This window comes from Cloeon dipterum, chromosome 2 (genome assembly GCF_949628265.1).
Source record: "Cloeon dipterum chromosome 2, ieCloDipt1.1, whole genome shotgun sequence".
Lineage (NCBI taxonomy): Eukaryota > Metazoa > Arthropoda > Insecta > Ephemeroptera > Baetidae > Cloeon > Cloeon dipterum.
This window is the reverse complement of record NC_088787.1, coordinates 540,251-678,219: the sequence shown is the minus strand read 5'-3', so window position 1 is coordinate 678,219 and position 137,969 is coordinate 540,251. Positions and strand designations below refer to the sequence as shown.

The 137,969-nt window shown below is 40.8% G+C and overlaps 15 protein-coding genes and 2 long non-coding RNA genes across 17 annotated transcripts; 8 read left to right on the top strand and 9 right to left on the bottom strand.

Annotated features, from left to right (window-relative positions):
* Window positions 1-37,626: 37,626 nt before the first annotated feature.
* On the top strand, window positions 37,627-38,730 carry LOC135935822 (uncharacterized). The gene is made up of 3 exons (XM_065478383.1): window positions 37,627-37,899; window positions 37,958-38,265; window positions 38,317-38,730. The coding sequence occupies exons 1-3, from the start codon at window positions 37,627-37,629 to the stop codon at window positions 38,726-38,728; spliced, it is 993 nt and encodes a 330-aa protein (XP_065334455.1). The 3' UTR covers window positions 38,729-38,730.
* A 7,246-nt stretch (window positions 38,731-45,976) lies between these two features.
* LOC135937005 (uncharacterized) lies at window positions 45,977-48,693 on the top strand. Its single transcript, XM_065480044.1, has 14 exons — window positions 45,977-46,010; window positions 46,061-46,128; window positions 46,179-46,278; window positions 46,328-46,590; window positions 46,640-46,712; window positions 46,768-46,826; window positions 46,876-46,911; window positions 46,970-47,037; window positions 47,085-47,281; window positions 47,563-47,660; window positions 47,723-47,816; window positions 47,870-47,937; window positions 47,988-48,087; window positions 48,134-48,693. Exons 3-14 carry the CDS (start codon window positions 46,221-46,223, stop codon window positions 48,424-48,426), a joined length of 1,407 nt encoding a protein of 468 aa, XP_065336116.1. The 5' UTR covers window positions 45,977-46,010; window positions 46,061-46,128; window positions 46,179-46,220; the 3' UTR covers window positions 48,427-48,693.
* Window positions 48,694-48,951: 258 nt separating this feature from the next.
* LOC135935820 (uncharacterized) lies at window positions 48,952-50,504 on the top strand. The gene is made up of 8 exons (XM_065478382.1): window positions 48,952-49,018; window positions 49,444-49,544; window positions 49,594-49,699; window positions 49,760-49,992; window positions 50,043-50,093; window positions 50,149-50,194; window positions 50,237-50,304; window positions 50,358-50,504. Exons 1-8 carry the CDS (start codon window positions 48,952-48,954, stop codon window positions 50,502-50,504), a joined length of 819 nt encoding a protein of 272 aa, XP_065334454.1.
* Window positions 50,505-50,781: 277 nt separating this feature from the next.
* LOC135935309 (uncharacterized) lies at window positions 50,782-51,361 on the top strand. Its single transcript, XR_010574198.1, has 3 exons — window positions 50,782-51,142; window positions 51,197-51,236; window positions 51,293-51,361. It is a non-coding gene; the product is annotated as an uncharacterized LOC135935309 (long non-coding RNA).
* Window positions 51,362-52,000: 639 nt separating this feature from the next.
* LOC135937738 (uncharacterized) lies at window positions 52,001-53,770 on the top strand. Its single transcript, XM_065480945.1, has 9 exons — window positions 52,001-52,053; window positions 52,103-52,138; window positions 52,196-52,263; window positions 52,311-52,510; window positions 52,836-52,933; window positions 52,997-53,090; window positions 53,142-53,209; window positions 53,258-53,357; window positions 53,404-53,770. Exons 2-9 carry the CDS (start codon window positions 52,106-52,108, stop codon window positions 53,715-53,717), a joined length of 975 nt encoding a protein of 324 aa, XP_065337017.1. The 5' UTR covers window positions 52,001-52,053; window positions 52,103-52,105; the 3' UTR covers window positions 53,718-53,770.
* A 26,967-nt stretch (window positions 53,771-80,737) lies between these two features.
* On the bottom strand, window positions 80,738-82,379 carry LOC135937634 (protein yellow-like). The gene is made up of 5 exons (XM_065480797.1): window positions 82,354-82,379; window positions 81,966-82,293; window positions 81,313-81,888; window positions 81,081-81,201; window positions 80,738-80,936 (listed from the first exon to the last, which is right to left on the bottom strand). The coding sequence occupies exons 2-5, from the start codon at window positions 82,284-82,286 to the stop codon at window positions 80,899-80,901; spliced, it is 1,056 nt and encodes a 351-aa protein (XP_065336869.1). The 5' UTR covers window positions 82,287-82,293; window positions 82,354-82,379; the 3' UTR covers window positions 80,738-80,898.
* A 3,237-nt stretch (window positions 82,380-85,616) lies between these two features.
* Window positions 85,617-87,495, bottom strand: LOC135936217 (protein yellow-like). Its single transcript, XM_065478959.1, has 5 exons — window positions 87,401-87,495; window positions 86,989-87,322; window positions 86,356-86,934; window positions 86,078-86,231; window positions 85,617-85,826 (listed from the first exon to the last, which is right to left on the bottom strand). The coding sequence occupies exons 2-5, from the start codon at window positions 87,313-87,315 to the stop codon at window positions 85,789-85,791; spliced, it is 1,098 nt and encodes a 365-aa protein (XP_065335031.1). The 5' UTR covers window positions 87,316-87,322; window positions 87,401-87,495; the 3' UTR covers window positions 85,617-85,788.
* Window positions 87,496-87,965: 470 nt separating this feature from the next.
* LOC135936339 (protein yellow-like) lies at window positions 87,966-89,503 on the bottom strand. The gene is made up of 4 exons (XM_065479112.1): window positions 89,480-89,503; window positions 89,039-89,369; window positions 88,350-88,925; window positions 87,966-88,285 (listed from the first exon to the last, which is right to left on the bottom strand). Exons 2-4 carry the CDS (start codon window positions 89,360-89,362, stop codon window positions 88,121-88,123), a joined length of 1,065 nt encoding a protein of 354 aa, XP_065335184.1. The 5' UTR covers window positions 89,363-89,369; window positions 89,480-89,503; the 3' UTR covers window positions 87,966-88,120.
* A 1,045-nt stretch (window positions 89,504-90,548) lies between these two features.
* LOC135936456 (protein yellow-like) lies at window positions 90,549-93,011 on the bottom strand. The gene is made up of 4 exons (XM_065479268.1): window positions 92,997-93,011; window positions 92,376-92,714; window positions 91,300-91,878; window positions 90,549-91,081 (listed from the first exon to the last, which is right to left on the bottom strand). The coding sequence occupies exons 2-4, from the start codon at window positions 92,694-92,696 to the stop codon at window positions 90,920-90,922; spliced, it is 1,062 nt and encodes a 353-aa protein (XP_065335340.1). The 5' UTR covers window positions 92,697-92,714; window positions 92,997-93,011; the 3' UTR covers window positions 90,549-90,919.
* A 1,069-nt stretch (window positions 93,012-94,080) lies between these two features.
* On the top strand, window positions 94,081-98,465 carry LOC135936016 (uncharacterized). The gene is made up of 10 exons (XM_065478686.1): window positions 94,081-94,405; window positions 94,545-95,153; window positions 95,267-95,423; window positions 95,657-95,913; window positions 95,971-96,561; window positions 96,644-96,800; window positions 96,859-97,172; window positions 97,232-97,825; window positions 97,944-98,109; window positions 98,162-98,465. Exons 1-10 carry the CDS (start codon window positions 94,094-94,096, stop codon window positions 98,398-98,400), a joined length of 3,396 nt encoding a protein of 1,131 aa, XP_065334758.1. The 5' UTR covers window positions 94,081-94,093; the 3' UTR covers window positions 98,401-98,465.
* Window positions 98,466-100,095: 1,630 nt separating this feature from the next.
* LOC135936088 (uncharacterized) lies at window positions 100,096-103,497 on the top strand. Its single transcript, XM_065478769.1, has 8 exons — window positions 100,096-100,414; window positions 100,535-101,137; window positions 101,270-101,423; window positions 101,481-101,662; window positions 101,945-102,040; window positions 102,208-102,804; window positions 102,878-103,043; window positions 103,102-103,497. Exons 1-8 carry the CDS (start codon window positions 100,103-100,105, stop codon window positions 103,335-103,337), a joined length of 2,346 nt encoding a protein of 781 aa, XP_065334841.1. The 5' UTR covers window positions 100,096-100,102; the 3' UTR covers window positions 103,338-103,497.
* A 334-nt stretch (window positions 103,498-103,831) lies between these two features.
* LOC135936826 (chymotrypsin B-like) lies at window positions 103,832-106,254 on the bottom strand. Its single transcript, XM_065479796.1, has 10 exons — window positions 106,149-106,254; window positions 105,900-106,085; window positions 105,803-105,842; window positions 105,625-105,741; window positions 105,389-105,571; window positions 105,103-105,327; window positions 104,936-105,039; window positions 104,718-104,885; window positions 104,498-104,657; window positions 103,832-104,439 (listed from the first exon to the last, which is right to left on the bottom strand). Exons 2-10 carry the CDS (start codon window positions 105,999-106,001, stop codon window positions 104,216-104,218), a joined length of 1,323 nt encoding a protein of 440 aa, XP_065335868.1. The 5' UTR covers window positions 106,002-106,085; window positions 106,149-106,254; the 3' UTR covers window positions 103,832-104,215.
* Window positions 106,255-108,756: 2,502 nt separating this feature from the next.
* On the bottom strand, window positions 108,757-110,652 carry LOC135936047 (protein yellow-like). Its single transcript, XM_065478730.1, has 5 exons — window positions 110,556-110,652; window positions 110,064-110,405; window positions 109,405-109,983; window positions 109,163-109,316; window positions 108,757-108,930 (listed from the first exon to the last, which is right to left on the bottom strand). Exons 2-5 carry the CDS (start codon window positions 110,385-110,387, stop codon window positions 108,893-108,895), a joined length of 1,095 nt encoding a protein of 364 aa, XP_065334802.1. The 5' UTR covers window positions 110,388-110,405; window positions 110,556-110,652; the 3' UTR covers window positions 108,757-108,892.
* Window positions 110,653-111,855: 1,203 nt separating this feature from the next.
* On the top strand, window positions 111,856-113,953 carry LOC135937745 (uncharacterized). Its single transcript, XR_010574545.1, has 3 exons — window positions 111,856-111,957; window positions 113,077-113,363; window positions 113,415-113,953. It is a non-coding gene; the product is annotated as an uncharacterized LOC135937745 (long non-coding RNA).
* Window positions 113,954-121,557: 7,604 nt separating this feature from the next.
* Window positions 121,558-123,341, bottom strand: LOC135936864 (uncharacterized). Its single transcript, XM_065479852.1, has 4 exons — window positions 123,195-123,341; window positions 122,137-123,054; window positions 121,911-122,058; window positions 121,558-121,786 (listed from the first exon to the last, which is right to left on the bottom strand). Exons 2-4 carry the CDS (start codon window positions 123,034-123,036, stop codon window positions 121,743-121,745), a joined length of 1,092 nt encoding a protein of 363 aa, XP_065335924.1. The 5' UTR covers window positions 123,037-123,054; window positions 123,195-123,341; the 3' UTR covers window positions 121,558-121,742.
* A 2,345-nt stretch (window positions 123,342-125,686) lies between these two features.
* LOC135935815 (uncharacterized) lies at window positions 125,687-127,421 on the bottom strand. Its single transcript, XM_065478377.1, has 5 exons — window positions 127,262-127,421; window positions 127,004-127,197; window positions 126,147-126,695; window positions 125,767-126,060; window positions 125,687-125,692 (listed from the first exon to the last, which is right to left on the bottom strand). Exons 1-5 carry the CDS (start codon window positions 127,419-127,421, stop codon window positions 125,687-125,689), a joined length of 1,203 nt encoding a protein of 400 aa, XP_065334449.1.
* A 7,216-nt stretch (window positions 127,422-134,637) lies between these two features.
* LOC135935813 (protein yellow-like) lies at window positions 134,638-137,614 on the bottom strand. Its single transcript, XM_065478374.1, has 4 exons — window positions 137,294-137,614; window positions 136,099-136,665; window positions 135,881-136,034; window positions 134,638-134,847 (listed from the first exon to the last, which is right to left on the bottom strand). The coding sequence occupies exons 1-4, from the start codon at window positions 137,612-137,614 to the stop codon at window positions 134,810-134,812; spliced, it is 1,080 nt and encodes a 359-aa protein (XP_065334446.1). The 3' UTR covers window positions 134,638-134,809.
* Window positions 137,615-137,969: the final 355 nt, after the last annotated feature.

The window sequence follows — 137,969 nt, the reverse complement described above, 5'->3', positions numbered from 1 at the left end:
TCATCTAAACCTAAGCAATATAGCCAAGGGAGCCGCTTGTAGCGAATCTTATCGATACTGGATCTAACAGAGTCGAAATTAATCTTCATTTTCCTTAAATCTGGCAGAGAAACGGACGCACTCTCCATAATTGCTGAAATTTCCTTGAAAACAGATTCTGATGTGGTCCAATATATTCCGCAGGTGAGAGACTGCAACGAACACAGGATCTTCTTTTCGATGATCAAATTGTTGACTTGCCGCAGATCATCCAGGCAGCATGAGTCTACTTTGAGTTCTAGCTTTCGCAGATTCGGACACGAGGACAAAAGGGCAGTCAAGCTTCCAGACATGCTGCAGTAATATTTGGAATTAGAAATTAGAAGGTCGAACCCATGTAAAAATACTCACATATCTGCACGTTCCGTAAATAATTCTTCGAGATGGCTGAAGTTGGCCTGTTTGATGGCATTTTCAGTGACCTGTACTGATGTCAAACTGAGAATTTCCAACTTAGGGCAGAGTTTAGATACGCGGTTCAAATCAACGCTTTGGTTACCACTTTCTCTCAATGATAGCCATCGAAGGTTTGCTCCATATTTGAGCAGGACGGCCTCAACTGTCTCTTTAGAATCCAAAATGGTGAGGATCAGACCGTCAAGAGTATTCGGAAGCTTGAGAGTCTTGTTCAATTTATCCCACCTTTTCTCATCACAAGAGAACTAAAAAAATTCATACAATTGAATTAGTGAATGTACAGAAGAGAATAATGATACATTACTTCCAAGTATCTGATGCTGGTGAAATCTGCACAGATTTTTGATTTGTGCGGATGATCTCCGAAATTGAGATATTTACGCTCTCTTGGCAATCTTTTGTCTTCATGGAAATGTTCCAAAGTGAGACCGTTTAGTTTCATGTATCCGAGGATGTCCAGATTGGGCAGCACCTTCCACATCTTCTTAATTTTCTTCGACAAGAAAGGAATGTGGAGCAATCTTAGATGGCCAAATGATAATCTGATATCCTTCTTAGACATGTTTGTGTTCTCTAAATATGTATCAGGTGCGCTAAGAACACGTAAATTGGGGAGTTTTCTGCACAAGAGCGCAAAGTCCAATCTGTTGTTAAAATGACCGACAAACTCCAAGATTCTCAGCTCTTTCAGGGAACTTAGACATTCTAAGCACGCATTTCGGGATTCATTGTTGTCCATACAAATTGTAATGTGATGTTTATTTATTTTTAAATGCCGCACGTTTGGGGCAGCAATCGACATCATCTTCAGAACCTATAATGAAATAATTTATTTTGTTTATTGAAACAAATCAATATTTGCGATTTACTTCGATGAATAAATTCGTGGTATCTGAATTTTTCGGATAAAAGGCCAGGAGGACGTCCAGATCAAGTTTTTTAGTCCTTGAGTTCATCAGTGCGAACGAGGGCTGCACAAGGCTGGGGAACTCCTCGGTGTCGTGGATGTTTTCAAGACGCCTGCTCATCAGCAGCTTCTGCAGCACTTCATCCCTCAGTTGCGGGGCTGAAAAAGAAAATATGTCCCTTGAAAATACCTGTTTGGAATTCGACAAAATGCGTAAATATGTATGCATACACAGTTTGTTTTGGACAGAGTTTCCTCCTTGTATTTGCGTTAATGCATGCAAATTAGTCTGGACAGCTTCCACCGCCCATTCCTTTAACGTCTTTTGTCTGTTCAACCGCCATTTGGTTTTTTCCACAAGCGTAGCACCCTCCATCCTGTGACAACGATTGAGTCCGACACCTCACCTCCTTTTCGTATTTTTTTTTTCTGAGAAATGCTCTGTGTTTACAAACTTCACTCCCCATTCAGATGTTTTTCGGAGTAAAAAACACAGTCTTTTCTCTCTGTAAAAAGGATATGCTGTCGTCGCAACGTTCCTCTCCGGTTTAAATTTTCCCTCCCTCAGTTACCCGTGTAAATCACACTTTTTGAATTAAAAACATGGCGTCTAGGCCTGTGCTCTCTTGACCTCTTAAAAATATGATATCAGCGCCACTCTCTGGACGGTGGCAGACTTAGAAACAATAAAACATGTGAGAATCGGACCAGGAGCTTTAAGCAAACAAATGAATTGAGTAGCGTGGGTCCACCTGCAAATAAAGACACGTAAACCGACACACAATTATTTCTCTAAAGATTAAAACTCGATATTAAGGTTTGTAAAACTTACTTTGAATTAATAGAACAAGTAGTTTAAGTAAGAAATGCGTTGCACTCGCTTCTGTAGCCAGCTTTGGCAGGAAATCTCAGAATCCATGGATTGTTTGGAATTTTTTCTAGGACACGTGTTAATGAGCATAGTTTGCGTGGTAATTTAATTTTGACAAATCTCGTATTTGCAGACCTGACACAGGATGGATGACACTACTCTCCTTAAGAAAACCAAACTCCGGCTGCAGCAAAAAAAGACGGTCAAGGATTTGGCAATGCAGGCTGTTCTGAGTAACTTGCAGGCCTACGCGCAAGATAACGCTAATTTAATCCAATCCAAATTGTGTATGTATAAGAAATTCCGGAAATTCCGTTGTATCAAATGAATTAATTAAAAGCCAATTTTTTTCAATTGCAGCACCACAGATGAGGGATGACGTCCTCCAGGAAATGCTGCATAGCAGGTTTATCAACAAATTTGATACCATTGAGGAGTACAACAGCACGATGCGGTCTGTTTTTGCTTTGATGACCACAAGGACATACAATCTGGACTTGTACGTCCTCATGTCATGTCATCCAAGACCAAATAATGATCCAAATTCCGTGAACGACTTCATCGAGGTAAAATATCAACAAATTTATTATTTAAAATATAAAAAACATAATTTTTCTATAGATTTTGAAGATGATCTCAATATCTGCCCCAAACGTGCGGCACATGCAAATGCGCTCACTGGACTTGAGCAGATGTTTCGCCGACAATGAAGTCAGAAAGGAATGCTTGGATTATCTAGGGTCGCTGAAAAATCTTAGGATCTTGGAGGTCATCGGAAGTTTATCCAAGAACGCGATTTTGCCGCAATTGTGCAGCGAACTCCCCAATTTGCGGGTTCTCAGCGCGCCTGAAATCCCTTTGTTGGACACCTGCACGACTGAGGAGGAAATCAGAGGATCATTCGGGCATCTCAGATTGCTCCATATTGAACATGTGTCGAGCGACAAAAAGTGGCAGATTTGGAAGGAGCTGCCCCAATTGGACATCATCCAAAACGACCAGAGAAACAGTTTCAAGCTTGAGGATTTCCTTGAGGACGAAAATATTCCAAGAGAGCTGAAATATCTCAATTTTGAAGATCGGAAATTGAATGACTCTGCCGATTTATCAAGCATCAAATACTTGGAGGTATTATATCATTTTTCCCTTTGTAGAATTAATTAATTAATCTTATATTAATTTTAGTTTTCCTGTGATGAGACAAAGTGGGAAGAATTGAAGGAGATTCTGAAGCGTCCGACGGCCCTCGAGGGTCTGACCCTCGAAATAATGAAAAATGCTGCACCAGTTGATGACGTTTTGCTTCAATGTGGAGCAAACCTCCGCTGGTTGACCTTGATTGGGAATGGTCTCCAAAGCGTCGAACTGAACCGCATTTCTCAACTCTGCCCAAGGCTGAGAGTTCTCGCTGTGACGTCAGTTCAGGTTACTGCAAAAACCTCCCAACAAGCAAACTTCCGCCATCTAGAAGAATTATTTACGGAAGGATTAAATCTGTGAGTTTAAAATGCATTTTTTTAATTTTTTATATTTAATTTAATGCAACACAGGTGGACGGATGGAAGCTTTAGTGCCGTTTTGTCTTCATCTCCGAATTTGCGAAAGTTGGAACTGCAAGGAGAGGCATGCGATCTGGAAGAATTGCACAAAATCAAAAATTTGATAACCAAAAGGAAGATCCTTGGTTGTTTGCAGTTGCTTCACTGGCATATGGGCAACACCACATCTGGACTTGATTTCACAGAAACTGCGTCACTTTTGAAGAATGCTTCCGCTTCACTTCCAGATTTGAGGAAAATGAAGCTCTCTTTCGAGTATGAGACCTGTTGCTTCGATTTCCTCGTGATATCAATGAACCCTATTTGGTGCAAAACCTGCTTTTCGCCAAAAGGCGATGGCTTGAAAGAAGCCATACTTGCTGACACGAATCTCGCAGAGATCTTAAACTATTATAAATAAATATTCTTAGACTAAGAAGTATTTTTTTACTTGAACCAAGCAGAAACACAAACACGGAAATGTCCAAATCATTGAACCAGCCCGTTGGCTCGCATTGTTAAGGCATTCTCAGGAGTGTCAAAGCAATGGGAGGTATTTGTGCAGTTGGGAGATCTAATACTGGCTACCCAATGTCAGAGATGGCAAAAAGTGGTTAGTTTAGTGAGACTTGAATTGCTCAAAGGGCTGGGAGGCGCACCGGCGCCGACTCGCTACTTGCTGGTTTGCACCTTTGCAGCATGCGTGATTTGGCTTCACGGGACGAATGTCTAGCGTTTCAACGCAGTCCTTGGTGCGGAGGCAAGTGGCCCTTTAGTGGTCTGGGTCCCTGTGCGGCCTGGTGCGCCCATGTTATCCGTTCGCGGTGTTATTGGGACCCGGGTTTCAGCATTCGTGCTAAGTGCAGTGCGCGCCCTTCCCGCTCCGAGGACAGGGATAAAAAGAGCCAAAAAAATTAAAAGAAATGAAATTCGGTTTTAATACATAGTTTATCGAACACGGCGCTGCGATCGTTGTTTTGATTTGGCTTAAGCAGACTGCAACAAGACTTGCCAGGCCGCCATGTTTTATTTTCTATCACTCGACCGCTGCTGACAGGGCCAATCGGACTAGAATACACAATGGCGACATGATCTTATCTCATCTTAATTCTCCCAACCAAGGAGGTCTCAAATTGAGTTGTTTACATTATTTCTCTCCAAAACATTATATGTGTCGAGAGGAGCACGTAAACATCGTGGGTTTTTTTCTCAAAGCAGCAAGCGGTTTAAATCTAGGTGAGACATCTAATTTATTTTTTTCAAATTCCTTCTTATTATTTTCGATGTTGTGGTGACACTTGGTTGCTTTTTGCCACCTTAATTATTTCTTTTTGACAGCGATAAGAAATTAAATCACGCGATTTTGGGCCCATTGAAAGGCCAAAAAATAATAAATCGATTTAGTTAAAACCAGCCATTTTTTATAATTTGGGCTCAGTTACATAAAAATTGGTTTCGAACTCTTTTAAAAGTATTTCGGCCAAATTGGACCGCAGGCACGTGTTTCTGAATTCCAAAAAGTTATTTTTAACAATTTTAAAGTTTGTGCGGTCCAACTGCAGAAAAGTTGCCGTTCTATCATGCGTGCAAATGCGCATAATGGGTTTTGGGTAGATTTTCCTTACACTCAGGGTCTGATTTAATTTTAAAGAACAATTATTAAACCACAATTTGCTTGCAGAATATGGCGGAGAAAAAAATTGTGAAGAGAGTACAAGGCTTGAAGGAGTTGGCGTTGAGAGCAGTCCAGAAAAACATCAATGAATACATGAAGCATTCAGACGGAAAAATAATTCATGACAAGCTGTGTATGTTTTTAACTTTGCGTCGTGTCGGACTCGAAAGACAATTAATAATAATTAAATTACAGCTCCAGAGATGAGGGACGTTGTGCTGCAGGATCTTTACACGAGCAAGCGAACCGAATACGTCAATACCAGAGAGGAGTTTGACGTCATGAAGCGGGCTCTTCTAATTTTGACGAACACAAGGACATATAGACTCGATTTGGATTTACTAATGTCATCACATCCGAACGAATCAAACTCCATTCACGACCTTGAAGAGGTAATTAGCAAGCACACTGATAATTCTACATTCCAGTTCAATAATAATTTATTTATAGGTTCTGAACAAGGTTTCTCTTGCTGCACCTAACGTGCGGCATTTAATAATCAACATCCAAGACCTCGAGAGATGTTTCACCAGCCAAAATGCGTGCAATGCTTATCTAAGCGTTCTGAAGAAGTTGAAAATCTTGGATATCGTCGGAGCCAGAATAAATGAATTAGACCTGTTGCTCTTTTGCAGGGACTTATTCCCCAATTTGCAAGTTCTTTGCACGTTGTCAATTGACTTGCAAGGCACACTCGCAGATGAGCAAATAAAACAGGCGTTTGGACATCTCCGACTGCTAGCTTGCAGATCGACCTGCGACACGAGGTCCAAGATTTGGAGGGTGTTGCCGCACCTGGACATCATTTTTGACGTCCAAAAATACGGACTAAACTTTGAAGACTTCCTTGAAGACGAATTGGTCCCAAGAAGGCGAAAATCTTTCCACTACAACTCTAATTCGGACAGAAACTCAAGAGTTGATCTCAGAAGAGTAACAAATCTGGAGGTTTGTAGCAATATCCCCTATTTTACGTGCGTTTAATATTTTCCCGTTTTTTTTAGATAAACTGTTTCGAGCAATCGTGGAAAAAAGATAAGGACGCCCTGAAGGTGTTGATTACACTGGAAAGCCTGACCCTCCACTTGTTCGACATTGATGCGTCAGTCGATGGCTTTTTGCTTGAAAGTTGGACAAATCTGCAAAGACTCTACATAAACGGATTTGCATCCACCTCTTCGAGCGTCAAGCTGAATAAAATCTCTCAGCTGTATCCAAGGTTGGAAGTTCTTTACCTGAAATCGGTTCATGTGGATGGAAATTCTTCCAAGGACACCAAGTTCAACCAACTAAAGGAATTCATTTGGGACGATGAAGAATTGTGAGTTTATTCGACCTCGTACAATTTTTTCTATTTATTGAACATATATTTCTTAATTTTATTTCAGCTTGAATGATGAAGTAGACTTTCTTGCTGCTTTTCTGACATCCGCACCAAAGCTTAAGAAGCTTCAGCTAAGAAGCCAGCAATTCAAGCAGAATGATTTGCGAAATGTAATTAATTTGATCACCGAGAAAAAGATCCTCGGCTCATTGGAGACCTTGAACTTGAAGCTGAGTCTTTTCACGACAGGAGACGTGTTCAACCAAATTGCGGCAATTATGATAAATGCGCATGCGACTCTTCCGGAAATTTACGACTTGAAGATCTCTTTTGTCAACTGTCACTGGAATTTTGAGAGGATAGCACAATCAATCCACCTGGACTGCTTCAGGTTGCATTTCTTTCAGTGCTACCCTGACAATGGCCTCTCTAAAGCCATAACATTAAATAAAAATCTTGTACACATATTAAATTTTTAATAATAAATAATTTTTATTCATCTAAAAAATCTCTTTTAATATTAAACCAAAAGCTAATATAAATTATTTGGTTTTTTGCTTAAAATAAGAAAGGACATGTTTATTGTTGTGTTGTATTTTGGGGGACGGCCAGCCGACGCAGATGGAGAGGGGGAAATAAATTGTGCATCGCATCTTGTTAGCTGGCGAGTGGCGAGAGAAAATAATGTGCGTCAGCTGGCCGCCACCTCCCCAGGTCTGACGAATGCGTCGTTCGAACACTAAAGGTTCATATTATTTGGCGGCAAAAAAAGATCCGCGTCTGCTACTCACGTCATGCTGGACAATAGACCTGTTTAAATAATCCGTTTATTCGTAAATATAATAAAACTCACGAAACAAGTAAACTGAGAAGAGAAATAAATTGCTGCCAAACAAAAGACAGTCTTGACTAAATTTAAAACTCCCGCTAATTTTACTGTCATCAGCCACTCATGATGAAAATCGAGTAGTTTCTGCAACGAACACAATCCATGAAGTGGCGCTAAACTCACTGTTGCAGAAGGTTCTTGCTCGATGTGTAGTTTCTTATTCTAACAACATTCATGGAGTGGCGCTTTTGTCACTGCTCTGTGCTGCAATGTATTGGAATATCGATACTTATCGAGTATATCATTTTAACACGCATTCCATGCAATGTCTCTAAAAAATTATCGATTTTTAATATCGAATTTGATCAAGCATTATTTCAAAACACATGTGTTTACTTCTAATCTTATGATAGACGAGTTAGAGCACAGAAATAGCAGTGTAACTCTCAGCAAAAACCTCGAAATCAAGGTGAGCGAAACTGCTTCAGACGTATATTATGAACTATTTAGTGATCCCTTTGGTATAATTGCCAAGAAAAATCTACTGCATGCAAGCTTTAGCAGGAACTCTTCAAATTTATGGTTTAATTGAGAATATCTAACGGCACACATATACGCGCATAGTGATTGTTGTCTGAATTCCATAACACTCAGAATCAACACTCTGAACTTTTTTTATCTGGCGAAATATTTTCAGCATCTGATAGTGTCCTGCATTTATATTTCGCAAAAAGACACAAGATGGATGATGCTACTCTTGTAAGGAATATTAAAAACCGGTTGAACGGAAAAAAGACGTTGAAGGATTGGACGGTGAAAGCTGTCCTGAGTAACTTGGATGCTTACACGCAAGAAGAGGGAGCAAATTACCTCAGAAATAAATTGTGTATGTATTACAATTTCCACCAAATTAAAATAGCAAATAATGGAGCTATTGTTTTCTATTTCAGCTCCTGAGCTGAGGGAACACGTTCTGCAGGAGCTGTTAAGGAGTGGAAAAAAATGCAACAACATGGAGGAGTTCAACAGAATGAAGCGGTCGGTGTTTGTTTTGATGAACACCAGGACATACAAACTCGATTTGAACGTCCTCATGTCAAACTACCCAAGATATATGCGTCAAATGGATAACAAATTTGACATAATCGAGGTAAAATTGCAAACAAACAATGATATCGTTGAACTAAAAATAACTTTTTCTTTAAAGGTACTGATGATGGTGTCGATTGCTGCCCCAAACGTACAGCATTTAAAAATGCACAGTTGTCAAATTACAATCTGCTTGGACAGCATTGAAATCGGAAACGCGTGCTTAGAATATCTGAGCTCCCTGAAGGAACTGAGAATCTTAGAGTTTGTCGGTTATGTTAACAATCCAATGGACTTGGTTCGGTTGTGCAGAAATCTTCCCACTTTGAGGGTTCTTAGCGCACCTGATATTCTTTTTGAAGGCAACAACATGACTGAAGAGGAAATCAGATTATCATTTGGGCATCTAAGATTGCTCCACAGCCGTATTTTGTTGGAAACACTGAAAAAGATTTGGGAGGTGCTGCCCAATCTGGATATCATCGGTGAACGAATTTTACCAAACGGTCTAACACTGGAAGATTTCCTTGAAGACGAAAATGTCCCAAGAGTGCGCAAATATCTCAATTATCATTCAATCATTTCCGGGTCAAATGTCTGTTCAGACTTCTCCAGCATCAAATACTTGGAGGTATTTTAAAATATTTTCTCTTCTCTGAGTTTATTTATTTCCTCTTTTATTTGAATTTTAGTTTTATTGTTTTGAGGGAAGATGGACTAATTTTGAGAGGAATCTGAAGCTGCCGACAGCAATTGATGGTCTGAACCTCTTCAAGTTGAAATGTCAAAAGACAATAGAAGCCGTCCTGCTCAAATATGGAGCTAATCTTCGATGGCTCTCCTTAACAGGAAACGGTTTCCAAAGCGTCGATCTAAACCGCATTTCTGAACTCTGCCCCAAGTTGGAAGTTCTCAGCATGACATCGGTAGACGTCACTACGAATTCTACCCAAGAGATCAAGTTCTGCCACCTCAAAGAACTAGATATCAAAAAAGGAATAATGTGAGTATTTTTAGTTTCAAATTTAAGTTTATTATGGGCTGACAGGGCAACTCTGCCCCAAATCAGCACACATCCATAAAGTAATAAGACAATTATGTAGGAATAGCATTTGGAAGGAAGTAATGATCAATGGTAGCTTGAGATTATTGCTTCTTCAATTTTCTTCTTAAACGCACTTGAATTTTACATTGTTTTTACTTTGTTATTTTTAATTACAATTATCTGTGCAGGATGGACGAAAGCTTGACTGCCCTTTTGTCCTCGTGTCTGAATCTGCGAAAGTTAAATCTAAGAGTAGAGTTCTGCAGTTTGGGTGATCTGCAGCAAGTTAAGAATTTGGTCAGCGAAAAGAAGATCCTGGGTTCGCTGCAGTCTCTCCACTGGAATATATCTTCGATGACATCAGGACTTGATTTCAAGGAAATTGCTGCAATTATGAGGAATGCGACCGCAAATCTCCCAGATATAAGGACGATAAAGTTCAATATCGACAGTATCCCACTCAATATTGATAACATTCGCTCCGGGATGTTCGGTTGGCCAAAAAAGACTGGTTTAAATGATGCCATATATGATGACACAAATCTCTTCGAGATTCTTAATTTGTATGAATAAATGGATCTATTTAATCGAATAATATCGTTCTGTTCTTTTTGTTTACCATAAACCATATTCTGAGTTACCAAAAAGAAAATGAATAAAAAATAACGTTAATTGCCAAAACTGAGTACCATTGATGCTTAAACGTAAGAAGAAGGAGCAAATTTCCTCAAAACAAAAAATTGTGTATGTATAAGAATTTTCACCAAATTTAAAAGAGCAAATAAAAGATCAATTGTTTTTTTTTATTTCAGCCCCTAAGCTGAGGGACTACGTTTTGCAGGAACTGTTTAGGAGTGGAAAAAATTGCAACAACATGGAGGAGTACAACAGAATGAAGCGGTTGGTGTTTGTTTTGATGAACACCAGGGCATACAAATTCGATTTGGACGTCCTCATGTCACCTTACCCAAGATATCTGGATTGCGAATTGGACTTCATCGAGGTGTTAAGTTGCAAACAAATCATAATATCATTAGAAAAGAATTATTTTCATTAAAGGTGCTGAGGATGGTGCCGATTGATGCCTCAAACGTACGGCATTAAAAATTAAAGCACATCACATTAGAATCTGCTCGGACCACATTGGAAACCGAAATGTGATGACGTCGAAACTGGTCGAGGAATAAAAACGACGAATCTCTCTTTTTTGACAACGAGGATGAAGCCTGGTTTTAATTATATTCAACATGAAAACAATAACCTCGAGTGGTCGCATTTTTCAAATATCACTTATTTCTGTATAAAAATCAGCATGTTGCATACCATGTTCTTCAACTTACAAACGGTCACGCCCCCTTCCGCACCCTTCGGAAAATTTACAATCTCTATGACTGTGATGACCTTTCTCTCTGCAACACCACGAAAAATGTTATGCCCGGCTGTTCCCTGTAACTTTTGCCACAAGTGGGTGCGAACTTATGGGTTGAGAAAAAAGCGTTGCACTCGATAGAAACCCGATCAGGTAAATTTAGAGAAAAAAATAAATATTCTTGAGGTTTAGTCTCAATTTTATTTTTTAAATTTAAATGGATCTTGTAACTCTTTTTTTAAAAAACGGACTCAACGCGAGAGAAGTGGTTCGGCTGAATAATGCCTCTTGCTTTCTCATCCATAAATTGTGGGGCTCGCTGCTAAGGAAGGTCAGTTTCAAGACGCGAAGAGGGGCAGCTTGTTTGCGGCCTCTAAACTGGTCTACATTGACGCGAGAAAAGAGTCACGGCGGAAAACAAATGTTCACTTTTGAAAATGACGTCGGATCGGCTGGCTGGTGCGCTGCTCGCTGCCCTCGCGTGGGCCCTGTGCGGCCCCTTTCTCCTTTGCTCTCGTTCAACGATGCCAACGACTAAAAATGTCACCTTAACGCCGCCCTCTACCGCAGACAATTTTAATGTGCAATTACAAAAATTAAATAAATACACGTGAAGTAAGAACAACTTTTGTTGCCAAATTCATATTTTCCCGCGATTCTTATTTTAAAATTCCCGCCATCCGTTGTCCAATTCCCGCTCTCGCTCAGAATTTAGTAGTTTCTGCAGTGAACAACCTCCATGAAGCGGCGCTGATGTCACTATTCTCAAAGGATAGGCATAGCAGCCATTTAAATTCAAAAAAAGAGTGGCAAAATCCCCAATATGTGTTTAACTGGCTAGTTTAGGCATAACCTGAAATAAAAATGGCGACAAGAGCCCGTCCTTTTCCCAATGAGAAAGAAGCTTCGAGAGATCTATTTGTTTACTCCAAAACCAGCTGGTAGTCGTTCATCACGCGCCGTGTATTTTACTCCGCAAAATAAAATTGCTCGCCTCTGACACAGGACAGAGGATGGAGGGTGCTACCCTTCTAGACAAGACCAAATGGCGGTTGAACGGATCAAAGACGTTGAAGGAATGGGCGATGAAAACTGTCCAGACTAATTTGCATGCATTCACGCAAATACAAGGAGGAAGTTACATCCAATCCAAACTGTGTATGTATTTGGCGTTGAGTCGAGTTCCAAACAGGTATTTTCAAGGCAAATGTTTTCAATTTCAGCCCCACGGCTGAGGGATGAAGTCCTGCAGGAGCTGCAGAGGAGCAAACGTCCTGAAGGGAACAGAACTGAAGAGCAGTTCATCAGCATGAAGCGGACTGTGTTGGCTTTGATGAACACCATGACAAAAAAACTTGATTTGGATCACCTCATGGCATTTCATCCTCGTAATTTTGAATCACATCTCGAATTCCATGAGGTAGAACAACAAAAATAAAAATAACATGCCACCGATTAATCAAAAGAATTTCCTACAGGTTCTGACGAAGGTCTTAATTGCTGCTCCAAACGTGCGGCATTTGATAATACACTTTGAGAATCTGACTCACATATACCATCGTATCTTGATCAATTTTGGTCATTTGAGCTCTCTGAAGGAATTGAGAATCTTAAAGGTCACCGGATACATCGAAAATGATATAACACTTGCGCTACTGTGTGAAAAACTTCCCAACTTGCAGATTCTTGGCACGAATTTTTTCAATTTGCAAGATGTCAATATATCGGAGGAGGAACTCAAAAATTCTTTTGGACATCTCAGACTGTTTGAGTGTAGAATGTCGAGTTTCACAAGAGACGTATTTTCGAAGTGGCTACCGCAGTTGGATGTTGTTAGTGACGTCAGAAGAATCGGTCTCACTTTAGAAGAATTCGTTGAGGACGAAAATTTTCAACCAAGAGAGCGGAAATATATCGACTTGGCAGAGGAACCGAATGCCTGTGCAGATATCAACATCAGATGCTTGGAGGTTTTTATATTTTATTTTGTCTTTTAGTTTGATAATTTTTTTTCAACTTATGAATTTTAGTTTAATCTTGACGAGAGCAGGTGGAATGATGGATACAAGAAGAGTCTGACGGTGCCGACGACACTTGATTCTCTGATCCTCCAAATGTTTGACTATAAAGCACCAGTCGAAGACATTTTGATCGAATATGGAGCTAACCTTCGGTTTCTTTTCTTGATTGGAACGGGTTATGAAAACTTGCAATTGAACCACATTTCTGAACAATGTCCCAAGTTGGAAGTTCTTAAACTAAAAACAAGAAGATTCCCTGAAATTTCCACCCAACAGGCACATTTCCGCCATCTCAGAGAATTAACTATGGAAAATTATGCTTGGTGAGTAGATATATGTCCCTGATTTTTCATTCAATTTTAATTTTTATAAAAATAGCTTTATGGGAACCAGCGTTGCTGCCGTTTTGTCTTCGTGTCCGAATCTGCAGAAGCTAGTACTATGTGGAGAGAGATACAGCCTAGATGATCTGGTGCAAGTCAAGAATTTGATCATCGAAAAGAAGGTCCTGGGTTCGTTGCAGTCGCTACGCTGGACGATTAGTAAGTTCACAAGAGGTGTTGAATTCAAGGAAATTGCGGCAATTATGAAGATTGCTTCCGCAACTCTCCCAGATTTGAAAGAGTTGAAGCTCTCATTCATGGGTTACTTCCCGGAATCCATATACTTAATTGATGCGTGGTCATTGCGCTACGAATTGTTGGAAGAAGGGTTTCGTAAATGCTTGATTGAAGCCTTTATTGCTCAAAAAAATATTTCCGAGTTTTTGAATATTTATGATTATAGTTAAATTGCTATTTATTGAACGAGAAGATACTAGAAAAGGAAATAGATATAAGGTATTACAATTAGGAGGAAAAATGAGCCTCATTTAGAAATATTAAAGCTTTTTGACGATTCTAGATTCTGGTGTATCAGTTATGAAGGTTTGGGCTTGAATAAATTAATTTTCTATGAAATTTGCTCATTTTTTTCATTTCATATCATATTTTTTAACACACAAATCTTATTGTTTGACGAGCACATATGTATAATTGGACGCGACCCATTTCAAGAGAGAAAGAGAGAGAATTCATGCAACTGCCAAGACGATCGTACCAGCACACGGAGAGGACAACCGAGACGATGGCGTTCCTGTAAGTCGTTCAAGTTGCGTCTTCACAGCTGGATGAAAGCGGTCGTCCCGATGAAGCTTCGCACGCCTGGACTTTTACGCGGTGTCACATTTCGGATGCTGCGCCCTGATTCACCCACGACCGATCCTTTCCTCGCATCCACATTGACACAGCCACAAAGTGAGGCCATGTTTTTGGACGTTACTCACTATGTCTAAATCCGGGAGCAACTTCCAAATACTGCATCTTACTTTGAATTCCATGCCACATTCCAGCAGCCTGAGATGATGAAATGAATATGTATATGCTGATGTAATCCTCATTCAACTTGTCGTTGAAGTGTCTGTCAGCCCATTCTTCCCTATATTATGTTATGTTATTGACGTATTGAGATTTTATTTATGTGTTTTTTTGACTTGAAAAGGAAGAATAAACAACAAATATGGGTGGGTGAACGCCTGGCTGCCGGACAACTCACTACTTGCTGCTTTCCACCTTTCCAGCATGCGTGATTTGGCTTCACAGGACGATGTCTGGAGTGTCAAATTGTGCTTGGTTCAGGGGCAAACCACCACGAGGGCAGCAAGGCAATTGCCAGTAATTTCGGACAAAGGGTTGAATTTAAATAGTTGTTATAATTAGAAAAGTGATTCTTGGAATTATCGAATTTGCGCATAATTTCTTCTCTCCTTTTGCGCAACTGGTCAGCTTCACTCCTAAATTATTATGAAAAATATTGCAAGTCCAATTTTTCCTATGAATGGAGGTTTTCCCGGGAAGGCCAAAAGATCCTCTCCATGATGCCTGTAACGTATCAGCTACTGACTGCTTAATTTCGGTGATTTAACGAGAACCGGTGAGCCCAGCAGTCTACGCACACGAATGTTCCCTTCGACTGGGTATATGGAAATAAAAGTACAAGTTTTTTTGCCCGATTTTTAATTAATGTTAAACTGGAATGTTCGGCGTCGAAAGAGCAAAAAAGGGGCGTAACCAAGGGAATATAATGAGAGAGGTGAATGTATCAGCGGAAAGCAATGCACTCTTGCCTGTCGGGTTGTATTCCCACGTTAATCGCATACATTTATTAAAATTTCTTTGCGCTTCAATCTCAATAATTTTAAAAATTTGAAAAAGAATTTTAAAATCGAATAGCAGTAATTTCCTTAGCACCTAGTATAACCGCGAATAAATTATTTATTGTGGCGCCTTTTCACCACTACTTTCCTATTAACTAGTTTGCATTCAACCTGTATCGCAAGGTGGCAGCAAAAAGGTGTGCGACAAGAAACGATTGATATCGGTTCTATTTTTTTCTTAATATAAATTCTTAACTCTCCTCCAAATTTCGACCAATTTTGAACCTTAGAAATAAAGAAATAAAAAATTTGAATTTTTAAAAAGCCAAAAAATGAAATTTAAACATTCTAACGACGTTTTCTGGGGCATAGAGACGATTGATATCGTTTCTAATTTATTTAATATTAATTCTTCACTCTCCTGCATATTTTAATCAATTTTGAGGCTTCAAAATAGAAAATTTAATAACAAATTTAACAAAATAGAGACTAAATTTAAAACTCCCACTCATTTTACTGTCATGAGCCGCTCACGATGAAAATCGAGTAGTTTCTGCAACGAACACAATCCATGAAGTGGCGCTAAACTCACTGTTGCAGAAGGTTCTTGCTCGATGTGTAGTTTCTTATTCTAACACCATTCACGGAGTGGCGCTTTTGTCACTGCAATATATTGGAATATCGATATTTATCGAGTATATCATTTTAATACGCATTCCATGCAATGTTTATAAAAAATTATCGATTTTTAATATCGAATTTGATCAGGCATTATTTCAAAACACATGTGTTTACATCTAATCATATGATAGACGGGTAGAGCACAGAAATAGCAGTGTAACTCTCAGCAAAAACCTCGAAATCAAGGTGAGCGAAATTGCTTCAGACGTATATTATGAACTATTTAGTGATCCCTTTGTTATGATTGCCAAGAAAAATCTACTGCATGCAAGCTTTAGCAGGAACTCTTCAAATTTACGGTTTAATTGAGAATATCTAACGGCACACATATACGCGCATAGTGATTGTTGTCTGAATTCCATAACACTCAGAATCAACACTCTGAACTTTTTTTATCTGGCGAAATATTTTCAGCCTCTGATAGTGTCCTGCATTCATATTTCGCCAACAGACACAAGATGGATGATGCTACTCTTGTAAGGAATATTAAAAACCGGTTGAACGGAAAAAAGACGTTGAAGGATTGGACGGTGAAAGCTGTCCTGAGTAACTTGGATGCTTACACGCAAGAAGAGGGAGCAAATTACCTCAGAAATAAATTGTGTATGTACTTGGAATTCGACAAAATTAAAATAGCAAATAATGGAGCTATTGTTTTCTATTTCAGCCCCTGAGCTGAGGGACTACGTTCTGCAGAAGATTTTAAAGGAACGAACTTCGAAAAAATTCAACAACATGAAGGAGTTCAACAGAATGAAGCGGTCGGTGTTTGTTTTGATGAACACCAGGACATACAAACTCGATTTGGGCGTCCTCATGTCATACTACCCACAACATTTCCTTTATATGAATTCCAAAATGGACTTCATCGAGGTAAAATGCAAACAAAAAATGATATCATTACACAAACATAACTTGTTTCTCTAAAGGTACTGAGGATGGTGTCGATTGCTGCCCCAAACGTACGGCATTTAAAAATGGACAGTCGTCATATTAGAATCTGCTTGTACTACAATGATTTCCGAAACGCGTGCTTCAAATTTCTAAGCTCCCTGAAGGAACTGAGAATCTTAGAGTTAGTCGGTTATGTTAACAATCCAATGGACTTGGTGTTGTTGTGCAGAAATCTTCCCAATTTGAGGATACTTTCTGGTGCTCGTATTCTTGATCACACCAATATGACTGAAGAGGATATCAGATTATCCTTCGGGCATCTAAGGTTGCTCCACATTTCTTTCTCGTCGTCGAAGGAAATGAAGAAGATTTGTGAGGTGCTGCCAAATCTAGATATCATCGGTGAAAAAATTTTACCAAACGGTCTAACATTGGAAGATTTCCTTGAAGACGAAAATATCCCAAGAGAGCGTAAATATCTAAATATTGACGAACACCTGAGCGAATCAAATGTCCGTGCAGATTACTCCAGCATCAGATACTTGGAGGTATTTTAAAAGATTTTCTCTTCTCTGAGTTTATTTATTTCCTCTTATTTGAATTTTAGATTTCTTGTCATGGAAAAAGTTGGGATGAATTGAAGAAGACTCTCAAGCTTCCCAATACCCTTGATGGACTGATCCTCACCGTGTTGGATTCTCAAGAGACAGTCGAAGCCGTCCTGCTCAAATATGGAGCAAATCTTCGATGGCTCTCCTTAAAAGGAAAAAACGGTTTCCAAAGCGTCGATCTGAGCCGCATTTCTGAACTCTGCCCCAAGTTGGAAGTTCTCTTCATGACATTATTACAGGTCACTAGGAATTCTACCCATGAGATCAAGTTCTGCCACCTCAAAGAACTAGATATCAAAGAAGGAAAGATGTGAGTATTTTTACATTGTTTTTACTTTGTTATTTTTAATTACAATTATCTCTGCAGGATGAATGAAAGCTTGACTGCCCTTTTGTCATCGTGTCTGAATCTGCGAAAGTTAAAACTAAGAGTAGAGTACGGCGACTTGGGTGATCCTGATCTGCAGCAAGTCAAGAATTTGGTCAGCGAAAAGAAGATCCTGGGTTCGCTGCAGTCTCTCCACTGGAATATATCTTGGATGACATCAGGAATTGTTTTCAAGCAAATTGCTGCAATTATGAGGAATGCGACCGCAAATCTTCCAGATATAAGGACAATAAAGTTCAATATGGAAAATATCAAACTCAATATTGATAACATTCGCTCCAGGGAGTTCAGATGGCCAAAACAGAAAGGTTTAAATGATGCCATATGTGATGACACAAATCTCTTCGAGATTCTTAATTTGTATGAATAAAAGGATCTATTAAATCGAATAATATCGTTCTGTTCTGCGTGTTTACCATATTTTGAGTTACTAAAAAGAAAATTAATAAAAAATACCGTTAATTGCCAAAACTGAGTAACATTTATGCTTACACGCAAGAAGAGGGAACAAATAACCTCAAAACCTTAAGAGGAAATGGTTATCAAAACGTTGAACTGAACCACATTTCTGAACTCTGTCCCAAGTTCTCAGTTTGACATTGCGGTATTGGTCACTGGAAATGTTACCAAACAGACAAACAGGCATACTGTATCTTTTAGATTTCAAATTTACTTATTTGGTCTTTGGAGCTTGCCTCAAGTGCCTCATGAATTATAGCTCAGAAATGCATTTCAAAAATCTCTTGGAATTTCTTATATTGTATTAATAAATGGAAAATTAAATCGATTAATAACGTTCTTTTTAGTGATTTGTAATTATTCTACGTCGAGAGCAACTTAATAGGCGGCTAACCAAAAATAATTGCAGGATTTGTCGCAGAAATGTCTTTAGAAATAAAATTCTTCAATAATGTGCTTTAAAACGGAAACGGCTGCTCTTCAATGAGGAGAAATATTCAGATTTCTTCATCGTTCCTTCAATTTATGCTGCTGGTTGACTCTTCGCCGGACTTATTAAAGACATTTCTGAATAGTTCTCACTTATAAAAGCTTCTAAATTATTAACCTTTCACCTGGTGTCAGCGCCCCAAAATAGCTGCGCTGATATGGCATGCAAATTCAAGTTGAAAAACCATCAGTACCGGACTCATGATCAAATCAAACCACTAATTTCTTGAACCAAACAGCTGAAAAGAAAATTTAGTAATACACAACGAGCGATTGGAAAATATTTTTTTTATTTTAAAAAATAGTTTTTCACGATTCTACGGCGATTGGCTGAACCGATTTTGGTTTTCAGCACGCCAAAAATTAGCAAATTAATTGAAGAATGCACGGTAGCTAGATTGAGTCTGAAATCGCAGCGGAAGTGCCTTAAAAGCGAAAGTCTACGGTGGCGCCATCTGTTGGCGGCTTCGAACACTTATGGGTTATGCAACTGGTGAATTAAACATAATAAATATAATAATTTGAGCCGAACAAAAGACAGTCTCGACTAAATTTAAAATTCCCGCCAATGTTACTGTCATCAGCTGCTCATGACGCCAGTCGAGTTGTTTCTGCAACGAACCAATCCTTGAAGTGGCGCTATTCTCACTGCTCTGTACTGCAATGTATTGGAATATCGATATTTATCGATTATATCATTTTAATAAGCAGTCAAATGCAATGTTTCTAAAAAAATTATCGATATTTTATATCGAATTTTATAAGGCATGATTTCAGAACGCATTTGTTTACTTCTAACCTTTTGGAAGCCGAGTGAAGCAAAGAAACGACACTGCATTTCTCAGCAAAATCCTCGAAATCTAGGTGAGTAAACCTGTCTCCGACGTATATTACGAACTATTTAGTGATTCGCTCGGTGTGCACGATTCGCTCTTTGACAATTTGCGAAGGAGGGCGGATCGGCTGTGCACGATTTTGTCGCAGTGTTTTGCAGCGCAGCAGGCTTTCCCAAATGTCAAATCGATTGTAAAAATGTTTTCTCGATGCTACTTTTGCCTGCTGATGGTGCGCTAGCCATGGCCACTAGTTGAAGCCTCTGCTAGTGTCCTGCAGTCATATTCCGCATCTTACAAAACGTGCGCGAATAATGAAAACATTTGACAAATAATGCTGTTACTGAGATAAAAAAATCAATCTCCACAGGTTGGACACAAGATGGATGGTGCTACTCTTTTAACGAGGTCCAAAATCCGGTTGACGCGATCAAAGACGTTGAAGGATTGGACGATGGAGACTGTCCTGAGTAACTTGGATTCTTACACGCAAGAAGAGAGAGCAAATTACCTCGGAAAAAAATTGTGTATGTATTACAATTTCCAAAAAATTAAAAAAGCAAATAAAAGAGCAATCGTTTTTTTTATTTCAGCCCCTGAGCTGAGAAACTACGTTCTGCAGAAGCTTTTGAAGAAAACAACTTTTGAAACTTTCAAAAACATGGAGGAGTTCAACAAAAAGAAGCGGTTGGTGTTTGTTTTGATGAACACCAGGACTTACAAAATCGATTTGGACGCCCTCATGTCATACTATCCACAACATTTCCTTTATAGGAATTCCAAATCGGGCTTCATCGAGGTAAAATTACAAACAAAAAATGATATCATTACACAAACATAATTTTTTTCTTTTAAGGTACTGAGGATGGTCTCGATTTCTGCCCCAAACGTACGGCATTTAAAAATGGATAGTCGTCATATTAGAATCTGCTTGTACAACAATGAATTCCGAAACGCGTGCTTAGAATATCTAAGCTCCTTGAAGGAACTGAGAATCTTAGAGCTAGTCGGAATCTTTTTCAATCCAATGGACTTGGTGGAATTGTGCAGAGAACTTCGCAATTTGCAGGTTCTTAGCACACCTGGTTCTCTTCTTGAAGGCACCAATATGACTGAAGAGGATATCAGATTATCCTTCGGGCATCTAAGGTTGCTCAATATCAATATTTCGCAGAGTGAGAAACTGATGAACAAGAATTGGAAGGTGCTGTCCAATCTGGATATCCTCCCTCATGATATTTTACCGACCGGTCTCACATTGGAAGATTTCCTTGAGGACGAAAACATCCCAAGAGAGCGTAAATATCTCCATTTTGAAAGACACCTGAGGGAATCTAATGTCCGTGCAGATTTCTCCAGCATCAGATACTTGGAGGTATTTTAAAAAATTTGTCTTTCCTTAGTATATTTATTTCAATTTTAGTTTCATTGTTTGGAGAGAAGATGGAATGATTTTGAGGAAAATCTGAAGCTGCCGACAACACTTGACCGTCTGAGCCTCTTCATGTTGATTTCTCAAGAAACAGTTGATGCCATCTTGCACACATATGGAGAAAACCTTCGATGGCTGTCCTTAACAGGAAATGGTAACCAACACGTCGATCTGAACCGCATTTCTGAACCCTGCCACAATTTGGAAGTTCTCATTATGAAATCGATTCAGGTCACTGGAAATGCTACCCAAGAGATCAACTTTCGCCATCTCAAAGAATTCGATATCGAAAAAGGAAAGTTGTGAGTATTTGTACATTGGCTTGACATTCTAATTTTTTAATAACAATTATCTCTGCAGGATGAATGAAAGCTTGACTGCCCTTTTGTCCTCGTGTCCGAATCTGCAAAAGCTATCACTTGATGTAGAGCACTGGGTAGTGAATGATCTGCAGCAAGTCAAGAATTTGATCATCGAAAAGAAGATCCTGGGTTCGTTGCAGTCTCTCCACTTGGGTGTACTATCGACCACATCAGATCTTGTTTTCGATGAAATTGCAGCAATTGTGAAGAATGCGTCCGCCACTCTCCCAGGTTTAAGGAAAATTAAGATCTATTTCGACAGTTTCAGGCTTACTAACGATAACTATCAGCTTTTTTGGTTCATTCGGCAAAATTACTTTGGTTTACACGAACCCAAAAATGCTGACACGAACCTCATCGAGATCCTCAATTTGTATAAATAAATTGATTTACTAAATCGAATAACATCTTCTGTTTTGTGAGGAAACCTTGAATCATAGAAGGAGTTACCAATAAGAAAATGAACAAAAAATTAAGTTAATTGCCAAAGCGAAAAGGATTTAATAGGAAGAAAATGTATGAATTGTTTCTACAAATAAAAATAAATTAAATTAGGATTATGCATGCGCTGCCTTTTAACGTCAAAATATTACATTGAATTTCCCGCCAATCAAATCATATGTTGGCTTCATGCTCTGCTAGTCGCCTCGTGGCTTTCGCGCCAATCGCTGGATATGATAGGCGTGGAGGCGTGCAAAAAACTGGATGTGATGAGCCAATCGCGGAGCTGGGCAGCGCGGCTGGTGAAGAGTGCGAGGAGCGTGTAGAAGCGAGCTGGGTTTCTGCTAAGGGGAGTACACTTATTCCACCATTAGCAGCGTGAAGTTCTTAGCTCCTTTGCGCACACAAATCTCTCCGGCGTGGGCGTGATTAACTCCGCTCAGCTGCAGCGGTAACAACAAAGCTTTCGGTGCGAGAATTCTCAGTTTGAGGGCCCCTTTTTGGGCCTGGTTGTCTCTCAGAAAGGGTCTCGACTCAAGGTAAGACACAGAAAAAACACACGGTTTCGCTAATAAGCCGTCTGGCAAGTTTATTTATCTCCGTCTGACAGAATAGAAATTTGTGTGGATTCTGATCGTGTATGTGTTGTTTATGTTCTGCAGCGTACGTGTTTGTGTGTGTCGCCTTCGCTGCCAAATGCTTGCGGTCTCCAACTCCACCTGCTCGAAGGCCGTGGTTCCCTGAAACAGGAGGAATGGGAGTGGATCAGCGGAAGAGCACGCCTTTTAGGTGAGTTTTTCTATCGAAGACCAGTCACACTGGTCTAATGCTAGTTTCCTCTGGTCTTCTAGGGCGTAGGCTGTGCCGTTGACGGTCTACCTGAGCACCTCCTGCGAACAAAGAAAAGGGGGATCAGTCCCTTTCTAAACATCCGGAGAAGGGATTTCCCTACGGATAAGACTTGGCACACTGGTGGTCCCTCCTCGACTGAAGTTTTGAAACCTCTCTCGCAGCCGCGTGCTCCTGACAGACGCCTGCTGGCCTGCTGCGAGGGGTTCTCCGTCTCCAGAGTATCCTGAAAAAGACGCAGAGTTTAGACGAGAACTGCCGGCTACCCTTATCTACCTTAACTGGACAGGACTTGGAGACAGCTTGGCCTGGCGATCAGGGAGAGTTTCCTATGCCAAGTCAAGGATTAGGTGAGTGTCCTTTTCCTGGGGCAAGGTAGCTCTGAGGTCTAGTGTAGACAGCTCGCTTTCTGCCCGGAGTTGTGCGATGCCTGCGCTTTAATTAGGCTGCCCCTTCTTCGGTCGCTGCTGGGCGAATGAAGGGTGGGTTCTCCCTCAGTGGCGACCCTCCCCTACTCAGGGAAAGCCCTGAGTTAGGTGAGGGTGAGTGGGGAAGGGGCGTGGTAAGCCAGGTAGGGTACAAAAATTAACCTAATTGTCAGACTTTGATAAGCAAATAATTTACTTTAGGCTTTAGCGTAAATAAATTGTGTTTAAAAGAAATGCCATTACGTATTTAATTTACTGGAGTTTTTCTGGATGGGCTAGCGGCTTAATTGTTTAATTATAAAAATTTTTAATAAAATTCTGGCACAAAAGACTCTATCATGCTATTTCCTTTTCCATCCAGTCTAGAATAATCTGATTGAATTTAAATTCTGTTTTGAAGGTATCGATATTCTCTGCTGTTCCTGTCTCCGCTCTCCGGTGATCTCCGGCGGCTGATTCATCAAGGATTTTCTGGGCCGGAGTTGTGACCAGCTGGTCCACCATCAGCTCCTCGTGTGGAATTATCCAAAAACTTCTTGGCACCATTTCGACTGGTTAAATGGTTTCTTAAGCTGCCACCGTCCACAGAGTGGCGCTGATCTCGATGCATCTGGCTACAAGACCAGAGGCCTAGACGTCATGTTTCAATTTTATTACGTGTGACATCTGTATGATTTGCACGGATCGCTGAGAGCGGGAAATTTTACATATGAAAACAACATGGCGAAGGCAGCCTATCCTTTTTACCAAGTGACAGGGCTTTGTTTACTCTTTAACAAAAACGCATATGAACGCCAAGTGTATGCCAAGTGTATTTGTCTGCAAAAAAACTCGAAATCAAGGTGAGTTAAGCTGATTTCAGCTTGCAATTATACAGAGTCACTAATGTCTTGCACACCTCCAGCTGAAACCTGTGTCCCAATAACACCATGAACGGAAAATAGCATCGACTCGGCTAGCCACTTGTTGAAGCCTCTGTTAGTGTCCTGCATTTATATTTCGCAAACAGACACAAGATGGATGATGCTACTCTTGTAAGGAATACCCAAATCCGGTTGACGCTATCAAAGACGTTGAAGGATTGGACGGTGAAAGCTGTCCTGACTTACTTGGATACTTACGTGCAAGAAAAGGGAGCAAATTTCCTCAAAATTAAACGGATTATATGTATTGGAAATTTCACCAATTATAAAATCAAATAAATGAGCAATTGTTTTCTATTTCAGCCCCTGAGCTGAGCGACTACGTTCTGCAGGAGCTGCTGAGGAGTGGAAAAAAATGCAACAACATGGAGGAGTTCAACAGAATGAAGCGGTTGGTGTTTGTTTTGATGAACACCAGGACATACAAACTCGATTTGGGCGTCCTCATGTCATACTACCCACAAGATTTCCTTAATTGGAATTCCAAAATGGACTTCATCGAGGTAAAATTACAAACAAAAAATGATATTACACAAATATAACTTGTTTCTTTAAAGGTACTGAGGATGGTGTTGATTGCTGCCCCAAACGTACGGCATTTAAAAATGGACTGTCGTCATATTAGAATCTTCTTGTACTACAATGATTTCCGAAAAGCGTGCTTCGAATTTCTAAGCTCCCTGAAGGAACTGAAAATCTTAGAGTTTGTTGGTTTTGTTAACGATCCAATGGACTTGGTTCGGTTGTGCAGAAAACTTCCCAATTTGAGGGTTCTTAGCGCACCTGATATTCTTTTTGAAGGCAAAAACATGACTGAAGAGGAAATCAGATTATCATTTGGGCATCTAAGATTGCTCCACAGCCGTATTTTGTTGGAAACACTGAAAAAGATTTGGGAGGTGCTGCCCAATCTGGATATCATCGGTGAACGAATTTTACCAAACGGTCTAACACTGGAAGATTTCCTTGAAGACGAAAATGTCCCAAGAGTGCGCAAATATCTCAATTATCATTCAATCATTTCCGGGTCAAATGTCTGTTCAGACTTCTCCAGCATCAAATACTTGGAGGTATTTTAAAATATTTTCTCTTTTCTGAGTTTATTTATTTCCTCTTTTATTTGAATTTTAGTTTTATTGTTTTGAGAAAAGGTGGAATGAATTGAAAACGACTCTCAAGCTTCCGAATACCCTTGACGGTCTGATGCTCACCATTTTGGACTCTCAAGAGACAGTTTATGCCATTTTGATCGAATTTGGAGCAAACCTTCGATGGCTCTCCTTAATAAGCGGAAATTGTCGTCATATTGTCAGTCTGAAACGCATTTCAGAACTATGTCCCAATTTGGAAGTTCTCAGGTTGACATCGGTAATGGTCATTGGAAATGCAACCCAACAAATCAACTTGTGCCATCTCAAAGAAATATTTACGGATCGTGTATGTATGTGAGTATTTTCACATAGTTTTGACTTCCAATTTTTATTTAAAATATCTCTGCAGGGTGAGTAAAAGCTTGACTGCCCTTTTGTCCTCGTGTCCGAATCTGCGACAGTTAAGACTAAGAGCAGGGCACTGCTGCACGGATGATTTGAAGCAAGTCAAGAATTTGATCGTGGAAAAGAAGATCTTGGGTTCGCTGCAGTCTCTCCACTGGGAAATAACTTGTGACGTAACAGAACCTGTTTTCAAGGAAATGTCAACAATTTTGAAGAATGCATCTGCCAATCTCGCAGAATTAAGAAAAATGATGATATCCTCCGCTATAGACAACTCCCTTGACAAGGGGTCAATAGTGTCACTTGACCCGCTCCTCGATGATATGATATTAAAGTACGTCGGAAGTCTCTTTAAATTTTTTGAATTGTATTATAAATAAATCGAACTTATTAGGCAGCTAGCCAAAAATATTTGCAGGATGTGCTGCGGAAATGTTTCTAGAAATAAATGAGCTTTAAAACGGAAATGGCTGCTCCCCAATGAGTAGAAATATTCAGATTTCTTCATCGTTCCTTCAATTTATGCTGCTGGTTGACTCTTCGCCGGACTTATTAAGGACATTTCTGAATAATTCTCACTTATTAGCTTCTATTATTAACCTTTCACCTGTTGTCAGCACCCCAAAATTCAAGTTGAAAAACCAATAGTACCGCTCTCATGATCGAATCAAACCACTAATTTCTTCAACTAAACAGCTCAAAAGAAAATTTAGTAATACACACACAACGAGCGATTGATACTTTGCATCAACTTGATCCGTCAGTTGAAGCTATTTAAAAGCCTTCTACTAAAACAACAATAAAATAGTGTTTTTACATTTTCTGATGAGAAATGAGCAAAATAACGATCTCCTCTGAACAAAAGTCAGAATGCATGCATGTCAGTTTGATCCGTTGTAGCACGCGTTTGTAATTAAAAATATTAAAATATTAAATAGAATTATTGAAGCTCTCGACTAAATTAAAATTTCCCGCTAATTGTATTGTCATCAGTTGCTGTTGACGAAAATCGAGTAGTTTCTGAACACAATCCATGAAGTGGCGCTGAACTCACTGCTTTGAAAGATGGCAAACAAAGTCTTGCTCGGTTTGTAGTTTCCAATTCTAACACGTTCACGAAGTGGCGCTGTTCTCACTGCTCAGTAATGGGCGAATGCTATGGAATATCGATACTTATCCAGTATATCATTTTAAAAGGAATTTCATGGATTGCTTTTTAAAAAAATAATCGATATTTAATATCGAATTTTACTAGTCATTATTTCAAAACACATGTTTACTTCTAACAATTTGGAAGCCGAGTAAATCACACAAGCAACAGTGTAACTATCAGCAAAATACTTGAAATCAAGGTGAGTAAAGTTGCCTGCAACGTTTATTTCGAATTATTATGGCTAGCCACTTTTGTTTCAGCCTATATTTGTGTCCTGCAAACAAATTTCGCACATTTCAAAGTGTGCGAATAATAAACGTATTGACAAATATTTCTGTTAGTGAGAAATAAAACAAAATCAATCTCCACAGGCCATACACAAGATGGATGATGCTACTCTTGTAACGAGGTCCAAAAACCGGTTGACGCGATTAAAGACGTTGAAGGATTGGACGATGGAGACTGTCCTGAGTAACTTGGATGCTTACACGCAAGAAGAAGGAGCAAATTGCCTCAGAAATAAATTGTGTATGTATAACAATTTCTACCAAATTTGAAAAAGCATAAAGAGAGCAATTCTATTTCAGCCCCTGAGCTGAGGGACTACTTTCTGCAGGAGCTGATAAGGAGTGGAACTTCAGAAGAATTCAACAACATGAAGGAGTTCGACAGAATGAAGCGGTCGGTGTTTGTTTTGATGAGCACCAGGACAAAAAAACTCGATTTGAACGTCCTCATGTCATTTTTCCCGAGTGGTTTGAGTTCCGAGTTGGATTTCATCGAGGTAAAGTTGCAAACAAACAAACAAACAATGATATCATTACACAAAAATAACTTTTTTCTTTAAAGGTACTGAGGATGGTGTCGATTGCTGCCCCAAACGTACAGCATTTAAAAATAGGCAGTCGTCATATTAGAATCTGCTTGTACAACAATGAATTCCGAAACGCGTGCTTAGAATATCTAAGCTCCCTAAAGGAACTGAGAATATTAGAGTTAGTCGGAATCTTTTTCAATCCAATGGACTTGGTGGAATTGTGCAGAGAACTTCGCAATTTGCAGGTTCTTAGCACACCTGGTTCTCTTCTTGAAGGCACCAATATGACTGAAGAGGATATCAGATTATCCTTCGGGCATCTAAGATTGCTCAATATCAATATTTCGCAGAGTGAGAAACTGATGAACAAGAATTGGAAGGTGCTGTCCAATCTGGATATCCTCCCTCATGATATTTTACCGACCGGTCTCACATTGGAAGATTTCCTTGAGGACGAAAACATCCCAAGAGAGCGTAAATATCTCAATTTTGAAAGACACCTGAGGGAATCAAATGTCCGTGCAGATTTCTCCAGCATCAGATACTTGGAGGTATTTTAAAATATTAGTCTTTCCTTAGTATATTTATTTCAATTTTAGTTTCATTGTTTGGAGAGAAGATGGAATGATTTTGAGGAAAATCTGAAGCTGCCGGCATCACTTGACCGTCTGAGCCTCTTCATGTTGATTTCTCAAGAAACAGTTGATGCCATCTTGCACAAATTTGGAGCAAACCTTCGATGGCTTTCCTTAAGCGGAGGCGGTTACCAAAGCGTCGATCTGAACCGCATTTCAGAACTCTGCCCCATGTTGGAAGTTCTCAGCATGACATCGGTAGACGTCACTAGGAATACTACCCAAGAGATCAAGTTCTGCCACCTCAAAGAACTAGATATCACAAAAGGAATGATGTGAGTATTTTTACATTGTTTTTACTTTGTTATTTTTAACTACAATTATCTGTGAAGGATGAATGAAAGTTTGACTGCCCTTTTGTCCTCGTGTCCGAATCTGCGACAGTTAAAACTAAGTGAAGTGCACTGCGTCATGGATGATGAGCAGAAAGTCAAGAATTTGATTATGGAAAAGAAGATCCTGGGTTCGTTGCAGGCTCTGCAGTGGGATATAACTTCGAGCACACCAGATCTTGTTTTCGATGAAATTGTAGCAATAGTGAAGAACGCGTCTGCCATTCTTGCAGATTTAAGGAAAATGAAGATCAATTTCGACGGTTCAAAGCTACATATCAATAGTCGTCGAATGGTGTTATTCTATCAATCAGATTGCATTGGTTCTCAAAAACTCATAAAAGATGCTGACAAGAATCTCTTTGAGATCTTAAATTTGTATGAATAAAAGAATTTATTAAAAATCGAATGATATCCTTTTGATTTTTGAGTTTGCCAATAACCTTTTTTGGAGTTACCATGCATAGTAAGAAAATAAATAAAAAAAAGTTAATTGCGAAAACGAAAAAAGCATACAAGAATCCTACAAACATGATTTTCGACAAGCAATCAGCTTTTTAAACAACCGTCAGGTGCATTTTGCCACGCCCACCTCTCTGTGGATAGCGTGGCAACATTTCAGCGTGTAAATTGACGTTTTGTTGCAAAGGGAAAAAATTGAAAAATAAACAAAAAGAAAATTTCAAAGACGATAAGCTAGCCTAAAAATCAACAATCCTCCTGTTGGGCCATATTTAATAAGAAGAAATTGTCTGAATTGTTTCTACAAATTAAAGTAATTTAAATTAGGAATTTGCATTCGCTGCCTTTTAACGTCAAAATATTACATTGAATTTCCCGCCAATGAAATCATATGTTTGCCTCATGCTCCTGGTGTGGAATTATCCAAAAACTTCTTGGCACCATTTCAACTGGTTAAATGGTTTCTTAAGGTGCCACCGTCCACAGAGTGGCTCTGATCTCTGTGCATCTGGCCACAAGACCAGTAGCCTAGACGCCATGTTTTCAATTTTATTACGTGTGACGTCTGTATGATTTGCACGGATCGCTGAGAGCGGGAAATTTTAAATATGAAAGCAACATGGCGACGACAGCCTTTCCTTTTTATCAAGTGACAGGGCTTTGTTGGTTTACTCATTAAAACAAATCTGAAAGCCGAGTGAAGCTAACACCAACTGTTTTCTCAGCAAAAAACTTGACATCAAGGTGAGTTGAGCTTACTGTTGCACATATTACTAATTATAAATAACCATTAAAGTTAAAAATTCCTTGATACCACTGAAAGCTATCTTTAAATGAATATTATTTGGAGAATAATTTCTTGTACACCTGTATTGTGAATTTCTCGTGGCAAAGCCTGAAATTGAATGAAACAAGGGACTGGATATTTATTTGACAGTGTCGTTTAACCAATCTTTGCGTCTGGATAACAAGCAAACCATAAAAATCGCTTTGTTATATAAAAATACTGCTCTCTACAGGCCGGACTCAGGATGGACGTCGTCGCTCGTGTAGAGCAAGCCAAAGGCCGGATGCCGGGAGTAAAGAAATTGGAGATATTGGCAACTGAAATTATCCTGACTAACTTGGATAAATTAACTCGACATCAAGGAGGAAAGACCATCCAAAACATATTGTGTATGTACTAAGATTCTCTCGCTAAGTCGACTAAAAGGTAAATATTTTTTATTTCAGCCCCAGTGATGAGGGAAAATATGCTGCAGGAGCTGCTGAGGACAAGACGACCCATATTTACGCATAGTATATGTCGTCAAGTCAAAACTTCCCGCCAAACAAATCATATGAATGCTTCAAGCTCTTGGATTGGATATTTCGATGACCATTTTGGATCCATTCTCCCTGGTGTATTATTTTCTAAGGCTGCCACCGTCCACGAAGTGGCGCTGATTTCAGTGCATAGAATGGCCAAAAGAGTGGTGGATGCCGCAGCCATGTTTTTCATTCAAATACGAGTGACGTCACATAGCCTGTATGATTAACACAGGTCGCTGAGGGCGGGAAAATTTAAACCGGAGAGACACGTTGCGTCGAGAGCATATCCTTTTTACCAAGAGAAAAGACTCTGTGTTTGTTTACTCTGAAAAACATCTGAATGGCGATTGCAGTTTGTAAACACAGTGCATTTCTCAGAAGAAAATTAACACGAAAAGGAGGTGAGGTCGGACTCAATCGTTGTACTCAGACACAGGATGGAGGATGGCACTCTTTCAGAGAAGACCAAATCGCGGTTGAACGGATCAAAGACGTTGAAGGATTTGGCGATGAAAACTGTCCTGGGCAATTTGCGTGCTTGCAACAAAATAAAACAAGGAAGAAACATCCAAGCCTTGCGTATGTACATATTAAGCACTGCGTCCAAACAGACAAATGTTTTCTATTTCAGCCACACAACTGAGGGATGAAGTGCTGCAGGAGCTGCAGAGAAGAAAACGTCCCGGAACAACAAAAACCATGAAGTATTATCTCAACATGAAGCAGTCGGTGTTGCTTTTGATGGGCACCATGACCAAAAAACTTGATTTGGATCACCTCATGTCATTTTATCCAGATGAATTAAATTCCAAGGATGCATTCTGCGAGGTAAAATATAAAATTAACCGTACTTACAACTGATAATAATAATTTTCTGAAGGTCCTATTCAAGATCTCCACTACTGCTCCTAACATGCGGCATTTGAAAATGAACATAAAGAACCTCGACGATGGTTTCGAATGCGATTCCACCCGACGGAATTGTATACAACACCTAAAAGGCCTGAAGGAATTGAGAATCATAGAGATCGTCGGATGCTCTTCCAAAAAATTAGACTATTCGCTATTGAGCAGGCGACTTCCCAATTTGCGTGTGCTTTGCGCGAAAGACGTAAATTTCAACGTGAGAAAGATGTCCAAGAAGGAAATCAGAAAATCATTCGGAAACCTGACACTGCTTGAATGTGGTTCCAACTATGAGAATATAAATAAAAAGATTTGGAAGGTTCTGCCCTATCTGGACATCGTCTGGGACGCCGCAAGACTCGGACTTTATCTGGAAGATTTCGCTGAAGAAGAAATATTCCAAAATAGGGAGAGAAAATGCCTGAATTCCAAAGATTACCTGATGGATTCAAATACCTGTCCATCTTTCTCCAACATCAGACACTTGGAGGTGATTAATTTATTTTTTGGCTGTGTATTTCTTTAATCCCATGTATTTCAGATGAATTTTAATGCGCACACATGGAAAACGTTTGAGAAGAAGCTGAGTGGGTCATCCAAACTTGAGAGTTTGCACCTGTTTTTAGTGAGCCCTGGAGCGCAACTTGATAAAATTCTGCTCAAATTCGGAGAGAATCTGCGATGGCTGTCAATAAATGGAGACCATTGGTCAAGAGTACAGCTCAACCGGATCTCTGACCTTTGCCCCAAGTTGGAGGTACTCCACCTGAGACAAGTAAAAGTGTACGGAATTTCCTCCCAACCAGCCAATTTCAGCCATCTGGAAGAATTAGTTTGGATAGACACAAAATGGTGTGTTTGGATATATTCCCAAGTTTTTCTTAAGAATTAAAATTAATTGAAATAACTGTTACAGTTGGTTTGAAGATTGCCTTACCACCGTTTTTTCTTCTGCTCCAAATCTGAGAGAGGTGATGCTCGACAACTGGAACTACAACCTCAATGATCTGCAGCAGGTGAAACATTTGATGATCGAAAAAAAGATCCTTCTCTCATTGAGGTCTCTCCAATGGGGAATAAGAATTTCAAATGATGCTGAACTCATCTATAAAGAAATATCGGCAATTGTGAAAAATGCAGCCGCAGCTCTCCCAGAATTGAGAAAATTAAAATTTTCTTTTGATCATAGAATCTTCCTTAACAAGATGAAATTAAAGCCCTTGGGATACTTTAATAATTTTGCAAGCAACCCTTCCTTGCATAAAGCCATTGTCAGTAACGCAGAACTCGTCGAGATTTTAAAATCATTTAAATAAAAGATGTTTTCAAGCTGAACATTTTATGGTTTTGTTTAGGAGAAGGAGATTGACATGTTTGACAAACTTTTCACAAACCATTCCTCATTATGTAAACAATCTTTCCTGCGATAAAAATGTTTGAACCCATATCTGTAAATAACTCGATGATTGTATATAGTTATAACTCCTAACTAAATTCTCGTTTTCCCTCCGCTGATTCTTTTCCATCGAAGGAGCCAAGCTCTTCTCTCATGTTAAGTTTAATTCACATGTAAATAAAACTTGCTCAACTCAACAAATATAAACTCATAACCGCCATACAATTCTTCAATTCACTTTTGTAATTTATTGTTATATTTTATTTCCAGTTCTGTATGTACGCGCCAAACGTGAATATACGAGTTCTACAAACACGCCGTGTTTTTCTTCTCTAACATCAATCCCTCTGCAACCTAAATTACTCGAGCATCATAGGAGTTAGGCTCCTATAGAATTAAAGGATTTTCAAAACCAAAAATAACGGTTTGTTTTGGTGGTGATTTATGAGCAGTTATTAATCCGACCCCCATTGGCTTGCATTGTTGAAGCATTCTCAGGAGGGTCAACAAAGCAACGGGAGATGTCCACAAGTCGCAATCCACACACGCAGCCAACAACATCAACTTTAATAAAATTCATAATATAGGAAAATACTGCTCATCATAATTCTTTCCTATAAGTTAATTATTGCCAAAGGATAATTTGGTCAGGAAATCTTAAATAACAAAATTAAATTCCCCGCCGCTCCAACCATATGTTATCTTGAAGCCCCAAGTCTCACATGTTAAATTGTTTCGAAAGCAGCCAACGTGCACGAAGTGGCGCTGATCTCATTTTAAAAGATCAAGAGAGCAGATGCATAGACGCCATGTTTTAAATTCAAATACGAGTGACGTCATGCAGCCCGTATGATTTAAACGAGTCGCTGAGGGCGGGAAAATTTAAACTGGAGAGAAACATGGCGGCCTATCCTTTTTACCAAGAAATAAGACTGTGTGTGTTTACTCTCTAAAACACACCTGATAGCCGAGTGAACTTGACACGTGTGTGCTTTCTCAGCAAAAAATACGAAAATAAGGTGAGTTATGATGATTTCAACTTAATTATGGAATTATATACAGAGTAAATAAAGTTTAATATGCTTCGGAACCGCTGCTGCACGCAAGATTCGCGAGAATTTCTCGAAATTCATTTCGTTTAAAACGCATTTTTTTCTTTGCTTTTTATCACTGAACTGGCTGAAAACCGGGTCGCGAAAACACCGCACGAGGTCGCACAGGGACCCAGCACACTGAAGGACTACTTGTACACGCATGTTTATATTTTTTCGAGGCAAAGCCTTAAGTTTTATTTTGTCCTTTGACAGTGGAACTTAATATAGTCTTTAATCTTATTTACGCACAAATCATGTAGCCTTCAGTAACAGATAAAATTAATTCACTCTCCACAAGGTTGGACTCAGGATGACGGACGCCACTCTTCTTCAGAAAACCCAATCCAGGTTGCTGGGATTAAAGAAATTGAAGAATCTTGCAATGCAGACTATCCTGAGAAACCTGGATGCACTAACTAAAAAACAAGGAGGAAACTACATGCAAAATAAATTGTGTACGTATTAAGAGCTTTCAGTAAAATGATTTAAAGGCAAATGCTCTCTATTTCAGCCCCAGATCTGAGGGATGTCGTGCTTCAGGAGCTGCTGCTGAGGAGCAGGTGCCATATTGAAACAACTACTACGGACCTGTACATTGAAAAGAAGCGGATTTTGTGTGTTTTGATGAACACCAGGACCGAAAAACTCGATTTGGACTACCTCATGTCTTTTCATCCAAGAAGAATGACTACCAAGGATGAGTTCTACCAGGTAAAATATCTCATAAACAAAAACCTCGATTGTGACTAATCAAATGAATTTTCTATAGGTTCTCATGATGGTGTCAATTGCTGCTCCAAACGTTCGGCACTTGAAAATAAACATAAAGAACCTCGTGGATTGTTTCAGCAGCGATTTTACCCGAGACGCGTGTATTCGTTATCTCAGTTTCCTGAAGGAACTGAGAATTTTAGAGATCGTTAGTCGGTATAATGATAAACTGGACGTTGCGCTGTTGTGCAAGGCACTCCCCGATTTGCGTGTACTTCGCACGAAAGAGATAGATTTTGACGTCAGCAAGATGTCCGAGGAAGAAATCAGAGAATCATTTGGGCACCTTTCACTGATTGAATATTCCTGGTCGACTGGCAATTGGTACCAAATTTGGAAGGTTCTGCCTAATTTGGACATCGTCCAGAACGTCGGAGGGAACGAACTCAATTTGGACGGTTTCGTTGAAGACGGAAATCACCAAACAAGAGGGAGGAAATATCTCAATTTCGGAACTTACCTTAGGAATTTGACTGTCTGTGCCTATGCAGATTTCTCTAGCATCAGACACTTGGAGGTAATTAATCATTTTTGTTTCTCTATTAAATTCATCTTTAATGAATTTCAGTTTACTCACATCGGGGAAAAGTGGAACATGTTTGAGAAGATCCTGAAGGGGGCAAACACACTTGAGAGTCTGAACCTGGCCTTAGGGATCGGTCCAGAACAAGTTGATGCCATTTTACTAAAATTTGGAGCGAGCCTGCGGTTGCTTTCCTTAACAGGATACGGTTTTCGAAGTGTGCAACTCAACCGTCTTTCTGAGCTATGTCCCAAGTTGGAAGTACTCCACCTGAATAGAGTACATACAAACGGAAATTCCTCCCAACCTGCAAAATTTTTCCATCTGGAGGAAATAGTTTGTAAAGAAACAGATTGGTACGTAGATTTTACTTGGGTCTTATTTATTGAATTACACAACTTTAAAACCATTTACAGCAGTACTGACGAATGCCTTACCACCTTTTTTCGCTCTGCTCCAAATCTGCAAAAGGTGGTGCTCGACACCTGGAAATACAATCTTCTAGATCTGGAGCAAGTGAAGAATTTAATTATCGAAAACAAGATCCTTGGCTCCTTGAGGTCCCTCCAATTGGAGATAAGTGAGTTTTTACCAGAACCCGCCTACAACGAAATATCGGCAATAGTGAAGAATGCGGCCGCACATCTCCCTGAATTGAGAGAGTTAAAATTTTCTTACCGGGGTGTCATCTTCAGTGCACAGAGGTTTGCGAAATCAAGGCCCTCACAATATTTTGGAAACATGTTTCGTAGAAACCCTGGCCTGTATAAAGCCATAGTAGATGGTAGAAACCTTTTCGAGGTTTTAAAACATTTCGAACTAAACAAATTGTGAAAAGGTGTATTTTATTATGTCTATGAGAAGGAGATTGGCATGAAGAATTTGTATAAAAAGTGTAATTCAATATGGATTGCTGGAATAGATAAAATTATTGGCAATAAATGTATGGTTATAGTAAAATATTCCACTCAATTTTTATTTGAAAAAATATTCCTCGGTCCAAGATTTTAATAGAAAAAGCTACAGCCGAAACATTCGTGCATAGGCAAAATTTTGGAAGTGCCCTCAACGTCCCTGATCAAAAGACCATATTTGTTTTAATCAAGCCTATTTCGGTTCATAAAAACGGGTTCATTGACCTGCTTGTAAGTAAATTGTTTTTTTTTCAATACAAAAGCAAAATGGTTTTCTTTTACCTTTGAATGCAAATTATTTGAACTAATTGAAACAACTTTACGAAAAAAATAGATTAAATTTGCCACCTTTCAAAACAAAAAGTTCGCGCCATCTGCTAGCGGCTCCCTGAATCATTCAGGTCAAGTAATTTCAGCAGTGAACACTATTTACAAGGGGGCGCTGAGATGCCCGGCTGCCATGTTTATTTTATTAAATTGCGAGTGACGTCAGATTCCCTGAATGATTTCCACAGTCCATTGAGGGCGGGCAAATTTGAATTCTGAAAGTCATGGCGGAGAGTGCCGAACCTTTTTTCCAGAAGAAAAGGCAAAGGCAGTGTTTATGTTTTGTTTCTTCTAAAAGCAGAAACCATCTGGAAGTGGAAAGAGGCAGCCAGGAAAGGGTGTTTCGCAACAAAAACCTCAAAATGATGGTGAGGAAAACTGACATAGAGGTCTTTTAGGAACTTGATGTAGTTGGAAATGACGTAATATCGCTACTGCATGTCAGTTTCAGCGGAAATTCTTTAAAAATATTCACTCGGCCACGTGATGTGAACACCAAAAATTAATCCCCCAGTGGTCTTGGTATTTATTAAAAGCCGAAAAATGTTCCTGCATGTAGTAGGAAAACCGTAGGCAGTTTAATTGAGTTTCAGACTTTTTCCAGTGTCCTGTAGCACCTTATTTACGTGCTAAAAGTACCAAATTTAGTTGAAATAATACAATTCCTGACAAATAAACTAAAATTACTTTTCTACAGATGGAAGACGAAAATTTTCTAAAGAAAACCAAACTCCGATTGAACAGATTAAAGTTATTGAAGGATTGGGCGATGAAGGCTGTCCTGAGCAACTTGGATGTGTACACGCAAGATTACATCCAATCCAAATTGTGTATGAAACAGGAATTTGCTAAAATTAAATAAAATTCATATTATATTTTCCCTTTCAGCTCCAGAGATGAAGGACAAAGTGCTGCAGGAGCTGCTACGGAGCGGACGTGCTAGAGGAACCAAAACTAAAAAGAAGTTTACCGTAATTAAGAATTCTGTGATTGCTTTGATGAACACAAGGACACACAAACTGGATTTGGATGTCCTCATGTCATTTTACCCGACAAATTCGAATTCCGCACACGATTTCAACGAGGTAAATATATGCGATTAAACCAAGCGAAACCATTTATTAAATATAAATTTCTATAGGTGCTGAAGATGGTCTCAACTGCTGCTCCAAACGTGCGGCATTTAAAATTGAACACAAAGAATCTCTACGGATGTTTCCGAAATGAGTGCTTAGGATATTTAAGCTCCCTGAGGAAATTGAGAATCTTTGAGACTGTCGGATACTCTGTGGAACAAAGAGACTTGTCTCAGTTGTCCAGGCAACTTCCCGAATTGCGTGTTCTTAGCACGTATTCAATAAAGTTAGAGGAGAACGATAATATGTCTGAGGAGGAAATCAGAAAATCGTTTGGACATCTAAGACTGCTCGAATGTGTCACGTCGAGCCACACAAGGTGCCAGATTTGGAAGGTTTTGCCGCATCTGGACATCGTCCGAAACGTCCAAAGATTTGGTCTCGCGTTGGAAGATTTCCTTGAAGACGACGACTCGCCAAGAGAGCGGAAATGTTTACACTTAACCGATGACGCGAATTCCAACTGGATCTTCTGCTCGTGTCCAGATTTCTCTTTCTCCAGCATCAGATTCTTGGAGGTATTCCGTCACTTCTATCAATTTTTCTCATTTTATTAATCCACTATTTGAATTTCAGCTCAGTTGCTTGGAAAAAACGTGGGTCAAGAACGAGGTTACCCCAAACGCATCGAGCACACTGGAAAGTCTGGTCATCAACCTTTTACACCCTGAAGCGTCAGTTGGAGCTATTCTGCGAGAATATGGAGCAAACCTTCGAAGGCTTTTCATTAATGGATTTAGATTTCAAAATATCCAGCTGGGACTCATCTCTGAACTTTGCCCCAGGCTTGAAGCAATTCATCTAAAATTAGTTGGTGTCAATGGAATTTCCCAATCAACCAGCTTCCGCCACCTGAAAGAATTTATTTGGGCCCATTCAGATTTGTGAGTTGTTTTTACTAATATCATATTTTTAATTAAAACAAAAATTTTCAGCAAGTTGGAAGCCAGCCTCTCTGCCGTTTTTTCTTGTGCACCAAACCTGCAAAAGGTTCAAATAGAAGGCCAGCAATTCAACCTGAACGATCTGCAGCAAGTGAAGATTTTGACCATCGAAGAGAAGATTCTGGGTTCATTACAGTCTCTGCGCTGGAAAATTGGTTGGTGCACATCAGCCATCTTGAAGGGAATCACGGAAATCGTGAAAAATGCGTCTGCAATTCTGCCGGAACTTAGAGAGTTGGAGCTTTCTTACGAGAACACCGTCCTGACTTCCGCGAAAATCGCGCATTCTGTGCACGGTGACAGTTTCAGAAATGAGTTTTTCCGATCAATGCCTGACAACGGTTTGTCCAAAGCCATGATGGCTGATAAAATTCTCGTCGAGGTTTTAAAATCTTATAAATAAATACAGAGAGCAAAAATCAATTTTATTAATAAATTATTTATGCAGCTGGTCAATTCAGAGAGGAAAAGGTGTTTTGGGGGTGTGCCCAAATAAGAGAAGAAAAAGGAGTGGAATAATCCTGGCAGGTACTTAACAAAAAAGCAGGAATAAATCAATCCGAAAGTAAAAATATCGATTATTAGCGTAATTTCATCATTTATTTGATTGTTTAGCAAGTTTAAATGAACTACCAGATCCTCAAACATAAAAAGAGTTAATCTCTTTAACTTTTTCCACCTTCGCAAAGCAATAGCAATGTTGTCAATGCTGCCAAAGTACCAGCCTGTTCAGAATGACCCACACATATTTGTTTAGCTTACATTTTTGTATTTCAAAATTGTATTTTACGGTTTTATTACATTGTAAATTCATTTAGACCAACATTTTTGCAAAGATTATGCTAAAAAAGGAAAGTATACATATTCTGGTAACTTCCTTAAGTTGGCAGCACTCGTAATATTTATGTTTATCGAATCAGCTGTTTTTCCTATTCAATATTTTCTGTTAAATGCAATGCGACATAAAAAATTGAAAATCAGCTTTATTTTGATTATTTCGTACTTTTTATTAGAATAAAATGCACAATCTGACACCAACTTACAATTAGTGAATTTCCCCACAAAATCCATTGATTGAAACACATAAAATGGGTAGCGCTGTGAATAACCGAGATAATCGGCCACAATGTTAGCATTAAACAGCGAAGTTTAATTTTTAAAAGTCTAAATTTAACTAAAGCTTCATCTTTGTTTTTTTGCTGCCTGTCCTCTCAGACCGGGAAGGGCGCTCAGTGCACTGGCACGAATGCTGAAACCCGGGTCCCAATAACACCGCGAACGGATAACATGGGCGCACCAGGCCGCACAGGGACCCAGCCGACTCAAGGGCCACTTGCCTCCGCACCGAGGACTGCATTGAAACGCTAGACATTCGTCCCGTGAAGCCAAATCACGCATGCTGGAAAGGTGCAAAGCAGCCCGTTGAGCAATTTGAGCATTTCGAGTCACTAAACTATCAACTTTTTGCCATCTCTGACATTGGGTAGCCAGTATTAGATCTACGAACTGCTCAAATACCTCTCATTGCTTTCACACTCCTGAGAATGCCGCTGAACAATGCGAGCCAACGGGTTGGTTTGTTAATTAAGTTACGAACAGTTTTACAATTAATCAATTAAAAACGTTTCTTAAGTTCTAGGACCCACGTACAAATGGATTTACTATCTTAAAAGTTAAAAATAACTTATCGTTAGAAATTGCTGCAGTTGAAGGTGCCGATGGAGCGGCCAAACGTCTTACCAATCATTGAAAAAATTTCTGATTTTGCTGAAAAACAGCGAGAAAAAGTTTGGCAGCTCCCTGTAGGTCTGGAAGGTGCTGCACTGCTGCTTACTGACCATCTTGAGCCACGTGAATAATTCGAAGCAGTCGTAAGCCTCGCATTCGAGTTCTTCCGTGCGATAGATCATTTTTCTGTCGTGCTGGTGGACAAAATTCGCGCCAGGCAGATTATTCAAGGAAACGCAGTAGGCAAGAAGGTTCCTGCCGTCCAGCTCGACCCTCAGGTCGGCACCGCAGCGCAGCAGCTGCTCGGCCGTCCGGAGGTTCTGGACCTTGAGGGCCAAGTGCAGAGGGGATTCCATGTAACTGTTCTTTTGGTTTGGGTCGACGCCGAGTTTGACAAAGTACGAAACCAGTTGTGCTCCGTGCTTGTAATTCAGGGCGGTCGCGTGCAGCACCGTGTTTAACGAATCTTCGGCCAGAACAAAAGGGCTGACCAGGTCGATCTCAACGACATCCTTGCACCCTTCCAGGTGAGACTTTGTTGCCATGTGGTGCAGCAGTTCTGATCCCTCCAACATCCTCATTGTGGAATATGAACTGAAAATTTTTAAAAATAATTATTCAACTGATAATTGAATTTTTTTCCTGGTGAAATTCCAGAAATCGAAATAAAAATACGTGGGATGTGATTTGAATTAAATTCACGCGTCGGAATTTCAATGTTACGGCGAGGGGGAAGACAAAAATTGGTCTATTTAAGCAGAAAATGCATCGCCAGGGTTTTTAGAGCCTGTGGCCCTGCTCAATTATTCCCCATTGCCTTTGAAACTCTGGAGAGTGCCTTAACATTCAATATTCAAACTACAAAACGAAGGTTTAACTTACTTTTAAGTTTGCTTATTGGTTCCTCCGAATTTGTGCTGAACGTGATAGGCTCTCTTCTCCGTCTTTTTTGAAATATCTCTTCGGAAAACAGACCAAAATACCGGTTCTTATCGGTACTCAAATAAATATCCAGTTCTGTATGCATTTTTAACCAGCAAGAGACCGTGTACCGGTTCAGAAATTAACTGTCAACAAACAGGAGCAGTTCCAATACCGGTATTTCCACATTGCCACGTGATTCTGCTCAAAGGAACCTCTTTCCACATGGCCTACCGGGTATTACATAAAGGAGTCTAGAAGTTGAGCAAGAACTCTTTTTTCCAGATCTTCCAAAATCAAGCCAACTCTGAATAATCAAAATATATCTCAATTCTTGTATTTTAAATTGCAATAATTTATATCTGATTGAAATTTTGTCAATTTTATGGTGTAAGAACTTTAACTCTCCTCGTAAATCCTCTGTTTCGGTAAATAGGGGAAATCACCTTTCGTAACGGCTGTAATTGGCGAATCAACCGTTAGATGGCTCCCCAGGCTGAATGAAATGTAACAAAATACGCGGGAATGAAATTATTAGGTCTGCACGCCCCCTTTTCGACGCTTCTGATTGGCCGCTGGACCATCTCCTGATTGACCTCTGTTATTTCGACGCCATTATTGACTTTCCGACCGGCGGAAACCAACATAGATCGCAACTCAGTCCTCGGTGGGAATTGCGACTGCGCAGAAGGTTTCGATTTGCGTCACGCATGCGCGGTGATGAGTTTCAGCCTTCCTGTGAGATTAAGAACCGATCTGAACATACTGCGCATGCTTAAGATGCGCACAAGTTTACTGCGTCTGTCGTTTACTAAGTCTGATTGGCGTCCATTATTTCGACGCCATATTCACTTCTGACCGGCGGGAAAACCAACACAGATCGCAACCCGGCCCCCAGAGCGAAAAATAAAATTTAAAATGCGTATATGCAACCTGTTTCTCTTTGAAGTTCTGCAGGTTGCATATATATTTTTAATTTGTTAGGTGTCTTTCAATATTAATTCAAAGCGATGAATTTAAAATGCATCGATAATTTTGGGCTTAAATTTCTAAAGAAATGTGACGCAGTTAAAAATTAATTTAGGCATGGAAATTCAAACAGAATGTTTCAAAAGCAAAACATTCGCGTTGTCTGTCGCTTATTTGCTATGATTTAAAATCGAGATCGTTCCACTTTTCTTTTTAGGCGCAAAATTTGTAGATCGATTTTCGTAACAATGCGGCGGTGGCATATGACGCTAATTATTATTTTAAAAATAAATGAACAAAGATTTATTTAGATTAAAATTTAATCTTTCGATAATTTTACTAAATTTATTTGTCTCGGTCTCAGTAATTTGCAAGATAATTAATAATTATTTCTTTTGAAGTGAAAATTGTCCCATCAGACACCTCTCAGGCCCTGGCTAGGCTGGCACATCAAACTAGAGTGCTTATAACGAGAGTGAGATGGCTAGGCCGAAAACCGAGCCTGAAAACAAAAGCGCTTTCGAGAATTCCACCGCTGAAATGTAACCATTTCGCTGCGAGCTCCGACAGCGACGATCGCACCCGAGCGCCAGCGGCTGTCGGCGAAGCACGCATCACCATGGCAACCAGACAACAAGTGAAATTCACTTGTTGTCTGGAAATGGGCAGATTTCAGCGGTGGATTTCTCGAGAGCGCTTTTGTTTTCAGGCTCGGTTCCGAGTTGTATGATAAAACGACTCGTGCGCGTTCGATTGACACCAATAAGTCCGCGGGTGGCTTCATGAATTTAGCTGTAGCGCCAACCGCGTGCGCGCATTTTAACATGGGGAGAGATAGGGAAGCGGCAGTGCGCAGGCCACAGTCGCGTCGGTCGGCCTAGCCATCTCACTCTCGTTATAAGCACTCTAGTTACAACCATGTTTCGTTTTCGCACTGTTCACAATGATTTTCAACACCGCGCAGAGACCAGAGCGATTGTTTCCTGTCTGCTTGTGCTTTTGCTGAAATGGGGCGAGAGCAGCGTTTTACCGGAAGTGCTCGTGTTACGCTTCGTGTTGCCGTTGTGCGCGCACACCATGATGCACATCGGACTCATAAAATCACCTCCACTACAAAAACAGGTTTCAAAACAGGACAAATGGTTGGATATAAAGGAAAAAAATAATTACGAACCCTCTGAGAAAACAAATAGAGGCTTCTCGCCCCTCGTTTCTCTCCCTTTCCAAGAGAATCCTGCCCACCCTTATTTTCCTGCTAGGCAAGTATATAATTCTTAAATTATTTTGAATACAATCTATATTCTGTGCAAATAATTAAATCTGCACGAGGCTCTGGAAGTCTGTATGAAACCATTTTATGGTGGACGTGATTTTATACGAGTCCGGATGTGCATAAAGGCAACGAAGCGTAACAAGAGCATCCGGTAAAATTGCTGTCGCCCCCATTATTTCAGCAAAAGCACAAGCAGACAGAAAACAGACTCTCTGCTCTCTGGTGTTGAACATCAATTTAAACAGTGTAAAATCGAAACATGGTTGTGGCGATCAGGCTCCTTTTTCACGTCCTGTTTCTGCTCTCGCTCCTCGTAATTGTTGCAGGTTTGTTTAGAAATTCTATTGCAGGACTGGACTTACTCTATTTTCTAAAGAGGTTTGGGGTGCGACCACTCGCAGGCAGGAATCAACCACCAAAACCCTAAATAATAAGATCAGGAAATCGACAACTAGAACTACAGTCGAGCAAACGACCAACAGTCCAAAAATCGAGACTCAATATCAATTTTGTAGAAATTACAATCGGATAAAAAAGGTTGGCTCACAATTTTATTGCAATTCCTCTATAGAATGTTTAATTTTTAATAAGAACTTACTGGACACGGCACTAAGTGAAGGTTTGGCAACATTTGTCTTGACTTTGACAGTTTTTAAATTTTCGTACACCCCTTATTTATTCAAGATTTCATGATAGGAGATCGTGGTAAATAATAAATGATATAATCATAATTAATTTTCATTTTCGTCAAAGATGGCATAACCGAATTACTTGACGATCGAGACCGGCCGTTTGGATCCTTCTTCAAAAAAGGCATAAAAGGATTGAGATATACTTTTGACAGCTATGACGAAGTCAACTACACGCCGAAACATACATATAGGGTTAACTCAATATTTGCTTCAAATAGTTCGAGTATGGCAGAGCAGTGGAGACGTGTTTGTACCGAAGACTGCAACTGCTGGCACTCGACACGCCTGAAAAAATCGACGATTCGTATTTTGACATGAGGATGAAGGGATATGGTAACGTCTACGTTAATTTGAAACTATTAATCAATTGAAAATTATTAATTTCATTCAGGAGTGGGGGATTTTTTGTGGACGAGTGCAGCGCCGTGTTCGAAAAGCGATCCGCTGAACAAAACCACGAATTCCTGCTCGAGCGTCACCTGGTGTCCAAACAATGTGGAAACTCGACTAAACTACACGTTGAATTTGGCAAAATTTTCTCGGCCCTACTGCCTGATTTACAGAAGGTCGACCCAGACACTCGAACCAATGGATTGCTCCTTTGAAGCTCATTTTACGTGCGAGGTAATTCAAATCGGAGCTTCTTTAATTAATTACGTATTTTTTTTTAAATTTAGTCGCCATGCTGGAGGCCTATTTTCCCGTCGCAGAATGAGTGCCTAAAGGATGTAAATGGAAAATATTGAAAGTTTAAAAGGAATCAATGAAATTTTGGCAGGAGTCCTTATTTGAAGTAATTGGCGGGAAAACGTATCTCAAAAAAGGTTATTCTTTAATTCTAAGTAGAAACATTTACTAATTTAAAGGCAGAGCATGAGATCCGCGGCACGTGGGAGAAAACCGATTTTGGCTTTTATTACTTCTTTGGAGAGAAATTGGTATTTCTCCTAGAGATTTTATTTACACTAATTTAAAACATATTCTCGAAGGTGAGCTGGAAGGAAAATTGGATGACATGCTGCAGTCTGGGCCTCAAACCTATAGCTGTGACTGACTCTCTTTGGGAACATTATGACAGTAAGAAAAAATCTTCATTACCACTGATTTCAGTAAAACTATTTAAAATTCATCCCAAACCTGGAATAGCACTAGAGTTTGATTTTTTACATGGCCAATCAATTCCAGAAGGTCAATTTTGGTTTTTCAGCCAAAAATTCCGGGACCCAGTGCATAAAAAATTTTTATTCTTTTAAAATTTTAGCTGAAAATGTTTGCGTGTTTCGAAATATGGTTTTGATTTTAGAAAATCCACAAATGGGTAGACGTTTATTACTGAAGGATATTTGCAGGTAGAGCATCACCGGACTTCGACCTCAACCCAAAATCAGAATTATTTAGTAAGTCACAAACCCACTTTTTCCAGCTTTCAAAACTTCATATAGTCACTCATAATTAGGCCGTAGAGTGAAAAACCAATAGTTTTCGTTGTTAAAACTCTGCGTATGTTAGGCTCCATCACCATCCCTTTTGCCTCCAAACCAGCGCTAAAAGACACATTTTTTTTGTAGTTTCCCACGTTACGTTTCCACCGATTATTGTGGCATGATGAATGAGTGACAATTGGCTTATATCTTCTAAAGGTGTGGTTTGCTGGTCGGCCTTAACTCGAGCTGGGTGTCCACTTCACTTCGAAAACTTCCTCCACAACGCATCGGAAACGATCGGCGAACATATAGATATCCTTGGGATCCGAAAAGGAGGCTCTTGCGTGGCCGTTTCGATTAGAGAAAAATGGCCCGGAATGTCTATACGAACGTCGACTCTGAGGGTGAAAACCACCCTCTGCGACTCGAAACTGCTGTTGGGCTGCCAAGGAACGGAAAAGACCTTCGAAATCAGGGTTGCAAAAATATAAAACTAGGAATTGATTTAAAATTTATCTGGTAAGGATGATGAAAGCAACTGCGATCTGCCAGAGTGCACAGGGCTACCCGATTGCGTTATGAAAGTATGATAGTGAAACCTAGAAACATTTGAAAAAATTATTGAGAATCATCCGCAGGATGAATGGTTCCTGAAGCAACCTTTTGGAGTTTTGCTTGGTGAGTTGCGAATTAAAACCTTCAAACGGTAATTTAAATTAAATTAAAAGCACCCTGGCGTCTCGGGAATTGGCATTCATGTTGCGACAGCAAAATCCTCGAGCTGCAAAATGAATATGTAATGAAATCACAGAGATAACCATCGGATTTAACAAAATCTGAAATCAGGGCACTTGGGACGAGGCGTACAAACGGTGCTGCTCCCTTGGAATGGACCTCCTTTCTGTCCACAATCCAGCCAAGCAATACTGCTTGGGAAATCCTTACAGTTAAACGTTTTTAAAAGTTCTTTTCAGATACTTATACAAAAAAATCAGAAAATAGCAACCCGAACGAGAAAGGGTATCTTCCTTTTCGGTCAGAGGCGTGGACGGCTGGGCGGGATATCGAGTCCTGCCGCGGACAATTGCGATGGTGCACCGGCTACCTGAACGACTACCTTAAAAGTGACCTGACCTGGAAAAAGGGCCATGATCCTAGATTTGCAAACAACTCGTGCGTCTACGTCGATTTTGGCGATCCAGTTGAGCCCAGTCTGGCGCTGGCAGATTGCTCAGAAAAGAAACAAATCATCTGCGAGGTTCATGTCAGAATAATGGGATTAGAATTAAATTTAATTTTGTAAAAAGGCGCCAATGGGAGTCGGCTTCAAATCGCAGATGCATTATCACCCTTGCAGGAGAAATTTCAAAGTTAAAGAAAGTATTTCTTATATTTTATATTTTTGCTGTTCCAATTCTTCATTTGTTATAAAAAGGCGAAGCCGAGAAAATTTGGAACACCGGCGATTTGAGCCGCATCAGTTACGCAATTAAAGTAAGAACAGGAACTTTAAACAATTTGATATTCCTCTTCCGTGTTGCAGAAAATGATTCAATGCCTAGCAGAGCACATAGGACTGGTTAAGTCGAGGAAAAGTTATATAGAGATAAATTATTAATTGAAACTATGTTACCCAGGTGTACAACTCGACAAAAATCAACTTGCACGTTTATATGAAAATGGTGTCCAGAATGCTGGATTCCCTGTAAATTAAATTCAAATTGTTGAATATTAAATTTAATTTTCCAAAAGCGAAAAGGCCATATTGAACAAAACGATGTCGTACAAAACGTCGTTGCCATCGTCGATCCGAGCCCGTTACGGTGAGAAGAAGAGCAAAATATTCGAGGATGACTTGATTGCTGCTGGGGCGGACCTATTATTGTCAAGCCACTTTGATTTTGCCACCGAAATGATGAACAAACTCGACGAATGCAGAGCAATCAAAAGTATTTTTAGTTTTACTTAAGTCAATGGAAAAAACCGTACCAAATGGCACTACTTTTGCTAGAATGCAAAACTGGTTCAGCAAAAACATTGAAACGAATTTTTAAGAAAAATGGCTTTCGATTCTCAAGGCAGATTTGCTTTGGTTTCGATGTTACTTTTTATTATGCCAATATATTTTCGGTAAAACTATAACAAAATTTAGAAATTGGTCAGAAATAGTAAATAAACGGTGGTGCTTTCTACTGCTGGCTCCGCAAACAATAAATCATTCACTTTAAAGACAAAAACGAGGAAACATTCGCGTTTGACTTCCTGGCGTGTCTCCTTCAGTCCAAGGTGTTGGACCGCTTCTGGAAATTTTATGATTTCAACCTTGAAGTATTTTACTTGACCTATTTTGTCATCGAGACCTTTAAATTTATTTTGCTCCGATTTTGAAGCAAAGCAGTGTGATTCCCGTGGACCACGATCTAAACTCACCGTGCATGACGTTTGATAATTTTTTGATATATAATCCGTCTTTATGCATTCCAGGTACGATTTTCTCTTCATTTTTTTACTCTATTTTTAAATTTTCTCTTTAAAAGCCGATGGTTTGCTTCCGCTAACTGAATATGGGCCTTTTATTACCCTGAAACCGATCAACATAAAAATGGTTCACTGCTCAAATTTTAGCATTTCAATTTTTTATATTAATTTCTGTAGCTGAAAACGTCATCTTTCACCGCGTGTTTGGAGAGGAATGGCTCGCTTCCTTACGCGGAAACCAAGCAGGATTTTGAAACGATCTACAATTATATCAGAAGTGAGAAATTCCAAAAAATAAAACCAAAAGCTAATTTAGATCTAAGGAGTGAATCCGACGCTGACGATAATCTGGGACCAAGGCTTTTACGACAAGCTGAACGATAAATTCATGTGGTGCCGCAGTCATGATTTCATCCCCTTTGGACCCGAGGCAAATATTCCGATCCCTGTCGCCGTGAACGCGACGATCAAAGAGGACTTCGTGATGCTGGTCTCGCTGCCGGGTGCGACGCCAAATCTGCACGCCGTCCCCGCCACCGAGCAGCTCAAGTACCAAACCTCAGTCTTTTGTCGCTTCCAAGATTACGTCACGAACGAGTGCTCAACCAACGAGTGAGCCAAAGACGTGGGAGTACTACATGCTTTTAAATTATCCGATTTGGGAATTCAATTGTTATAGCATTAAGTTTTTTCCGGCAATCCAAATATGTCTTTTGAATACTTCTCTTTAATCATTTGCACAATTTTGGATCCTAAAACCGTGGTTATTAATCAAAATTCACGAGTAAACATCTGATGTAAATTAACTATTCAAAATAGTAATAACTAATCTAGAAAAAAATGGTTTCACGGATAATTTGATTTGCCTCTGATTGTTATTAAAATATAATGATTTTCAAAATGCATTCTGCCTTTTCTGATATCTACAATTTGCTGAGCTTGGTCTCTCCTGCTCTCTTTTAACAGGAAGCCTGTTTCAAACCATTTTGTGGTGGACGTGATGTTATACGAGTCCGAAGCCTAACGAGAGCACATCCGTGAAAACTGCTCTCGCCACATTATTTCACAAGCATAGGCTGACAGGAAACAGTCTCTCTGGCCGCTGGCGTTGAAAGTCACTTTGAACAGAGCGAAACGCAACATGGTTGTGGCGATCAGGCTCATTTTTCAGGTTCTCTTTCTGCTCTCACTCCTCGTGATTGTTGCAGGTTTGTTTAGAATTTTTAATATACCGGACTGGACATACCCTATTTTCTTTAGAGGTTTGGGGTGCGACTACTCGCAGGAAGGAATCAACCACCACAACCCCGAAAAAAAGGATTAGGAAATCGACAACTAGAACTACAGTCAGGCCAACGACCATCAGTCCCAATTATCAATTTTGCAGAAATTACAATTTAGTAAAAAAGGTTGGTTCATAATTTTAGTACAATTACCGGTAAAATAAGATGTTTTCTTGATAAGAACGTACAAGACACGGCACTTATTGAAGGTTTAGTAATATTTGTTGTTAATTTGACGGTTTTTAAATTTTTTTATACCTTTTTTGTTCAAGATTTCATCACAGGAAAACGTGGTAAATAATGATTTGTACGAAAATAAATTTTATTATCATAATTAACTTATATCAAAGAAAGAGTAACCGAATTACTTGACGTTCGAGACCGAAAGTTGGGTGCCTTCAACAAAAAAGACATAAAAGGATTGCGATTTACCTTTGACAGCATTGAAAAAGTAAACTCTAGCTACCGAAACTCAGAAATAACTCGATTATTTCAAATAGGTCGAACACAGCAGAGCAGTGGAGGCGTGTTTCTACCGGAAACTGCAGCTGCTGGCGTTCGACAAGCCTGACAAAATAGACGATTCGTATTTTAACATTGGAAATGGTAACGCTTCTACATTGATAAAGTGGGTAAAAAAATTGAAAAATTATGACCTTCCCTCAGACAAAGAAAAGTTATTGTGGACGAGTGCGGCGCCGTGTTCGAAAAGCGATCCGCTGAACAAAACCACGAGTTCGTGCTCGAGCGTCACCTGGTGTCCAAACAACGTGGAAACTCGACTAAATTACACGTTGAATTTGGGAAAATTTACTCGAAACGACTGCATTGTTTACAGATGGTCGACAAAGCAACTCGAACCAAAGGATTGCTCCTATAAAGCATACTTTTCTTGCGAGGTAATTCAAATTAATTCAAATTAACTGCATAACCTAATTCTTGAATTTAGCCGGCATGCTGGAGGCCAATTTTACCGTCACAGAATGAGTGCCAAAAAGATGTAAAGGGAAATTATTGAGATTTGAATAATTAAGGAATCAATAAAATTTTGGCAGGAGTCCTTATTTGAAGTAATCGGCGGGAAAACGTACCTCAAAAAAGGTTTTTTTAATTCCAAGTAGAAACTTTTTAATTTAAAAGCAGATCAAGAGATCCGCGGCACGTGGCAGCAAACCAACTTCGGCTTTTATTACTTCTTTGGAGAGAAATTGGTATTTCTCCTAGAGATTATATATTTACACTAATTTAAAACATATTCTCGAAGGTGAACTGGAAGGAAAATTGGATGACATGCTGCAGTCTGGGCCTGAAACCTTTAGCTGTGACTGACTCACTGACGGAGCATTTCAACAATCTGATTATCAGTAAAAATCTCTTAAAATCCCAAGTGTTGCAAAGAGCAACAGGTTAATTTTGGACAGTGCCAATCAAATTCAAAGGGTCTAGTGTTTTTATGAAGCCGTAAATCAGTGCAAACGTGAAAATCATAACTGACGTCACAAAAGTGAGGGAGAGTTAGGTCTTCCGCGTTAAAGCAACAATTTTTTAACTGTTCCAGACTTTAAAATTTTACGTTTCCACCGATGCTCGGCATGTTGAATAATTAAAAATTGGCCAATAAACCTAATTCGGAGCTTCATAGTACTAATTGATTGGCACCATCTTAAAACCGCTTTTTGCAGCCATGCAGGGTGTGGTTTACTGGTCGGCCATGACTCGTGCCGGATGTTCTCTTCACTTCGAAAACTTCCTCCATAATTACGCATCATATCTCAATACCAAGATCCGTGGAATCCATGAAGGGGGGTCTTGCGTGGCCGTTTCGATCCAAAATCCAGGCCCCGGGGCGATGGGTGAGAGTCTGACTTTGAAAACCACCCTCTGCGCCTCGAAACTGCTGTTGGGCTGCCAAGGAACGGAAAAGACCTTCGAAATCAGGGTTGCAAAAATATAAAACTTGGAATTGATTTAAAATTTATCTGGTTTAAGGAGGACGCAAGTAACTGCGATCTGCCAGAGTGCACAGGGCTACCCGATTGCGTAATGGAAGTATGATTGCGAAACGTAAAAACATTTGAAAATATTATTGAGAATCATCCGCAGGATGAATGGTTCCTGAAGCAACCCTTTAGAGTCCTGCTTGGTGAGTTAGGAATATAATTATGTCTTTGAAACGAAATTTATTTATTCAATTAAAAGCACCCTGGCGATTCGGGAAATGGCATTCATGTTGCGACAACAACATCCTCGAGCTGCAAAATGAATATGTAACAAAATCACAGAGATAAAAATCGGATTTAACCAAATCTGAAATCAGGGCACTTGGGACGAGGCGTACAAACGGTGCTGCTCCCTTGGAATGGACCTCATTTCAGTCCACAATTCGGCCAAGCAATACTGCTTGGGAAATCCTTACAGTTAAACGTTTTTAAATTTTCTTTTCAGATACTAATACAAAAAAATCAGAAAATAGCAACCCGAATGAGAAAGGGTATCTTCCTTTTCGGTCAGAGGCCTGGACGGCGGGGCGGGATATCAATTCTTGCCGTGGACAATTGCGATGGTGCACCGGCTACCTGAACGACTACCTGAAAAACGACCTGACGTGGAAAAAGGGGCAAGTTCCGAGATTGGCGAACAACTCTTGTGTCTTCATTGATTTTGGCGATCCAGTTGAGCCTAGTCTAGCGCTGGCAGACTGCTCGGAAAAGAAACAGATCATTTGCGAGGTTCATGTCAGAATAATGGGATTAGAATTAAATTTAATTTTGTAACAAGGCGCCAATGGGAGTCGGCTTCAAATCGCAGATGCATTATCACCCTTGTAGGAGAAACTTCAGAGTTAAAATAAGTATTTCTTAATTTTCTTTCTTTGCTGTTGATTTAATTTTTTACAACAAGGCGATGCCGAGAAAATTTGGAAGACTGGTGACTTGAGCAGAGCCAGTTACGCAGCCAAAGTAAATCAAAAAATATTTACAATTTCCTTATATTTCTTCCGTATTCCAGAAAATGATTCAATGCCTAGCAGAGCACACAGGACTGGTTAAGTCGAGGAAAATATATCGACTTTACTTTTTTTATTTTCACAATAAAACCCAGGTGTACAACTCAACGCAAATCAATCTGCACGTTCACCTGAAAATGATGGCCAGAATGTTGCATCCAATGTAAATAAAAATCAAACTGTTGAATAAGAAATTTAACTTTTTTTAAGTGATGTCGATGCAATACAGCAAGTTAATTACGACCATCAGACGTTTCTCTCGTCGTTGGATGCCCTCTACGATGATAAGACGTTAATATTTACCGGTGAATTGTTTGATGATCTTAACACGATTGACGATTTACACTCGGCCCAATTTGATTTTGCCACCGAAATGATGAAAAACACCTACGAATGCAGTGGAATCAATAGTACGTAGTCTTGCTGATGCTGCGAAGTGAATAATGGGTAAAAAACGAAACAGCAGATGGCACCATTAAAGGTTTCGTTGTGTCCGACGAAATCTGGGCTTAAAATTGTAATTCTGTCGATTTACTACGAACAAAAATTGGTTTAAAAACCTCTTAAGAAGAAATATCCTGGCTTTGGTTTATCAAATTTTGTTTTCGAAGATCCTTTCTTTTATACCTGCATTTTTTGTTCGGTAAAATGTAAAGTAAACATTAAAACCATCAATCAGAAATTTGAAATTAATGGTGATGACTATCTGCGAACACTAAAACACTCTTTTTAAAGTTACGAACGAGGAAACGTTCGCGTTTGACTTCCTGGTGTGTCTCCTTCAGTCCAAGGTGTTGGACCGCTTCTGGAAATTTTACGATTTCAACCTTGAAGTATTTCTCTTTACCCTATTTCCAAACGAGACCTTTAAATTTATCTTTACACCGATTTTTAAGCAAAGCAGTGTGATTCCCGTGGACCACGATCTAACCTCACCATGCATGGCATTTGACAAGTTTTTGAGATACAATCCTTCTTTGTGCATTCCAGGTATAATTTAATCTTTATTTGAATTTCTCTTTGTTAGTTTTCCTTTAAAAGCCGATGGTTTGTCTCCGCTGACTGAAACTGGGCCTTATATTACCCTGAAACCAATCAACATAAAAATGGTTCACTGCTCAAATTTTGCATTTCAATTTTTGTATCCATTTCTGTAGCTCAAAACGTCATCTTTCACCGCGTGTTTGGAGCGGAATGGCTCGCTGCCTTACGCGGAAACCAAGCAGGAGTTTGAAACGATCTACTTTTATATCAGGAGTGAGAAATTTGAAGAAATAAAACAAAACTCTAAATTAAATTAAAGGATTGGCTTCGAAGCTGACGATCATCTGGGACCAAGGCTTTTACGACAAGATAAACGAAAAATTCATGTGGTGCCGCAGCGACGTCGATCCCTTCCAACCTGGGGCGAAAATTCCGATCCCTGTCGCCGTGAACGCGACGACCAAACAGGATTTCGTGATGCTCGTCTCGCTGCCGGGAGCCAAACCAAATCTGCACGCCGTCCCCGCCACCGACGAGCTGAAATACCAAACCGACGTCTTCTGCCACTTCCCAGTTTACGTCATGAACGAGTGTTCGACAAGGAAGCAATCTGAGACGGAAGAGTACTACTAACGGATTTCTAATTCTAATTGGGAGTTAATTTGACAACGTTTATCAAATGTAGAATCTAGAAACCGAAAAATATGCTCTGTTTATTGTTTGGATCTTATAAATCAAAGATATTTAATAAAAAACATAAGTTAATCAACTTAGAAACAAAATCAATGTAAATAAAGCAATACAAACGGACGGCGAACACAGGTTAGAGTAAAATGGAAAAGGTCATTTGCGAATATCGAGTGAAAGACGAAAAATAGACCTATCCTATGAGTGGTCGTGAATGACGATACGAAAAACCGTTAAATTTTAATAGAGAATAAACACAGATTTTGCAAAATGCATTTTAGCAAAGTTCAGACTCTTATAAAGGTATCTCAGGTATGATAAAAGCGTGCCAAGGGGGTCGAACTTTGGGACAGGAGCTAATTTAAATTGCCAAGGCGAAAAGCTTCAAAAAACCACGCATCTCTTGATTTTACACCCCGCGTTCTTGTCAAATTCATTGCAATTTATAAAAATGTAATCTCTAATTTTTCTATGGCACTTGACGGACTTAAAAATGTGGGAAATCAAAACATGGTTGTGGCGATCAGGCTCCTTTTTCAGGTCCTGTTTCTGCTCTCGCTCCTCGTTATTGTTGCAGGTTTGTTTATTAATTCTAATGCAGGGCTGGACTCACGATATTTTCTTTAGAGGTTTATTTGGGGTGCAACTACTCACAGGCAGAACAGAACGAACCATAAAAATCGCTACACCCCACGCATATTTAGGGTCGCAGATTTCACCGGCGGGAAACCAACACAGATCCCAACCCGGCCCCCGGTGGGAATTGCGACTGCGCAGAAGGTTTTAATCTGGGTCACGCATGCGCAAAGATGAGTTTCAGCCTCCCCGTGAGGTTAAGAAGCGATCTGAACATACTGCGCATGCTTAAAATTCGCACAAGTTTACTGCGCAGCTTCTAAATGGGCGATTAATATTCAAACAACTATAAATTTCGACGCCATATTGACTTTTGACCGGCGGGAATCTACACAGATCCGCCGGTGAGAAAAATAAAATTTGAAATGCGTATATGCAACCTGTTTCTCTTTGAAGTCCTGCCGGTTGCATATATTTCTTTTCTTTTAGCTTAATGTAAATCATTCAATAAAAATTCAAATTGATTATTGCAAAATTTATCCATATATTTAGGCCCTATTCGATTTCTAAAGAAATTGGATGCAATTAAAATATAATTTAGGCCTGGAAATTCGAGTAGAATGATTGAAATGCACAAATTCGCGTTGTCTTTTCGCTTTTTGGCTAGGATTTAAAACCGAGATCGTTTCTCTTTCTTTTTAAGCGCAAATTTTGTGGATCTATTTTCGTAACAATTCGGCGGTGGCAAATGACGCTTATTATTATTGAAATAATTAGGGTTTAAAGCGTTTAAAGAATAAAACGTAAATTTATATGAATCTTTTAATGAAATAATTTGTTATTTTTTTGTCTCGGTCTCAATAATTTGCAAGATAATTATTTTTATCTTTTGAACTAAATATTTGCCCATCAGAAAAACCTCAGGCTTTCGGTAGGCTGGCACATCAAACGAACCCTGCATGGGGAAACCACTTGTGTCCCAGGTAGACTTAAAGGACGTGGGTGCGCCCTCCAGCTCTCTCAGAATTGCAATAAAAAAACAGGTTTTGTCCATCGGTTGCATTCCCTTCCAGTTTTTGCTGCATTAATTTCACTCGCAAGTTTCTGCGGTTGAGATTAAATTATTTCCTTTCAGCGGCACTTTATCAACGCTCGAATATCCTGCTTTGAATTAATTTCGAAAAGCGGTGTGAAAGGGAAGGGACACGGCTGCGTGCTGCCAACTGGCGGTTAAGTGGTCAAGCTTTTCGAGGCTCTGATTTATAGAGCCTACTCGAAATTTATTGCGCCATCTTCCGGTTGAAAAAATCAACCAGTTGTGGCCAATCAGTTCACAACTATTTTTAACCGACTGATTGTGAGCGTGTGCGCATTCACTTTACTCATTTCCTTCGGCACTTTTTAGGTTACAAAAAAATGTATAGCAGGTTAAAATTTGAATATCTCTCCTTCCCTTCGAAAATTGGTTAATGCTTGACAATTAGATTAAATTGAGAAATTCAGTGAATAAACACGCGCTGGAAAGAAAGCAGTTTCCTCGTTTTGTGCACGCAGAAAGAGCTTGGAGCCGATAAGCCACTATGAATTTGAGCAAAAACAGCCAGAAGGTGGCGCCACGATTCAGATTTTAGCAACGCCTTGGAGGTAACCAACAAACCGACTCTTCCACCGCGTCGCAGCTTCCCCACCATAGTCACAATTATTTACCAACCACGATAGAAATTCGATTTTAAGCATGCATTCGTCCACCGTTTTGCATTTGTTTTTCTCGGACAGTTCAAGATTAATGTTATCAATAAAGAAATGAAACCTTTTCAGGAAAATAAAAAGCGATCATCTCGGTTCACTTTATAACGGCGTAATTACGGTGGATATAATAATTTATTATATAAAATCGCTAGCAAGACGAAACGCGAGCAGAAAAGCGAGTGAGCGGATGCGGAGCGACAATCACTGATCCGACGGAAGCATTTTCAGAGCCGCACAGCCTCTCGCTCCGTATCGCTGAATAAAAATTGGAGAGGGCAAAGAATTGGAGATCGGTGAATAAGTAGGTCAAAGGTCACTTGAGGTCATTAAACGGAAGGCAGGAAGGGAAAATTCCTAAATTTCAATAATCGTGGTTAAATTTCCCTTTCTGCCTGCTCGCTTTTGGAGCGCAAGAAGCACACGGACGCATGCGCCTCACGAATCTATTGGTTAAATCAAATGGGAAATTGGGACCAATCAGCGATCTCCAATGAGCAGCCGCGGAGTCACGTAAAAGTGGTGGGGTTTTTCTCGTGGGTGGGAGAGTGACGTCATTTTTATTTGCCGTGCAGCAATAATTGTCTCAAAATCTGTACGAATAAACAAAAGAAAGCCGTCTCAATGCTAAAGAGAATATAATATACTACCAAATAAATCCTTTCTTTTGGAAATAAATATTGAAAACCTTAAATTACTACGGCATTGGTCATTGCTAATATTAATATAGAGGTCTCAGCCAGCAGGAAAGTTTTTTGTTGCGTGGGCAGCCACCAATCGCCGGTGAAATTGGGTCAAAAATTAAAAATTGCAGGAGAAAAATGTCTTTAAAAGGACTATGACATAAACTCGACATTTGAAATATTGGTAACCGCACCGCAGCCGCCACCGAGCCAAAAATGTGGCCATTATCTATGCGGTCGCCTCTGTTTTCCTGCTATTCTCGCCGCACAACTCTTGCATTTATCAAGCGAAAAACCCAAAGGCACTGAAAATTTCCGGGTTCAAAGTAAAACGCAATTTCTTTATTCCTATGCTTGTGGATTTTCAAAATTTATGGCGCTTTGTTGCAAAAAAAATCGTATTTTAATTAATACGAATCCATTTAAGCTGCAAAATTGAATTATTTTCCATGGATTTTCACCTGTTCACGGAGAAAATGGCAGAGGAGGAATCGATTTGTGGCGATTTCACTCTCTGAAAGCCAAAAAGGGCGGTCAGGGACACCTCCGCACGTCCAAGAAAATATAAATAAGAAAGACCAAAGCGTAATTATCGAGAAGGTGCACACCCCGCGTCAAGAGGGTGGCGTGTTACACCTCCCAGCCCCCGGCATCCGCCGACAAAAGAAAGGATCGAGAGGCTGCGGAGAGAGAGCGAAAAAGGCAGAGAGTGAACTTTTTATCGACGGCCGGAAGCAACCCGCCGCCGGTCCGCCAGCGAAACATTCTTTGCGCCTTTCCAAATGCTGATTTTAAACAAAAACGACCTGAACTTTTTCAAAAAGTTTGCCATCTGGAGCAACTGACCCCAAACCCGCGGAGTTTTCATTCAGGGTCGTAAAAACCCTGGAACGAATTGCCACCTGTGCTCAAAAACCATATAGGGTAAAGTTATTCAAAAGGGCGCATCGCGATGACTACGGTCTGTTGCATCGATTTTTCGTTAGCGCTGTGGGTTTTTTACTCAAATAATTTATCTATTTTTTCCTTTGCTGAATTTCAGTTCTGTTTTTTCCTTAGGGTGCGGCTCGGCGGCTTGAAAAGCGAATTTGAGTCGGCCAGCCTGCGTCAAAGGCTCGCAATCAGACCGCAATTTCCTTTGTTTGCCAGATTGCGAGTTATTTCCAGTCGAGTCGAGCGAGCGATTCAGTTTTTCGATTATTTCTGCAGCCGGCCGACTGTGGTTTCTTATCGAACCTCTGACGCAAATCAAACATCCTGCTCTCGGTGATAAAATGTATTTCTACAAGTCATTTATTCACTTGAAAAATTCAAAATTTTCGACGAAATGTTTCAAACAATTTTAATGACAGTTTTGTTCTATTTTTCATTTAAACGCGTTGGTGGCACGTTTTTTCGACTTTAGCCCTGAGTTTTGCAGGGCCGGACTAGTCCAGATCCCAGATTTTTTGGTCCGCGTGCCCAGAGTGGCCCCGCGAGTGGTGCCGTTCCTTATTTTCCAATGTTAAATTCGTCGCTAACAATGTGAATTTCGCCGCCAAAGCAGGCCCGATTGTTCCTCTCGGTGCCAAATGAACGGAAATCGAGTCGCAAAAAACCTCAGGCTCGTAGGAGAATTAATAAAAATAAAATTGGGCTTCAAACCTGTTTTTTGAATGTGCCCTTTCGCCCCATAAAAAAACAGCGAAATGGAAAATTCGCCATTTTTCCGCGAATGGACCCGGATCGCGATCTTTGCTGTTCCACCGCACACGCAGGCCTGACGCCGGTCTGGCGGCTGATTTTTAGCTTTCTCACGCCCATAGAAAAACTAATTCTCGATTTTCCGGCTTCGGCAATAAATACAACAAAGAGCACACAGCTGAGATTTTTGTAATTTTCGTTACAATTCGACGGGTTGAGCGACTTCAAGTGACAAAGTCTTGATGGAAAGGTCTCGCCGAGCCCTACCACCCGATCCACCCTGACGACCGTTTTCAGGACACCTTACCCTGAGATCGGATACGACGCCCCCGCCCCTTTGGAGCTCCTCTTGTTTTTCGTTCGGGAGCAACCGGCTGCCCCCACACGCTTGTTCTCACTAAATAAAGACAAATAGATGTTTGGGCCTTGGATGACAATTAAATATGACCTTTTATCGTTCAAGCAATTTTATTATTTGTTTCGTCAGAAAATGTGCGCCACACGCAGCGATAAAAAACTATCTCGATCTTTATTTAATGTGCGATAAGCCAGATTGAACGCGTGTCGCTCTTGTTTCAACATTAAACCTCACTGACAATCGACTCTTTCGATCGACCAAAATAATAATTAATAGGTTTCTAAATAGAGTGACATAATTTTCTGTTTTGGCTTTAGATGACTACAAAGTTCAATGAATTTGAAAATGGGTACTTTTATTTCTCGTGATGGTTTGACGATAATGTTTCTTCTTTTTTTTCTTTTGCATTTAATCTGATCAACGTGACGTATAAACAGTTTCTTTTGCATTCACCAGCTTTTGCTTTAAAATTTTTAGCAAGAATTTTGAATTTAACCCAAGGAGATTTTTTCGTTTTTAATTTTCCTCTTATTTTTACAATTATTGTGTGTATTATTTAAAATCGGTAGCAAGACGGAAAACGCGAGCAGAGGCGAGTGTGCGGATGCGGAGCGACGCAATCACTGATCCGACGGAAGCATTTTCAGAGCCGCACAGCCGTCTCGCTCCCTTTCGCTGCGGGTAAAAATTGGAGTGGGCAGAGAATTGGAGATCGGTGCATCTAAGTGGGTCAAAGGTCACTTGAGGTCATTAAATGGAAGGCAGGAAGGGAATAATCCTAAATTCCAATTTTCCTGGTTAAATTTCCCTTTCTGCCTGCTCGCTGTGGATGTGGAGCGCAAGAAACACACGGACGCATGCGCCTCACGAATCTATTGGTTAAATCAAATGGGAAATTGGGACCAATCAGCGATCTCCAATAAACAGCCGCTGAGTCACGAAAAAGTGGTGGGGTTTTTCACGTGAGTGGGAGAGAAACGTCATTTTTACTTGTCGCGCTGAAATAATTGTCTCAAAATATGTACGAATATAAACATAAGAAAGCTGTCTCAATGCTAAAGAGAATATATGCTACCAAATAAATCCTTTCTTTTGGAAATAAAAATTAAAAACGTTAAATTACTAAGGTGTTGGTCATTGCTAATATTAATATAGAGGTCTCAGTCAGCCGGGAAGTTTTTTGTTACGTGGCCAGCCACCAGCCGCTGGTGAAATTGGGTCAAAAATTAAAAATTGCAGGAGAAAAATGTTTTTATAAGCACTATCAAAGCCGCCACCGAGCCTAAATAACGGCAAAGCCGGTCCCGACTTAAAAATCTCGTGGCTGACACCTCTTAAAGGCGAATCAAAATCCACCGATGGCCTTTGGGGCGGATAAAAGCGTTTTTTTCCTGCCACTGTCGATCGACACAACTCTTGCGCATTTATCAAGCGAAAAATTTCCGGGTTCAAAGTAAAACGCAGTTTTTTTTTGTGCTAGCGAATTTATGGCGCATATACTTGCAGAGACGGAAAATATATTTTTAATAAAGAGAAACCCTTTATGCTGGAAAATAGAATTATTGTAGTTGGATGAACGTCTGTTTGTGGGCGAAATAGAGGAAAAGGAAAGTTTGTGGCAATTTTCACTCTCTGAAAGCCAAAGAGGGCGGTCAGGGACACCTCCGCACCTCCAGGAAAATATAAATAAGTGAAAGACCAAAGCGTAATTATTGAGAGGGTGCACACCCCGCGGGTCCCCGCGTCTAGAGGGGTGCCCAAGCCCGGCACCCGCCGACAAAAGAAAAACATCGAGAGGCTGCGGAGAGAGAGCGAAAAAGGCAGAGAGTGAACTTTTTATCGACGGCCGGAAGCAACTCGCCGCCGGTCCGCCAGCGAAACATTCATTCCATAAAAAAGGATTAAAAATCGACCTGAATAATTATTAAAAAATGTGTGAAAGGGGAGTAACTGACGCGAGAATCATCCAGGGGGCGTTCTCAGGGGTTTGCACCCGTTCTTCCGGCCGCCCCTGCCCCACAGCGACATCAATCAGGGTCGAAAAACCAGTGCTCAAAGACCAAAGGGTTAAATTTAAAATTCAAAAGGGCGCATCGCGACGACTACGGCCTGTTTTATCCATTTTTCGCTTTCGTTTTGCGTTTTATTCAAAAAATTCATAATTTTATTTCTTTGCTGAATTTCAGTTCGATTTTCTTCCTTAAGGTGCGGCTCGGCGTCTTGAAAAGCGAATTTGCGTCGGCCAGGCTGCGTGAAAGGCTCACAATCAGACCGCAATTTCCTTTGTTTGCCAGATTGCGAGTTATTTCCAATCGAGAAGAGCGAGCGATTCAGTTTTTCGATAATTTCTGCAGCCGGCCGACTGTGGTTTCTTATCGAACCTCTGACGCAAATCAAACATCCTGCTCTCGGTGATAAAATGTATTTCTACTAGTTTTTTATGCACAAAATATTTATTAAATTTCCCACAAAAGTTTCATATAATTTCATTAATTTTTTTCATTTTTTCAACGCGTCGGTGGCGCGCTTTTTCAACTTTCGCTCTGAGTTTTGCAGGGCTGGGGAGGAGTCCGAATCCCGGGGCTTTTTGGCCGCGGCCCCGAAAGGGCCCGCTTAATTCTATGTTCTAATGTTAAATTTCGGCCAACAATGCGTTTTTCGCCAACAAACAGGCCCGATTATTTCTCTCGGTGCCAAATGAAGGGAAACGAGTCGCAAAAAGCCTCAGGCTCATATAGGAGAATTAATAAAAATAAACATGGGGCTTTTTGCGAGGGTTTTGGGGCTTTGGGTTTGATGGGGAGGGCCATGTAGCCCAACGTACGCACAATTTTACGAGATTAACGAACATTGGTGTTTGGCTGTGCGACCCGGACGAGCCGAGTTGCGTAATTTTTGTTGCAGAAAACGCGATGAGCGGCACTTCAAAATTTTGGTTTTCGGGGTCCACCGCACCCCCAGAGGGCGGAGGCGGGTTGGTTTAGGAACCGTTCGACTCCCCTCGGCAGGGCGCGTCCCGCCGTGTGCAGTTTTAACAATTGGGACAATTTTCGAATTTCTACGAATTTTTTATTATTTGAATTTTGGAAAAGTTGAAATTTTCACATCTCGCGTTCGGAGAAATAATTTTGAGACCAGTTACAAGCTGATTGCATCAAAATTAAGTTTTAAAAACGTGATTTTTTGCACTATTTGACAATAAGAAAAAAATGCGAAATGGAAAATTCGCCAATTTTTCCGCGAATAGACCCGGATCACGATCATTGCTGTTCCACCACACGCGCAGGCCCGTCGCCGGTCTGGCGACTGATTTTGAGGCTACTTCCGCCCATGGAAAAATTAATTTTCGATTTTTTTTCGCCTTTGGCAAATACAATGTGCGCATGCAAGAATTTTGTTATTTTTGTTAAAATTCGACAGACTGATGGATTCAAACTCACGAGGTCTTGATAAAAAGGTCTTGCCGAGCCCTACGACCCGACCCGCCCTGAGGACCTTTTTCAGGGCACCCCACCCTGATATCGGTTAAAACGCCGCTTTTGACGGTTTTCCCGACGCAGCCGCCCCTTTGCAGCTCCGCGGTCACGCTTGTTCTCATTAAATAAAACCAACACACGCATGGATGATAATTAAATATGAACTTTTATAATTGGAAACGCCAGACTAGCAATTTTATTATTTCTTGCGTTAGCGATTGAGTTGGTCAGGAAATGTGCGCCACGCAGCGATAAAAAAACTATTTCGAGCTTTATGCGCGATAAGCCAGTATAAACGCGTGTCGCTCTTGTTAAAGCATTAAATCTCACCGTTTATATCGACTCTTTCGATTGATTAAAATAATAATTAACGATGTCTTATAAGAGGAAAAAAGTCGACTGTGTCGGATTTATCCTAAAAAAATCAATATATTGAATGTGAAAATTGTGATTTTTAGTTCACGTGATTGTTTGACGATAATTTTTCATTTATTTTCGTTTTATCTGATCAACGAGACACATTGGTCTGTCCAGACAAGCAGTTTCTATTGCTTTCACCGCCTTTTGATATAAAATTTCAGCAAGAATTTGGAATATAAACCAAGGGGATAAATTATTGTAATTTTTAATTTTCCTTTTATTCTTTGTGTGCATTTCTAATTTCGTGCAGACCGTCCATTTCAAATCTGATTAAAATATTAAACAATTGCGTAAAAAATCAAAACAAACGCGATTAACCCTAAAAAAAAAACACTAAAACAGTTGCTGCTCGTCAGCTTTGAAGAATTTTTTCCCACACAAGTGGAAACTCTCATTTTTCCTGATAAAATTCTCTCGCGACTGACGAAAAGAGCAAAATGGGGTTTGGAGCAAGAAATCGAGCCACTCTCTCGCATCAAAAGATAAAAAAACTCGCACCTTCCTCAACAAACGGAAAAAATGAGTCATTCACGTGGAGTTTCTTCAATTTTTATTCTTCGCTCCGCGGTTTTAAATATTTTCCCTCGACTTCTATTACTTGAAATTTAACCTTTTTTAATTCATGCGCATGCACCTCTGCCAGACTTTTCTCTTTCTCCGATCGCAATCTACTGATTGTGTTTATCAAATTGAAAAAGTTCCGGGTTGTTTGGCGTAAAAAGCGTGGCGTGTGTTCGATCCAACGCCTTTCGACTCTCTCGTTGTGCGTCTCGCTCGTCGCTCCGTTCACAATTTTCTCGAAAAGGCAATTGCACTTTTTGCTCTCGTGCTATTTGTGAACAGTTGAAAAAGTTGCAAGCATGAATCCGTTCTCGTGCGCCATTTTCTTGCTCGGCCTTTCGTCCCTGGCCATCGCCGCCAACTTCACTCAAGTCTTCGAATCGAATGAATTGGACTACGAGTGGCCGTCAGAGACGCAAACATTGAAATATGGAAATTTCAAATCTGGGAATATTTATCCTCGTTACATGGCTGTCTACGGATCAAGGATTTTCCTCAGCCTTGGGAAAGTTGATGGCATTCCGGTGACTCTGGTGTCTGTGCCAACGAACATCACGTCCTCCGCACCCCCGAAGCTCACTCCAGTCCCTTCGTGGGACATGCATGTAAGTAGCAAAATTAAATGCTATTCGCTGCATATTTTAATTTGGGGAAAGTTTGTGCTCGTGCAAGTAGGTAAATTTTTCAATTTGTGCAACTCATTAATTTCCGACAGGATGATGATCAAAAATACAAAATGCAAATCGTTTTTCTCGGCAACTATTTTCCGCGCGGGGCTTGCTTTTCAACCGCGGATTCTGTGCAGCCCCTTCATTTATAAAAACTTGTCCTTTTTTAAACTGTTATGGAATGGCTAGGCGCTGTTGGTTGTTCTCAGCCGTGTTAAAATTGGCGGCCTGTCCAGCTTTTTCTTAACCAAAACGGCCAAAAGTTAAGTTAGTTCTAGTTTCGTATCATCACGCGCAGGGTTTGCAAAAACCCACATTTATCCGGGAAAACCCAATGCAATGAAAATACCTTTTCGCGGTTATTCCAAAACACATGAATTTTTATTGAAGATCAAAAATTCTCACGATGGATGACCAAAAATAAGAATTTTAAAAGATCAATACGAATGGCATTTTCCTAAATTTGTGTATTTTTTGCGCTAAATATGATTTTTTTAATAAATTCGGAAAAATACGATAAAAAATGAAATGGTGGGTTTTTCCAGCTGATTTTTTGCTACAAATTAATGGTGCATTTTTGCGGATTGCAAAAATGGTGAACCCTGACCACGCGTGATTTTCCCCTCTGCCTGTTTTTGCAATATATTTTGTCGTTGAAGCGAAATAATTGGGCAATAGAAAGCCGATTTGCCTTTGAATTAATTTTCTGTTGCATTTCTGAAACGCCGTCAGAAGCTGTGACCCTTCGTTACACGCTTCGCTTAACCGCATAAATTAAAAACGGCTCGGAATATTGGCTTCTAAAGAAAATGACAAGAGATCGCTTTTGTAAAGGTATCAAATTAAACAAAACTGAAAAGAGATCTGAAACGCATTTGAATGAGTGGCGCGCAGGAGTTTTGATTCATTTTCACGCTGTTGCCCTGCGAAATTTTCTGCAAATTCAATGAGTTTGATTGGGTTAACTTGATTTTTTGTTTAGAAAAATGAGTGCGTAGAGAGAGAAGCAACAAATTAATTTTTAATTCCTTTGCTGCCAGAGCGGCCAATCCGCCACACGGAAGTTTCACTCGTGATTGCGCGCTTCATTAATAAACCATAACTTTGCGTTGGTTCCAAATTTTCAGTTAAAAATAAAATAAAACCTTATGAAGGGATTAGTTAGGAGCCAGCGAGCCCGATTTGCTTTTCACCGCACGAAGTGAGGCCCGTTTTTTTAACCCAATTTCACCTCATCAAAGACCATTTTTTGTCTTCGTTTTTAAATGGCGCTTGAAAAATGCTCAAATTTATTTATAATTTTCAAGAAAATTTATTGTAAAAATTCTGCCAAGTGTCGACTAGCCGCTAATTTCTTTTAATTTTGCTGAGATTTTCGCGCTGAAAATTCGTTGCTAATTTAATCAGAAAACTGAACGCTGGTCTGCAAATTGCTGCGAGCACTTTTATATTCTTATGAATGCGAAACGCGTTTCATTTATGATTACGTCTCTTTGGCCGCTGCACCAAATTTTATGCGGCGAATTAAAAACTTTGTGCTTCTCTTCCAGTTTAGAAGGAATATTAAAAAATAATGCGTTTTTCTTCGCTATAAATTCTCTTTTCTGTTGATAATCTTATTTTAAAATCGGATTATTGGATAGAACGCAATCGAATGTCGAAGGAAACCCTTTTTTGTTGAGTTGTAGTCGAAAGTCAGGACACGAATTTAAATTTCAGTTGCAGAAAGCAGAAAATGCGGTTAGCGCGTCGGAATAAAAAAATCTGTTTGACTCGACTTTAAAAGAGCCAATCAATTCCTCTTTTTGCAGGGAAAAGAAGGAGACTGCGACAAAATTGAGAGAGCAACAGGGCTGGAAATAGACTCGGTTGGAAGGCTGTGGGTGCTCGACAGCGGTAGCGACAATTGCAATTGCAAAATATGGACGATGGACTTGATCAAAAACGATCACATCAAACTAATTCACCGGTTTTCTTTTCAAAAATATATGCACGATTTGGTGATTGATGAAACTCCCAACGAAACCTTTGCCTACATCTCGCGATGGAGCGAACGACACATTGTCGTGTTTAGTTTGGAACGAAACCAATCTCGGATATTGGACACGCCAGGAATCAATGCTTTTTTCATCGCCCTGTCCCCCAAGAATCAGGAACCGAGACAGCTCTACCTCAGCGAATGGAACTCCAAAGAACTGTATTCAATTCCTGTCGCCGCACTAAACAACGGAACTCGAACTGCAAATCCGAAAGCAATCGGAAACTGGACTGCAATTAATTCGAATAGAATGCTGATGGACAACCACGGGACCTTGTATGCCGCCTTTCGGTATAAAAACTACATTTCCTTGTGGAACACTTCCCAGCCGTTTGAGGAGCAACGATTTCACGATGAGGTAGGTGACCAATTTAAATTACTTTGAAAAGAGCATAATTTTCAAGCTCGGATTTTTTGTGACGGCGGGTGTTTGGATCCTCGTTGAATTTTTATCCGTCGCAAATTATTTAGCGCTCTGACAGTTCAAATGAGAAAAAATTCGTTGATTTTTGTGCCAGTGAGAGCGTGTGCTCAGCCTTAAAGAAAACTCGTCTCGTTCGAGGCGGATTGCCAAAGAATGCGCTTTTGTTGTCGATTTCATTTTTTGGAACTGACCCCGTCGTTTCTACTTTGTGAAATTTGTGAAATCGATATTGGTTATTGCCAGATGAAAATTAAATATGTAACTAACGACGAGCAGAATACATGATTTTATTTTCAAGGTTATTATTATTTTGGCAATACTTCAATTTAAATGCCAATAATTTCATTTTCTGATCGGAATTCAGCGAGTCGGTTCAAAATTATTGATCCATTTTTCTGCACAAACTCTAAAAATATTTTTGTCAATAAGTCTTCAAACATTTTTTTTAAATTAAAAAATATTTCTTGATTCAAAATTATTTGTAGATATAATATGTATAATATGCTGCAAAATTTACAGCTGGGAAAATAATATAATTTCTTTTCAATTAGCCAAGTAAATTTATAGCTCAACATTAATTTATTTTTTAATTTAAAGATGGAAAAAAAGGAAAATTCTATAGTCTAAGGCGGAAAATTTTTGCTTTAAAAGTCCGCAAGTAAAAATTAAAAATTGCGCGAGGAGGAGACAGAATTTTTGGCAAAGGAAATAGAAATTTCGTTCGTTTTGAATAAATACCCGTTCTCAAACTTCTTCTCGCTCTCGTGAAATTTTCAAAAACGATCAAAAAATTAACCCTGCTGCATTTTGATTAAAATTTTATCGATTTCACTAAAAGCTCTTACTAAGAATTCTAAATCATCGAGTCGGTGCATTGCTTGGTTTTAGGTCGCTGGACTGGATTCTGCTTTTCTGTTTACTTTTGCCTTGGACCAAAGTGGTAATTTTTGGTTGACGGTGCGAGATGAGAAAAGAAAGCCAAAATACAGGCTTTTGAAGGCTGAAGTTGGTGTTAAATCCTACATGTTCGAGGCATCGCCAGGTAAGTCTGCTCTGAGCAAACACAACTTTTTAATTCCTTCCAAAATGAATGAAAAAATCTCACTTTTCTTCGCGCGTATTTAAAGCCATGCAGCCAAAGAGCACTTTGCAACGAGTGCGTTGCTGAAAGCGACGAATCAAAAAGGGCTCGCTTTCAATTTTTTATTTCTAGCTTCCAATTTCCACATATTCAACTTTTCAAATTTCACGCAGTTGGTAATGTCAATCAAATTTTACTTAGAACAATAATAAGGCATATTTCTATGGGACTTTATATAAAAATGACACAGATATTAGATAATCTTTGGTTTTATTTTCAAAATTTAAACTCCGTGCTTTTTTTATTTTTCTTTGATTCAGGGTGGAAAAACAAAGAAATAAACGTCCTTATTATTGCATTAATATTTACATAAAAAAGAGCAATATTGAAGGATTCTGGTTTTTATCAAAACGTCGTAAGACCGGAATAGCTCGCATTTTTAACTGTAGAAAATTACAAAAAATTTATAATGGTCGGCTTTGCTGAAATCTCTAGTTTGGGAAATCCCATTTAATGTCACACTTAATACTTTTTCTTTATTTGCTGAAAACCCAACTCGGTTAAGTCAATCTCAATAAAATCGTGGAAATCTTTTTTATGAATCCAAAAATTTCCGACATTTTTATGGCAAATGCAACTTTTTAGCACTTCAAAAGGAAATAATTGTAGAAGCAGCAGGATATTGAGTCAGAATTATTATTGTTTCACTTACGCCCACCATTCCAACCACCACTACCCTTTCCCCAAAGACCAACCCAACGCCTGTCATCGTTACAGAACGAACCAGCTTGTCCACTCCAACCACAACAAAACCTCCGACGTCCACAACCGAGATTCAGGAGAGCAGCATCCTGACAGAAGAATTACACAAATATCGGCTGTTTAACATCATTCTCATCTGCTCCTACATATTTACCGTCATCCTGTTGAGTTTGATCATTGTTTGGCTCGTTTTGAAACTGAAGAGAAAAAGTTCCCCTCCTCCAACTACCAACGAGGCTCAGCAAATGTCCGTTTTCCCCGACGAGCCGGCCGAATACCACGAAGTTCAAGATTCGAGAATTGCCGCCGCAGCTTCCGTTCCGGAAGAGTACGATGACGTCGGCGCGGCGGAAGTGCCGCTCTACGAGGAAGTCAAATACGATGGTGCCACGCCCCCTTCGCCTGTTCTCTACGAGCGGCCGATTATTCTCAGCCCGCGATCGGCGAGGAGAGTGAAAGCGATGCCTGCGAGGCAGAGGACTTTCGAGAAATTTGGAGAGGCGCCTCTTGCTCCAGTCGAGTACGACGACGTCGGCCCTCCTGACCCCGAACCTTTCTACGATCAAGTTGCACCGGAACCTTCCAGGTCGCCCCAACGCGAAGACACCACTTCCGAGGCGGCGCAATACCTCAAAATCATACCGTGAGCACCAACAAATAATAATTCTTATTTTTCATTTTATCCTTAAAATAGTCGTGTGTTGCTTTTGCAAAAGATAAAAAGATAAACCGTTAATTTATCATAAATATAACTTAGCCATTTTTAAAATTAAAAATGCAAGTCAAGTGTTCAGTGTGATGTGAAATCCCTCAATTTTTGCTTTTACTTTGCTCTCTAATTTTTGAACAAATTATGGAAAGAGAGAAAAAGCAGCGTGCTGTTGCGGTCGGTCGGAAATGAGTCGAGTGGCGATAAGAAATTTTATTCGCAGCGATAAATTTGTATTGCTTTCCTTCAGCAAATTTAATAAAGTTTATTTAGTGGTTCATTGTTAATAGACGCACATCCTTTCTATGCATTTTATTTCAATTATTGATGTATAATTAGCCAACATGAGCAATAAATAGCATTATGTGTATCGTTATCGATTTTTAAAAAATAAAAATAACAAAAAAACTTGTAATTTCTGAGTATTTTATGTTGGAACATTCCCCCTTGTTTATTTTTCAACGCATAAAAATTTAAAGAACAATAAAATTCATAATTTAAAATTAAACCTTGATTATTTTGTGAAAATGAATGAGAGAAAGCAGTGGGCTGTTGGTCGGTTGAGGAAATGAGTCAAGCGATAACAAATTTTACACCCAGCAGCAATAAATTTCTTCATGCGTTCCTTTCGTCAGCAGGAGTTTTAAAATGTTTAAAAAATAAGCCTTGAAAAGATAAGAGCGAATTTTCTCACGCGTAGAGCGGATGAAATAGTTCTCAAATTGACCTTCAAACCAAATAAAATTAAATAATCAAATTTTAAAAAGTAACCAGTTCACCGTAATTCCAGTCATTCAAATTTAATTTAAAGCTTGAAAAGGCCGAAAACGGCGTAGCCTGCTCTGTTTTTTCATCATTTCCTTCCCCTCCTTGCATTATCTTCACGAGCCACCGCGCCTCCTCTTCCCCTCCCGCGCCGTTGCCGCTGACGTCACCAGCCAGCCCAGTCTGATTCTCTGATTGCGAGGCCACCGATTCTGCATCAACAAATCGCAGGTAAAAAACTCAAAATCTGCTCAAAAGTCGAGGGACCTTTTCCTCCAGGGTGCCAAGCACCGATTCAGGGCTGAGACCCTTTTCTTTTCCTAAAAATCATCTGCGCGGCGATCGGATTTCCAATTATTTTATCAAAGTTAATTTCAGCCTTAGGGAACCTTGTCTCACTTTCTGTTTTATTTAAATTAGAAGCCATTTAAACTGGATAAACAATAGCAAAATAAATATCAGACGACTCCATTTTGACCACACGTTTTTCTGTGAGGATCGCGAGGAATTAAATTCGAAATCGGCAGAAAGGAGATAAAAAAGCGGCGCGGTGGACACTTTATCTCGCGGCTCTGGGTCGGCGTGTGCGGCAGCGAAATGCGACAAGGAAAAAGCCGACGATCGAGATCCGAGTCCTGCAAAAAGAGCTCAGATTGTTTCACGCACGCTTTCGTCACTTGAATTTATTAAGTTATTTGTTCCTTCAAGCCGGGATATGTAGGGATTTTAAAAAGGATCAAATCGCTACACAGAAAATTGTATTTTTATTTCTTGAATTTTCTTATTTTTTACAATTCTACGAACAGAGGGTTTTTAATACAAGCCCAAAAACGGCCTGGCCAATAAAAAGGAAACAAAATTCCCAGGATTTTATTTAAAATTTAGCTATCAGATAATTGTTTCAGTGTTTCTTTGCTAACTTCGTCACTCATTTTGGCCTTTGTCTATATAAAAATTGAAAAATTCGGTGTTAAAAGTGAATTTCGCAGTTTTCATCGGCCTCTCTCTAAATTAAATAATTGTTAAATATTTATGACGCATGGCAGTGACTACCAAAAACCCCGCAAGCAGTCTATTCAGGTTTTTGCCACAAATTTCGATGCTTTTCTTTGCTGAATTTTGGATCATTTTTTTCCTTAGGGAGCGGCTCGACGGCTTGAAAAGCGAATTTGAGTCGGCCAGGCTGCGTCAAAGGCTCGCAATCAGACCGCAATTTCCTTTGTTTGCCAGATTGCGAGTTATTTCCAATCGAGCCGAGCGAGCGATTGACTTTTCGATTATTTCTGTGGTTTCTTATCGAACCTCTGACGCAAATCGTAAATGTTCCAAAATTGGAGTTGCAGCCGGTGCTTTTGTAAATTTATTAAGTTAATAAAAAACGTTTGGCCTTTTTGCGTGCACATTTCGGGGGTTGGGGCTGCCGGGGGCGAATGGGGGGTCGCAAAAATGTGTACCGACCCTCCTCAGGTTGCGCTACCTGACGACTGTTATTACGTGCTACTTTTCCGTTCCTTCGTGATAATAAAAGTGCTCATCTTACGCGGATTTCTCGCTCGCGGAGCTGCGCAGCGTGCTTTTTTCGGCCGGCTCGCACACACTTTAGTTGATTTTTTTTTATTAAAATTCGTGCGTTCGTCACATCGGGGACCACGACCCCTCATCAGACGCGTCTTGGGGAGGGCTTTCACCTGACACACCCGACAAACCTTTTTCAGGGTACCCTGAGCTGAGACCCTTTCCTAAGTCGAATTTTAATTATTTTTCCGCAGTTTTGAACTTATTTGCACATACTTGGAGACGATATATATTTCACCCTCGACTGTCAACGACCTTCCTCAGGTCAAGCGACCTTAAAGTTGAGATTACGCGGTGAAATAGCTTATATTCGGCGGTGCTGCCGCTCATTTTTGGCTTTTTTGAAGTTCCTCAATGCGATTTTGCACTCGCTCGGAGACCTCAAAGTGCAAAAAGCACACGGGCGCTGTATGGCAAAGCGTTGTGTGGCGCCGCGCGGCGCCCGATTGACTCTTTTCAAATTTACGCCGTTTATTCAGACGTGCATTGTTGAAAGTGAGCCCACGCGTTGATATTTTTTTATTTTCAAGCCTTTTACCCATCGGCAAACGGGGACAATCGGTTTTTATTTACTGATAATTTGACGGGTAGAGGGATGAAAGGTGACGCGACCCTCCCTCACCGAACCCCGCCACCCGCCCCTCCCTGGCGATCAATCCCCGAGCGCGATTGGGCTTTTTTCGTCGCCGCGACTCCGCCCAGCCCCCGCGCTGCCGGGTCATGGTCGAACGTGCGCCCGATTCGGCGCGCAAAAGCAAAGCGCTCGTCAATGATATCCATTTTATTATTGGTCCCTCGAATTTCTAAGATAATGAGAATAATTAAAAATCAGTTGCGTCCGTCTTTGGATTGCTTAAAAATTATCTGCAGTTTATTTCTTTTCCAGTTTTCTCAGCATTCTTTTCACTCGCATGTTTCTGCGGTTGAGATTAATTTATTTCCTCACAGCGCCACTTTATCAACGCTCGAATATCCTGCTCTGCATTATTTTCGAAAAGCGGTGGGATAAAGGGACATGCGTGCTGGCACATGGTGGTAAAAGAGTCAAGCTTTTACAAGCTGTGATTTTTAGAGCCTACTCGAAATTTGTGACGCCATCTTCCTGTTGAAAACTGAAACAGTTGTGAGCAATAAGTTCACAGCTTGATTTAACTGAATGATTGTGAGTGTACGAGATTTAATTGAGTTTATTTATTGAATTAATATTTTATTCATCATACATTTCGTGCCCTAAAAAGACCTTCGAAAATTGGTTAAAACTTAACAGTTAGAGGAAATTCAGAAGTTTAGTGAATACACGCGCGCTGCGAAAAGCCCATCTTGGTCTACTTTGTAGCGTAATTACGGTGGATATTATTATTATTTGTTATCTAAAATCGGTAGCAAGACGGAAAACGCGAGCAGAGGCGAGTGAGCGGATGCGGAGCGACGCAATCACTGATCCGACGGAAACAATTTAATCGCCGCCCAGCCGTCTCGCTCCCTTTCGCTGCGGGTAAAAATTGGAGAGGGCAGAGAATTGGCCATCGGTGCATCTAAGTGGGTCAAGGGTCACTTGAGGTCATTAAATGGAAGGCAGGAAGGGAATAATCTTAAATTTCCCTTTCTGCCTGCTCGCTGTGCAGCGCAAGAAGCACACGGACGCATGCGCCTCACGAATCTACGGGTTAAATCAAATGGGAAATTGGGACCAATCGGCGATCTCCAATGAGCAGCCGTGGAATCACGGAAAAGTGGTGGGGGTTTTCACGTGAGTGGGGGAGTGACGTCATTTTTATTTGCCGTTCAGCAATAATTGACTCAAAATCAGCTGCAAATAAACAAAAGAAGGCTGTCTGAATGCTAAAGAGAATATATACTACCAAATAAATCCTTTCTTTTGGAAATAAATATTGAAAACCTTAAATTACTACGGTATATTGGTCATTGCTAACATTATTATAGAGGGCTCAGCCAGCTGGGAAATTTTTTGTTGCGTGGGCAGCTACCAATCACCGGTGAAATTGGGTCAAAAATTAAAAATTGCAGGAGAAAAATGTTTTTAAAAGCACTATCAAAGCCGCGCCAGCCGCCACCGAGACTAAATAACGGCAAAGCCGGTCCCGACTTAAAAATTTCGTGGCTGACACCTCTTAAAGGCGAACCAAAACCCACATATTGCCTCTTGGGGCAGATAAAAGCGTGGTTTTCCTGCCACTGTCGATCGACACAACTCTTGCGCATTAATCAAGCGAAAAATTTCCGGGTGCAAAGTAAAAAGCAGTTTCTTTATCTGTGCTAGCGAATTTATGACGCATATACTTGCAGAGGCAAAAAAATATATTTTTTATACAGAGAATCCCTTTATGCTGGAAAATAGAATTATTGTATAGTTGGATGTACGTCTGTTTGTGGGGAAAATAGAGGAAAAGGAAAGTTTGTGGCAATTTTCACTCTCTGAAAGCCAAAAAGGGCGGTCAGGGACACCTCCGCACCTCCAGGAAAATATAAATAAGTGAAAGAGCAAAGCGTAATTATGGAGAGGGTGCACACCCCGCGTCCAGAGGGGTGTCCAAGCCCGGCATCCGCCAACAAAAGAAAGGATCGAGAGGCTGCGGAGAGAGAGCGAAAAAGGCAGAGAGTGAACTTTTTATCGACGGCCGGAAGCAACCCGCCGCCGGTCCGCCAGCGAAACATTCTTTGCGCCTTTCCAAATGCTGATTTTAAACAAAAACGACCTGAACGTTTTCAAAAAGTTTGCCATCTGGAGCAACTGACCCCAAACCCGCAGAGTTTTCATTCAGGGTCGTAAAAACCCTGGAACGAATTGCCACCTGTGCTCAAAAACCATATAGGGTGAAGTTGAATATTCAAAAGGGCGCATCGAACTTTTATTGGTATTTCGCTTGCGTTTTGGGGTTTTAAATCATCTGTATATTAAAAAATGTATTTCTTTGCTGAATTTGGGTTCGATTTGTTCCTTAGGGTGCGGCTCGGCGGCTTGAAAAGCGAATTTGAGTCGGCCAGCCTGCGTCAAAGGCTCGCAATCAGACCGCAATTTCCTTTGTTTGCCAGATTGCGAGTTATTTCCAATCGAGTCGAGCGACCGATTGACTTTTCGATTATTTCTGTGGTTTCTTATCGAACCTCTGACGCAAATCAACATGTTCCAAAGTGTTGCCGGGGGCGAATGGGTTAGCTAATGTGCCTAAAACACGTGGAATTTTACGGCGAGTTTTGCCAACTTCAATTTTTGAACGTGCGTCCCATACGAACCGAGATTTCGAATTTTTAAATTAAAAAAAACGTGGTTTGGACAGTAATTATTTTTTTTCACGGTGGCTCTGTTCGCGCCCACCAACGCGCCGCTTTTTCTCAAGCGAAGGAGGGTAGAACGCACTGCAACTGCATTCCCGGTTTCGATTTTCGCGTAATTAGCACCTGAGCATTTCGGGGTCGAAGGGTGGAAACTGAAAAAAATCAACGCTCCCTGATAAGACTTCCGTTATTGGCGCGCGGCAACAATTAAAACATCTGGGAGTGTTTAAGACCAAATTCGACCCGATTGAATCAAAATCCTGGGACGCAATTGATTTGGCGCGCGGCGCGAAATTAATTTTGCTCAGCTCCCGTAAGCAAAGCATGCGAATTTAAAATTAGGGTTTTAATTAGTAAAAAAATTATTTCGGCCACGATTACCACACTATACTCTTTCAATCGATGAACAGTAACTGCAAACCGATTTTCAAAAATTCCGGGCCCATAGGCGAATTAAGGCGGAATTTTAAAAATTCGGATTTTGCGCTGCCGGCAGTTTTGGCCGTCGCAAATGCGCACACGGGCGCGGCGGAGCCCCTGGGCATTTTCTTTTGATTTCGGCGATCGGATCAGTACGAGCAAGTGGAAAGAAGCCCAAATCTCGATTTACAGCATTTTGGCTTTACTAAAATTGATTTTATACGGGTTTTTGGGTTTAGCACACTCGTGTGTCAAATTTTGTGTTGGCCTGCGTTGACGAAAGTAATTTTAATTTTGTTAAAATTCGACCATCAGTCGGAGAGTCGACCACGACCCCTCATTTGACAGGTCTCGGATAGAGGCTTCGACCTGGCATGCCCAAACGACATTCTCATGGTACCGCGACCTGACATCCTTGCCCAGGCCGAATTTTAATGCTTTTTCCGCGTTTTGGTGTGGTGATTTTTCACCCTCGTCCGTCACCGACTCTCCTCAGGTCGCGCTACCTGACGACTGATATTACTCGCTTCTTTTTGGTTTCTCCGTGATTGTTAGTGTTCATCTTGCGCGGATTTCTCGCTCGCGGAGCTGCGCAGCGTGCTTTCGGCCGGCTCGCACACACTTTAGTTGATTTTTTTTTATTAAAATTCGTGCGTTGATCACATCGTGGACCACGACCACTCATCAGACGCGTCTTGGGAAGGGCTTTCACCTGACATACCTGACCGACCTTTTTCAGGGTCCCCCGACCTGATACCCTTTCCTAAGTCGAATTTTAATTATTTTTCCGCAGTTTCGAGCTTATTTGCACATACTTGGAGACGATATATTTCACCTTCGACTGTCAACGACCTTCCTCAGGTCAATCGACCTTTAAAGCTGTGAAAAAGCTTATATTTAGCGGTGCTGACGCTTATTTTTGGCTTTTTTGAAGTTGCGAACTTAATTGCACTCGCGGAAACCTGCAAAGTGCACACGGGCGCTGTTCGGCAAGGCGCCGCGCGGCGCCGCGTGGCGCCCGAATGACTCTTTTCTAATTTACGCAGATCGGCATTTTTGATCAGTATTTTTATTATTTTCAAGCCTTTTACCCTTCGGCAAACGGGGACAATCGGTTTTTATTGTCTAGTAAATCGACGGGTAGAGGGATAATAGGTCACGCGACCCTCTCTCGCCGAGCCCCACCCTGGCGATCGGTCCCCGAGCGGGATTGGGCCGTTTTTCGACGCCGCGGCTCCGCCCGCCCCCACGCTGCCTGGTCATGGTGGAACGTGCGCTTAATTCGGCACGCACGAGCAATGCGCTTGTCAATGCTATCCATTTTAATATTGGTCTCTCTAATTTCTAAGATAATGAGAATAATTAAAAATCAGTTGCGTCCATCGATTGGATTGCTAAAGAATTATCTGCAGTTTATTTCTTTTCCAGTTTTCTCAGCATTAATTTCACTCGCATTTTTCTGCGGCTGAGATTAAATTATTTCCTTTCAGCGGCACTTTATCAACGCTCGAATATCCTGCTCTGAATTATTTTCGAAAAGCGGTCCGTGGAAGGGACACGCGTGCTGCCACATGGTGGAAAAAGTGGTCAAGCTTTTCGAGGCTGTGATTTTTAGTGCGTACTCGAAATTTGTGGCGCCATCTTCCGGTAAATAACTCAAAAAATCGTGACCAACCAGTTCACAGCTTTTGTCGCGCGCTGGAAAGAAAGCAATTTCCTCGCTGCGCAAGCAGAAAGAGTTTGGAGCCGATAAGCCACCATTCATTTGAGCCAACAGCCAGAAGGTGACGTCACGATTCACACCTCGGAAGTTGACCACTCGTCCACCGCGACGCAGCTTCCCCACCAAAGTCACACATTTTTTTCACGAATAATGAGAGTAATTTGATTTTAAGCACGAATTCTTCCACCGTCTCGTATTTGTTTTTCTTGGACAGTGCAAAATAAATGTCACCAATAAAGAATTAAGGCCTTTCGCTTACCTTCGCAATATATGAAAATATTATTTTTTAACCTGACGAGTATTGCGTGGCAGAATTTTTGGAAAATTAAAGCGCTCATCTTGTTCCACTTTGTAAATTACGGTATTATGTTATCTAAAATCGGTAGCAAGACGAAACGCGAGCAGAAAAGCGAGTGAGCGGATGCGGAGCGACAATCGCGGATCCGACGGAAGTATTTTTTTTAAATGCCACAAAGCCGTCTCGCGCCGCCCTTTCACAGGAGGCGAGTTGTTAATTTTTAGTGCGAAAAAACGCGTTGTGTGACACTCAATTTTTTTATTTTCGGGGCCCAGCCAGGGCTCTACGGGGCGGAGGCGGGTGATTTAGGCTTTGTTCGACGCTCCTCAGTGGGGCGCGTCTCGCCAAGTGCACTTTTGAAAAATCTGAATGTCTTTAGAATTTATGCGAAGAATATTAAATTAAGGAAATGTCGAATTTTTCACAAATCTCGCATTGGAGAAATAATTTGAGAAACCATTTTGCCCCAAACCTGTGGGGAATTTATCTTGGAACAATTTGAGACCAATGACAAGCCGATTGGAGCAAAATCCAAGGAAAAGATAGAATCTAAACATTAAAAAACACGTTTTTTGCACCTTCTCCAATTAGAATTAGATTAGAAATTTGAAAAAAATCGCTAATTTTTCCGCGAATGGACCCGGATCGCGATCATTGCTGTTCCACCGCACACGCATGCCCGTCGCCAGTCTGCCGACAGAATTTTAGGCCACAATTCGAAAAATTGGTTATCGAATTGTTCGCCCTCGGCACACACATACTGGGGCATAGCTTAGAATTTTTGTTAGAATTCGACAGGTTGATCGATTCCAAGTCACGAGGTCGTGAAAGAAAAGTCTTTCCGAGCCCTACACCCCAAGCCACCCTTTTTTATGGTATTTTCGACGCCGCCGTCTCCTTGTTTTCCGTTCAGGAGCAATCGGCCGCCCCCACACGCTTGTTCTCGTTAAATAAATGCACGGATGATAATTAAATATGACCTTTTATCGTTGAAAACGTCAGCCAAACAATTTTGATTATTTCTTTCGTTAGCGAGTGATCTGCATGGTCAGGAAATGTGCGCCACGCAGCGATAAAAAAATATATCTCGTGCCTTATTTAATGTGCGATAAGCCAGTATGAACGCGTGTCGCTCTTGTTCAGACATTAAATCTCATTAAATTGATTTAAGAAAAAAATAATATTAATTAACTGTTTAGGTTTTAGAGGCCTAAAAATCTAAAATTGAATATAAAAATGGTGACTTTTATTTCTTGTCATGCTTCGACGATAATTTTTCTTTTTATCTGATCAACGTGACACATTGGCCTGTCTAAACGAGTAGTTTCTATTGCTCTCACCTGCTTTTAATTTAAAACTTCAGCAAGAATTTGGAATGTAACCCAAGGAGAATTATCATTTTTAATTTTATTTCTCCCAGGAAAGGTCTCGCCGAGGCCCGCTACCCACCCCACGCCACCCCACGCCACGCCACCCTAGCTATCGTTCCCCGAGCGGGATTGGGCCGTTTTTTCGCATTGGCCGCGGGCTCCCGCGCGACTGAGTCACAGTCGGTGCGGAAGCAAATGCTAATGATTATTTAATTAATCGCTGTAATTTCTGATTTAATAATGAGAATGATTAAAAGTCATATGTTTCCATCGGTTGGATTGCTTAAGAATTAATATGCAATTAATTATTTGTTTTCCAGTTTTTAGCATTCTTTTCACTCGCATGTTTCTGCGGCTGAGATTACATTCTATATCCTTTCAGCACCACTTTATCTGCGCTCGAATATCCTGCTCTGTATTATTTTCGAAAAGCAGTGGGATAAAGGGACATGCGTGCTGCCACATGGTGGAAGTGGTCGAGCTTTGATTTATAGAGCCTACTCGAAATTTATTGCGCCATCTTCCGGTTGAAAAATCAAGCAGTTGTGGCCAATCAGTTCACAACTCTTTTTAACCGACTGATTGTGAACTTTTTACTCTGACATATTTTTTTCTGGTTTAACACTGGCAATTAGAGAAAATTTCAGAATAATTAAGAAAAAACGCGCGTTGTGTTTTTCAAAGTTGAGCTCTTATACAGAAGAGAGAACGCAGCACGATTCAGATTTGTGTTCACGCTTGAGAGATTGGCGGCACTCTTCCACCGCTTATTTTTTCTTTTTTGACGAGTGAAAAGTAAACTAATTGAATTTTAGCAAAATTAAATAACGCGCTGGTTAAAATGCCCCTCACTTGGCGCATAATTAAGCGATTGCGGTGGAAATGGAAAGCACACAACGCTGTTATCAAAAACCGCGAGCGCAGAGGCGAGAGTGCGGATGCGGAGCGGCAATCGCCGACGCCGACGAGCGCGACAAGTGCCGCACATCCGTCTCGTCTGGATAAAAAGCGGTGAGCAGAACATTTGTTTGCTTAATCGAGTTACTTTTTGGCTCTTGGGAACACCCGAAAGTTTCCTGGTTCAGGAAAATGTCGGTCAAATTCTTTTATCTAGATTTATCTCTGTGGCTTTTTCAAATTTCCGATGCATGTGGTTTGAAAGGTAAAAATGTCCTATTCTCGTGGATATTTCAAAGTAAAAAAATAAATTAAATATATTCCCGACAGTTTATCAAATCCCTGCACTCATTTAGAACGGAAGACTTGGTTCTACTTGGCCATTTACTTTTGCATCGGACGCGAACGGAATTTTGTGGATGACGGAGAGATGAGATCAATCTACTACGCACAAACTACTCAAGGCTGCGGTCGGCGCAAAATCGAATTTATTCAGCACATCCACAGGTGAATATGATACTATTAATTTAAATATGTCCTAATTTTAAAATATCAAATACGAGAAAATAAAGATAAACTCTAGTCATTCAGTTCCTTTAGCTTCGTTATTGTAATGTTTTCCGTCCTCAAAATTAAAAGATATTATATTTGTCAAAAATTCAGAGCTCTTACTTAATTTTCCGATTGCTTCGATTTCAGATTTGACATCCCTTGACGAGACCTCAGAAGAGCAGGAAATCACAGAATCATCCCTTCGTTGCAAATCTTCTTCTGCTCCCTCTTTAAAAACTGGACAAGTGCAGAATCTACTCGGAGTCCTCTTTATCAACTTGAGTCCGCAGCCCCGCCCACAAAGTTCCATCTCTCTCCCGTTCCTGATCCTTTTGCAGACTTATCATTGCGTGGCTGACCCTGAAAATGGGAAGAATGCAAACCTGAATCAGGCACGTTCTGCCAAAAAATTGGCAATTTGCTGACAATTTTCTAGGAAAGACAGAGCTTGAAATTTAAAAAAACCTGCAATAAAAATTGCATCTTAATTGTAAATCTTAATTTCTTTAAAAATTAATTAATTAATTGATAGACAAGCTAAAATCAATGGCGCTGTATATTCCCCCTTGTTATGCAATTTGCACGGCGCTTTCGTCGTGCCGGTTGCATACATTGTCAACATTTCTGGTGTTTTTTGCTGTCAAGATTTCATGGAAGCATTAAATCGAGTTCCTCTCGACACAGGCTGCTTTTTGGCTCATTGGTTTATGAAGGGAAAACTTTAAAATTTCCTAGTTCAAAGTAAAGTCCGTTTAAATTCTCCTGTGCTTGTGGATTTTTAAAATTTCGGTAGCATAACCTTTGAGGCAGGTCGAGTGTATTTGTTTATAAACACAATAAATTAAAAGCTGCTCAGGTTTTTGGTTAACATTAAAATTCGTAAGTAATTTCCCTAAAAACATATTTAATTTGCCAACTAAAATCACTACTCGAGTCTACAATTGTTTTCGAGGTTGCAGGTGCACTCAAAGGGTTGGTCGCAGGTCCGTGGACGCAGCCAGGGTGGGTCGCTTCCATCCAACCTTGCAAAGGGACACTCCCGACCTTAGGCAGTACCACTCTTTGGACACGAACCGGAGCATTCTGAAATTATAGAACATTGATTAATTTAAATAACGTGATGTGTTTTAAATTGATTGATTTACGAGAAAATTTCAGGGCGAGCGAAAAAATTATGTTCAATGATAAGTAACAAATTTCCCAATTCATAGCGTGGAGGAAATTTACCTTGCGATTCCTTAAAAATTCTGAATCTTGGCGTTTTTGCCTTGTCAAACTCTGTCAACCAAAGAGTTCCGTTTTGGTCCAAGGCAAAAGAAAATGGCCAAATATAATCCAGTTCAGCCACCTAAAACAAAGCAATGCACCAACTTAACAATCGAAATTTATTAAAATTAATAATAAAACAGTGAAATATGCAGTTAATTATTCTGATGGCAAATAAAATATTATTTCATACCTCATAAAAACGTTGCTCCTTAAATGGCTGGGAAGTATTCCAAGAGTAAATGAAATTCTCCCACAAACTGGCGGCAAGCAAGGTCCCGTGGTTGTCCACCAGCATTCTAAATGGTGTTTCAGTCCATTTTCCGATGAATTCCGGATTTGCAGTTCGAGTTCCGTTGCGGAGTGCGGCGACGCTAATCGAATACAATTCTTCCTTGGAAGACTGGCCGATGTAGAGCTTTTTCCGTTCCTCCTTTGGTGACATGGCGATGGACAAAACCTCGACTCCGGGCGTTTCCACGATCCAAGATTCATTTCTCTCCAAACTAAACACGACAATGTTGACAACACTCCAGCGCGCGATGTAGGCGAAGGTTCCGTTGGCAGTTTCGTCGATCACCAAGTCGTGCATCTTGCCAGTGAAGGAAAATCGATGAATCAGTTCGGTTTCGTTGTTGTTCAAGTTGAAAATCCACAGTTTGGCGCTGCAATTGAAAAAGGAGTTTCCCCAATCGAGCAGCCACAGCCTTCCAACCGAGTCCACTTGCAGCCCTTCTGCCCGGTTGATCTTGTCGCATTTTTCCGACTCCTGCAAAATGATCAATCGAGTTGTTTGCAAAAGTGATTCAATAAGCTGAAAAATCGCATACGACAGATTCCCCTTACATTAAGATGAATGTCCAACGAAGGGAAAGGGGTGAGCTTCGGGGGTGCGGAGGACGCGCTGCTCGTCGGCAAAGACACCAGACTCGCCGGGGCGCCGTCATTTTTCTCAAGGCTGAGGAAAATTCTTGTTCCGTGGACAGCCATGTAGCGAGGATAAATTTGCGCTGGGTTGTAAGTGTTGTCCTTCAAGGCCTTTGTCCTGCTGGCCTCGGAGGGCCACTCGTAGTCCAATTCTTTCCATTCGAAGACCTGTGTGAAGTTAGCGGCGGTGGCCCGCGATGAAAGGCCGAGAATGAAAATGGCGACGTAAAACGGAGTCATGTTTAAACTGTAGACAAAAGGAACGAAAACGTTAATAAAATGTAGATGAGAAAATGGAATTTGTTACCAGAAGAGATGGCCCGCTGCTGTTTTAGACTGATCGCATTATTCAAGAGCGCGCCTTTTTATATCAGAGAAGATCCGCAAAGGGCTAACGATTTCGTCTCAAGGGCGACGAGTCAAACTGCGAAGATAATGGTCGAGGTTGCTATGGCCATAGCAAGTTTGTTACGCAACGCAAGAAAATTAAGTATCGCACAAGAGGCCGGAAAGGCTACTTTTTGGCACTTTGATCTTGACCTCTCTTCTCCATCTCTAATGCAATAAACAATTCAATAACGAAAGCCATATGAACCTAAAAAAAAATTCAAAGGCAGAGCGAGTGCAGTAAATAAATTAAAAATGGTCTTTTTTATTTTTAGTGGCATCAACACGTAAAACAATCCCATTTTCATCAAATATTTCATCGACGGCGAATAATCAACTAATCATGACGGATACGTGTGATTAAAACCCCCGACTGACAATCAAAATCTCTCTACTGACGTCACGTGCTTTTAATTTTCATTACTTCTCTTTTTGGGCGAGCGTAATTTAAGTTTTGCGTCATTGCCGGACGGGAAAATGGCAAAGGTCACGATCACGAGAGCTTTGTCGTCCTTCTGAGAGAGTGACAAATATTGATAAGAATCCACTCCACGTCCAGATTTTTGCTTATGCGAGTGAAAACCACAATTCCGATATCTTTTTAAATAAATTATAAAAATTAGGAATGTTAAAAAGAAAAAAAAACACACTTTTGTACTGTCACAAACCGCGTTTTTTAACCTTTAAAAATTCATATCTCAGTTCCTACTAGCCGCACAGTCAAAAACTATCTAATATTGGTTGACCTTGTGTGATAAAATTGTTCGTGTGTTAGGTTCTTTCGCCACCCCCAAAAATCTACGCAAAAAGTTTCATTTTCTTCCAGAAAAGAGAAGTACACGCTGTTCGAGCAGTCACGTGACTCAATCCCGGCATATTATTGGCCAGAAGCAAGAGTGGACTCCATTGCACTCCCTCCTGGAGGTTCCATAAAGAACCAAACAAATTTATAAACCTAAATAGTGTAAAAATTTATCCTTGAATTCATACGAGGAAAAAATGGTGTTAAAATTAACGTTATGCCACTCACAATCAGTTGGTGGTAAAACTTCGAATAAACAAAAAATTATAAAGCTACTTCCGCTGATGTTTTTATTCAATTACTGTAGTTGGGCTGAAAATTAAAACCATTTCAGAATTGTTAGTATTCTTGCACACGTTTATTTTAAATAAATAAGATAATATACTGATTATAATAATATTTATGTAATGAGGGAAATATAAATATAATTTTTATTAGAAAAGCTATAGTGGCGGGGCTAGTCCCGGAGTTTCAGATAAAGTTGTGAGCCTGGAGGCGATGGATTGACTTCTGCGTAAATATGCGAGTCAGAATAAGGTCTGGCGCTCCCAAAATCGACTTGGCAAGAAGTGGAGGCAACGGGAGGAGCGACGTCGTCGTAATAATTATCATCGTCCAACTGCTCATCGCGTTCGACTACGTTATCAGGAGGAAAAACAGACATTTCCTGGTTTTCATTCTTCATCCGGTTGGTGGTTTTCTTCAATCCTTTCACCCGTAGAGCCAACCACAGAATAATGCAACATAAAATCACAATGACAACGACCGAGACAGTCAAAGCGATGATCAAGTGGGATTTTTCGATGGAATCTTCGTCAAAGAACTTTTAATTTTAACAAAATTGTTGATTTAATTCGGCCAGTTCATCTCTTTTGACATGACCAACCCCTAATAGCGAAAACTCGAGTCCCATTATCATATCCAATGGGCTCAAGGGCCTCATTGTTCGAAGCCCAGTCGAAGAAATGACCAGCTCGAGTTACTGTACCACGCCAAGATATTTTATTGAAACGCATCCTTTACAATTAGTCCAGAAATGCTAGAAATTAAAGGTGCAAATCTGCAAGAATCGAGTCGGAAAGCTTTCACAATTCCCCCAAATCTGAATGGAATCGTCATTGCAATGCGAAAAAGGCAAACACATGTTCAATTCAGCCCGCAATCAACCCCCAAACATTCCCTCATACGCTTGCTTAGTTATTTTTGTCTAATTTTGGCTGAAATTAACAATTTAAATAAAAAACAAGATTAATAAAGTAACTGCATATCTACCTGTTAGCCCAATTGAACAATTAGACCGCGTATTTTATGTAATATTTATTCGTCTCGTTATAAGAATTATATAATTGAATATGTTAAAACTTACGACACTCTAAATCGCCATGAAATAAATCAATTTGTTAAAAAAATAGTTTTAAGTCGAAAAAAGGGAAAAAAGCACTTCCTTTTAGGCCACATGAATTTTAACCAAATTTCCTGTTGGACTCAGATTAGCGTCAACGCCAAATGTACAGCTTGCGTCTGTGCGTGTGTGTGTATGGTTTTGTAATTTCGAAAATTAATTTTTTCATGTAACCAGTTTTTTCTAGAAAATATTAACAAAAAAGACCATCAAATTTGGTGATTTCTGGATTTTTTAACCTGCATCGTGCCTTTTGTTTGTGTTGTGCCCCTTTTATGGTTATGTCGTGGCCGTCGACGCCTCCGAACTGCTGTTGGTTGCTCAGCTCCCCGTGGCTGGCCTGGGGTTCACTTGGGGGTGGGGCGGCAGCGTGCGGAGACTCTCAGCAGCCACTCGTGCCGCCAGGAATTTCTCCAAAAATAAGGAACACCTGCCTCTCCATGTTCTCTAGGTAGACGAGCGGCCAGAACGAATTCAGTTTCGTGTCGATGAGGCACTGAGGCAGGCGCGAGAATTTATTTTTGTACAACACCCCCAAAGAGTTCTGCGAGTGTAATTCGTCGATCCGAATTTTATCAAAGGTATCTGTTTTTTGTTTCTTTTCCAATTTAAGTTGGTTCAACATTTACGTCCTTGTCGCACCAGCATTTTTTAATGTTTTAGTTGCTTTAGTCTCGTGACAGTTGAAAAAAAGTGGTAAGTTGTCCTGAATCTGCAAATAAGAGAATAGAATTCGCTGCACTAATAAATTAGAAATTTGTATGATGGACTCTGAATTTTCTACTTTATACATTTTTATACCATTATGTGTAAGCAATGCAACTGACTCAACGCGAATGCTGCGCAGGTTGCGACCTTTTAGTAACGACCTTGAATGTATTTATTTATTAACACAATAATTTAAAAGCTGCTGAAAGAGTTGCTCGACTTGAACCACTTTGCAATGCTCAGGTTTTTGGTTAAAATTAAAATTCGCAAGTAATTTCCCAGAAAATCATTTATAATGTCCAAACTAAAACCACTACTCGAGTCTACAATCGTTTTCGAGGTCGCAGAGAGCTTTGCATGTAAGTCAGGCAGGAAGGTGTAATCCCAGAGTTGGTCACAGTTTTCGCCCTTCCATCCTACCTTGCAAAGGTACTCTCCCAACCTTAGGCAGTAACATCCTTCTGACACGGAATGGCGCATTCTAAATAAAGGGGAAAAATCATAAAAATAACTAACGTGTTATATTTAATTAAGGGTTCAAAGATTGGTTTAATCTTGATCAATTCTCGAGATTGTTTCAGGGTGAGAAAGATAACAAATTAACTATAACCAAAGCAGCCCCTAACTAATTCATCCCCTTCTAAAATGAAAACTTTAAAAGTTAAATTATGTGAAATTATTCGGAGGGAAGAAGTAACCAATTTCCCAATTTAAAGCCTAGAGTAAACGCACCTGGTGAGTCCTCGTAGATGTACGATTTTGCACCAACAGGAGCCGTCAAAAGCCTGAGTCTTGGCGTTCTTTGGTCATCAACCACTGCCTTCCAAAAAGATCCATTTTGGTCCAAGGCAAAAGTAAAGGGCCAAGAAGATTTGAGTCCAGAAACCTAAAACAAAACAATGAACAAACTTAATAATCAAAATTTATTGAAATTAATATAGGAATTATTAAAAAGAGTGAGATGCAAGGCAATTAATTATTCTGATCGCAAATAAGATATTATTTCATACCTCATGAAAACGTTGCTCCTTAAATGGCTGGGAAGTATTCCAAGAGGAAATGAAATTCTGATCCATAAAGGCGGCGTACAGGGTCCCGTGGTTGTCCATCACCATTCTATATGGTGTTCCAGTCCAGTTTCCAATTAGTTCCGGTTCTGCAGTTCGAGTTCCGTTCCGAAGTGCGGCGACACTGATTGAATACAATTCATTGTTGAACAATTCGCCAAGGTAGAGCTGTCTCGGTTCCTGGTCCTTAGGAGACAGGGCGATGGACAAAACCTCGACATCTGGCGTGTCAACAATCCAAGATTGATTTCTTTCCAAACTAAACACAACAATGTGGGAATCACTCCAGCGCGCGACGTAGGCGAAGGTTCCGTTTGACGTTTCGTCGAGCACCAAGTCGTGCAACTTGCCGTCAAAAGAAAATCGATGAACGAGTTCCGTTTCGTTGTTGTTTAAGTTGAAAATCCATAGATTTGAACTGCAATTGAAGTAGGAGTTTCCCCAATCGAGCACCCACAGCCTGCCGACCGAGTCCACTTGAAGCCCTACTGCCCGGTCGATCTTGTCGCAGTTTCCAGACTCCTTCAAAATGATAAATCGAGTTGCGCAAATGGTAATTTCGAATTTGCTACTTACATTGAGATGCATGTCCCACGATGGGAATGGGGTGAGTTTAGGGGTTGCAGAGGACGCGCTGCTCGTCGGCACAGACACCAGAGTGGCCGGAGTGCCTTGAGATTTATGCAGGCTCAGGAAGATTCTTGTTCCGTACACAGCCATGTAACGAGGTTCAATATTCTCAGGTATGTAATTTCCATCTTCCAAGGCCTGTGCTCTGCTTTCCTCCGACGGCCACTCGAAGTCCAATTCTTTCCACTCGAAAATCTGAGTGAAGTTGGCGCCGGCGGTGGCCAGGGATGAAAGGCCGGCGAGCAAGAAAATGGCGGTGAAAAACGGAGTCATGTTTAAACTATAGACAAAAGGAACGAAAGCGTTAGTAAAAGACAGCCACGAGATAAAGAAATGAAGAGCAAACCAAATTTCTTACCAGAAGGGATGGTCCGCTGCTGTTTTAGACTGATCATATAATTCAAGAGCGCGCCTTTTTATATCAGAGAAGATCCGCAAAGGAAAGGGCAAGCGATTTCGTGTCAAGGGCAACGAGTCAAACTGCGAGATAGTGGTTGCTGTTGCCAAGCAGCAATTTCCTTAATTTGCCTAATTCGCCATTTTGAGTGAATCTTAAATATTCGATGCAACGAGAATGATTTTAAGAATATATTTGCAGCTGCGAATAATTTTATTAAATATTTTCATAAAATTGCTGAAAATTAAAAAAAAGGATGGATGGCACGTGCGTCGAGAAAATCGAGCTAAACAAGAGGTCGCGAAGGCTGAAAAATCACTTTGGTCGTGACCTCTCTCCAACAGCTATCTCTAACAGCTATTAACAAACCGAATCAGAAAAAATTAATATTTAGCTTGTGCAGTAAATTAATTCTCAAGACTTGTAGTGAATGCGTGATAAAAACTGTCACGCATTACAAAAATAAAAACTAGCATTTTTCAGGTACACCTAGGGGGTTAGGGAAAAGAAAAACTCATAAACAATGTCCCTTACAAAACATTTAATATCCCAAATAAAATCACTACCCGAGTCTACAATCGTTTTCGAGGTCAAAGCAGAGCTTTGCATGGAAGCTGGGCAGGCAGGTGCACTCCCAGGGTGGGTCGCAGTTTTCGCCCTTGCGAAGGCCATCTCCCGACCTTAAGCTTCTATCTTCAGAGGAAACTCACCAGCCGAATTTGCTGCGAGTGCAGCCTTCAAAAGCCTGCATCTTGGCTTTCTTTCGTCTTCAAACACCGTCATCCAAAGAGTTCCGTTTTGGTCAAAGGCAAAAGTAAACGGCCAAAAAGATTCCAATCCGGTGACCTAAAACAAAAAGCAATGCACCGACTTAAAAATAAGAATTTTCCAAGTTAAATTGAATTTATACGTCATAAACACGCTGCTCCTGGAACGGCCGGGAAGTGTTCCAAGCATTTAGGTAGTTTTTCCACAAAAAGGCGGCATACTTGGTCCCGTGGTTGTCCATTAACATCCTATATGCTTTTGCAGTCCAGTTTCCGATGAATTCCGGATTTGCAGCTCGAGTTCCGTTGCGGAGTGCGGCGACGGAAATTGAAAACAGTTCATTGGAGTCGTATTTGCTAAGGTAGAGCGTTCCCGGTTCCTTCTTAGTGGACAAGGCGATGGACGAAACCTCCATTCCTTGCGTGTCCACGGTCCAAGATTCTTTTCTTTCCAAACTAAACACCAGAATGTGTGGTTCACTAATCAACGTGATGTAGCCGAAGGTTCCGTTCTGTGTTTCGTCGATCACCAAGTCGTGCATGAAGTCGTGAATAGAAAACCGATGAATGAGTTCGGTTTCGTTGTTGTTTAAGTTGAAAATCCATAGCTTGGAACTGCAATTGGAAACGGAGTTTCCCTGATCGAGCACCCACAGCCTGCCAACCGAGTCCACTTGCAATCCCTCTGCCTGGTGGATCTTGTTGCAGTTTTCCTTTCCCTGCAAAAAAAGAATCGAGTTTTCGGCATTTCGTAAGAGAGATTCAAAAGCTGATAAAATCGGAATGTTATTTCGAAAAAACAGCTACATTTTTATTCATTTTAGCAACTTACATTAAGATGCATGTCCCACGAAGGGAATGGAGTGAATTTCGGGGGTGTGGAGGACGCGCTGCTGGTCGGCAAGGTCACCAGGGTCACCGGAATGCCGTCATCTTTGTTCAGGCTGAGGAAGATCCTTGGTCCGTACACTGCCATGTAACGAGGATAAATATTCTCTCGTATGAAAGTTCCGTTTCGGCGAGCGTGTTTCCTGCTCGCCTCCGACGGCCACTCGTAGTCCAATTCATCGGGCCACTCGAAGACCTGAGTGAAGTTGAGGGCGGCGGCCAGCGATGAGAGGCCCAGCAAGATAATGGTGCATGAGAACGGACTCATGTTTAAACTGTGGACAAAAGGAACGAAAACATAAACATAAAGCTGCCGCAATACGGAAATGAAGTGAATCTATTAGCTGATTTGGCGAGGTATTAATAAGAAAAAGGATTTTCTCACCAGAAGTGTTGGTTTGCTGCTGTTTTAGGCGTATCACATATTTTAATTTAAGAGCGCCTTTTATATCAGAGAAGCGAGGCTGATTGTGAGGAAAGGGCAAACGATTTCGTCACTAGGGCAAACTGCGTAAAGATAATGCGGTTGCTGTTGCCAAGCAGCTACATGGCCTAATTGAGCGTTTTTTTTAAATTCAAAGCTAACAGGAGTGAGAAAATTATTTTTTAAACATATTATATTGTAGCTTTAATTTATCTACTGTGCAATTTGAATTACTCCTTTCGTGAAATTACTGCTAATTTTTAAAATAATTATGTAACGTGCCACAATAAAATTGATCGTCACGAGAGGTCGAAAAGGTTACTTTGTCGCTTTGGTCTTGACCTCTCACTCTCTGTCACTCATGCTGGCTGCCGGCTTCCTTACAATGCATGTGTGTAGCGGCGTTTTGTTGAGGCACATGCGGTTGCCAACATTAAGGGTGCGCCTCCTCCTAGCACAATGCCCATTCGTGCCATTTAAGTTGGATCTATTCTATACATTTCCTCCTCGCGGCTGCATCTTTATTTATATACAGTTGGCTCCGCCCAAATCCTGTTCCTTATATTAATTAGGTCTAAGCAACTGGCACGACGTGTATGCTGCTCAGGATGCATACAACCGGATTACATGGCCCAAAAGAGTACCGTCATGAAAAAGTGAAAGCTTGAAACTGTTTTCTAGTTTTTCAATGCACACAAACTTTATTGAATGCTCTTTTTTTGTCACTTTTCAATTCGGTACGTTGACGGAGAGAAGGTAAATAATGGAAGTCTCAAATTAAGCGTCGAGCCTCACAGTCAAAGAAACATTCGCTATCGGGAATTTAAAAGTCAACTATGCTTAAACGTCCAAAACCCTAAAAGAGCGAAAAATCAATTTTGCTTCTCATTATTCGAGAGACGAGGACCGTCAAGAATACCACCTTTCGCATGGAAGGTCCGTATTCACACTAAACACGCGCGTTTCCACTCAATCTCTGCGGGACAAGTCTTTTGATCACCAAACCTGTTTTTACTGGCATTCTGTGCGTCTGAGGCTCAATCATTATTTAAATTGGTGTCAACGTCTTTATTTTGCGGATTATTGTGCTCTTCCGTGACATGAAACACGCTGAGTCCATTATTTATTTATTTATTAACAAACCATTTTTATTACTCGACTTGGCAGTTGCAATGCAAATTATAAATTAGTTATGTTCAGTACTGGTAATCGGTAAAAAGAAAAATTTACAAATTTGTACCCTTCAAAACATTTAATATCCCAACTAAAATCATTACTCGAGCCTACAATCGTTTTCGAGGTCGCAGAGCTTTTGCATGGCAGCTGGGCATCCAGGTGCACTCCCAGGGTTGGTCGCAGGTGCCGTGTGTATTTTATTGTGCATAGTAACAAATTTCCCAATTATAACTTCAGAGGAAATAACCCACCAGCCGATTTTTCTCCAACTGCAGCCTTCAAAAGCCTGAATCTTGGCCTTCTTTCTTCATCAAACACCGTCATCCAAAGAGTTCCATTTTGGTCCAAGGAAAAAGTAAACGGCGATGCAGATTTCAGTCCAGCGACCTTGAACAAAGCAACGAACCAAATTAACAATAATTTAAATGCAACACAATTAAAAAATTTGTTCGCAATTGAATTAGAAATTTATAATGCCTAGCTTAGCACACACTCACCTGTTCAAACAATTATTATTTCTCATCGGGCGTATTTTAATATCGCAAAAAAGTACTTAATACTTTAAACAAGAATCCAAAAACTCAACGAATAGTTTGATTCCGTACCTGATAAGAACGTTGCTCCTGTAATGGCTGGGAAGTGTTCCAAGAGGAAATGAAATTATTATCCATAAAGGCGGCGTACATGATCCCGTGGTTGTCCATCAGCATCCTATACGAATCCTCTGTAGCCCAGTTTCCGATTGGTTCCAGTTCCGCGGTTCGAGTTCCGTTGCGGAGTGCGGTGACGGACACTGAATAAACTTCATTAGAGCTCTCCTTCCCAAGGTAGAGCTTTCTCGGTTCCACTTTAGGGGAAAGAGCAACGGAAGAAACCAGGATTCCTGGCGTGTCCACCTTCCAAGATTGATTTCTTTCTAAACTAAAAACGACAACGTTTTCTTCACCCCACCGCGAGATGTAGGCGAAGGTCCCGTCCGGTGTTTCGTCGATCACCAAGTCGTTCATCAAGCCGTGAAAAGAAATCGGATGAACGAGTTCGGTCTCATTGTTGTTCAAGTTGAAAATCCATAGCTTGGAACTGCAATTGGAAACGGAACTACCCTGATCGAGCACCCACAGCCTGCCAACCGAGTCCATTTCCAGCCCTTCTGCCTGGTGGATCTTGTTGCAGTTTCCCGTTCCCTGCAAAAAGAGAAGTTGGGAAGTTGACATTTCCGAAATGAGATTCAAACTGAAGAAATCACGAGAATTGCATGAATTGTGCAAATATCCGGGTTCCAGATTGACGCGACGGTGGTATAGAACGGTGGGAAAAAGTTACAAACGCAAAATGAAATTGGCTTGGAACATTTATCAGTTCGATGAATATTTTTGTTGTTATTTCTTAGGTAACAGTTAAATGATTAGCCCGGAAATTGGTTTATCGACCGTTAGATAGCACGTCAGACTAATGGAAATGTAACAAAGTACGCGGATATAAAATTATTAGGCCGGCACGCTTCTTTTCTGACGCTTCTGATTGGCCGCTGGACCGTCCCTGATTGGCCTCCATTATTTCAACGCCATATTCACTTGTGACCGGCGGGAACTAACACAGATCGCAATCTGGACCCCGGTGGTGCAAAAGGCAAAAAAATCACCAACAGATATTCGTTCCCCATTAATATGTGTACACTTACATTAAGATGCATGTCCCACGAAGGGAAAGGAGAGAGCTTCGGGGGTGCAGTGGACGTCGTAAGCAAGGAAACCAGAGTCACGGGAATGCCATTTTCTTTTAAAAGGTTGAGGAAAAGCCTTGTCCCATAGACAGCCAAGTAACGAGGGTACATTTTTTCTGGTTTGAAAGTAACATCTTCCAAGGCCTGCGTCCTGCTCGCTTCCGACGGCCACTCGTAGTCCAATTCATCGGGCCACTCGAGGACCTGAGTGAAGTTGAGGGAGGTGGCCAGGGACGAGAGGCCCAGCAAGAAAAAACCGATGAAAAATAATGGCGTCATGCTTCCAGCTTTTATAAACTGTTGGCAAAATGAACGGAATGATAATTAACAAAAATGTAGCGAAATTATAGCAAACGTGACGGCGGATCGCCCTGAAAAACAAAGAAAATGTATAAAGTAGATTGCATTTAAAAAATAGAGTAAATAAATAATTTAATTGACTTGTGATTCATTCAGTAAATGACGAAGTTTGAGAATATTATCAAATTAAATTAGAAAACATCCAGTAATCGCTAATAATACAGAGTCAATATGTGTTATAAATTTTTTATACAAACAGTTCTAAAAGGAAATTCTTACCGCACAAGTGATGGTTCGTCGGTGTTTGGACTGATCCAATTCAAGAGCGCCTTTTTATATCCCAGACGACGCTAAGGGAAGGGCAAGCGATTTCGTCTCAAGGGCAAAGAGTCAAACTGATTGAGAGATAAAATGGTTTTGCGGTTGCCAAGCAGCTATTCTTGGCCTAATTCGGCATTTTTACTAAATTCAAAGCTGGTGGGAGCCAGGAAAGTGATTTTAATTCATTGAATGCCCAATTTTCCTTAAATTGCTGCAAGGCTAAATTAATTTAAAAATATTACAAAAATTGATTGTCAACTAAAGGTAAAAAAGGCTAACCGTCTCGCTTTGGTCTTGACCTCTCTTCATTGTATCAGCGATAAACAGTTCATCCGCCGAACTCATCTTATCTAAAATACTTATTTGGAAACGTATTCAAATTTAAACTGATTTGCAGAGAGCTACTTGGGTTTGCTCCGCCCAAATCCAAGACCGTAGAGTGTATGCAATTAGCCCTACTTTAATGCGACGCAGGTTGCATAAAACTGGATTGCACGGCCCAATAAAGCATAAAATTTCATTACACGAAAAGGTGGAAGCATTGTATGAAAATATTTTATTTTTTCATCGCAAACTTCTCTTTAGTAGTCATTTTTATAATTGGTTCGCTGACAGAGAGAAGGAATAAAAATCACTCATGTTTAAATTAACCCTCGATTTTCAAAGAGACAGAAAAAATCGTTCTTAGGGAATTTAAATGCCAAAGGTTCATAATATCTGACGCCGTCGCCTGAATCGAAAAATGACCGCTGAATTTTCAGCCAAGTATTTAATTCACCTGCCTTGATCAAATTCGATTATCAATTTGTCAAAATTGAAATTCCTGCTCCGCTCTCGTCATAATTAAAATAATTTTTATTTAGAACTGATACCATCAATCCGCGTGGTTTCGCACCGATTTGCCTCTTAATACTCAAGGCGATGACCCGAAAAAACTGGTTCAGAGGGAGAGAGAAATAAATAATCACCTGCTCCTTCCAGTGTGCACGCGACCATCAAGAGTTTCGTGTTTTTAAAAGGCAGTCGGCGATCAGAAGCCGTGCGGTCGACCGACCATGCCTCGTTTCTCTGCTTTAATTTTTGTGCTCGGCGCGTCGTTGGCCTCCGCCACCGACGGCTTCGCGACCGTCTTCGAGTGGAATAAAAGGGACTTGAACTCGCCCTTGAAGAATAACCAGTACGATGTTGTGGACAGAAAATGCATTCAAAAAAAATTTATTCCTCGATACATGGCTGTGTTCGGCGACGACGTCTTCCTCAGCCTTGCACCTTCCAAAGATGCCTCTGTGAGCACCCTGGTCAGGCTGCGAACCAGAACCAGTTCTACACCTCCAACAATAAATCCCTTTCCGCCGTGGGGAATACACGTAAGTAGATACATACTTTCAAGACAACAACTAAAAAAATCGCATTCAATTAAGGTAAAGAATTTCAAGCATTATATATTAATTTGTCTTAAATGCAAGATTGATTTTTTCAAGGCTGTAAATTATTCATATTATGCAGGGAAAAGCTTTAAGCAGGATCCAAGAAGTGAGAGGTCTGAAAGTGGACTCTGACGGTCGTCTTTGGGCTTTGGATCAGGGCCGACGAGACAATTGTTCGCCCAAGCTGTGGATTTTCAACTTGACCCATTATTACGCACACCCGCGCGTGCATCAGTTTCCAGAGGAAGTCGTGTCTCATAGCTACGAATCGAGGTGGCTGCACGACCTCGAGCTGGACCAATGGAACGGCGACTGGCTGGCCTACATTTTGGACATCAGATCAAAGGCCCTGGTTGTTTTCAGCTTGAAGCAAAAAAAGTCGTGGCGCGTGGAGGTGCAGGGAAATGGAAAACCCTTTTACTCGATCGCCCTCTCTCCAAAGGGAAATGAAAGACAGCTTTATGTCGGTGAGTCCCGGAGCAAAGCGATAAATGCCATTTCAGTGGCTGAACTGAGGGCTGCAAGCAGAAAAGTGCAGTCGAAACAGGTCGGCAACTGGTCTTCAAAATTTTGCTACAAAATGCTGTCAGACAGAGACGGTTTCTTGTATGCAGAGTGTGAAGCGAATGCCACAATCTTTAAATTAGATTCTAGGGACTTCTTGCAAGTGGAACGCTTTTATCAGGAGGTAATTCCAAGTTTTTAATTATTTTCATTCCCATTTAGTGAAAAAAAAAGAAATTTGTTGGCGTAAATGTCCTTTCAAATCACTTAAATAATAAAATTGGTGCTGAATTAAAGGACGAACTTCAAGTGGCGTCTCGACCCTATGCCTTTTCAGTGGACAACATTGGGAAATTCTGGCTGATGGCCACGCTTACAAATGGAACAAAGAAGATCACGAAGCTACTCGTCAAATGGCCGACTGGCTCTCTCGGAAGAACGAAAGGGTTATCAGGTAAGGACTGACCTGGTAGGGCATTCAGAAATCAACCGGTGCCCTCCGTATTCGTGCCCCTTTCTCTCTCGTGCTCGCCAAACCTTGAAAACAATTTTAAATTAAACTTCCAGCACGTTGAACAGGTGTCCTCCTTGAGATCTCCCTTCACGCCTGACGATCGTCCCAGGGAATAGAATTTTCGGCTCACGTAGAAACTTTAACATGTGAAATTTTGTGATTTTTTGCTTTAGAGCCCGCTCCGACGCACCGAAACGTCACTCCCATCTTCGAGTGGGATGAATTCGACTTTTGCACCCCAAAGGAGGGCAAGGAGACGGCCGTCAGTTCCGGATGTAATGACGCCGATGAGATCAAATTGAAGTTCCTCGCAGTGAATGGCCAGAAGATATTCCTCAGCTTCTCTCGAGATTATCCCGTGACCCTTATCTGGATGCCCGCGTTCTCTGCGCCCCTGAAACATCTGCCTTATCCTTCCTGGCAAATGCAGGTACGGACTGGATACTGATTGTTGTTTGGATACTCGACCCACGAAGGTATGTTGTAGGAAGAAGGTGACTGCAGAGCCTTGCAGGACGTCAGAGGCCTGCAAGTGGACTCTTTGGGCCGCCTCTGGGCAGTGGACAACAGCATGGAAGAAGTTTGTCGTCCAAAGCTGTGGATATTCGACAGCAGTGACCAGGTGGAGCTAGTGTACAAGTTCCCTGGTGATGTTGTGCCCCGCAATGGTTATATGTGGTTGGGCGCATTGGCGTTGGATGAGACGCCAGACGACATCTTCGCCTACATCACCTGCTCCCTTTCACAAATCGTCATTTTCAGCTTGAAATCAAGGAAGTCGTGGCGAGTGAACACACTATTGAATTTCATCCAGAGTATTGCCCTTTCACCTCATCTGGAAGAGAGGAAGCAACTCTACTTCAGCAGCCAAAATTTCAATGAACTGTACTCGGTGCTCGTCGAGGATCTCAGGACAGGGGTTCGCTTTCCGCCAATCACATTCGTTGGAAAAAAGACGGCGCCGTCCCAGACGATGGCCATGGACAAAAACGGTCGCTTGTATTTTGACTTGGTCGGGAAGAAATCCATCGCCACCTGGGACACCAATTTCCCCTTCAAAGAGGAGATTTTGTTCACGGTTTGTTTATAAATTAATTGACTTTTAATTTCTTACAAAACACTCGACAAAATAGCATTTTTATTCTAGATATTTGTTGTAGGATAGCAACGTTGAGGATTTTTGGCCGATCCATTTTATTTTCGACGCGTCCAACAATCTTTTCCTGATTGCCCGGTTTACCTCGAATCCAAGGTACAGATTATTCAGAGCTGCAGTGGTATTCGACACAAAGTGCAACAATTGCACAGCTAATAAAGGTAATTTTAATAATTTAATTTAGTGAAAAGCCATGAGACGAGAAAGAATTCTTTGCAGATTCGGATTTCTGTCGAGTAAACACCGGAGTGTGCAAAAACGGCAACAATTCTGTGGAACTCGCTCCCAAACCCAAGAATTTCACTTCCGTCTTCCAGTGGAACGAATTTGACTTCCAGGCAGTGAGAAACGATAGCTTATTTGAACTCGACAAAGTCCAGCCGCATTTCCTCGCAATGAATGGCCACAGGATGTTCCTCAGCTTCTCTCGAAACTTAAAGAGACGCGATCCCGTGACCCTGGCCTGGATGCCGAAGAAAAACGCGTTCTCTGCGCGCCTCAAACAACTGCCTTATCCTTACTCGATATTCATGGTATGAATTTGACTTTTTAAATAGTTTCTTTGACACGCATGAAGTGATGGTTGTTGCAGGAGGAGGGAGACTGCAGTGTTTTGTTCGAAGTCAGAGGCCTGGAAGTGGACTCTTCGGGCCGCCTCTGGGCCGTGGACAACGGCTATAAATCTTGTCGTCAAATGCTGTGGATAATCGACGGCAGTGCTGACAAAGTGGAGCTAAAGTACGTGTTCCCCGAAGATGTCGTGCGCCATGGCTTTGGAAACTTTGCCGAAGTGGCGTTGGATGAGACGCCAGACGACTTTTTCGCGTACATCGCCGACTCCAACTCCTTCTCTTCACACCTCGTCGTTTTCAGCTTGAAAGCAAGGAAGTCTTGGCGAGTGGAAATTCAAATGAAACACATCCGCGGTCTGGCTATTTCTCCCCTGAAAGAGAAAAAGCACCTCTACCTGAGCAGTGGGTGTTCCGAAGTACTGTACTCGGTGCTCGTCGAGGATCTCAGGACGGGGTCTCCGTCTCCGAGTGTCACATTCGTCGGAAACAAGACGGCGCCGTCCAGGAGAATGGCCATGGACACAAACGGACGCTTGTATTTTGATTTGTTCTTGAAGAAATCCATCGGCACTTGGGACACCAATTTCCCCTTCAAAGAGGAGATTTTGTTTACGGTTCGTCACAAAATTTGACATCTAAATGTTCTTTATTTTCTGCCCCTTTTATCTGAATTATTAAAAAATAGCAGTTTTTTAATAAAGATATCTCTAACAATGCGCATTCTTGTTATAGGATAGCAACGTTGACGATTATGGGCCATTCTTGATTGACACCGACGCCTCTAACAATCTTTTCCTGATCGCCCAGTATGCATCCAACCCAAGGTACAAATTATTCAAAGCAGCAGTGGAAATCGACACAAAGTCTTCCTTTTGCACCGAATGCACAGCTCAAAAAGGTAATTGACTTAATGACTGAAAAACCGTTAAACATGACAGAATTCTTTTTAGATCTTGATTTCTGTAGAGAAAACACCGGAATTTGCAAAAACGGTGGTAGTTGCGTGAGTCTGGGCGAGCAGCAGCCAAACTACCGGTGCGAGTGCGGATCAAACTTCTCCGGCCGCCACTGCGACGTGTTTTTTGAGGAGGAGTATTTTGTAGACCGTCCCTCTTTAGTGGATAATATAAACGAAATTATCGAGACGACAACTGATTACGCTGTCACTGATATCTTCGAAGGAGAGTAAAATGAAGATTATTTAAACATTTTGTTATTCTTGCTAAGTAATATACAATAAAATATATTAATATCAAATTATTCTTCTTAATTTTATTTTAATAGCGAAGACCACAAATATAACAAGGGCAAAATAAAGAAGAAGCAGAGGTGTATGTGCTCTAAACAACGAATCTGCCCGAGGCTATCGAATTAAATTTAATTGGTATTATTGTAGCGAAGCACGGGAGTAATAACCGGTCATGCTCCGCAAGCCGCAGCAGATTAGGAGGCCCAGACCAGCAGAATTATTTTTGGCTACACGAAGAGGATTCGTGTGTTTCTCATCACTAAAGTCGCGGCGGTAAGTAAATTAACGGATTGCTGGCGGCTTCACTTCGTGCCACTTAATTTAAATTAATTACAAGAACAAGTAACAGAAAATTGTTACGGTATTTGGTGTTAATTTTATATTGTTTTGTGTAAATAATGATTTAAATTCATTGAATGGACACGAACAAAAGAATTCGGAAATATTTGACAAAAATGCTAATGGCAATAAATTAAATCACGAATTAATTCGTTTGGTCATTTATTTCAAAATAATAAAAAAAACCGCAGAAAAGAAGGCGTGGCTATGAAATTCTCTCACGTGATATTTAAAAAAATTGCAATACCAAGTTTACAAATCAAACCATTAAATTAATTATCTGGATGATTTCTAATTTTAATTGCAACCTGCGTCGTGCCTCCTTTTTGGATTTTCTGCTTCACTCACATGCGGAATTGTCAATGTCGTGGCCACGCCGGCTTCGCGGTGGCCTTCGACGCCGCCGAACAGGCGCTGCCGTGCTGCCACGAGCTGCAAGTCGCCGCCGACTCGCACCTCCGGTTCTGAGTGCCCTGAAAAGTTCGTCGAGGCGGACCTGGAGAGACTGGATACATCATTTTTCCGCGGTAAAGATTAACTCGCAAAGAGGTGTTTTATATATGCAACCTGCCTAACGAGTATGATGTGCAGGTTGCATAAAACCTGATAACTTGACCTAAAAGAACACAATTTAACGTTGATGAAAAGTGAAAGCAATATAAAATATAACTATTTTTTTGTTTCTCACCGCAAACAAACTTAATTGAATGCTCATTAATTGTTATTGAAATAGATTACACGGTGCCTAACATCTCGGTCCGTCGTCAAAATCTCAAAAATGAGCGATTAATTTTGTTTATTTTTAGACGAGAAAGGAGGAGCGTCAAAAATAGCACATGTGCACGGCGGGCACGAATTTAGCTCGTGATGAGACAAAAAAGGAGCCAAACACGCGCGTTTTCACCTACTCCCGGCCGACACGCTGAATGCCCATCTGGTCTCTTGACCGCTAAACAGGTTTTTTTATAGCAGTCTCTTCGTGTTGAGGCTTATTATTTTAATTAATTAATTGCGAATACCTTTTTTGAGGATTAGTGTGCTCTACCCGGAAAAACCTTGAGCACTTATATTTGGTCGAGCCTATTTGTTAACAAATAATAGCTGCTAAAATAGCGCATCCACGGGCTCTGCTGTCGGGTGGTTCTTGGAGGATATTTTAATTTTCACTGCTCCTCAACATAAAAAGAGTTGGCAGGAAGATATAAATAAATGATCCCCTCCTCCTCTCACTGTGCTCCAAGATTTTGGAGTTGTGAAAAAGCGTCTCCTTGGTCAGTCAGCGATCAGGAGCCGTGCTGTCGCCATGGCTCGTTTCTCTGCTTTAATTTTTGTGCTCGGCGCGACGTTGGCCTCCGCCACCGACGGCTTCACGACCGTCTACGAGTGGAATAAAATGGACTTTGACTGGCCCTCTGAGGAAAACAAGTTGGAAGCTGCGAGAAGAGGTTTCTTATCCGAACAAATTATTCCTCGATTCATGGCTGTGTTCGGCGAGAGGCTCTTCCTCAGCCTTGTACCTTTCAACGATGCCTCTCTGAGCACCCTGGTCTGGCTGCCAACAAACCCCACATCCACATCTCCTAAAATAAATCCTTACCCGTCCTGGGAAATGCATGTAAGTATTATTTTCAACAAAAACTAAAATAAATTAAAGGTTAAGTTCTCTCGTAATTACAAATTAGTTTAAATTTAAGACCGACTTTTTGTCAGGTTATAAATTTTCCATATTTCCCAGGGAACAGCTTGCGACCAAATGCAAGAAGTCAGGGGTCTGAAAGTGGACTCGGACGGTCGTCTCTGGGCTTTGGATGACGGCCGAAGAGACGATTGTTTGCCCAAGCTGTGGATTTTCGACTTGTCCAACGATTCCGTTTCGCTCGTACACCAGTTTCCGGAAAAAGCCGTGTCCCATAGCTACGAATCAAGGTGGCTGCATGACATAGAGCTGGACCAATGGAACGGCGACTGGCTGGCCTACATTTTGGACATCAGAGCAGAGGCCCTCGTCGTTTTCAGCCTGGATAAAAACAAGTCGTGGCGCTTGGAGACGCACGGAAAACCTTTATACACGATCGCCCTGTCTCCGAAAGGAAATGGAAGACAGCTGTACATCGGTGAGTCCAGGAGCAAAGCGATATATGCAATTTCAGTGGCTGAACTGAGGGCTGGAAACAAAAAAGTGCAGTTGAATCAAGTCGGCAACTGGTCTTCACGGTTTTGCTACAAAATGATGTCAGACAGCGCCGGTTTCCTGTATGCAGGGTGTGAAGCGAATGCCACAATCTTTAAACTAGATTCCAGGGACTTCTTGCAAGTGGAACGCTATTATCAGGACGAGGTAATTCCCATCCCAATTTTTAAGGAGTGTATGTGGTTCAACCCTATCAAAGGAAGGCATTTTTGGCGTAAATGTCCTTACAAATCACTTATTAGTTAATTGAAAGACTGAAACTCTTCTGCTCAAATCAAGGATGCATTTGAAGTGACCTTTTCATTGGACACCTTTGAGAATTTCTGGATGATGGCCACGGTTAAGAATGGAACACAGAGATTCAACAAACTACTGGTTAAATCGTCAGCTGGTTCTCCCAGAAGAATAAAAAGGACAATTATAAGAGTAATAGGTATAAGTACTGACCTATTAGGATATGCAGAAAACTTAATTGTATTTGTATCTTTAGAGCCCGCTCCGACACCCAGTGACCTAATTTCCGTCTTTGAGTGGGATGAATTCGACTTTTGGTCTTCAAAGGAGGACAGGGAGAAGGCCCTAAATGACAAAACCTTTGTACCAGACGATGTCAAACTGCATTACATCGCGGTGAAAGGCCATAGGATATTCCTTGGCTTCCCTCGAAACTGTGTAAATATATATATTTTTCAATGGCAAAATATTAAAACGTTTGGTCACCGTGATTATGTCAATGTGATATCGTTTTCATTCCTCTTCGGAAGTTTTAATCGTGACGTGAGTGATATCACAGTGATGTCTCACTCAGGGACGTCATTGCAGGGATGGGGAAATTTGCCAAATTTGCTCAAAATTCAATGAAAAACGAACAAAACTTGTTTTCAGTTGTTAAAATTCAAAATTTAAAGCCTTTTGAAAATACAAATTTATTTTCACTGACATCATTTTTTGCAGGGTAATGGCGTTCCCGTGACTCTCGCCTGGATACCAACGAAAAACGCGTTCTCTGCGCGCCCCAAACTACTGCCCTATCCTTCCTGGCAAATGCAGGTACAGACTTGACTGTTTGCTATCTCCTTGGGGTGGATTACGGCAACGCAACCTTGACAGAAAAAGGCAACGCTGGGTATTGTTCAGTGTTTCAAGGTCGAGTTAAAGAACGGTGCCGTAATCCGCCCCCTTGGCGACCTTGACCCATGGAGGCATTTTTATTGTAGAAAAGGGGTGACTGCAGCGCTTTGCAGGATGTCAGAGGCCTGCAAGTGGACTCTTTGGGTCGCCTCTGGGTCGTGGACGACGGCCGTGACTCAGTTTGTCGTCCAAAGCTGTGGATATTCAACAGCAATGACCAGGTGGAGCTAGTTTACGAGTTTCCTGGCGATCTAGTGTCCCGCCATGGCACTAGTTGGTTGACTGAATTGGCGTTGGATGAGACGCCAGACGACTTCTTCGCGTACATCGCCGACACGATCGAGACCTCAACAGAACTCGTCGTTTTCAGCTTGAAAGCAAAGAAATCGTGGCGAGTGAAAACAAACGTGAAAAACATCGACGGTCTTGCCCTTTCGCCTCTGAAAGAGAGAAAGAACCTCTACTTCGGCAGCTTATCCTCACAAGTACTATACTCGGTGCTCGTCAAGGATCTCAGGGCGGGGGTTCACCATCCAACTGTCACATTCGTTGGAAACAAAACGGCGCCTTCCAGGAGAATGGCCATGGACAGAAATGGACGCTTGTATTTTGACTTGGTCTTCAAGAAATCCATCGGCACTTGGGACACCAATTTCCCCTTCAAAGAAGAAATTTTGTTCACGGTCTGTTACAAAATTGTACTTCACAATTCACTTTTATTTTCTGACTTATTATAATTATGCATACTTGTTATAGGATAGCAATGTTCAGGATATTTGGCCATACTTTTTTGTTTTCGACACGTCAAACAATCTCTTCTTGATGGCTAAGTTTTCATCGAATCCAAAGCACAAATTATTCAAGGCTGCAGTGGAAATCAACACTAAATCTTACTTTTTCGACAATTCCACAACTAATCAAGGTAATTTTGATAATTTGATTTTGAGAAAAACCATGAGACGTGATTGAATTCTTTGCAGATCTTGATTTTTGTAGAGTAAACGACGGAGTTTGCAAAAATGGTGGCTCTTGCGTGAGTCTGGGTGAGCAGCAGGCGAGCTACCGGTGCGAGTGTGCGTCAAACTTCTCTGGCCGCCACTGCGAGGCGTCCGAGGCCAAGCAGGTCACGGCCATGGTCCGTCCCGCTGTAGTGGATACAAATAAAACTATCGAGACAGTCGTTTTTATCACTGATATCGATGATGAAGATAATTAAATTAATTGATATTAAAACTCAAAATAAACTCTGAAAATAAAGACAAACCCAATTTCATCCTTATTAGTAATGCACGCAATAAATATATGATTCAAATAAACTCTGACCCATTTGGCCTTTCTCTGTTCGTTCAGATTAATAAATTTTAAATCTGCAGTTCAATAAATTTGTCGTGTTTTATTTCATCCGACTACTCTGCTCCTACAATATAATGACGACAGTGTAATATAAAAAGAGAAGCCGGCGCGTGCACAACGCTCCTTCCCGAGGCTAAAGAAGCCGCAAAATCCAATTTAATTGCAGCGAGCAAGAGAGAAAAAACCGGTCCTGCTCCGTATTCTCCGTAAGCCGCAGCAGATTGTGAGGCTCAGGCGAGGAGATATTTGGCTTTTCGCAAAGGAATCTTTTGTACATGCATGGTTATCGTCACAAAATCCACATTGGTAAGCCGAAACGCAGTTTGCTGGTGAATCACGTTGTGCCATTTAGATGAAATTTAATTAAATTATTTTGGGAACAATATTACGGAATTTAAATTTTTATTTTGTTAAAGATTAACGGATAAGAGCAAATAAATGCTTGTAGACCAATGGCAGTAATTAAAAAAAGAATACAGTGATATATTTTTTCGAACAAAAGAATTGGGAAATTTTTTCAAAATACTCAATTGTTCCTCTAACCTTACATTTCGAGTTAAGCATGAAATAAAATAAAATAAATGTTATCGTTCATTGCCATCATAATAAAGTAGGCCTGTTATGAAATACTCTCACGTGATATTTTAAATGAAATTGTCATAAAAATTCATATGTTTCTTGCGCCTTCACAAAGAAAATTTAATTCTTTTGTCAAATAAACAAAACTGTCAAGATGAAGGCTCAATTCTTGAAGGAAATGTCCAGGGAGTTTCGCACGATCCAGTCCATGTAGTAAGCAACGTCGGCGTACAAAGAGAAGCTGTTTGGGTTGCAAGCGATTTGCTCTTCCCCATCCAAAATAACTCTTTTTGAAAGTCCGAAGCTGACGATGCCTCTGATGAACCAGCGGCCGTTCTTTTTTATAGAAAGGCTTCCTCCACTGTCGCCCAGGCACGCGCTTACTCCTAGTGTAAAATACTTGCTATGAATCCGAATTTGCAATAAATCGCTAAAAAGACCAACCATTCGTGAATCCAGCACAGAAGTTGTCTCCAGGCCGCAAGCGTTTTCCGAACAGAATCCTGTTGCTGAGGTAGCATTCTTCGTGTTTTCGAATAGACAGGCGCGCTTCTTGCAGCGTGTCGGAAAGGCTGTAATGTTCCGTCAGTCCGAAGCCAACCAACTTTGGAAAATAATTTATTAATTTTCAAGCCGGCATGCAGAATTCTGTTTTTTATTTTACCACAGCTGATTTTCCAGTCACACGGCTCAAACTCGATCCTTCGTTCCAAAGGCAAATGGGACGCACTTGGTTATTTATTTCGTATCCTTCTTTCTCGAAAATTAGCAATCCGACATCGTAGTGGAACTGATCGCTTCTGTACGCGGGATGAGTGACCAGTTTGCTCGGCTATGTTTAATAAAATTAGTCTCAATTATTAGTTGAAATGTTATCATTACTGTTTGTATTTGGATTTTGGTGTCATTGTATTTCAACCTCTTGTCATACATGCCAACTGTGACTTCAAAGTCTTTGACATTCATTTCGAAAATGCAGTGAGCAGCTGGAAGTTAAGATTTTAGACATGCAGTCATCTTTCTGATCTTTTTCGAAACGCACTAATAACCTGTCAAAACTGTTCTGCTGGAAATGAGAGTTCCACCACATTGCGTGCCATTTTCTAAGTTTTCAATATCCGCATGCCACGGGTGAGAGTCTTCACGAGCTGTGTATCCAGAAAATACGAATTTTGTTTCTTCAAATCCGTCTGTTGGGTCATCATTGCTTCTTTTCGACCTAATCCATTTCGAGCCACAATTTTGGAAGCTCAGGTTTCCTTGAATGCTGAATTCTACGGAGATGATTCCATCAATTTCACTCGCAAACTATGAATGCTGCATTAAAGAAATTACCAATAGCCTGTATTTCTGGTGGAACTGGAGGAAAAACAGGAATGTCGTCTGCAAGCCCACTAATATGTTTAACGTATGCCAAAATGTCTCTGTAAATTTTCGTTCTAGACGGCAGCAGGGGGTGGAACACCCTCATGCCTCTCAAGAAGTATCTTCCTCTGTAGAAATTCAGCAAATAGCGTCCTGTACCAACGTTTCGTTCGTCAAATTATACGTAATTATTTGATTTTTCTAACCGTCTTCGTTCGGAGTGTGAACGCAAAGCAAACGCCGTGGCGATAAATTCATCTTTTCAAGTTCCTTCTTATCAAAATTCTGATTTTTAAAGCATTCTTCCGAGGAAACGAGAATTCCTGAAATCAATTTTATAAAATTTTAATTGTTAATTAATTGAAATTTGGGAAATTTGTTTACGCGGCTCGAGCTGGTCCCACCACTCATCATTTTTGCTCGCCTGAGAAAATCATTGTCAAAGTAAGGCAAATTAATCCCAAAAATTGAATAATTATACGTCTCTGAATCGTTGAAAGGCAAAATAGCGTGAATCTTTTGGCTGGGGAAAGTCAGTTGCTCTGTCGCGGTTGTACAAACAAATTGGAACGTTCTCGGGCATTTTAGTCTTGGTTTTGTACAGACGCACGTAGACGCCATCTTCGCCAGCGCTCGGGTTTTGGTTTATTGCCACCACTTTTTGCACCTGATTTATCATAAAATTATTTTAAATTCTTTGAATTGTTTGCGGCCCCAAATTAATATATACTTCAATGTGTTTGCCGACGCATTCTTCCGAGTCAAACTTGCTTGCACTCGCGCATTCTCCGAGATAAGCGATCACTTTTCCGACCTCCCTCACTTGAATCCTACATTCATCTAATAATTTGTAACATTTATTATTAATTTTCTATTTAAATAAATAAAAAAATGAATTGCCTGGTTTGTGCGTGAGAATGGTCCTTCGCGAAATGACGATTCCGTAACATTCCTCGCCTTCGTGCCGCAAATAGGCGAACCAAGAGCTGTGGTTTTCGTGTCTGTGCCAAATGCCGCAATTCGCAGCGCTCAAGTTTTCTCCATCGGCGTAAACTGAGCAGGAAAAGGGCGATAATTCCAATCAATTTTATTATTATAGTAAGAATAAAGAAAAAACTATATTAAAAATACTCACATGGTGCTATGCCGTTAGTGACGTTTGCAGCAAAGTTGAGCAGGAAAAATACAACGAAAGTAAAATTCATCGTTTTATTCTCCTCCTTTTCGACTGGACATGCACCTGTTCAGAAACGAAGGCTTGTGTTTGTGGAGCTCTTTTCATTCCTAAAAACGTGAATGTAGTGACTGTGGTCCCGCAGTTTGTTTGTCGCTGACGCGAAAACATTAATTTTGGGCGAAAGAGGAGGAGCGTCAAGATCAGCATCTGCGCACGGAAGGTACGTTTATTCAGCTCGCGAAAAGACACGCGCGTTTTCACTCTCGGCCGGCCCTGAACGCCCGACTGATCTCGCTTGACCGCCAAACCGGTTTTTGTAGGCAATCTCTGCGCGTTTGAGGCTCATTATTTATTAAATGGTACTAAAGGCCTTTTTTGCAATTAGTGTGCTCTTCCGTGAACAATAAAATCGGCGGTGTTATTGGGGCCTGGGACCCAGTGAGCTCATAGCCCACGCGAAGTGCTGTGCAGAGGTTCTAAATTAAAAAAATTAGTGAATTTATTTGGTGGAGTGCGCATATTTGTTTATAAACACAATCACGTTGACAGCTGCTGAAAAAGGTATGCACGGTGCTCACAGTTAGGAATTTATACGATAGTCCCGCATTGTCTAAAATATTTATATGGAAACATGTTTATTATAAATCAAATTTAGATTAAGGTGCAGAGCGAGCTACTTAGGTTTGCTCCACCAAAGTCCAAGACCATTTGTTTTGTTTGCAACTGGGCCAACATGTGTGTTTCGCAGGTTGCATAAAAACAGATTTCTGCACGATAAAAGAGCCCAACAAAAAGTATGAAAGCATTTTAATATAGAATTTATTTGTTTCTCACCACGCTAACAACTTCAAGTGTCATTCAAATGAATTCGCAGACGGACAGAAGAAATAAAAGTCTCGCGTGTCTAAATTAACCCTTGATCCTCACAGAAACAATCTCGCGTTCCCAATAAGATATTAAAAAGCAACGGCGCGCCAAAACCAAAAAAGTGCTAAACCTTAATGTCGATTCTTTTTATAGGCACTTAATTTTCACTCAGTCTCGACCGACCAACAGGTAAAAGATCTCTTCGCCGCTAATCAAGGTTTTTATGTTCATCTGTTCGTGTCTGAAGCCTATTATTTTTAATATATTTATTAAAATACCATTTTTTCAGATCAGTGCTCTTCCTTGAACAACCTTGAGAGCTTATTTAGTCGAGTGTATTTGATTATAAATAATAGCGCAGCCACGTTCTCTATTCTCGGGTGGTTCCTGGAGGCGATTTTAATTTTCTCTGCTCCTCAACATAAAACTGGTTGGGAAGAAGAGATAAATAAATAATCCCCACCTCCTCTCAATGTTTACCAAGAGTTTGGTGTTGTGAAAACGCGCCTCCTTGGTCATTCGGCGATCAGAAGCCGTGCTGTTGCCATGCCTCTTTTCTCTGCTTTAATTTTGCTGCTCGGCGCGTCGTTGGCCTCCGCCACCGACGGCTTCACGACCGTCTACGAGTGGAATAAAATGGACTTCGACTGGCCCTCGGAGGAACACAAGTTGGAAGCTGCGAGAAGAGGTTTCTTTCCCGAACAAATTATTCCTCGATTCATGGCTGTGTTCGGCGAGAGGCTCTTCCTCAGCCTTGTACCTTTCGACGATGCCTCTCTGAGCACCCTGGTCTGGCTGCCAACAAACGCCACATCCACATCTCCAAAAATAAATCCTTTTTTCTCGACCTTTCGAACCGGACAAGCCCCTTTACATTTATTTCCTTCTCTCTCGATCACGCTAAAATGTTGCGACTGTGGGCCAGCAGCGTGTTAGTTTCTCGGCGGCGCTAACTAATTAATTTTGTTTTTTTTAGGTGAGGAGAGAGCAGCGTCAAGATCAACACCTGCGCGCGGAAGGCGCACCTGAAAAGGCACAAAAGCAGCTAACACACGCGCGTTTTCACTCTCGGCCGGCCCTGAATGCCCAACGGGTCTGTGCGTTGACCGCCAAACCGGTTTTTACGGCAATCTCAGCCTCATTATTTAATTTAATACTTTTATTTTGTCAGATTAGAGTGCTCTTCCTGGAACAACCTGTAGTGAATTTATTTATGAGCACAATATCGCGTTAAAAGCTGGTAAAAAAATAGCTCGCACTGTTCAGGTTTTTGGTTTAAAATAAAACTCGCCAATAAATTCCCAAAAAATTTAATATCCAACGAAAATCTCTACCCGAGTCTACAATCGCTTTGCGTGGAAGTCAGTCAGGCGGCAGGTGCACTCCCAGGGTGGGTCGCAGTTTTTACCCTTCCATCCAACCTTGCAACCTTAGGCAGTACCATTCTTGTGACACGAACCGGAGCAATCTAAAAGTATAAAAAACTGATTGAAAAAAATAAAGAGATGTGTTAAAAAAGGGGGTTCTATTAATTGGCAATTTTGACTAATTTTCGAGAACATTTCAGGGTCAGCTATAGATAACACATTGTTTATTTCCAAGTCAAAAGTACTGTTTTTTTACCACCCATGCATAAATAATTGAGTATATTGGTAAATTTCGACGCCTCGAGGGACAGTTGTCCGTAGGAGGAAACTTACCTGGTGATGCCTCGAAGATATACGATTGTGCGCCGACCGCAGCCTTCAAAAGCCTGTATTTTGGCTTTCTATTTTTATCAAATACCGTCATCCAAAGGGTACCGTCTTGGTCCAGAGCAAAATTAAAGGGCCAAATAAACTCTAATCCGGTGACCTGCAACCAAGCAAGACATAAACTTAAAAATTATGAATTACCTATTTTGTGGAAATAGGAAAACTGTTATTTTAATTTGAATCCATACCTGATAAATACGGTTTTCCTGCAATGGCTGGGAGGTGTTCCAAGATTGAACATGGTTTTTCCACAAAAATGCGGCATACATGGTCCCGCGGTTGTCCATCAGCATTTTATACGCGCTAATTTCGGTCCAGTTTCCGATGAATTCCGGATTTTCGGTTCGAGTTCCATTGCGGAGTGCGGCGACGGAAATCGAATAAAGTTCTTTGGAGTGGTATTTGCTGAGGTAGAGCTGTCTCGGTTCCACCTTAGGAGAAAGGGCGATCGAGCTGGACAACATTGCTGGCGTGTTCACAATCCAGGATTCATTCTTCTCCAAACTAAACACAACAATGTGCTTTTTGTCCCAACGCGTGATGTAGGCGAAGGTTTCATTGGGCGTTTCGTCGATCACCAAGTCGTGCATCTTGCCAGTGAAGGAAAATCGATGAATCAGTTCGGTTCCGTTGTTGTCTAGGTTGAAAATCCAGAGTTTGGCACGGCAATTGAAATTGGAGCTGCCATCATCGAGCACCCACAGCCTTCCAACCGAGTCCACTTGCAGCCCTTCCGCCTGGTGGATCTTGTTGCAGTTTTCCTTTCCCTGAAAAATTAAGAATCGAGTTGTTGCCATTTCGTTAATATGATTCAAAAGCTAAAATTGAATTAATTTTTGAAACTTACATAAAGATGAATTTCCCACGATGGGAATGGAGAGAGCTTCGGTGGTGCGGAGGACGCGCTGCTCGTCGGAAAAGACACCAAAGTCGCCGGAATTCCGTCATCCTTATAAAGGTTGAGGAAAATCCTCGATCCGTAGACCGCCATGTATCGAGCCTCAAGATACTCTGGTTTGAAAGAACCGTCTCTGCGTGCCTGCGTCCTGTTCGCCTCGGAGGGCCACTCGTAGTCCCATTCGTCGGGCCATTCGTAGACCTGAGTGAAGTTGATGGCGGTGGCCACGGATGAAAGGCCGAGAAAGAAAATGGCAACGAAGAATGGAGTCATGCCTCCAGACTCTTTTAACTGTCGAAAAAAGGAACGATAATATTTATAGAAATGTTGCCGCGATAGTGAAAAAGTATTTTACTTGATATGATCACTAGTTAAATGCGAAAAATAATTGAATCTATAGCTTGAGTGACGAGATTTGAATAAGAAAAAGGAATTGCTTACCAATATAGTGACGGTCCGCTGTTTTTCGGACTGATCGAATTATTCAAGAGCGCCTTTTTATATCAAAAAATCGAGGCTGATTGTGAGGAGAGGGCAAACGATTTCATCACTAGGGCGACAAGCCAAACTGCGAAAAGATAATGCTCGCGGTTGCCAAGCAGCTACGTGCGGCCTGATTCGATTTTTTTTTGTATTTTATTTATTCATGGGGCTTTTGTTCATCGACTGTCCAATTTAATTTAATATTTTCATGAAAATCGCTGCAATTTTTAAACACTATTATGTAACATGCCATAATAATATTAAGCGTCACACAAGAGGTCAGAAAGGCTACTATTTCACTTTGATCTTGACCTCTCTGCATCTCTAACAGCGATAAACAATATTAAGCAGAAAAACACGAACCTAAAAATAAAGATTTTAAGCGCGCGCGCGCGCGCGCGAGAGAGAGAGAGAGAGAGAGAGAGAGAGAGAGAGAGAGAGAGAGTTTAAAAATCAGCAGGTGCACATGGAAGGTACGTCAATTCAGCTCGCGAAAAGACACAAAAGCAACAAACGCGCTCACTCTCTCGGCCGGCACCCAATGCCCGAAAGGCCTGTTGACCGCCAAACCAGTTTTTTATCGCAATTTGTGCGCGTCACAGAGGCTCATTATTTAAATTAATGCCTTTATTTTTGCGGATTCGTGTGCTCTTCCTGGAACAACCTTGAGGCAGGTCGAGAGAATTTATTTACAAACAAAGCTGGTAAATGAGTTGATTGACTTGGAACTTTGCAATAAAAAAAAATAAAAACTGCTGATGTTCAGGTTATGTTGGTGAAAAGTAAAACTGCAAACACATTTCGACTCCCTTCCCATCTCTCTTTTGCTGCTGTTTAATTAACAATTCATTCAATATCCCGCATTAGTGCTTAGTGAATCGCAAAAGAAGGACAGCCACTGGACACTGCACTGTCAACTTAAACCAAGTTTCCAATTTAAAAGTAAAAAAAAATCAAGTTTTTGCTGTCTCCAATAGTTTTAAAAACTTATCATGTATTATTTAAATTAAATTGACTTTGTGTCCTGGAGAGCGCGAGCGCAGGCAAGCTGACTTCGCGGGCGGAGCCAGAAGAAGGAGGCGGAGCCAGACGGCACAAGTGCGCATGCGTGGCATTTAAGGGGAAGAAGCCAGAGTCACCAAAAGAGTGGAAGGAGTGGAAGCGAACAAGTTACCTTTTCCCCCACTCCTTCAACTTTTGGTGTCTGGCAGCTGCTTCGCTTCTCCTACTCTCACACTCATTAGTCTTTAACTGGCAGTGACGGGAGGAGGACGTGCGCGGTTCCGGTCTGCAACCGCGCTTCATGATTGAGGGGCCAGCGACCACCAGCCGTCGATCGAGGACCACAGCCACATACAGGGTGAGTCCAAATTCTTTTTAAATTCCTTTCTTAGCAGGGTCATGCCCGCCTGTGTTTTTGACGCTTGTGGGTGTGACCCTGCTCTTTCTTTTTTCAATTAATTTTCCCTTTCCTAATTAATTTCCAGCAGGGTCATGCCCGCCTGTGTTTTAGACGCTTGTGGGTGTGACCCTGCTCTTTCTTTTTTCAATTAATTTTCCCTTTCCTAATTAATTTCCAGCAGGGTCATGCCCGCCTGTGTTTTAGACGCTTGTGGGTGTGACCCTGCTCTTTCTTTTTTCAATTAATTTTCCCTTTCCTAATTAATTTCCAGCAGGGTCATGCCCGCCTGTGTTTTAGACGCTTGTGGGTGTGACCCTGCTCTTTCTTTTTTCAATTAATTTTCCCTTTCCTAATTAATTTCCAGCAGGGTCATGCCCGCCTGTGTTTTTGACGCTTGTGGGTGTGACCCTGATCTTTCTTTTTTCAATTAATTTTCCCTTTCCTAATTAATTTCCAGCAGGGTCATGCCCGCCTGTGCTTTTGACGCTTGTGGGTGTGACCCTGCTCTTTCTTTTTTCAATTAATTTTCCCTTTCCTAATTAATTTCCAGCAGGGTCATGCCCGCCTGTGTTTTTGACGCTTGTGGGTGTGACCCTGCTCTTTCTTTTTCAATTAATTTTCCCTTTCCTAATTAGTTTCAAGCAGGGTCATGCCCGCCTGTGTTTTTGACGCTTGTGGGTGTGACCCTGCTCTTTCTTTTTTCAATTAATTTTCCCTTTCCTAATTAATTTCCAGCAGGGTCATGCCCGCCTGTGTTTTAGACGCTTGTGGGTGTGACCCTGCTCTTTCCTTTTCCAATTAATTTTCCCTTTCCTAATTAGTTTCAAGCAGGGTCATGCCCGCCTGTGTTTTTGACGCTTGTGGGTGTGACCCTGCTCTTTACTAATGCCCACACTGCAAGTCAGGGGTAAGAAAATGTCACTGCGCTGCATTGAGAAAATGTCACTTCACCGCATGTCACTATTCATGGGGTTTCCTTGTCAAAGGGGAGTTTTTCGCACCACACAGGAGTGACATGCGGCTTGGTGAGATTTGCTCGCTGCAGCGCAGTGACATTTTCTCACCCCTGACTTGCAGTGCATTGCATCACAGGACCCTCATGTGAGACGTCGAAGTTGAGCGAGATGATGCTCAATTTGGAGCCGGGACTCTGCGTTCGCGACGTCGCGATGATTCAACCTGGTGCCTGCCTCCTCACGCCGCGCCGCGACCCCCTCTGGCTGCAGCTCAACCCCCTCGAGGCCGTCAGTCTGATCATCGGCCAGCAGCGAGTGGCAGGTCGGCAAGACGAAGCTGTTCCTGCGGAGGAGCATTGCAGTCGCTGGTCATCCAGCGCTCGTTGAAACGCTACAAGGCCGTCAAAGGTGAGTCAAAAAGCATTTTAGTGTCTAATTTGTCTAATTCGGGGTTGGCAGAGTTCACGAGTGTGCGGTGGGCGGCGCTGACCATCCAGCATGGCATCCTCTTCCTCAGACAGCGCCGCGTCGCCGTCGTCATCCAGTCGCACCTCCGCGCGGCGTCTTCACCAGAGAGGTGGCCAGTGCTCTCAGCGAAATGCGGCGCGTCGAGCATTTCCTACTGTCAAAATTTTAAATTTTATGTTTGAATAAAAGGATTGTCAAATACGAATCTTTTTTATTTAATAAATCAAGTCAAAATATTACGAGAGGATCTTGTAGTCTTTTTGGTTCCTCCTTCTGGTTTTCATGCTCGGCCTGTCCGCGGCCTTCATCAACTTCACCGCCGTTTTTGAGTGGGAGAACTTTGACTTTTTGTGGCTCTCAGAAGATTTTAGAAAAGAAGCTTTGAAAAAGAAAGGGTATAATCGTATTATCCCAGAGGATCATGTCGTTTACGGGGAATGAGTGTTTATCAGCATTTATAAATCGAGAGATTACCCAATACCATTTACCCTAAACTGGCTGTCGACCACTGCGTCTTCAAGGTCTCCGAAACTGAATCCTTTTCCCACATATTATGTATCTCCAAATAAGGTTCACTCACAAAAAAATGATAGTATTCAAATTATAAATTTATTCATACAAATTTAAAATCTCGAAGAGATTTGTGTCAGTAACTATGGCTTCCTCTAAGCCATTGTAATTTGGCCAGGTGAAGCACTTGGTGCGAATGTTATCGACATTGAGTCTGATATGGTTGACAGTTAACTTCATTTTCCTTAAATCTTGGAGAGTGGCGGACGCATTCTTCATAATTGCCGCGATTTCCTTGAAAACTAGTGTTGATGTAACCAAAGGTATTCCCCAGTCGAGAGATTGTAATGAACCCAGGATCTTCTTTTCGATAATCAAATACTTGATTTGCTGCAGATCATTCAAGCAGCAAGCCTGTATTTTCAGTTCCAACTTTCGAAGATTCGGACACGAGGACAAAAGGGTAGTTAAGCTTCCATCCATCCTGCAGAGATATTTTTAATTAAAAAATAGAAAATTAAATCCATGCAAAAATACTTACATATCTACACGTTCCGTAAAAAATTCTTCGAGATAGTGAAAATTGATCTGATGGGTGACGTTTCTAGTGACCTGTACCGATGTCAAACTGAGAACTTCCAGCTTGGGGCATAGTTGAGAAATGCGGTTCAGATCGATGCTTTGGTATCCATTTCCTCTCAAGGACAGCCATCGTAGGTTCCCTCCATATTTGAGCAAAATAGCATCAGTTGTCTCTTGTGAATACAACATGATGAGAGTTAGACCGTCAAGTGTTGAAGGAAGCTTCGGAGTCTTCTTAAACTCATCCCACGTGCTCTCATCATAAGAAAACTAAAATATGTACGGAGAAATAAATGAATGTAACAAAAAAGAGGATGACGTGTCACATTACCTCCAAGTATCTGATGCTGGAGTAATCTGGGCAGACATTTGATGCGGAAATAATTGCCTCATAATTGAGATATTTCCGCACTCCCGGGATATTATCATCTTCAAGGAAATCTTCCAAAGTGAGACCGATTGGTAAGATATTCTGATAGATGACATCCAGATTGGGCAGCACCTCCCAAATCTTGTAAATTTCCAACCTCGTATAAAAAGGGACATGGAGCAATCTTAGATGGCCAAATGACAATCTGATATCCTCCTCAGACAATGTGGTGCACTCTAAAAAAGTGTCAGGCGCGCTAAGGACCCGCAAATTGGGAAGTTCTCTGCACAAAAGCGCCAAGTCCATTTCACCGTCGATGAGTCCGACAAGCTCTAAGATTCCAAGTTCCTTCAGGGATCTTAGATATCCGAAGCACGTATTTCGGAGTTCGATGCCGTCCATGCAGATTGATATGTGATGTGTGTTGATTTTTAATTGCCGTACGTTTGGGGCAGCAATCGACACCTTCTTCAGAACCTACAGTGATAATCCATTTTGCTTAATGAAATCAATCTCGTACTTTATGCGATTTACCTCGAACAACTCTCTCACGGCATTCGAACTCATCGGGTAATATGACATGAGGAAATCCAAATCAAGCTTTTTGGTCCTGGTGTTGATCAGTGCGAACACCGACTGCACAATGCTGGGGAAATGAATTTTATCAGGTCGCCTGCTCCTCAGCAGCTCCTCCAATAAGTTGTTCCTCATATCTGGTGCTGAAAGAGCAAAGAAAATTATTTGAATTTTTGTAATTTTAATTATTCCAAATTCCTAGTTCATACACAATGTGGATTTGATGAAATTTTGTGTTCCATCTTGCGTGAATGCATCCAAGTTTTTCAGGATGGTGTTCATCGTCCAATCCTTAAACTTATTTAATCCATTCAACCGCCACTTGGATTTCTCTAGAAGAGTAGCGTCTTCCATCCTGCGTTCGACCTGTGTGGAGCGAATTTGTTCAATTTGTAATGAAATGGATTTATATCAAGAGGTTTAATTATTTTAATGTAAAGAATGTGTAACTATGAAATGCCCGACAACTCCAAATGCAGAAAAAAATCTGCGTACAACCATCTTCCTTTCAAAACATATTCTTAAAACCAGCATGCTCGAACAAATTTCGGATATAAAACAAAATCAATCATCTGAGGCCTTTTAGGTGGAAAAATTTGAGTGGACAATGGAATATGAGTGCGCTTTCAAATTTTTGGTTGTGTCAAGCTTTGAATGCTTTTATTTCTGCCTTGGCCTTTACAAAATATTAAATTTATTCGATGATTTTTTTGCTTTTTATCCCTGTCCTCGGTCCGGGAAGGACGCGCACTCTTTACTAAATTCCTTAAATACCTTTGAATCTGTTATTCTCTGCCTCAAATCGAGTATTTTTCTGCTAAAAACTCTTCTTGTCCACTTCCAGATGGTTCTTGGTTTTAGAAGAAACAAAAAGTAAACACAGCCAACTTTATTGGGAAAAAAGACACGCTCTTTGAACCACGTCTTTCAGATATGACTATTCCCGCCATCAATTTCCTGTGAAAATGTAATGGGAAATCTGACGTCACTCGTATTTGAATTAAAAACATGGCTGCTGTGCCAGTTCTCTTGTAAAACCTCTAAGACAGTGCCATCAGCGCCCCTTCATAGAGAGTGTTCACTATGCTGAACTTTCTGAACCTGACTGAGACAGGAAGCCGCTAGCAGATGGCGAGAATTTTGAATTTGAAGGTGGGAAATTAAATATTTATTGACTTGGAACTTAACAATAAAAAAATAAAAACTGCTGATGTTCAGGTTGTTCTGATGAAAAGTAAAACTCGCAAATTATTTCCCTGAAAACATTTAATATCCAACTAAAATCTCTACCCGAGTCTACAATCGTTTTAAAGGTTGGAAGTCAGGCGGGAAGGTGCTTTCCCTGGTTTGGTCGCAGAGGTTCCGTGGACGCAGTTTTCGCCCTTGCATCCAACCTTGCGAAGGCGCTCTCTCGACCTTTGGCAGTATCATTCTTGTGACGTGGACTGGAGCCTTGAAAAAAAGAATGTGGAACGTTTAAAAAGAGGGTGCATGTTGGCAAGCTATTTGTCAATAATTTTTATTCTATGGGAGAGCGAAAAAATACGAATTTTCTTGGTGATGCATCACAAAATGTTATCCGCAATCGAAGTTAAACTATAAAAACTTTTAAATGGCTCTTAAAAAGGTTTTAAACAAAATATATACGCGTCTAACAGAGATTCAATGAGCAGCTAAACACGCCAGAATCATAACCACACACGGCCCAGAGGGATGCCACCTGGACCTGATGGAAATTGTATTTCGCAATGCAAAAATTATAAACTGCATATGTTCAGGGTCTTGGTGAAAAATAAAACACGCAAAGAATTTCCCTCCAACTGCTAATCGAGTCTAATTTTTCGAGGTCTCAAAAACTTTGCATTGAAGTCGGGCGCAGGCAGTTGCACCCCCAGGGTAGGTCGTGGTGTTCGCCCTTCCATCCAACCTTGCAAAGCAACTTTTCTATATTTTTGGGGTACGTGTTTTTTAGCATTCAATATTGTTTATCACTGTTAAAGATAGAGAGAGGTCAAGACCAAAATGTGGCACATTTAGCCTCTTTGACCTCTTGTGACGCAAGATCGACCGGGCAGTAGGGCTGCAAGCGGACTCCGTTGGACGACGGCTTTGGGTGCTCAACGTAGGGAACTTCAATTGCGATAGCAAACTGTGGATTTTCAACTTAAAAATCAATGAAATCGAGCTCATTCATCTGTTTTCCTTCCGTGGCTATATGCACGATTTGGTGATCGACGAAACGGCTAACGGAACCTAGCTTACATCACGCGGTGGAGAGAAGAAAACATTATCGTGTTTAGTTTGGAGAAAAAAGAATCTTGGATTGTGCACACGCCAGGAATGGACGCTTTTTCGATTACCTTGTCTCGTCCTAAAAATGAACCGACGCATCTCTACTTCAGCACATTCCACTCTAAGGAACTGTATGAAATTCCCGTCGCCGCGCGCACTCCGCAACGGAACTCGAACTGCAAATGCGGAACTAATCGGAAAATGGACTGAGAAGCCATTCAGAATGGTGATGGACAACCACGGGATCATTTATATTGCCTTTAATTTGTGGAGTTACATATCCTCTTGGAACACTTCTCAGCCATTTGAGGAGCGGCGTTTTTATCAGGTGGGAAACCATTTTTGAAAAATTAATTTGGGACCTGAATATCTGATTTCGTATATATTTCCGTTTGGTAGTTCATCCTTTTATTGTTAATTGCTCTAATTCAGGTCCACGAGTCGAACTTTTTATGGCCATATACTCTCTCCTTGGACGAAAATGGAACTTTTTGGGCGATGGTGCCTTATGACGAAAGGAAGCCAAGGCTTTTGAAGGCTGAAAAATCGTTCGAAGACTCCCCAGGTAAGTCATAATTTGGAAAAACTTGATTTTATTTAATTATGCATTACGTCTTTTTGCCTGCGTGACGTCAGATTTTGATAAAAAAAAAAAATAATACACATAGTAGTCTATAAATTAAAATTTCGGCCAATGCTTTTGCTAATAATGCTAATCTTATAATAAAAATCCATCTTGAACTAATATGACATTATTTTTGTAGAATGCTTGAATTTTTGTCAGAAGAATGCAACCGCCTAAGGTCGGAAGAGTGCCTTTGCAAGGAGGGATGGAAGGGCGAAAAATGCAACCGAACCTGTGACTGTGTCCAGAGAACCTACGACCAACCCTAGGAGTGCACCTGCCCATCCCGAATTCCATGCAAAGCTCACAATCAGTGACCTCGACAAAAAATAGACTTGATTAGTAGTTGGATATTAAATGTTTTGAAGGGAAATGGATTCCGAGTTTTACTTTTCACCAACAACCTGAACATCAGCAGTTTTTATTTTCTATTGCGAAGTTTCAACTCAATCAACTCATTTAGCAGCTTTGTTTATAAATAAATACTCTCGACCTGCCTCGAGGTTGTTCCAGGAAGAGCACACGAATCCGCAAAATTAAAGGCATTAATTTAGATAAATAATGAGCTCTGTCGCGCAGAGATTGCGTTAAAAACCAATTTGGCGGTCAACGGACCAAAGAGTGCCGGCCGAGAGAGTGAGAGAAAACGCGCGTGTGTGTTGCTTTTGTGTCTTTTCGCGAGCTGAATAAATAACGTATATTTTCCATGCGCACGTGCTGATTTTGAAGTAGTTAAATTTTCTTTGGAGGATTTTTTCACACAGGCGCCTCGTTAAAGGACTTTTTCGGTATTCTTGATTTTTTCAGAACCATATTGTTGTTAGTGAACGCCCGCAACTATTTATTTTTTAACAATTCAGACTGCAGAGGCTGTAAATTTGCTCGGTTTTAATTTTCTAAAAATTCGACGGGACGATGGATTTTAGGCACGATGACTCAAATTAAAGATTTTGACACGCGCTACCATCTGATATACCCTGACGACCTTTTTCAATGTAGCGAACCCTGAGATTGGCCCCAGAATTTTAATTTTTCCAACGGCGTGCATCATTTTGATCGCATCCGCTCTGTATTTGAGGCCGGAAAGTATTTATAAAGGTCTCACACGTCCAAGTTCAAAAGGATTTGAAATCCAACGGTCCAAAATTTAAAAATCGCGACACATTTTTTTGTATTTTTTTATCTGGGTGAGAGAGGACGAGCGTCAAGAAGAGCACGTGCGCACGGAAGGTACGTTCATTCAGCTCGTGAAATGAAATAAAAGCAGCTAACACACGCGCCTTTTCTTTCACTCTCGGCGAGAAAAGTCTATTGACCACCAAACCGGTTTTTTACGGCAATCTCTGCGAGTCCGAAGCCAATTATTTAAATTTATGGGACTGCCTTTATTTTGTGGATTAGTGTGCTCTTCCTGGAACAACCTTGAGGCAGGTCGAGTGTAGATATTTTAATAAACAAAACCGCTTTTTAATATATTAACTGCTAACAGAATTGATTGACCTGACACTTGGCAATAAAAATAGAAAACTGCTGAGATGATGTTCAGGTTTGCTGGTGAAAAGTAAAACTCGCAAATAAATTCCCGAAAAAATTTAATTCCCAGCTAAAATCTCTTGCTGAGTGAGTCTACAATCGCTTTCAAGTTTGGAAGCCAGGCAGAAAGGTGCAGGGTTGCTCGCAGGTGCCGTTGACCCAGCCAGGGAACTCTAGGCGCAGTCTCACGCTCGTGACACGAACTGTAGCATTCTAAAAAAAACGTTACATGTTCAAAACGGTTTTTTTTTTAAATATTATTTAAAATACTAAAAAGTGATCCGTTTACAAGGTTGAATTATTTGATCAGAGATCTCGTTTGCCCAAAAAGATGTTACCAAAAATTTCCAAATTATAGCTTACCTGGCGAGTCCTCGGATGATTTTGCTCCGACTGCAACCTTCAAAAGCTTTGGCTTTTCATCCAAAAAGTTGCGTTTTGGTCCAACGCCGCAAAAATGAACGGCCTAACATAATCCAATCCGGTGACCTAAAACAAAGAAACACACCGAGTTAATTAACAATAAGGAATTGCGCCAAACGAAGATACATATCCTCTTGAAACACATCCCAGCCATTACAGGATCAGCGTTTTTATGAGGCAGGTCACCAATTTAAAATAACATTAGGTTCAATTTCACGATAATCAACCTTAGAATTAATATTGTTATGTCAAACGTGTTTGGATTCTCGTTGGTTTAATTGCAATTTAGTGATCTCGATGCATGTTTTATGAGTGATATATTTTTTGAAAGAATACTCACACTCACAGCGAGCTCCAAAAATTCTCTAATTCGATATCTCGGACAATTATTTTTATTTTCCGCTTTCTATTTTCCGATCGGTAATTTAAGTCGGTGCCTTGCTTTGTTTTAGGTCACTGGATTGGAAACTATTAGGCCGTTTACTTTTTCCTTGGACCAAAATGGAACTTTTTGGGTGATGGTATTTAATGATAGAAGAAAACCAATATTCAGGCTTTTGAAGGCTGAAGAATAGTGCCTTTGCAAGGTTGGATGGAAGGGTGGCGAAAACTGCGACCAGCCCTGCCGCCTGCCCGACTTCCATGCAAAGCTGCGAGACCTCGAAAAAATTAGTAGTGAATTTAGTTGGAAATTAAATGTTTTAAAAGGAAATTCGTTGCGAGTTTTACTTTTTATAAAAAGACTGGAACATATACTCATTTAAAATTTTGACCATCCTCAGGTTGCGCGACTTGCAGACTTTTTGTCTTGATTTAGACTGATTGCATTCAAGATCGCCTTTTTATATCAGACGACGCAGAGGAAAGATAGAGAAATTATTGAGCTCGTGAGACGGGCGATGAGTCCAAAGCAGCTATAAATGGCTTCTAATTTTTTAAATATATATTCAGCTTTCAATCATCTACTGTCCGATTTTAATTTGTCAGTTTAAAAAAAAAATATGCCAAGAAAATTGAGCGTTACAAGAGGACGAAAAGGTCACTCTGTCGCTTTGATATTATTGGCCTCTCTCCATGATACTTGGACAATAACACAACTCAACGGCGTATTTTTAGAACATTTATTCGTTCTCAAGGAATTTAAGAAGCATTTCGCAAAATGCAAAAAATTAAAAACTGCTGATGTTCGATTTGTTTGTGGAAAGTAAAACTCGAAAATAATAAACCCTTCAAAACATTTAATAACCAAAACTAAAATCTCTACTCGAGTCTACAATCGTTTTTGAGGTCGCAGAGCTTTGCTTGGAATCAGGGCAGGCAGGTGCGCACTCCCAGGGTTGGCTGCAGGTTGCGTGGACGCAGTTTTCGCCCTTCCATCCTACCTTGCAAAGGAACTCTGCTGGTGACCTTAGTAGGCAGTATCAATCTCGTGACACAAAGTTCCAGAGCATTCTAAGAAAAAACGAATCAATCGAATCATGTTCAAAAAATGATTTGTGATTCTTGGAATATTTTTAGAACAAAATGTGCCGCGCCAGGCAAGAAAACTTATTACATAATTATAATTATGACTTACCTGGCGAGTTCTTGAATGATTTTGCCCCGAGAGCAGCCTTGAAAAGTCTGTATCTTGGCTCTCTTTCCTCGTTGTACGCCATCACCCAAGGAGTGTCATTTTGGTCCATGGCAAGAGAAAATGGCCAAAAAGATTGCACTCCAGCGACCTGAAACACAGCGCAATTAATTTAATTAACGAGCTGAAATATGAGGAACAGCTAAGGGAATTGCAAAGGAATTCTTACTTGATGATAAACACGCTGCTTTTTGAATGGCTGGGCAGTGCTCCAAGATTGGAGGTAGTTTTCCCAGAAAAAGGCGGCATACAAGGTCCCGCGGTTGTCCACCAGCATTCTATACGGAGTAAACGTATTCCAGTGTCCGATGAGATTTGCTTTTCCGGTTCCGTTGCGGAGAGCGGAAACGGAAATGAAATGCATATCAAAGGAGAGGTAGTTGCCAAGGTAGAGCTGTTCAGAGGACAGGGCAACGGAAATAACCTTGATTCCTGGCGTGTCCACCATCCAAGATGTGTTACTTTCCAAACAAAACACGACAATGTGTTCTTTTGCCCAGCGCGAGATGTAGGCGAAGGTTCCGTCGGCAGTTTCGTCAATAACCAAGTCGTGCATCCAGCCGTGGAAGGAAAATTGATGAATCAGTTCGGCTTTGTTGTTGTTCAAGTTGAAAATCCAGAGTTTGGCATTGCATTTGTTGCAAGTGCTGCCACTGTCCAGAACCCACAGCCTTCCAACAGAGTCCACTTGCAGTCCATTTGCCATGTCCATCTTGTCGCATTTATTCCTCGATTTGATGGAATTTCCCATTTTGAAACTTCCATCGAGATGCGTTTCCCACGAAGGGAATGGAGTGAGCTGCGGAGGCTCAGAGGACGCGCTGCTCTTCGCTAATGAAACCAGAGTCGCCGCAATGGCTTCAGATTTATAGAGGCTGAGGAAGATCCTTTCTCCGTAGACGGCCATGTAACGAGGAGAAATGTTCTCTGCTTTGAAAGCCCCATCTTGCATGTTCAGCGGCCACTCCAAGTCCAATTTATCTGGCCACTCGAAGACCTGAGTGAAATTTGCGGCGGAGACCAGGGACGAAAGGCCGAGCAGGAAAATGCCGGCGAAGAACGGAGTCATTCTTCTGGCCTTTTTCAACTGTCGAAAATGACAAAGAAAAAATGCAATGATACGACATTTTAAAAGGGAAAACATGAAGAAAATGCGCATATTATTAACAGATGTCAATTAAAAAAAAAACCAGCAAATGCAATTTCAGTATTAAAGGAATTGATTACCAGCCTGTAGTGATGCTGCTGATTTAAACCGATCGCATTGACGATCGAGCGCCTTTTATATCAGACGCAACAAGTGCAGAGGAAAGGGCAAACGATTTCGCGTCAGCCTGAGATAATGGTTAATTGCAGCTGCCAAGCAGATATGCATGGACTCATTATGCACTTTGTGTGAATTAAAGTGCTGGGCAAAGGTTCGAATATTATTTATGCGTTTTGCGCTGTGGCCGAACGGCTAAATGGCAAAAAGGTCATGCGATCACGCGAGCGTCGTCTCTCTGAGAGAGTGAAGAATATTGATAAGAAGCCGCTCCATCCGCCATCAGATTTTTTAACTCCAATTAAAGACGCGATTCCTATCAATTTAATGAAATTTAAAATTAATTTTAGTCATCAGTATAATACGCATTAGCGAAAAGTCATTTCTGGTGGCCATTCTCACTATATTCTCGTGAGCTATAATTTTTTTTCGAATTAAATGGTCCGAAGTTGAGCAAAAAATCGTTGCAGCGGTTGACCTACAAAGACGTGGTGCTTAAAAAAAACCAAGACCCAAGTGCACGTTGCAGCTCTTCACGCGAGTGCTGTAAAAAAGTTAAAAATGTCACAAACCGCTTTTTATCGCCTTTAAAAATTAATAACTCGCCTCCTGTGGGTCGTGGAGTGAAAAAACCTTGGTTTTTAAGACTCATCGTCGTAAAATTTGGCGTATTTTAGAAACCTTTCCACCCCCACTCGCCTTAATGTCCACCAAATCCGCACAAAATATTTCATTTTATTCTGATTTTTCGTTAAATTAAAATTTTATCTCCAATTATACTGGGAAACGAAATGATTCTAACTCAAATTTAAATAGATTAAGTTGCAGAGAGCAACATGTTGGCTCCCAAATGCTAGACCATTGATGCCTAGAGACGGAATGAAAATGTCAAGCATAAATTCAATTCTTTGAGGCGAGAAAGGAGGAGCGTCAAGAAAAGCACGTGCGCACGGAAGGTGTACGCGTTTATTCAGCTCGTGAAAATATATAAATGCAGCTAACACACGCGCCTTTTCTTTCACTCTCGGCGAGACAAGTCTGCGTTGACCGCCAAACCGGTTTTCTTACGGCAATATCTGCGCGTCAGAGGCTCATTATTTAAAGTGTCTCGCCGTGCAGACCGGACACGAAAAACAGGAGTCGAACGGACTCTTCAATTCGCAATGCAACACGGTCAACCCCTTCATGTGCTACGTAATTTTTCTTTTATCATTCTGAGAAAATTTTTGACTTTTAAAAAATGGCAGGGATCGCCCGAAGCTCTAGAAAATAATGGACCATAAAGGATTATTTCATACACTTTAAGGAATTATTTGTTTTTATAAAATAAAATTTTGATTTCAGTTTTAAAAGTGTAAGATAGATTTTTATTTAAAAATTCAAATTTTTTTGGTTGTAAAAAATACAATTTAAATAAATAATGCTGCGTTTTCCAGGGTGTTAGACCAGAGACATAGTTGTAACTCATTTAACACGTTCTTGAGTGACTACAATCTTTCATTATCCCAAAATTGTCTCAAATATAAAAGTTACCCATCAAAAATAAAAAATGCTTTGAATTTTGCGACATTATTTTTGCTGTCTTGACCAATCCTAATTAATTAGCAGTTTTCTTAGAGGGATAAAATTATAGACCAAAAAAGAAAAGAAATTTGGTTCGTTTTTTAACTAAGTTTTTAATTATTATGTATACAAGTCAATCTGTCAAAACAAGTTTGTACAGTTACAAATCACATAATTTGGAAACTATATGTACAGCTTCGGACAAAAGAGAATAGACAATGCTGAAGTTTGCGTTTTAACGAAATATTGCGGTTTTCTATATTGACAAACAAGCCTATGCAAATATGGAATCAAACACGTCGAAAAACATTTTCTCCGCGATCAATCTACCTGGATTAACGTCTCTGATTGGAGGCCATTTAAAATTGAATAGAAATGCGAAAAATTAAAATATTGCACACTCTAGCATTAATTCATTGGTTTGTGAAACAGTTCTTATCAGTTAAATTCAAATAACTACATGGTTAAATATTTACATATTTCATAGGAATGATTTTAGCTCTGCACAAATAATATCTACAATATTTTTGATGGTTCAAAAACAAAACGTTTAGGAATTTGCTAAAACTAAAGATTTTCCGACGATAAGTAAAGCCTGGATACTTCTCCAGACGATTTCTTAAAATTAATATCGATTATTACATTGGTCAAAGTTGGAGTGAAGGCAATTGCATTTTTGAACACAGTGGTAATCGCCATTGTAAATTTTGACCTGGAGCGAGGGTTAATAATTTCATACACGTTCAGATGGAACGATGACAATCGGCACAAAATCTGCTTTCTGGCGATCAGATCTGCCACTTTCTCCAAATCACCAACTTCAAATCGTGACCCTTCCAGTGAAATCTTTTCCAGCCCTGGCGCCGAGAGAATCGTTGAGATATGGCCTGGTTTACCGCTAAAATATAAAAGGAAATCATAATCCAGAATTTAATTAGAATATTTGCAAACTAACCCCTTTGTAATCCAGACCAGCTCTCTCAGGTTGGAAAATTTCTGGATGGGCTCTTCACCATCTTCCACATTCACGCCATCAAAGCAGAGTTTTTCTAGCTTTGGGCATTTCTCGAAAATGGTTCCGAGCTTGATGGTGCAGAACGATTCGGAAAGCTCAAGGCTTGTCAGGCTGGCACCATACGCGTCTAGGAGTCTCTCCAGCACGTAGAGGGACGAAAAATACCTCACATGCAGAAACTCGATGCAGGGAAATTTCGTCAAAGCATCTAGGAGGGCTGGCTTTGGGTAGGCTTCTCCAGCCAGATTGACCTACAAACATTTAAATTAAGCAATAAGTGCTGGATAAATAATACACTAAAGATAGTAAATAAAAGGCAAAATTGAATTTAATTTACCTTCAGATGGGTCACGTTTGGAAAACGCAAATGAACATTTTCGTCCTGAGGTCTAGTGCTGAGGTGTGTCAGAGGTGACGACCCGAAAGGAATGTTTATATCCCCGGACATCTCCACTGTGAAGCAATGACCGTTCACCCGACTTTGGACGATTTCCAACTTTGGAAGGGTCTCCAAGCAATATTTGGAGAGTTTCGTGAGGAAGACTCCTGAGGTGAATTGAGTGAAAAGAAAGACTTTGAGGTTTCCAAAGCTTTCTCTGAACGTCACTCGATCTGCAGGCGCGTAGTCCAAATTGTGCTCTGTCAGGTAAACGTCCAAATGCTCCAAAGCGGGTAGCTTCTTGCAAAGCCTGAGAAGGTCGGAGAGATCTATTGCGCAGCACTTGATGCCCAGCTTCTTCAGGTGTCGCAACTTGCCAATTTCACGAAGAGCATCTTCCTGAAGGCAAGCGTAGAAGCTGATGCTTTCTCTCTCCGTCATCAGTCTTCTCTCGTTCAGAATCAGGCTCTCCAAATCCGGAGCGTTGTTGACGATCTTACGAACAACCTGACAACGAGAGAGCAAAAAATCAATATTAATATGTTCGTCCATGTTTAGTTAACGTCTAACGCTGCATACAGATGGAGGAACTGTTTTTTTAATTTAACGGAGTTTTAATCAAAAATTTTATCCAAAAAGGGCAAGATATTGCTAAACACCCATTTTAAAAAATAAAATAAAATTAGGTTTTTTGCCATTTTGATACGTTTAAATTATTCCACCGTTTACTTGGAACGATGGAATTGTGGAATTATTGGGTTTCCCATCTTAAGTGCCGGGTGCCGAGAAACATGAAAATATTGTACTTCAATTACCTGAGTCAGCATTTCTTTTTTAAATTCAACCGGACAGTAGGTGAGAAGTCCATCTAACTCGATGTCGGTCGTTTTCGGGGTCACCAACGCTTCAAACCCTTTTAACAAGATGTTAAACTGGTTCAAATCTCCTAGGGGATTGCTGCACTTGAGTTTGGTCAGGCGAGACAGCATTTGTGCGCGCAGAGGTTTCGCTGGGGATCGAAATAAAAGAAAATAAACAATACGGTTCATTTACAAAGATGAAAAATAACTCACGGAGGCTCTCGATCTGCATTTTGAAATCCGCGTCCTTGTTGATCAACATGATCAAATTTTGGAAAATTGAGTCAGCTGTGTGGTCAAAAAGGGACTTTTTCTGCCTCATCAGGCCCTTAAAACATGCGTCCGATAGCGAAGTCCTCATATTTCTTGCCATTGTGGAAGGGAGTCTGCGAAAAAATTAATCATAAATTAATATTTCGTATCACAGCTTTTTGGTGCGCAGAAAAAGCCCCAAGGGAAAGTATCACAGGCCATATATACTGATATATTGCATGCACATAATACTTTTCACTTATTCACCTGGTTGTGTATTGGTCTTTAAATTATTTCCCGATTTGTATTCAAATATTCTTAAAGAGTTTGTTGATTATTTATTTTCAAAAAAATAAAAAAAAGAGCTTAAAGTTATAGATGGCCAAGTTTTGGTCATGGCGTTTTCCTGAGGATATCTGCAGTTCCTGCTGCGGCTCCACGAAACCTTTTTGGATTTATTTTCTAATTATATTGAAATAATCGGTGGCTCACAAACTTTTGGTGGAAGAAAGATAAAAAAGCGGCAGAAAAAGAGTAGTGCTTTGCGCGGGTCGCGGGTTTGAGGGTTGAACCCGCAAACCCGCACCAAACCCGCGGGTGCGGGTCCAGATTTTGCAAATCCAATATGGCGGATTGCGGGTGCGGGTTGGCGTAGTGCGGTTTGGTGCGGGTGCGGGTTGCCCCGGCAAACCCGCAACTTTTATATAATTGAGCCACAATCTCTGAACAAATTGTTGTCCAGGGGTCGATGGATTTTGATGAATTTTTTTGCGTTAACTTTGCCCTAATTGACCGAAAAATCAGTTGAAAAAACCCCGACTTTCCAATTTTTGCGGGCGTTCAAAGATCAAAATCTGGGAATTTTGAGTACTTCATAACTTTGCTCAGGTTGGTCCTAGAACAAAAATTAAAAAACCCGCAAACTCGTCTTAACAAGACAAACAACTTTTATCTTGACCTCAAAGTGGTAGGTCAAAGGTCAAGGTCACAAAAATTAATTTTTAGATTTTAAACTTAAATTTGAAAATGAATATAATGAAATTTTTTTATGGTACGTATTTTTTGTAAATAGGACCACCACAATCCAAGATTCGGGTGCACAAAGTTTTTTTATCGAGACGGGTGCAATAAAATGCTTGATGAGCACCAAATCTCGAATTCTGCACTAAAAATCTCGTCGCAATTATAAAATAAAATATAAAATCGAATTATACCCCTTTAGTGCACTTAAGGATGTCGAGAGGAGTCTAACGGTATGTGGTTTTTGAAATTCGGATGATTATAAGTCGACATTTGGTCAATCATCGTTTTTACCTACCTCGACAAACAAGGGTTTTAAAATTTTTCATTTTTAATTTAAAAAAATGAGGATAAACGCCATTCCAAATTTTAACGTTTTTAGCTTAATTTTTGTGTTCTACAAATTGGGTTTAAAAAAAATTAAAAATTTTAATATATGCATTTTCAAATTTGAGTTTAAATTCCAAAAATTAATTTTTTTAACCTTGGCCTTTGACCTACCACCTTGAGATCAATATAAAAGTTGTTTGCCTCGATGAGACAAGTTTACGGGTTTTTTAATTTTTAAGGACCACCCTGAGCAAAGTCATAAAGTACTCAAAATTCCCAGATTTTGACCTTTGAACGCCCGCAAAACCCCCAAAAAATGGAAAGTAGGGGTTTTCTCAACTGTTTTGCGCGGGTCGCGGGTTTGAGGGTTGAACCCGCAAACCCGCACCAAACCCGCGGGTGCGGGTCCAGTTTTTGCAAATTCAATATGGCGGATTGCGGGTGCGGGTTGGCGTAGTGCGGTTTGGTGCGGGTGCGGGTTCAAATTTTGAAAAAAGATATGGGTGCGGTTTGGGTGCGGTACGAAATAAGCGGGTTCGGTGCGGGTTTGGGTTGAAAATTTGTACCCGCGCAAAGCACTAAAAAAGAGCAACAAATTTTGGCTGAGGCTGCTGACCCCTTGACTAGAAGGTCGTTTATTTTACTACGTAATGGTTGCGTGTTAAAAATCAGCCGCGCCACTTAATTAGTTTCATAAAATCAGCCTGAAGCAGTCGAAATTTCGGTCATCATGTAACGCCAGTCACATCGGCCACCTCAGAGGAAACAAAGCTTAGCTTTAATACAGCCAAAATAGGCCAACAGCCGTTCCATGTGTCAGGGACAAAAAAAGAATGCACAAATTCGTAATGATGATTTGTATTCTCTAAATATCTGTGTCATCGAGAGTTTGAATCACATTTCTCATACTGAATATCATTCCTAACACATTCGTCTCATTGAAAAACAACAAATTCCTTGAAAAGCGATAAAATCTCACCTGATATTCCAAAAATTCTGGCCCGATGCAAGTAAACAAGTATCAGCGTCAGTTGCTTGTTGTACCACAACACAGAGCAAGTTTACTCAGGAGCATTGGTCATTGAGACAAGGAGTTGCAGCGCAGCGGCACCATGTTGGAATCAGGTTGGGAGAGTGACACGCCTTAAATGCATGCTTTTCCCCTATGTGGCGTCACTTGGGGGAGTTGCTATCACAAATGCACAAGAAAAGTGCGGATCCTCTCCTGCGTTCGTCGTGCTAAGAGCTTTTTATGCGTTTAGAGGCGTACACGAAATCGGATGTTGCGCGGGAGAAGTTCAAACGTTGATTTCAGTGGAACGATAGAAAACAAGATAAAATGCAAAATTTATTTTGGCGCTCTCTCAAGATTATAAAAGGAAATATTATTTAACAGTCACGCATAAATTGTTTTTCAACGTCCGCCACGGCCGCCCCTACGCTCGCCACCCCCGGTGTGCTGGCCGCCTTTGGCGTGGCCTCCCAATGACCCAATCGCTCGCCGGCCCCGGTGGTCGCCGCGCGACTTTGCATTATCATATTTATCCCAAATAAATAACAATAAATGCGGTGTGGAACATTATAAGTCTAAGCTTTTTTGCAGCTCTCCACGCGAGCGCTGTAAAAGAGTTTGATATGTCACAAAACACTTTTTGTCGCCTTTAAAAATTAATAACTCGGCTCATATGGGTCGTGAAGTGAAAAGTTTGTAAGACTCGTCGCCGTAAAATTTGGCGTATTTTAGAAACCTTTTCCACCGCCACCCGTCTTACTGCTCACAAAAATCCTTTTTCTTCTGATTATTCGCTAAATTAAAATTTTATCTCCAATTATACTGGGAAACGAAATGATTCTTGCTCAAATTTAAATAGATTAAGTTGCAGAGAGCAACAGGTTGGCTCCCAAATGCTAGACCATTGATTGTATGCAACTGGCCTAGCGAGTAAGCAGCGCAGATTGCATAAAACCGGAATATGCTGAAAGCGATAAAGAGGAAATAAAAGCACGTAAATATTATTTTTTTCTCGCCGCAAAAAACTTGATTGCATGCTATTTAATTGTCACTTTTCAAACGGTTACTTTGGCTTAGAGACGGAATGAAAATGTCAAGCATAAATTTAATTCTTTGAGGCGAGAAAGGAGGAGCGTCAAGAATAGCACGTGCGCACGGAAGGTACGTTTATTCAGCTCGTGAAAAGAAATAAATGCAGCTGAGCACGCGCCTTTTCTTTCACTCTCGGCGAGACAAGTCTGTTGACCGCCAAACCGGTTTTCTTACGGCAATCTCTGCGCGTCAGAGGCTCATTATTTAAATTAACGTGAATGCCTTTTATTTTGCGGATCAGTGCGATCTCTCTGAAACAACCTTGAGGCAGGTCGAGTGTAGATTTGTTTATAAAAGACGACGAGTCAAACTGCGAAGAAAATAATGCGGCTGCTGTTGCCGAGCCAAATTGTATAAATTCAATGCTGCCGGCGGTTAGGAAAAATGAGTTAAAAAACATAAGCGGCTAGCATTCGTCAACTGACCAATTTTTATTTATAATTGCTGCAGAATTTGAAAATAAATTATGTAGCGTAAGAAAATCGTGCGTGACGAGAGGTCGAAATGGCGGCTATCACTTTGGTCTTGACCTGACTCTATCTCCGAAAGCGATAGGAAAACATTGCACCAAAAATATTTATAAATTTGGTAGATTAGCAAAAGAAACAATCTATTTTTTAAATATTTTGTTGTATTTTTTGACTAAACTCGGACGCCGACTCGCCACTTTCTGGCACTTATAAATTTTTGGAATTTGGGACGCCGGGAAGCTGCACATAGCCTACGGGACGTGCAGCGCAAAAAGGTTCAAAAATTAAAATAAATCCGCACATAACCTTGCTGCTGATGTCACGTGGATTTTATTTTATTTTTTAAAAATTTCTCCTACTTGAGTGAGTGAAATTCGCGCGTTTTACGCTGTGGCCGAACGAGAAAACGGCAAAGGTCACGATCACGCGAGCGTCGTCTCTCTGAGAGAGTGAAAACTATTGAAAAGAAGCCGCTCCATACGCGCTCAGATTTTTTTACTCAATAAACAAAAAACGCGATTTATATCAAATGAATTAAATTTAAAATTATTGAGTGATCATACCATATTCTCATGAGCTTTCAATATTTTTTCGAACTAAACAGTCTGAAATTGAGCAAAAAATCGTTGTGGTGGTTGACCTACAAAAACGTGGTGCTTAAAAAAGGATCTATGGATCCCAAGACCCAAGTGCACGTTGCAGCTCTTCACGCGAGTGCTGTAAAAAAGTTAAAAATGTCACAAACCGCTATTTCTCGCCTTTAAAAATTAAAAACTCGCCTCCTGTGGGTCGTGGAGTGAAAAACCAAAGTTTGCAAGACTCTTCGCCGTAAAATTTGGCGTATTTTAGAAACCTTTTCCACCGCCACCCGTCTTACTGCTCACAAAAATCCTTTTTCTTCTGATTATTCGCTAAATTAAAATTTTATCTCAAATCATATTGGGAAACGAGAATTGATTCAAGCTCAAATTTAAATAGATTAAGTTGCAGAGAGCAACGGGTTGACTCCCAAATGCTAGACCATTGGTTGTATGCAACTGGCCTAGCGAGTAAGCAGCGCAGATTGCATAAAACCGGAATGCTGAGAGCGATAAAGAGGAAATAAAAGCACGTAAATATTATTTTTTTCTCGCCGGCAAAAAACTTGATTGCATGCTATTTAATTGTCACTTTTCAAACGGTTACTTTGCCTTAGAGACGGAATGAAAATGTCAAGCATAAATTCAATTCTTTGAGGCGAGAAAGGAGGAGCGTCAAGAATAGCACGTGCGCACGGAAGGTACGTTTATTCAGCTCGTGAAAAGAAATAAATGCAACTAACACACGCACCTGTTCACTCACACTCGGCGAGACAAGTCTGTTGACCGCCAAACCGGTTTTTTACGGCAATCTCTGCGCGTCAGAGGCTCATTATTTAAATTTATGTGAATGCCTTTTATTTTGCGGATCAGTGCGATCTCTCTGGAACAACCTTGAGGCAGGTCGAGTGTAGATTTGTTTATAAAAGACGACGAGTCAAACTGCGAAGAAAATAATGCGGCTGCTGTTGCCGAGCCAAATTGTATAAATTCAATGCTGCCGGCGGTTAGGAAAAATGAGTTAAAAAACATAAGCGGCTAGCATTCGTCAACTGACCAATTTTTATTTATAATTGCTGCAGAATTTGAAAATAAATTATGTAGCGTAAGAAAATCGTGCGTCACGAGAGGTCGAAATGGCGGCTATCACTTTGGTCTTGACCTGACTCTATCTCCGAAAGCGATAGGAAAACATTGCACCAAAAATATTTATAAATTTGGTGGATTAGCAAAAGAAACAATCTATTTTTTTAAATATTTTGTTGTATTTTTTGACTAAACTCGGACGCCGACTCGCCACTTTCTGGCACTTATAAATTTTTGGAATTTGGGACGCCGGGAAGCTGCACATAGCCTACGGGACGTGCAGCGCAAAAAGGTTCAAAAATTAAAATAAATCCGCACATAACCTTTTGCTGCTGGTGTCACGTGGATTTTATTTTATTTTTTAAAAATTTATCCTACTTGAGTGAGTGAAATTCGCGCGTTTTGCGCTGTGGCCGAACGAGAAAACGGCAAAGGTCACGATCACGCGAGCGTCGTCTCTCTGAGAGAGTGAAAACTATTGAAAAGAAGCCGCTCCATCCGCGCTCAGATTTTTTTACTCAATAAACAAAAAACGCGATTTATATCAAATGAATTAAATTTAAAATTATTGAGTGATCATACCATATTCTCATGAGCTTTCAATATTTTTTCGAACTAAACAGTCTGAAATTGAGCAAAAAATCGTTGTGGTGGTTGACCTACAAAAACGTGGTGCTTAAAAAAGGATCTATGGATCCCAAGACCCAAGTGCACGTTGCAGCTCTTCACGCGAGTGCTGTAAAAAAGTTAAAAATGTCACAAACCGCTATTTCTCGCCTTTAAAAATTAATAACTCGCCTCCTGTGGGTCGTGGAGTGAAAAACCAAAGTTTGCAAGACTCTTCGCCGTAAAATTTAGCGTATTTTAGAAACCTTTTCCACCGCCACCCGTCTTACTGCCCACAAAAATCCTTTTTCTTCTGATTATTCGCTAAATTAAAATTTTATCTCAAATTATTCTGGGAAACGAATTGATTCAAGTTCAAATTCATATGGATTAAGTTGCAGAGAGCAACAGGTCTGTTCCCAAATGCCAGAACACTTTGTATGCAACTGGCCTAACGAGTAAGCAGCGCAGATTGCATAAAACCGGATTTTGCTCAGCGATAACACGGCACGAAAACGAGGAAACAAAAGCACGTTAATATAATTTTTTTTCTCGCCGCAAAAAACTTGATTGCAAGCTATTTAATTGTCACTTTTCAAATTGGTTCTTTGGCTTAGAGATGGAATAAAAATCACAAGCATAAATTAACTCTCGAGAGTTGGACAGAAATAGAAAAAGTGCGGTTCTTTGGGGACTGGTTCTTGTCCGAAACCCAAAATGAGTGACGCATTAATTTTAATTCTTTGAGGCGAGAGAAAAGAAGCGTCAAATAGCGCGTGCGAACGGAAGATAACGTTTATTCAGCTCGTAAAAAGCGTATAAAGAAATAAATGCAGCTGAGCACGCGCCTTTTCTTTCACTCTCGGCGAGACAAGTCTGTTGACCGCCAAACCGGTTTTCTTACGGCAATCTCTGCGAGTCCGAAGCCAATTATTTAAATTTATGCCTTTATTTTGGCGGATTAGCTCGTTCTTATTACATAAACAACCTACTTGAGGCAGGTCGAGCGTAGATTTGATTGTTAACAAAACCACTTTTCAACAATTAACTGCTAAAAGAGTTGATTGACCGGAAAATTCGCGATAAAAATTAAAACTTCTGATTTTCAGGACGTCGGTGAAAAGTAAAACTCGCAGATAATTTCCCAGGAAACATTTAATATCCAACTAAAATCTCTTCCCCAGCCTAAATCACTTTGCATGGAATTTGGGAAGGCAGGTGCACTCTCAGGGTTGCTCGCAGGTGCCGTGGACGCAGCCAGGGTGTATCGCTGTTTTCGCCCTTCCATCCAACCTTGCAAAGGACACTCCCGACCTTAGGCGGTTCCAATCTCGAGACACGAACTGGAGCATTCTATTTAGGTACAGTACATATATAAATGAATTAAAAGAATAAACGAAACACAATATAAAATAGCGCAAATTTGAGGACGTTTGCGGCCGACAGCAACAATCGGACCTTAAAGACGCAGAATTTCAAAGTGAGAGTCTTGAAAAAATAAAGTTTTCCACTCTTCAGCCAATAGCAACAGGGTTGTTATTTTTTTTTAATTGAGAAACGCGATTTCTGATATTTCAAACATTTGTTTTCGAGGCCCAAGGGAGACCCTATGGAACCGAGTTTAAGTAACCATAATCTTACCCCTTACTAAGAAACGTCCGCCCATTTGTAGCTTTCCAGAATTAGTCAATTTTTCTAATTTTTTTTACAGCTGAATTTTCAAAAAGTCAAAATTTTTATTCCGGTCGCCATTTATCGCGATTGAAGAATAAATATTAACGCAAAATTTGTCTGGGAACATTTCGATACCAAATTAGAGCCGATTTGATCAAAATCCGAGGAGTAAGAATTTTAACTTTGAAAAACATTTTTTGGCACTTTCTTCGTAATAAAATTGATAATCCAAAAATCGCCATTTTTTCCGAACGGAGCAAACTTAACGAGTTTTACCGACACAGACATACGCACAAGACCACCGCTAGTCTTGATACAAATTTACAGATATTTCGAGCCAACAGAAAAATTAAAATTTAATTTTTATTCATTTTTTTCTCTGCAATGTGTGAACTCGAAAATAGCTTTTAATTTTATTTAAATTCGTCCGCTCATCGAATCTTCAACCACGAGCCCTCATCAGACAGGTATTCGATTTAACTTTTACTTAAGACACCTTAACGACCTTTTTCAGGGTTCTCTGACCTGAAATCCGCTCACAAGCCAGTCCTTAATACTTTTTCTGGAGTTTCGAGCGTATTGTATACGATACTCAACCAAAATTTTGACCATCTTCAGGTTGTATGACCTGAGGACTTTTTTGCCGCCACCCATGCATATATGGTCAATTTCAACGCCTTGACGGACTTGAGAGACGAAGAAGGAAACTTACCTGGTGAATCCTTGAAGGTATACGATTTCGCGCCGAGCGCAGCCTTCAAAAGCCTGTATTTTGGCTTTCTATTTTTATCAAAGACCGTCATCCAAAGGGTGCCGTTTTGGTCCAGGGCAAAAGTAAAGGGCCAAACAAATTTCAATCCAGCGACCTACAACCAAGCAAGACAACAGTCTAAATGATCTCAAATGTTATTTTAAATTGAAACCGCATACTTGATAAAAACGTTCCTCCTGAAATGGCTGCGAAGTGTTCCAAGAGGAAGTGAAATTCTCGTATAAAAAGGCGGCGTACAAGGTCCCGCGGTTGTCCATCAGCATCCTATACGCACTAATTTCGGTCCAGTTTCCGATGAGTCTTGGATTTGCAGTTTGAGTTCCTTTGCGGAGGGTGGCAATGGGAATTGAATACAGTTCATTGGATCGGTGGTTGCTGAGGTAGAGCCGTCTCGGTTCCAGATCCTTGGCGATGGAAAAAACGTTGATTCCTGGCGTGTCCACGATCCAAGACTCATTTCTCTCCAAACTAAACACGAGAATGTGCTTTTCAATCCACCGCGTGATGTAGGCAAAGGTTTCGTTGGCCGTTTCGTCGATCACCAAGTCGTGAATGGTGTCGTGAATTGGAAATTGATGAATGAGTTCGGTTTTGTTGTCGTTTACGTCGAAAATCCATAATTTGGCACCGCAACGGAATTTGCGCTCTTCGAGCACCCACAGCCTGCCGACGGAGTCCACTTGCAGCCCAACTGGCCGCTCGATCTTGCTGCAGTTTCCAGATTCCTGCAAATAGATGAGGAATCGAGTTACTGAAAATCCAGAAAAGCGATTCAAATAGATAAAATTATAGGGGTCAGGATTCACGCGCCGCGCAGATATGGCGTCTGGTAGAGGACGGCGGGAAAATCATGAAAAATAGCTTCAGCACAATGAACATTTGACATTTTTGTTGCTATTTTTTTTAGTAACAGCTGATTAGCCTGGAAATTGGCGAATTGACTGTTAGGTGGCACATCAGGCTAATGGCAATATAAAAAAAACGCGGGAATAAAATTATTAGGTCGGCACGCCTCTTTTTCGACGCTCCTGATTGGCCTCCATTATTTCAACGCCATATTGACTTCTGGCCGGCGTGAACCATCAAAGATTGCACCCCGGTGGGAATTAAGACTGCGCAGAAGGTTTATATTTTGTTTACGCATGCGCATTGATGAGTTTCAGCCTCCCTGTGAGATTTCGAAGCGATTTCAACATACTGCGCATGTTTAAGATACACACAAGTTTACTGCGCAGCTTCTAAATGGGTGAATATTCGAACAAATACAAATTTTGACGCCAGCGGGAACCAACACATATCGCAACACGGACCCTGGGGCGATGCATACAACATGGTGCATTTTTTGCAACTTACGTTAAGATACATGTCCCACGAGGGGAAAGGGGTGAGCTTCGGGGGTGCGGAGGACGCACTGCTCGTCGGCATAGTCACCAGAGTCACCGGAACGCCATCAAATTTCTCGAGGCTGAGGAAGATCCTTTCTCCGTAGACAGCCATGTAACCAGGATAAAATTCCTCTGGCTTGAAAGTTCCATCTTGCAAGGCCTGTGCCCTTTTCGGATCTGACGGCCACTCGTAGTCCAATTCATTGCACTCAAAGACCTGAGTGAAGTTGGCGGCAATGGCCAGCGATGAAAGACCGAGCAAGGAAGCGGCGACGAAATACGAAGTCATCCTTCCAGCCTTTTTAACTGTCAACAAAATAAACTAAATAATAAAAAAATACAGTCAAAAGATGTGAAATGTAGAACCAAGCGCAACCATAATTTAAATTGGTAAAAAGAAAAGAGGACGAATGACTGTAGCCAACGTGGCAAGAAATTGGATATCTTCCAATCGACATAAGGCTGCTCAAAAGTATATCTATAAAAAAGGATATTTGCTGGAAACTAACGAAATTTGAATGAGAGAAGGAATTTCTTACCAGTATTGATGATTCGCTGCTGTTTTCGACTGATCTCATTATTGAAGAGCGCCTTTTTATATCAAACAACGCAGAGGAAAGGTCGACGAGTCAAACTGCGAAGAA

Bases quoted from the DNA above. Each gene is read 5' to 3' on its own strand.
- LOC135936217 (XM_065478959.1), bottom strand. From the start codon at position 87,315: ATGACTCCGTTTTTCACCGCCATTTTCTTGCTCGCCGGCCTTTCATCC. The intron at 86,935-86,988 runs GTAAGTAGCAAA...ATCATTTTGAAG, and splicing joins CGTGGGACATGCATCTCAAT to GAGTCTGGAAACTGCGACAA. The intron at 85,827-86,077 runs GTGCGTTTACTC...CCCTTTATTTAG, and splicing joins CATCTACGAGGACTCACCAG to AATGCGCCATTCCGTGTCAG.
- LOC135935820 (XM_065478382.1), top strand. From the start codon at position 48,952: ATGGTTGTGGCGATCAGGCTCATTTTTCAGGTTCTCTTTCTGCTCTCA. The intron at 49,545-49,593 runs GTAAACTCTAGC...TATTTCAAATAG, and splicing joins CCTTTGACAGCATTGAAAAA to GTCGAACACAGCAGAGCAGT. The intron at 49,993-50,042 runs GTAATTCAAATT...TCTTGAATTTAG, and splicing joins AAGCATACTTTTCTTGCGAG to CCGGCATGCTGGAGGCCAAT.
- LOC135936088 (XM_065478769.1), top strand. From the start codon at position 100,103: ATGGCTCGTTTCTCTGCTTTAATTTTTGTGCTCGGCGCGACGTTGGCC. The intron at 100,415-100,534 runs GTAAGTATTATT...CATATTTCCCAG, and splicing joins ACCCGTCCTGGGAAATGCAT to GGAACAGCTTGCGACCAAAT. The intron at 103,044-103,101 runs GTAATTTTGATA...AATTCTTTGCAG, and splicing joins CAATTCCACAACTAATCAAG to ATCTTGATTTTTGTAGAGTA.
- LOC135935822 (XM_065478383.1), top strand. From the start codon at position 37,627: ATGTCTGAGGAGGAAATCAGAAAATCGTTTGGACATCTAAGACTGCTC. The intron at 37,900-37,957 runs GTATTCCGTCAC...TTTGAATTTCAG, and splicing joins CCAGCATCAGATTCTTGGAG to CTCAGTTGCTTGGAAAAAAC. The intron at 38,266-38,316 runs GTGAGTTGTTTT...AAAAATTTTCAG, and splicing joins ATTTGGGCCCATTCAGATTT to CAAGTTGGAAGCCAGCCTCT.
- LOC135937634 (XM_065480797.1), bottom strand. From the start codon at position 82,286: ATGACTCCGTTTTACGTCGCCATTTTCATTCTCGGCCTTTCATCGCGG. The intron at 81,889-81,965 runs GTAAGGGGAATC...ATCATTTTGCAG, and splicing joins CGTTGGACATTCATCTTAAT to GAGTCGGAAAAATGCGACAA. The intron at 81,202-81,312 runs GTATGAAATAAT...GCTTTGTTTTAG, and splicing joins AGGAGCAACGTTTTTATGAG to GTGGCTGAACTGGATTATAT.
- LOC135936826 (XM_065479796.1), bottom strand. From the start codon at position 106,001: ATGCCCGAGAACGTTCCAATTTGTTTGTACAACCGCGACAGAGCAACT. The intron at 105,742-105,802 runs GTAAACAAATTT...AATTGATTTCAG, and splicing joins GTGGGACCAGCTCGAGCCGC to GAATTCTCGTTTCCTCGGAA. The intron at 105,328-105,388 runs GTAATTTCTTTA...TCATCTCCGTAG, and splicing joins ACCAGAAATACAGGCTATTG to AATTCAGCATTCAAGGAAAC.
- LOC135936016 (XM_065478686.1), top strand. From the start codon at position 94,094: ATGCCTCGTTTCTCTGCTTTAATTTTTGTGCTCGGCGCGTCGTTGGCC. The intron at 95,424-95,656 runs GTAAGGACTGAC...TTTTTGCTTTAG, and splicing joins AAGAACGAAAGGGTTATCAG to AGCCCGCTCCGACGCACCGA. The intron at 95,914-95,970 runs GTACGGACTGGA...GGTATGTTGTAG, and splicing joins ATCCTTCCTGGCAAATGCAG to GAAGAAGGTGACTGCAGAGC.
- LOC135937738 (XM_065480945.1), top strand. From the start codon at position 52,106: ATGATTCAATGCCTAGCAGAGCACACAGGACTG. The intron at 52,511-52,835 runs GTACGTAGTCTT...CTCTTTTTAAAG, and splicing joins CGAATGCAGTGGAATCAATA to TTACGAACGAGGAAACGTTC. The intron at 53,091-53,141 runs GTATAATTTAAT...TTCCTTTAAAAG, and splicing joins TCCTTCTTTGTGCATTCCAG to CCGATGGTTTGTCTCCGCTG.
- LOC135935813 (XM_065478374.1), bottom strand. From the start codon at position 137,614: ATGACTTCGTATTTCGTCGCCGCTTCCTTGCTCGGTCTTTCATCGCTG. The intron at 136,666-137,293 runs GTAAGTTGCAAA...ATCTATTTGCAG, and splicing joins CGTGGGACATGTATCTTAAC to GAATCTGGAAACTGCAGCAA. The intron at 136,035-136,098 runs GTATGCGGTTTC...GCTTGGTTGTAG, and splicing joins AGGAGGAACGTTTTTATCAA to GTCGCTGGATTGAAATTTGT.
- LOC135936864 (XM_065479852.1), bottom strand. From the start codon at position 123,036: ATGACTCCGTTCTTCGCCGGCATTTTCCTGCTCGGCCTTTCGTCCCTG. The intron at 122,059-122,136 runs GTAAGAATTCCT...GCTGTGTTTCAG, and splicing joins AGCAGCGTGTTTATCATCAA to GTCGCTGGAGTGCAATCTTT. The intron at 121,787-121,910 runs GTAAGTCATAAT...GTTTTTTCTTAG, and splicing joins ATCATTCAAGAACTCGCCAG to AATGCTCTGGAACTTTGTGT.
- LOC135936047 (XM_065478730.1), bottom strand. From the start codon at position 110,387: ATGACTCCATTCTTCGTTGCCATTTTCTTTCTCGGCCTTTCATCCGTG. The intron at 109,984-110,063 runs GTAAGTTTCAAA...TTAATTTTTCAG, and splicing joins CGTGGGAAATTCATCTTTAT to GGAAAGGAAAACTGCAACAA. The intron at 108,931-109,162 runs GTAAGTTTCCTC...TTATACTTTTAG, and splicing joins TATCTTCGAGGCATCACCAG to ATTGCTCCGGTTCGTGTCAC.
- LOC135936339 (XM_065479112.1), bottom strand. From the start codon at position 89,362: ATGAGTCCGTTCTCATGCACCATTATCTTGCTGGGCCTCTCATCGCTG. The intron at 88,926-89,038 runs GTAAGTTGCTAA...CTTTTTTTGCAG, and splicing joins CGTGGGACATGCATCTTAAT to GGAAAGGAAAACTGCAACAA. The intron at 88,286-88,349 runs GTATAAATTCAA...TTTTTGTTTTAG, and splicing joins AGGAGCAGCGTGTTTATGAC to GTCACCGGATTGGAATCTTT.
- LOC135936456 (XM_065479268.1), bottom strand. From the start codon at position 92,696: ATGACGCCATTATTTTTCATCGGTTTTTTCTTGCTGGGCCTCTCGTCC. The intron at 91,879-92,375 runs GTAAGTGTACAC...CTCTTTTTGCAG, and splicing joins CGTGGGACATGCATCTTAAT to GGAACGGGAAACTGCAACAA. The intron at 91,082-91,299 runs GTACGGAATCAA...GCTTTGTTCAAG, and splicing joins AGGAGCAACGTTCTTATCAG to GTCGCTGGACTGAAATCTGC.
- LOC135937005 (XM_065480044.1), top strand. From the start codon at position 46,221: ATGGACCTCCTTTCTGTCCACAATCCAGCCAAGCAATACTGCTTGGGA. The intron at 46,713-46,767 runs GTATTTCTTATA...TGTTATAAAAAG, and splicing joins AAATTTCAAAGTTAAAGAAA to GCGAAGCCGAGAAAATTTGG. The intron at 47,817-47,869 runs GTACGATTTTCT...TCTCTTTAAAAG, and splicing joins TCCGTCTTTATGCATTCCAG to CCGATGGTTTGCTTCCGCTA.
- LOC135935815 (XM_065478377.1), bottom strand. From the start codon at position 127,421: ATGGCAAGAAATATGAGGACTTCGCTATCGGACGCATGTTTTAAGGGC. The intron at 126,696-127,003 runs GTAATTGAAGTA...TCTCGTTGTCAG, and splicing joins AAAAAGAAATGCTGACTCAG to GTTGTTCGTAAGATCGTCAA. The intron at 126,061-126,146 runs GTAAATTAAATT...AAATGTTTGTAG, and splicing joins CAAACGTGACCCATCTGAAG to GTCAATCTGGCTGGAGAAGC.